Source organism: Macaca mulatta, chromosome 14 (assembly GCF_049350105.2).
Source record: "Macaca mulatta isolate MMU2019108-1 chromosome 14, T2T-MMU8v2.0, whole genome shotgun sequence".
Taxonomy (NCBI): Eukaryota; Metazoa; Chordata; class Mammalia; order Primates; family Cercopithecidae; genus Macaca; species Macaca mulatta.
The window spans coordinates 1,566,368-1,707,882 of NC_133419.1; the positions used below are offsets into that span (position 1 = coordinate 1,566,368).

General features: G+C 53.2%; 2 protein-coding genes, 4 long non-coding RNA genes and 2 pseudogenes across 13 annotated transcripts; 2 read left to right on the forward strand and 6 right to left on the reverse strand.

Annotated features, from left to right (window-relative positions):
* The first annotated feature begins 15,636 nt into the window (after positions 1-15,636).
* Positions 15,637-17,998, forward strand: LOC106993158 (uncharacterized). Its single transcript, XR_013403396.1, has 4 exons — positions 15,637-16,368; positions 16,804-16,953; positions 17,247-17,476; positions 17,864-17,998. It is a non-coding gene; the product is annotated as an uncharacterized LOC106993158 (long non-coding RNA).
* A 14,069-nt stretch (positions 17,999-32,067) lies between these two features.
* LOC144334033 (uncharacterized) lies at positions 32,068-37,002 on the forward strand. The gene is made up of 4 exons (XR_013403387.1): positions 32,068-32,362; positions 32,796-32,968; positions 35,127-35,852; positions 36,013-37,002. It is a non-coding gene; the product is annotated as an uncharacterized LOC144334033 (long non-coding RNA).
* Positions 37,003-38,243: 1,241 nt separating this feature from the next.
* On the reverse strand, positions 38,244-39,515 carry LOC114672164 (uncharacterized; annotated as a pseudogene).
* Positions 39,516-40,050: 535 nt separating this feature from the next.
* On the reverse strand, positions 40,051-41,609 carry LOC144334035 (uncharacterized). Its single transcript, XR_013403395.1, has 2 exons — positions 41,350-41,609; positions 40,051-40,965 (listed from the first exon to the last, which is right to left on the reverse strand). It is a non-coding gene; the product is annotated as an uncharacterized LOC144334035 (long non-coding RNA).
* A 6,066-nt stretch (positions 41,610-47,675) lies between these two features.
* On the reverse strand, positions 47,676-88,289 carry LOC144334546 (uncharacterized; annotated as a pseudogene). Its single transcript, XR_013404504.1, has 3 exons — positions 88,102-88,289; positions 52,799-52,892; positions 47,676-51,097 (listed from the first exon to the last, which is right to left on the reverse strand). The product of XR_013404504.1 is annotated as an uncharacterized LOC144334546 (transcript).
* Positions 86,455-105,043, reverse strand: IFITM10 (interferon induced transmembrane protein 10). Of its 6 annotated transcripts, none has more exons than XR_013403385.1 (3): positions 103,426-105,014; positions 102,081-102,533; positions 86,455-89,503 (listed from the first exon to the last, which is right to left on the reverse strand). XR_013403385.1 is itself a non-coding variant. In XM_077961663.1 (3 exons), exons 2-3 carry the CDS (start codon positions 102,321-102,323, stop codon positions 89,354-89,356), a joined length of 393 nt encoding a protein of 130 aa, XP_077817789.1. In that variant the 5' UTR covers positions 102,324-102,533; positions 103,252-103,441; the 3' UTR covers positions 86,455-89,353. The 6 variants fall into 6 exon arrangements, 2 of the variants coding, with proteins under 2 accessions (XP_077817789.1, XP_014968815.2); XR_013403383.1 differs by having other exon boundaries at positions 103,252-105,014; XM_077961663.1 differs by having other exon boundaries at positions 103,252-103,441.
* A 2,164-nt stretch (positions 105,044-107,207) lies between these two features.
* CTSD (cathepsin D) lies at positions 107,208-119,400 on the reverse strand. 2 transcript variants are annotated; one of them, NM_001438950.1, is given in 9 exon segments: positions 107,208-108,177; positions 108,364-108,462; positions 108,555-108,699; positions 110,337-110,459; positions 112,735-112,967; positions 114,388-114,506; positions 114,934-115,057; positions 116,735-116,894; positions 119,265-119,400. In NM_001438950.1, coding segments are annotated over 9 exon segments (1,239 nt in total). In that variant the 5' UTR covers positions 119,333-119,400; the 3' UTR covers positions 107,208-108,009.
* A 6,987-nt stretch (positions 119,401-126,387) lies between these two features.
* Positions 126,388-130,633, reverse strand: LOC144334036 (uncharacterized). Its single transcript, XR_013403398.1, has 3 exons — positions 128,743-130,633; positions 128,286-128,493; positions 126,388-126,995 (listed from the first exon to the last, which is right to left on the reverse strand). It is a non-coding gene; the product is annotated as an uncharacterized LOC144334036 (long non-coding RNA).
* Between the last annotated feature and the right edge of the window lie 10,882 nt (positions 130,634-141,515).

Here is a 141,515-nt window from a genome sequence, read left to right on the forward strand (position 1 = left end):
ACACTTTTCACTAAAGTGACTTTTGGAAATTTATATGACATTATATTTAAACTTTACATCTTAGAGGTATTGGGCTTAAGTAGAAATATTTACAATCTGGCTCATCCTGAGAACCAGCCTTTCCATAGCAACTCTTTTTAGATTTGACCACCTTTCCAGAGAGGGGCTCACCTGCAAGTTGTGGAAAGTTCTTTGTATTTTTTTTTTTTTTTTTTCGAGACAGTCTCGCTCTGTCACCCAGGCTGAAGTGCGGTGGTGCAATCTCAGCTCACTGCAAGCTCCGCCTCCCGGGTTCAAGCGATTCTCCTGCCTCAGCCACCCGAGTAGGTGGGACTACAGGCACCCGCCACCACGCCTGGCTAATTTTTGTATTTTCAGTAGAGACGGGGTTTCACCATGTTGGTCAGGATGGTCTCAATCTCCTGACCTCATGATCCTCCCACCTTGGCTTCCCAAAGTGCTGGGATTACAGACATGAACCACTGCACCTGGCCAGTTCTTTGCAATTTCTAAGACGCGGAGTGGACTTGTGCTGAGACCTGCCACGGATGGAAGCCCTCTTGGTGTACGAAGAAAATTGACGGCCGTGGTAGGAGGTGCTGTTTCTTGCCAGGAGGGAGTAACATGGAGTCATAGGATTATAACAGTCTTTCTGATGATCTTCTACCAAGTCTCACTCCTAGTGAGAACCATTTCTCATGCCTAAAAGCAAGTTTTACTGCTTCTATGGTGAAAATAGGCTATTTTAATAATGTTTTCTCTTGGGACAATGATGCTTTGTAAATGGAAATAACACAGATTCTGTACTTTTCCCCATCTTGTTTTTCTTTCTTTTCTTTTTCTTTTTTTGTTTTCGAGGCAGTGAGGCAGACTTTATTCATGGGAACTACAGCAGTGAGGTTTTGCAGCAGGGGAAAGAGGTTGCAGCCTCTGAGTTTGCTTCATGCCTTTGACACACAGTAACTTTGAATTCTTGCACTTATAATTTTTTGAATTATGAAACTAATACATGTTAGTAGCTAAACAAGAAAGGAAAGCACGAAGGAAAATAGCAAAGGATCCCGGTGTCGCACACACACAAAGCAGCGGCATCCGCCCAAGGTCTTCTGTGTCTCACAAAGGTGGCTACCGACCCTCGCATGGAGATGCTGCCTGGAGGGTGTCACTGACCTTGGCTGTCTGCAGGGCCTCTCCGCAGACCTGGATGGATTTCAGTGGGAGACTAGAGCATCACTTCAGATATTTGAATGTAAAAGCATCCCGAATGATTACCTTTTAGCTTGAGATTTTGGCTACCTTTCAAAAAGACATAGTTTGACCCTTCCAGTCCTAAGTAACGCAGGAATGGCAAACGCTCCTGAAGGCAGGGAGGCGGCCCGGCCCGCACTGAGCTTCTCACCCGCCAGAGGGCGCAGCCACCCGGCCTTCCTGAGGCAGGACAGTGGCCTTTCCAAGACCTGCGGAGTCCCCGTGAGGGACGGTGCCCTCGCTGGCTGGGGACTGAGCTGCTTCTGCATTTCCAACCGCCCCAGGGAGCCTCCGGAGCCTGGCATCTCGGGCGGATGAGAAGCTGAGCGTGGTCAGATGGCCTGCAGGATCCCACGGCGGGCCAAGCCCTGGCTGGGGGACAGTTTTTTGGGGGGAAGCAGCAGCTGCCTCAGTTTACCGCGGCAGCCGGAGGAGGACCTGGGCAGTGGCCAGTGTGGCTGTTTGCATGGCGGGGAGAAAGAGGTGGTCCCTCCTGCCTGCTGCTGATGCCCATGGCCTCCTGTCCCCAGGAAAGGGGTCTGCGCCCCTCTCCAGCCGGAACGGTGAAGGAAGAGGCCACCCTCTCAAAGGCCCTTCTGCTGCTCACCGCGGGGCGAGTGATGACATGGAGCAGGATCCGGGTCGGAGGACTCCTTCCACGTTCGGGGTCCCCGTGGTAACTGAAGAATTATCCATCCAGAGAGGCAGAGGAGGGCACGGGGCAGGGATGCATTTTATTATTGATAACTGCCATTTTACATGTTAAACTATCAGCAGGGCCCTAGGAGATGACATAAAGAGGAAGAATAACCCGCGTGGCGCTCTCGGCACAAAGCGCCCGGGTTCAGGGATGCATGTGCGTCCTGCTGTCTGCTCATTCGAAGAGCAAAGGAAGCAGGGATGGTTTAGGGCCTCTGAGGTGACCCGGAATCAGGAGGAACGGCGCCGCGAGAAAGACGTTTCTCATTTTGTGAGCAGGGAGCCCACTGTCCAGGAAGCGCATCTGAGCCACAAAGCTAATCACAGATCACCGAGCCAGCGCCGGCTCCCGATTTGTCTGCGTGGCTCCAGGTGGCAGGTGCTCCGCAGCACTCGTAAAGGGTGTGGATGGCAAGGCGTGCAGGCACTGGCCAAACAAGGGCTTCCCTGGATCCTGGAGTGGCTCCTTCCAGCCACGGCCAAGGCTGCTGGAGGGAAGCCCAGGCCGAGGGCACGTCTTGTGTGCTGTCACTCACAGGCACACACCTGTATTTGCCATGTTATATACACCCATATAATCATCTTTACGATCTTGTTAAAATTAATATACAAATTGAGGGTCGGGGGCAGTGGCTCATGTCTATAATCCCAGCAGTTTGGGAGGCCGAGGCTGGAGGATCACTTGAGGTCAAGAGTTCAAGACCAGCCTGGCCAACATGGTGAAACCCTGTCTCTACTAAAAACACAAAAATTAGTCAGGTGCAGTGGCACATGCCTATAATTCCAGCTTCTTGGGAGGCTGAGGCAGGAGAATCATTTGAACCCGGGAGGTGGAGGTTGCAGTGAGCCAAGAATGCACCACTGCACTCCAGCCTGGGTGACAGAGCAAGACTCCATCTCAAAAAAAATTAATATATAAATTAATATGAGTAACATATAAATATACATTAATACAAATATACAAAAGAATACATATAGTATATAATAATATATGCAAAATATAGGACATACAAATAATATAAATAAAAAGATTATGAATATGCATTAAATATTAAATAGTATTAATATAAATATACTTAATATTTATTATATATATCTGTATGTACCTATACAGATACAGATGGATATCTATCTCTATAGCTAGATATTTCTATCTCTATACACACTCATCTATATCCACATGCATGTATATGTAAAAAGAGAGAGAGAGACAGAGACAGAGAGAGGTTTATTTCAAAGGATTATCCTGTGCTATTGTAGAGGCTGGCAACTCCAAAATTCACAGGGCAGGCAGGTCATTCCCACAGGAACTGCTGTTGCAGTCTTGAGCCTGAAGGGAGAATTCCTTCCTTCTTTTGGGAACTCAGTTTTTTCTTTTAAGACCTTCACCTGATTGGATGAGGCCCACCTGCCTTCATCTGATTGGATGAGGCCCACCTGCCTTCATCTGATTAGATGAGGCCCACCTGCCTTCATCTGACTGGACGAGGCCCAGCCACATTGTCGGAGGGACATCTGTTTCACTCAAAGCCTACTGATCTAAAATGACTGATTAAATGGCATTCACAGCAACATTCAAACTGGTGTTCGCCCAAACAGCCTGGCACTGTGGCCCAACCTAGGTGACATGAAGCTAATGACCTCCGTGTGCCTGCAGGGCGCTGTTGCGCTCCATCCCACTTCTGTGTCAGAGAGCTGTCTGAACTGCTCCAGCAACTCTGACACATGGGGACGTCCTGTCCTGAAGGGGTACGGGCTTTCTAGGACTGGTTTGGCAATCTCTCCGTGAACGGTCCTGCTGTCTCGAGCGTGAGAGGTTGGAGCGTAAAGAGCAGATGTCTGCGGTGTCCCTGGTGCTTCCTGAGAGGAGCACCACACTCAAGCTCACCCCCCCACGGCGGATGTGCTGGACCGGGCTCCTGGGGTGCCCGGGGCCCTCTTCTCTCTCTTTCTTTTGCGGTTTCATCATGTTTCCCACCCTGGTCTCAAATCCTGGGCTCAAGCGATCCTCCCACCTAGGCCTCCCAGATTACAGGCGTGAGCCACCCCACCCAGCCAGAATCGAGGAATATCTTACTGGACACTAGAGAAAAGACTGACCTTGTCACTAAATGGCAAAGATCTTGGCTGAATTATGTCCATGTTCAAGCGCCCTGTGGAAGGAGTTTAGGAGCCAGAAGCTGGGACGATGCTGAATGCTGCATGGAGCCTCTTTCAGAGGGGCCTTAATCCCATTCGCGCGAGAGGAGGCCTTCCTCACCGCCTACTCCCCTCCCAAAGGCCTGGCCTGTTACATTTCATTGCATGAATTTTGGATGGGACGCATTCACACCAAAGCGTCATCCTCCTGAGTACCTCTCTGAAGCCACCTTAGGGCCTACACTCCCCCGGGCGTGGGATATCACACCGTGTTCCCTGGAGCTGACCCCGATGAATGTGGGCTCACAGGCGTTGCCACTGCCTACCCCCGGAGGCATCAGATGCTGCTTGTCTTGTCTCTGCTGTCTTTGAAAGGTGCGCGTGGAGTCGCAGGCCTGAACTGCATGAGAGCGAGACGGAAACCCAGCCAGGCACGAACTAACGGATGCCCAGGCCGGCGTGACCCTCCTCCTCCTCACCCTGGCAGCAGAGACCCATGTTGGCCATTGAGAAAGAACTGACCCCCAGCGAGAAGCAACAGGGAACATTCAGAATCTCCCGTCTGCCCCCATCTGGACCGTGAGATGAGGAATGGCTTTGTCGTTTTTGTTACTGTAACCGAACCTTGGAGAATCACCGCCCAAAGAGTGCATCTGTGAGCCGTTTAAAAAATTATATGCACACAGACTCTGAAGGAAAAACCAGGGACAAACCGCTCATATTCCATGAACCTTCCTTCCACATAAGCCGCCACGTGTCGCTCGGCAAAGCCCTGGGCCTGGCAGTGGGGTTAGCCTTTCCCACTCAGGAACCGCGCTGGCCACTTTTCTGCCAGCATCGGCGCCCCGGAGCTGCTTTCCATAGCGCGGCATCAGGAACGTCACTCTTCACTGTTGAATTCAACGTGGGCATCTTTAATGGCTCAGTGATTTCTTTTAAAAAAGTCAAAATTCCACACAGGGGCCTTGGTTCCAGAGCTCCCTTTCCAGGCTGCAGTTGTGCCGCGCCGGCCACCAGGTGACACTGTTGCATAGCGAAAGGAAAGCGGCCCCGCGCCAGAGACCCAGGCCGGGCTGCGTGGAAACCCTGGAGGGTCAGCCGGATGGAGGGAGCTGCAGGAGGGGCGCCGTGCTTTCTGGGGGTGCAACTTGGTTTTTCCTGGAGGGGTAAAGCTCTCCTTTGGCAGGTGCCTGGGGGTGCCCTTTAAAGCAGGGAGCCCGGGAAAGACCCAGCTCTCTTCCCGTGAGCTCATCCCTGGTATTCAGTGTGAAGGGCCGGCAGCCTGGTCTCTGAAATGGCCCTCCAAGGCCTCCTTGTCCCCTGAAGCACACGGGCAGACCGCGGGGGTCTGGGTACACCGTGGCTGTCCCTTCCCTCCAATGCTGGGCGACCCACGTGGGTGGCCACTGCCTGACCTGGACCCCTGGCCGCCAGCCTGCATGCCCTGGGTGCAGAGGCAGGCGAGCCTGGCCTGGTCTGAACAGTCTTAGGAGGATTCTCTGGGCCCGTGTGCTCCCACCTACCACTGAAGGGCACAGTGGAAGCATCTGGACACGCACTGGGTGCTCTCGTGGCCTGGGACAGCCTTTCCCTGCCGGGCTTCTTGCTTTGTGTTAACTCTGAAACTCGGGAGCCTGAGCCGGGGAAACGAGGGACTCCAGACAACATCCAGCTTGGATGCCGGAATCCTCTTCTGCTCAGAGAATCCAGTCAGCTCAAGGCTTTGTGCTTTCCCATGACCAAAGAAAAGAAGTCAATGAATGAAAATCAAATAAAGGAAATGATTTTTTGCCACCACCAGGGAGCAGACTTCCTGTCCATACCCCCGTCCCTGGCTGGCACCATAGGGCCCATGTGTTCCTGTGTGTCCAGAGGCCCACAGAGCCCAGATGGGCCTGGGGATGATTTTAGCCATCATGGAGGCTGCCCATCGCATCCGGAAGCCCCTGCTTCTCTCCCAGTGTGGGCCAGGCTCACCTGAATGCTGAGGGCACGGGCGAGTGGTCGTTACCTAAATGAGCCAGAGACGGCCTCTGCGCACTGGCCCCTGGGTCACTCATTTCTTCCCTGCAGGCTGAGCTCATTAGTTCAAGAACCCACTGGCACCAAACTCAGATTTTTATACATTCAATTGTTTTTAAAAATAGCCCCAAACGAGCAGACTTTCAGCCATTTAGAGTCTGTCTGCCGCACAGATTCAGCAAAACCTCGCCTGGAAGCTGTTTGCTTTTCATCATCCCCGTGGTCTGTCTGTCTGCGTCTCCATCTCTGCCTCTGTTTCTGTCTCTGTCTCCGTCTGTCTCCACTTCTCTTCCCCCTCTCTCTTGCTCTCTCTCCCTTCTTTCTCTGTCTCTTGCTCTCTCTCTCTTCCTTCGTTCCCCCTCTCTCTCCCTTTCTCTCCCCCCACCCCTACCACCCTGTCTCTCTCATCTGTATGATGGGGAATGAAGGACTCAGCCATGGCCACCCATGTGGCGGTGGGACCTCAGTTCCCCGAGCCTCTACTTGAGGGGACTCTGAAGGGTTTCATGTCGCGTCAGCTTGTGATATGCACAAGCCGACTGCAGCAGACACAGCTGGGCCCTGCGTGCACCCAGAGGTCACCTGTGCACACCAGCATGGAGTCCAGCCCACGGGGAAGGCCGGAGTCAGGGAAGGCAATCTGTACAAATGAAAGAGAAATAACTCAGACGACACCATGGTGTCCCCTGCAGTCTTGCGGAGGGTCCCCAGCAGCCGTTTCTGCACTGAGGCCTCCTTGGCCTCCTCCTCCCTCTTCCCTGCACTTCCCCGAATCGCACCCTCCCCGTGAGCTTTGCCCTCCAGACTTTGGCTCGGGATCTGTTTTTGAGGAAACACAAACTGAGATAACAGCCCCGAGATTCCAGGGCTCCCTGTGACCGCAGCAGGGCCTGGGTTATCCGGACGGGCGGACGCAGCTGTCCACAGATAGGCCTGAGGCTGGGCAGGGGGTAGGGGGATGTGGTCTGCGTGCACCTCTGTTCCCGTTCCTGTCCCCTTCTGCCTTGAGGAGCGCACGCCTGCTCCATGGTCACGTTCCTCCTGCGTCAGGAGCCCCCTGGAACCTGCGGCCCTTCGGGTCTGGTGCGCCCTGTGGGGCCGAGCCTCATGCCACTTGGTGTCACGTACTCAAGCATTTATTTTCCCACAGAAATTTAGGAGAAAGCAGAGATTGTTTCTAGTCAATGGAAGAAGCGTTCCTCGGTGGATGGAGAAGGCCTGGCTGTGCTCCAAGGCCCTGGGCCTTGCAAGCTCGTCTCCTGGGACTTCCTGAAGCTCCCTGTGGACCATGAGCCTGCTGGGCCACCTGGAGCACAGGGGGCCTCCGGGGGCAGCGCGGGCACCGCGGGCCAGGCCCACGAGAGAGCTTTCTTCACCTGGGCCTCCCCGAGGGCTGACAGCCCCTTGGGTCCCCAAGGAAATGCGTTCCAACCACAGAATGAGGTGCCGCTGGGGCACATCCTTCCTTGAGCAGGACAGCCAGTCATGGTGCCCTCTCTGAGTGGCGTGGGCATCTGGGTAGAGGAGTGCCAGGACATGCCTGGGCAGTACCCTTTGGGATGTCACCGGCTCTATTCCCAGCTGCCTGCTGTATCTCTTCCGAGGGTTGATGGGTGTGAGGGCTCCTGCGTGCTGGACCAGCAGGGCACCCTGCAAGATGGTGTAGCCTCGAGGCAGCGCCAGGAGGTGACGGCTCCCCCACGCAGGCTCCCGAACATCAGGGATGTGCAGTAAAGACAACCTCATTCTAACCTTCTGTCTGTTTGGATAGAGATGAACACGGTCCAGATCTCAGCCTCCTGGCAGATGCCAGACACCGCAGTGATTTGCTCCAATAAGCTGACTGCCCCAGAGCGGTGGCTGCTGGAGTCCCGATCCAACTACACTATTGTCATTCCTACACCCAGCCGTGGGCGATCTGTGCTGTTAGACCAGGGGGCTGCAGTGGGTGGGACAGAAGCCTCTGGACCCCCAGTCCTTGGCATCGGGTGGTTTCTGGGAGTCAGGAAGAGGTGGCACTTTTCACGTGCCTGTCAGGACAGACCCCTCGCTGCTTCTCACTGTGGGTCCATGCAGCCAACACAGAGGTTTGCGGTCACCGAGGACATTTGTGCAGACACTTTGTCCAGTGCCCGAGGGGACAGCTGCAGGCCAGCTGTAGAATCCATGCAAGGTCTGCCCTGAGCGGTTTGCGTTGAGATCCAGGCAGTCATCTGCTCTCCACACACTTCCACTCTGACTGGGAGGGGGCTGTGGTGTCCTTCCCCGCCATGGGTCAGCGTCCCCAGGCCCTGGATGATTCAGGCACAGTTATACCAGTAAAAGACCACTGCTGTCTCGGGAAGGCCAGGAGCATGCGTGACGCCCACTCAGATGCTGCCCTGGCAGCAGTCTTGTTCAGGGTCCTGGTCTCCTGCACATTCGAGACGCCGAGCAGGGCTGGCCGCCAAGTGGGGCTGGCTGCTGTGCTCACCTGCCTTCCGCTGTTGGGGGCCGGGGGCTGCTGTGCTCACCTGCCTTCCGCTGCTGAGGGCCGGGGGACCGTGCTTCTTCGCCGTTAGTGGTGGAAGGAAAGTACATATGCTACAAAAACTAAACACATGAAGTGTTTTCCCCCCAAAGAAACAAGGGTGCTAGCAGGAAAGATGATCCGCTGCCAGAAGACCAAATAAAATAGCAAACCTTCTCTACAGGTGCCCAAGATGCCCTTGATAAAACCCAAAAGCCACTCATGGCAAAACCCAAAGCCAGAGATGGGAGGAAACTGCTCAAACGTGAGGAATCGTGTTTCTCAGGAGCCAGTGGTGAACATGACGTTAACATACGAAATGCAAACCACCGTCACTCAAATGAGAACTAACAGGGTCCCCGTTACCCCCGTAAACCACCGTCACTCAAATGAGAACTAACGGGGTCCGCATCACCCCCATCATTCATTCTGGTTCTAGCCACGGCAGGAGGACCACAGAATAACACAAGCCACGTGGGGACATTGCAGCCTGGCCGGGCGTGGTGGCTCATGCCTGGAATCTCAGCACTTTGAGAGGCCGAAGTGGGTGGATCACCTGAGGTCAAGAGTTCAAGACCTGCCTGGCCAACATGGTGAAACACTATCTCTACCAAAAATAGAAAATTATCTGGCTGTGGTGGCGGGTGCCTGTAATCCCAGCTACTTGGGAGGCTGAGGCAGGAGAATCACTTGAACCTGGGAGGAGGAGGTTGCAGTGAGATGAGATAACACCACTGCGCTCCAGCCTGGGCGACAGAGTGAGACTCCAAAAAGAAAGAGAGAGAGAAAGAAAGAAAGAAAGAAAGAAAGAAAGGAAGAAAGAAAGAGAGAGAGAGAGAAAGAGAGAAAGAAAGAAAGTTAGTTGCAGCCTGCCTGAGTGGGGTGTCCTGCTGGTGAGGTGTGTGCTGCTGGGGTCTGGGCTTGCTGCTGACAAATGCCTTGAGAAGGGTTTGAATAGGGCTGGGCACAGGGGCTCACACTGTAATCCCAGCACTTTGAGAGGCTGAGGCAGGCAAATCACTGGAGGTCAGGAGTTCAAGACCAGCCTGGCCAATATAGCGAAACACCCGTTTCTACTAAAGATACAAAAAAAAAAAAAAAAAAAATTTAGCTGGGCATGGTGGCACATGCGTGTACTCCCAGCTTCTTGGGAGGCTGAGGCAGGAGAATCGCTTGAATCTGTGAGGCAGAGGTTGCAGCGAGCCGAGATTGCACCACTGCACTCCAGCCTGGGTGACAGAGAGAGGCTCTATCTTAAAACAAAACAAAACAAAACAGAAAGGTTTGAATGTTCCCCAGCCATTTGAGTGGTCTGGTCTGCCCGGGTATGAGAGATTTTCAGGGTGCAGGGCTTTCAGTGCTAAACATCATTTTAAAAAAGCAGTCTCCAGGAGTGAGTGGGTCACCCTAGCAGCTGTGACTGGTGGTGCCCTTCCCTGCCCCTCACCTTCCCTGCCCCTCACCTTCCCTGCCCCTCACCAGCCCTGAAGGAACTTCCCCTGATTTTTGTTTTTCTTTGCATTTGTATGATGGCTCCTAACTTTCTTGCATGCACGTCAGTCATCAATATTTCCTTTAAGATATAAATCTCCTGTGTGTATTATTTGCCCATATTTCTTTTCTTTTTTTGAGACGGAGTCTCACTGTGTTGCCCAGGCTAGAGTGCAGTGGTGCCATCTCGGCTCTCTGCAGCCTCCATCTCTCGGGTTCAAACAATTCTCCTGTCTCAGCCTCCAAAGTAGCTGGGATTATAGGTGCCTGCCACCACGCCTGGCTACATTTTTGTATTTTTAGTAGAGACCAGATTTCATCATGTTGGCCAGGCTGGTCTCAAACTCCTCACCTCGTGATCCACCCGCCTCGGCCTCCTGAAGTGCTGGGATTCCAGGCATGAGTCATGGCACCTAGTCCATAGTCCTACAAGGATTTTGTCTTCATCTTTTAAGTTCAGAATGTAAACACCTGTGGCTCTTCCGTCTCGTTTTGGGCCTTACTCTGAATTGTGTCCTGTCACCACAAGGTGTATGAACAAGGATGCTGGTGCTGCCTTCAGCGTCACGGAAGCAACAGAACGATGTCAAACCCAAGACGTGAAATGCTGAGATCTCCATCAACAGGTGACCACCCAGTTCATGACAATCCAACATGATGTGGAAGCTGATGGAAAAAATGAGGTACATATATATATTGATGTTACAACCGTCCCATGTTAGAAATAAGAAAGAAATTGGCCAGGCACGGTGGCTCACGCCTGTAATCCCAGCACTTTGGGAGGCCGAGGCGGGCAGATCACGGGGTCAGGAGTTCGAGACCAGCCTGGCCAACATGGTGAAATCCCATCTCTATTAAAAACACAAAAATTAGGCCGGGCGCGGTGGCTCAAGCCTGTAATCCCAGCACTTTGGGAGGCCGAGGCGGGCGGATCACGAGGTCAGGAGATCGAGACCATCCTGGCTAACCCGGTGAAACCCCGTCTCTACTAAAAATACAAAAAACTAGCCGGGCGCGGTGGCGGGCGCCTGTAGTCCCAGCTACTCGGGAGGCTGAGGCAGGAGAATGGCGTGAACCCGGGAGGCGGAGCTTGCAGTGAGCTGAGATCCGGCCACTGCACTCCAGCCTGGGTGACAGAGCAAGACTCCGTCTCAAAAAAAAAAAAAAAAAAAAAAAAAACCACAAAAATTAGCCAGGCGTTTGTGGCGGGTGCCTGTAGTCCCAGCTACTCGGGAGGCTGAGGCAGGAGAATCGCTTGAACCCGGGAGGCGGAGGTTTCACTGAGCCAAGATCGCACCACTGCACTCCAGCCTGGGTGACAGAGCGGGACTCCATTTCAAAAAAAAAAAAAAAGAAAAAGAAAAACAAATAAGAAAGAAATCTGCGTATCTATGAGCCCAAGCACAGACAGTGGGTGAAACAGACACTGAGATACGTTCACGCTGACAGCGGAAGGATCGGGACGACAAGGGGTTGGGGGAAGTTTTTCGCTTTTAATTTTTGTACCCCTCTATTGTTTACCCAGTAAGAATGGTCGGGTATCCCTTTTATAATTAAAGGAAGTAATCCATTGAAGAAGATAAAATAAAGAACATTGAAAAGGATGCGTGCCTATGGTGGGCTTTTCTTTTAGGTAAAAATGATGTCTAGAAAAATGAAAACCAAAATTTCTAACCATACATTTTTTAAAGAAAGAAGTTGGTAAAGATAAAAACATAAATTAGGCCGGGCGCGGTGGCTCACGCCTGTAATCCCAGCACTTTGGGAGGCCGAGGCAGGCGGATCACAAGGTCGGGAGATTGAGACCATCCTGGCTAACACCGTGAAACCCCGTCTCTACTAAAAATACAAAAAACTAGCCGGGCGAGGTGGCGGCGCCTATAATCCCAGCGACTCGGGAGGCTGAGGCAGGAGGATGGTGTGAACCCGGGAGGCAGAGGTTGCAGTGAGCTGAGATCGTGCCACTGCACTCCAGCCTGGGTGACAGAGGGAGACTCCGTCTCAAAACACCACCACCACCAACAACAACAACACACCAAAAACATAAGTTAAAGAAATAGAAAAGAAAGAAGAGCTGAACACTTCACAAATGGAGAGCGGGTGTCTGGTGTTTGATGCGTTCCAGGCGAGTGTAGTCAGGAAAAGGAAGCGGCGTTGTCTGTGGGGTGGGGGCCTGTGGTGTGGCTGCAGCAGCCCCTTCCCTTCAGATGAAGACATTGTTCACGGGTGGACTGGCAGCCAGGACCAAAACAACACCCACAAAACCTGGCAGTCCCACGTAACGTTCTCGTGGCACGGCGGCTGAAAGATGGAATAACCAGAAGCAATTAGACAAAGTAGGTTCAGATCCACAGGCAAGGAATTAACTAACTTTGTTTAATGATGAAATGTGGAGAGACTGGAAGGACACTTTCGCTCTATCTGGGAAGCCGTGAGGCCGAGGGGGCCGTCCCCTTCCTGGGTCCCACAGGGAACCCATCTTCTACCAACCGATCCCAGGTTCGACAGGGTCTCTGGCTTTTCTTTTTATTTTTTTATTTTTTTATTTTATTTTTTGAGACTGAGTCTCACTCTGTCGCCCAGGCTGGAGTGCAGTGGTCGGATCTCAGCTCACTGCAAGCTCCGCCTCCCGGGTTTACGTCATTCTCCTGCCTCAGCCTCCTGAGTAGCTGGGACTACAGGCGCCCGCCACCTCGCCCGGCTAGTTTTTTTTTTTTGTATTTTTTAGTAGAGATGGGGTTTCACCGTGTTAGCCAGGATGGTCTCGATCTCCTGATCTCGTGATCCACCCGTCTCGGCCTCCCGAAGTGCTGGGATTACAGGCTTGAGCCACCGCGCCCGGCCTTCTGGCTTTTGTTTGGAGCGCAGCAGGAGGCCCCTGAGGTGCCCATGACGGGGAGAGATGGGAGGCGGCCCGTGTTCTCAGTGGCCACTGTCTCTGCTCTGTGATGAGGGGTTGTCTTGGGGAGGAAAGAACACAGGCGACCGGCCAAGCTGCAGAAACACAGCTTAGAACAGGTCACAATCATGGTAGCAAACGCCGGGGTGGGGAGGTCGGCCCTGACTGAGAGGCCGGGATGGATCCGAGGCACGTCTCCGAGGGGAAAGGAACAGGGCCCGTCACGGGCAGGAGGTGCTGCTGAGGAAAAGCAAGTCTCTGATGTGACTCCTGGCTTCTCACAATGGGGCAACGATCAGAAGGGGAAAGGCGGTGGGTCGAAGCAGAAGTTGCATTAGACACGTGCCAAGATCAGACGCCCGTGACACGGCCAGGAGGTGTGCAGGACACAGCCCATGATGAGACGTGCCATTTAGGCACAGTTAGGGACTGCAGGGTCATATTTAAAATTTCTGGTACACAGATGTTGTGTAAAGAGTGGGAGAGAGGGAGATCGGGAGAGAGTGGAAGGAGAGGAGGAAAAGGGAGAGGAGGGGAGGAGGAGAGGGGAGAAAGAGGAAGAGGGGGAGAAGGAGAAGAGAGAAGGCCTCTACGAGCCTCAGAGCTGATGGATGAGGAGAAGCGTCAAAGTCTGTACAGCTGGGAGGGTAGCGGCAGCAGCTGAGAGGAGGGGGCGTTCAGATGGACGGGATGAGCGGTGCTGAGAGGAGGGGGCGTTCAGATGGACGGGATGAGCGGTGCTGAGAGGAGGGGGCGTTCAGATGGACGGGATGAGCAGTGCTGAGAGGAGAGGGCGTTCAGATGGACGGGATGAGCGGTGCTGAGAGGAGAGGGCGTTCAGATGGACGGGATGAGCAGTGCTGAGAGGAGGGGGCGTTCAGATGGACGGGATGAGCGGTGCTGAGAGGAGAGGGCGTTCAGATGGACGGGATGAGCGGTGGATGAGCGGTGCGGGTCGCCATGGGCGCAGAGGGACGATGAGGACAGAACAGTGCCTTCGGGGGCTTGGATGACACCAAGACATGTGTCAGGCAGGAGACCCTACCCGGCTTAGAAACTGAATGTCAGCCTGTGAATGTCTCATGGGTGCCGATAAACACACTCCCCACAGTCTGTCCCACTCTCCACAGCCCTGTCCCACTCCCCACAGTCCTGTCACACTCCCCATAGTCCTGTCCCACTCCCCACAGCCCTGTCCCACTCCCCACAGCCCTGTCACACTCCCCACAGTCCTGTCACACTCCCCACAGTCCTGTCCCACTCCCCACAGCCGTGTCCCACTCCCCACAGCCCTGTCCCACTCCCCACAGTCTGTCCCACTCTCCACAGTCCTGTCCCACTCCCCACAGTCCTGTCACACTCCCCACAGTCCTGTCCCACTCCCCACAGCCCTGTCCCACTCCCCACAGTCTGTCCCACTCTCCACAGTCCTGTCCCACTCCCCACAGTCCTGTCACACTCCCCACAGTCCTGTCACACTCCCCACAGCCGTGTCCCACTCCCCACAGCCCTGTCCCACTCCCCACAGCCCTGTCCCACTCCCCACAGTCTGTCCCACTCTCCACAGTCCTGTCCCACTGCCCACAGTCCTGTCACACTCCCCACAGTCCTGTCCCACTCCCCACAGCCGTGTCACACTCCCCACAGTCCTGTCACACTCCCCACAGTCCTGTCACACTCCCCACAGCCCTGTCCCACTCCCCACAGCCCTGTCCCACTCCCCACAGTCCTGTCACACTCCCCACAGTCCTGTCACACTCCCCACAGCCCTGTCCCAGTCCCCACAGCCCTGTCACACTCCCCACAGCCCTGTCACACTCCCCACAGCCCTGTCACACTCCCCACAGCCCTGACCCACTCCCCACAGCCCTGTCCCACTCCCCACAGCCCTGCCCCACTCCCCACAGCCCTGTCCCACTCCCCACAGCCCTGTCCCACTCCCCACAGCCCTGACCCACTCCCCACAGCCCTGCCCCACTCCCCACAGCCCTGTCCCACTCCCCACAGCCCTGACCCACTCCCCACAGCCCTGCCCCACTCCCCACAGCCCTGCCCCACTCCCCACAGCCCTGTCACACTCCCCACAGCCCTGTCCCAGTCCCCACAGCCCTGTCACACTCCCCACAGCCCTGTCCCACTCCCCACAGCCCTGTCCCACTCCCCACAGCCCTGTCCCACTCCCCACAGCCCTGTCCCACTCCCCACAGTCCTGTCCCACTCCCCACAGCCCATGGCATCTGGCTGTACATGGAAGTGAGGAAGCTGCTGTCTCCCCCCATAGAACGTTGCTCCCAGTCAGGGCTCACCCCCTGTGGGGCAGGGCTCAGAGGCTCCTGGTTCAGAGACCAGGGCCCTTGTCAATTGCAGCGTGAACAGCAGGGTACTTTGCCCCTGAGTCCCACAGCAGGGGTGGGGACCTTGTCATGGTGGGCCCAGGTGACAACACAGGGCCAGCGATTCTTCACCCGGCAGCCAACACGGCGGCAGATGACAAACATTGCAGCCCTCGGCAAACAAAAAGCACGCAGCAAACAGTGTGGCCAGTACAGAGACCCTCCCCTCCCCGGGGACCAGGCAGGGCAAGGTCGTCCCCCGAGATGGCCTGCACCCACCGGGCCGCCTGTGTGACCAGCCACAGAACTCACTCAGCATTGGCACCCACAGCCGGGACAGGCAGGGTGCTGGGCCCGTGGTTTCCTGCATCTGCTGATACCACCCAAGGCTGCCAGGCCATAACATGAAGTCATCTGTGCCAGGAAATCCTGAGCCTCGCCCACACCTGGCCCTGGGCCGTCCCTGCATGCCAAGGGGTTGTGGGACCTCGCAGGCCTGCAGGCAGGGGGGTGGGCGCTGGGCTGGGGTCCGAGTGTGCCCCTGCTCTAGGGCATGGCCGGCAGGTGGGGACAGGGAAAAGGAAGGAGCAGGATTCCTGCCTGGCTATGGCAGTCTTACCCCACGGAATCCAGGCTCCAACTGACCTCACCATTGTGCGGGTTAATTTTGATTCTTAAAACCTTCATCTAAAGACCTTTGCTTCCTGTAACACAGGCCTGGGTTTTCCCAAAAGTCGTGGGGACCTGGCCCGGCACGTGCTGCTCAGTGCAGGGACCTCACAGCCTGTTCTATGTGAGCCGGACAGGAAAGGCTCCACGGGCAAACTCACTCTCCGTGACAATCAGGAGGTTTCTGCTCCAGCCACAAGAAGGAGCTGGGGGAGCTCCTGAGGCCAGGAAGAGAACAGCCCTAATCCCATCCTTTCCCTCCTCAGCAGGGACCCCAGGGTCTGCTGTCCTGCCCCAACCCACACTTCAAAGAAGGAAGGACACCTGCCTGCCCCTGCTGCCTCACACCCCGAAGCATGGTGAGCCTGGGGGACCCTCAGCAGAATCCTTTTGTAATGAAGAAAAACAAACTATTGTCAAATAGCAGAAAACAAGCTAATGGCCAAACAAATCCAAGCGGGGGAAAATACCTGTGAAATACAATGACAGAATATGCTCTCCTCAAAACCCAGGAAACGTTAAAATTAAGAATACACCAAACCTCACAAAACGGGGGCAAAATACAATGATGACCGCATGTGTGAAAAACGGTCAATGGTAGAATTGAAAGAAATGCAAGGGAAACAAAAGATAAGGGGCCCTTTCCCAGCAAAGTGACAATGCCACAGCAGCCTCGCAGTCAGCCTGGCGGGACAAGAATGCTGGGCAGTGCTGGTTTGCAGGGAGGGGTCGACTTTTCTGGAAGCAGCCCAGCAAAGTGCCCCAAGAGCCGTAAATTATTCCTGTGTTTGCAGCCACAGCCCCGAATGCAGGTCTAGCCACAGAAGCGCTGGAGAGTGGAGGCTGAGAGTGGCGCTGGTTGAAGATTTCTCACAGGAAACACAAGGCACGGCCTCCACGTGGCTCGAGGCCGTGAGAACCCTCGACTCAAACCATTGCACGTGGTGAGGAGGACGCGGGTCAGCTGCCCGAGCTGCATGATGATGATGCTGTCAGGGAAAGCGTCGGTGCCTATGTGGGAAAATAGGGGAACGAGAAACAAACGCGAAGCGTGTGGCTCTCGGCTCTGCTGCCCTGGAGGCCGTGGCTCATCGTTTCACCATGAACATGGGTTATTTTCATTTTAAAAAGTCTACTAATGATTCTAAGGAGACCACACAGAACCAAAAATTCTGAATAACCCTGTCTTCCTGTCTTCCATAAGGCAGGCTTTTCATTTCTGTCACCTTTCTGGAAGGGCTGGATACAGAGTCTGCGGGCCTGCGATGGAGGCGCCACCGTCTCACCAGGAGTCCACGGCCCTCGGTCTCTGTGCTCCCTGAACCTAAGGTGAGGAACCCATGCCTTGTGGTTGACGAGGGCTGCTGGGGCACCTGCCCTCTCATCTGCATCCTGGAAGGCAGGAAGGAGCACAGAGGAAAACACAAGCCTGCTCTGGCCAGCTCAGTGTGCGCCTTCCAGAAACAGGTAAACATGAAATTACCCTGTGAAGCCGCCATTCCGTTCCTAGATCTATCCCCAAAAGAAATCCAAGCAGAGACTCAAACACTTGCACAGCCCTTGCCACGGCCCGGATGTACTTAGTGCCTCTGTTCCCAGCAAAACTCTTGTTGAAACAGGACCCCCAGTGTGGCAGCGCAGGGAGATGGGTCCTGAGGGGAGGGAGACGTGCAGGTCGTGGGAGTGACTCCCTGGGGAGTGCCTGGTGCTGGGAGTGACTCTCCTCTTGTGATACGGGGTGAGTTCCCATGGGAATGGATTTGTTCCCATGAGCGGGGCTTGTTCTGAAGCCAACACATCCCTGGGCTTTATCTCTCTTCCCATGTCTGCTTCCCCTTTGACCTCTGCCAGCAGAAGCAGAAGGGCCATGCCATTGAACTTCTCAGCTGACAGAAACGTGAGCTTTATGAATTACTCCATCTCAGAGGTTGTTTTATGGCCACACAGAATGGACTCAGACCCCCGTGCTCATAGCCGTGTAGTCACAATAGCCCAAAGGTGGAAACAGCCAGCAGGTGAGGGGATGTGGAACGGGGCAGACACACACATCGGGGTCTCACCGAGCCTGGAAAAGGAGTGTGCTCTGACACTAGCAGCAACACATCAACCTTCACAACCTCATGCCCAGTGAAGCCAGCTGGTCCCAATAGGACCAACGCGGTGACCCCACAGAGGGAAGGCCCCCAGAGGAGTCAGAGTCAAGAGAAGGACGACCGAATGGTGGTCAGCAGGGCCCGGGGCAGGGGCCGATGGGAGTGAGTGATTAGTCAGGACGGAGCTCCAGTTTCGCCCAATGAAAACGTGCTGGAGCTGCATGGTGGTGACAGCGGCATAGCCGTGGGCATGTTCTCACTGCCACGGAATGTGCACTTCCCATGGCGATGATGGGAAATCTCATGTACCCACATTTGACTACAGAGAGGAAGGAAGGAAGGGAGGGGGGAGGGAGGAGGGAGGGAAGGAAGGAGGAGGAAGGGAGAGAGGGAGCAGAGAAAGAAGGAAGGAAGGAAAGAAGGAAGGAAGGGAGGGAGGGAAGAAGGAACGAAGGGAGGGAAGAAGGAAGGAAGGACGAAATGGATGGAGGGAGGAAGGAGGGAAGGAGGGAGAGAGGGAGGGAGCAGAGAAGGAAGGGAGGGAGGGAGGGAGGGAGGGCAGAAACAAGTAAGGAAGAAATGAAGGAACGGAGGGAGGGGAGAGGGAGGGAGCGGAGAGGGAGGGAAGAAGGAAGGAAGGAAGGAAGGAAGGAAGGAAGGAAGGACGAAATGGATGGAGGGAGGAAGGAGGGAAGGAGGGAGAGAGGGAGGGAGCAGAGAAGGAAGGAAGGACGAAATGGATGGAGGGAGGAAGGAGGGAAGGAGGGAGAGAGGGAGGGAGCAGAGAAGGAAGGGAGGGAGGGAGGGAGGGAGGACAGAAACAAGTAAGGAAGAAAGGAAGGAACGGAAGGAGGGGAGAGGGAGGGAGCGGGGAGGGAGCGGGGAGGGAGGGAAGAAGGAAGGAAGGAAGGAAGGAAGGAAGGAAGGAAGGAAGGAAGCAAGTGATGGGTTCGGGAGCCATTCTGTGCCTGTCTTTGCTGCTGGCCTGAGGAGCTGGATGGCATGTTGGGAGCAGTGGGAGCTGCTGAGGAGTCTGGTCCCGGAGGGAAGAGGCTGAACGTGCATGTCTGGAGTCACCATGGAGGGCAGAGCTCGAGGGAGCAGCAGGGTGTCCCGGGGAGAAGACGCCAGGGCTGGAATTAGAGGAAAATCGAGGCTGATACTTGGAGGCGTCCGATACTCGGGGCCTGCCTGATGCGCTGCTCTCAGGCGGGATTCGGGGGTGGGAGAGGGATCAGTGCCCAAAGGACCACCGGGCCTGTGGCCTGTATGCCCAGTCAGGTGACGACGCCATTCAGAAACTAGATCTCATGGGGCTGCCCGGATGCTGAGTCTCAGGCCAGATCTGCAGTGAGTGCGGTGCCCCAGGCCTGGAACACTGGTGCCGCCATCGGGACCCAATGCTGGCGCACCCAGGGGCTCTGGGTCTGAAACAGAGGTCAGAGGTCACCGACATGTGGAGGAGGCCCCTGGAGTGTGGGAGACGGAAACTCCAGGTGTCAGGCTTGGCGGGAGGCTTTGCAGGACTGAGCAGGTGGGGAGGAAGGGCAGATCGTGGCTGCCGGAGGAGAGAGGGCACTGGGGGTGGCTCGGCCTGACGAGGCTGCTTGAAGGAGACACCCTTGGAAACTGACAGGGCTGTGGGCACTCCTGGGAGCAGGAGGAGGGTGGCCTGTCCTGGGCAGCCCAGGCTCTCCGGGCTGTGTGGCCCCAGCTCCCTGAGCCCAGAGGGGGGTGAGGGTAAGAAGGCCTGGACCAGGCAGGACGCTGCCCCCAGGGCCCCTGCTTGGAAGAGGTCAGAAGCTCCCATGGACTCAGAAGGCAACTGAGGATGGAGCTGCTCTCTGCATCTCCAGGGAGGACAAAGGAGGCCGTGGCAGCAAGGGGACAGGGCAGAGGGGAAGGCCGGCAGGTGGATGTTGGCAGCTGCAGATTCCCATCCAGTATCCTGGAGGAGGAAACCCAGGGTTGAGTCCTAGGAGACCCAGGCAGCCTGGTCAGCCTGGAGGCTGACGGTGGGCCCAGGAGATCTGGGAAGGACATCAGTGTCTCCACAAAGAACAGCAGGGTCTCAGACCCCAGCAGCCGCAGCCCCCACACCTGGGGCCGCAGCCTTGAGAGCCACCACAGCAGCCCATTGGTGTAGGGGGTCAAAGGTGGAGGCTGTCAGAGGGGCAGTGCAGGGGCTGCTGGGGTGAAGTCCCCTGTAGTGGGACCACCCATCCTGCTGTGACTCTGCCCTCCTGGACCCCCTGCCCTCCTGGACCCCCTGCCCTCCTGGACCCCTGTCTGTGGCCCCTGCTCTTCTCCTTCCCTGACACACGACTGGGTCCCCGATCTGTAGCCGGGGTCTGAGCACCTGGGGCCCTGTGGGCCTCTCGGTGTCTGGGGACAATCACAGGTTCCCGTGCCCACGCCCAGCCTCTGCTTCCAGAACACACTAGAGGGTCCCAGCATCCTGATGACTCCACTGTCCCCGCGATGGTTTTCAGGGATGGAGAAGGCTCCCTGTCCTCCACAGGAACCCTGCAGCAGGGCTGACGGCCTGTGTACCCCACCACTCGCCCAGGGGCCCCAGACCCTCCCCCATCTCCACCGCTAACCCAGGCCCAGGCTGCCCACCCGGGGCCAGGCCGTGAGCTGCCGTCCCCAGATGGGGCCGCCCTTGGCTGGCCTAGCTCACTCCGTGTCACAGATATTCCCACAGAGACCCCAGCGAGACCTGCAGAACATTACAGCAAAATGAAGGAGAGCCAGAGGAAGAGGCAGATGTGCTGGCCTGTAAACAGTCTGATTTCCAATGTAAACCAGATTCAGGCCACGACATCAGGTAAACATCTGCATCACAGCCCCGGGGCCCCACCGCCCGGGAGGCCCCGGGGTCCACACGGCCGACTCTGGGACCCGTCACGGTGACCGCTGAGACATTTCGCAATTAGGCAGAATTGATCCTTGCATTCCTTCCCTAAATCCCACATCTCTGCAATTTCACTTCTTCTCAAAAATGAAAACATTTGGCAATTAGCTGATCCAAGTGAAAAAGGTAGAGAATGTGCTCTCAACTGGAAAATGCCAATTAAGGAAGCAGCTCTGACTTCCCACCCGCCCTGGCTAAGCTGGGAGCTTATCTTCCCCGAGAGGAATCTGCTGGGATAAGGGGGCTTGGGAAACATCGAGGGCAGGGCTGCCTCCTCAGCTTCCTCTGAGAACGGATTAGCCATGGCCTTGCACCAGCGTGGCCTGGGTGCCGCACGGGGTGGCGGGGTAGCTGGGCCTGGCTCTGGCATTGGGACTTGGGGTGGTGGGACCCAGTGGGCCACCCTCTTGTGGGCAGCACTGAGGGCGGTGACATAGGCAGCGAGTGCTGGTGTCTGTCCCTCCAGCTGGCCGGGCTCCCCACTCGGCTCCTGCAGCCCTGGACCTCAGGGCCCATTTGGGGTGCAAGGGGGCTCTTGCCGGTCTCCACTCCTAAATGTTTTGCATTGAAAATGCCCCTTTGTTTGTTTTCTTGTGTTCCATTTATTTGTTCTGTATGCTTTTTTACTTAATTTAAATAATTTTAAAATGTGAAATAATTAAGTAACCCCAGAAGCTCAAACTTTCTGTTCTCCACTCACCGAGTCCGTGAATTCTGTCTCCTTCTTCCTGTGGTTTCCGTTTGCAACAATAATGGAATAGCTGCATGTCTTAATGTTTTTTATTCAAAAAGTGGCATATGATGTATGTTCTGTTTATCAAGCTCCTGATTTCTTTTAAAGATTTTATTTTGAAATCATTACAGACTTACAGGAAGTCTCAAAGCTAGTACAGAGATTCCCATACACCCTTCACCCAGTTTTCTCAATGGCTTCGTCTCCCCTAACTGGAGCGTGTGTCTAAGCCAGGAAGCTGCCCTTGCTGCCGTGTATGTGTCTGGATTTTTTATGCCATGTTGTAGGGTGTGGGAATTTGTGTCCACACCGCCAGGAACAGGACACAGAGCTGTCCCACTGCCATGGCCATCTCTGGGACTGCCCCATCCCGGAGACCCATTGCCCGCATTCCCGTTCCTTCCTCCTCACACCCTCTGGCCTGTTTCCTACGGCCATAAATCCGTCATGTTGCAAGTGCGATGTAAATGGAATGCGTGGGACCCTTTCAGATGGGCTCTTCACTCAGGAACATGCCCTTGAGACCATCCAAGCTGTTTCCTGTGTCAATAGTTTGTTCCTTTTTACTGATAAGTAGCCTCCCTTGGTCGGAAAGGACCGCTGTGTTTACCATGCACCTTCTGAAGCCTTTGACTATTACAAATAGAGCTGCCGTGAACAATCGCGTGTAGGTGTTTGTGTGGCCATAAATCTTTCTTTCTCTGTGACAAATGCCCAGGAGGGTGACTGCTGGGTCAAATGGTCAGAATCCGTTTCCATTTTTTAAGAAACTGTCAAACTCTTTTCCACGGTGGATGCACCGTGTTACATTCCACACGTAGCGAACGTGGTAAAGTTTCTCTGAATCTCTGCCAGCATTTGGTCTTGTCCTTACATTTTGCGTTAGCTGTTCTAATAGGTATGGAGGGACACTGGGCCGCAGTCCTAACGTGCGTTTCCCTGGGGCCACGCGTGTTGAAGGCCGTTTCGTGCCTTCGTCTGCCATCTCCACCTCCTCTCCGTGATCCTTCTTTCATTGGATTATTTGGCTCTGTTTTGTTGAGTTTTGAGAGTTCTTCTTATATTCCAGATACAAGTCCTTTGTCAGACATGTGTTTTGCAAATATTTTCTCCCAGCCCACAGCTTATCTTTTCATCCATCCTAACAGGACCTTTCACAGCATAAAAGATTTTAATTTCAATGAGCTCTAATTCATTGATTTTAAAAATATATGAATCATGCTTTTGATGTTATATCTAGGAAGTCCTTGCCAAGCCCCAGGCCCTGGACTCTTTCTTCTATTCTAAAAGTGTTACTGTTTTTGATCCAATTTGAGTTAATTTTCTTTTTCTTTTCTTTTTTTTTTGATACAGAGTCTTACTCTGTCTCCCAGGCTGGAGTGCAGTGGTGTGATCTTGGCTCACTGCGACCTCCAACCCTCAAGGTTAAGCAATTCTCATGTCTCAGCCTCCCAAGTAGCCTGGATTATAGGTGCCTGCCACCATGCCTGGCTAATTTTTGTTTATTTATTTATTTATGTATTTATTTATTTTGAGACAAGCCTTTCTCTGTTGCCCAGGCTGGAGTGCAGTGGCATGATCTCAGCTCACTGCAACCTCTGCCTCCTGGGTTCAAGAGATTCTTCTGCCTCAGCCTCCCAAGTAGCTGGGATTACAGGGGTCTGCCACCACGCCTGGTTAACTTTTGCATTTTTCGTAAAGACAGGGTTTCACCATGTTGGCCAGGCTGGTTTCAAACTCCTGACCTCGTGATCTGCCTGCCTCGGCCTTCCAAAGTTCTGGGATTACAGGCATGAGCCACCGCGCCTGGTCCAATTTTTGTATTTTTAGTAAAGATGGGGTTTCACTATGTCAGCCAGGCTGGTTTCAAACTCCTGACCTCAAGTGATCTGCCAGCCTCGGCCTCCCAAAGTGCAGGGTTTACAAGCGTGAGCCACTGCGCCTAGCCCCAATTTGAGTTAATTTTCATATGAACATGTAGGTCTAGGGCCGGTTTTGAACCCATGAGTCTGCTCTAGCACAGCTTGTTGGGAAAGTAGCTCTTCTGGCTCTGATGGTTCTTGGTCCCTTGTGGGAGGCCAGTGACCGTGATCCTGGGGGCCTGCACGCCCCTGTACCCACACTCTCTCTCTTCCCTGGGGTCACACTCTCTTTTTTCATTTTCTAATTTTTTAATTTTAATTAATTTTTTTTTTAAATTTTAGAAATGAGATCTCACTATGTTGCCCAGGCAGGTCTAGAACTCTAACCTCAAGAGGTCCTCCCTCCTCGGGCTCCCAAAGTACTAGGATTACACGCGTGAGCTGCTGTGTCCCCCCTCCACGGTGACACTCTGGATTACGGTAGCTTTTGAGTAACTCTTAACATTGAGTAGCTTCCTCCTTTCTTCTTCTTTTATCATTTAGCTATTCTAGTTCCTTTGCCCCTTTGTATACATTTTAGAATCAATTTATCTAATAAAAAATATTTTTGATATTTTGGTATTTTGATTAATATGTATTCCTGGTATTTTTGATAAAAAATCTATCTAGATCAATTTAGGAAAATCTAAATTAAAATATAAAAGCAATCAACGTCATTTACTACATTAGTATTTATTGAGAAAATCTATATAGATGACACCCAAAGCTATTCCCTAAAACTTAGTCCCTCTGTGAATTTTAAAGTTTTTCTTTTTCTAAACATTATTCCATAAAAAGTGCGAGAATTAATATTCATACTTTTAGCCCATTTTTCTACTGAGCTGCTATTGATTTATATAATCAATCTGGGTATTAGAGATATTAATTTTTATTGTTATATGTGTAAGAAACATTTTCTCTGAATCTGTACTGTCATTTTTACTGTGATTTTCAATAAAGAAGTGTTTCCTTTTGAAACAGTGAAATCTCCTGGACACTCCGTTAACAACGCTTGCATTTCACACCATGCTTTCGAGGCCCCCCAATATCAGGACTACATTCTCCACGTGTCCTTCCAGGAATTTTGTGCTTTTATTTTTCTGTTTGGATTTGGATTCCTCTTGGATTTGCTCTGTGTCTCAGCTGAGATGGGACTGCCTTGCTGCAGGTGCCTGATTCTGTTGTTACGTCCTCTGCAGCAGGCCCTGTCTCCTGCTGGCTCAGACACCCCGTCCACAGGGTGCCGAGTTACACTGAGAAGGCTGCCAGGGCCCGGGTCCACTTCCTCCTTCTATTTATGCAGTCCAGAAGCAAGGCAGTGCTGTTTTAATTACTGTAGCTTTATGGTCTATTCTGACAGCTGTCTGGGAAATCACCACTCATTCTTCTTCCTTTATATTTTGCTTTTAAATTTTTAATGGCTATAAAAATTTTTAAATATTGTAAAGACATCCTCCCAAAATTTAATGGCTACACTTGCCTATACATTTTTGATGAGAATTTTGAGAAAACTTGGCAAGATAAAAGTAATTATTTATTTTAATTGGAATATAATTAAATCCATAGGTTGATTTTTAGAGACCTGAAGTTATAAGTATTCTCAATCAAGAAACCTGTTATAGCTCTCCATTTGTTTACAACTTATGGGTAGGAGGATTTTTCTTTTTTGAGATAGGGTTTCGCTCTTGTTGCCCAGGCTGTAGTGCAATGGTATAATCTCAGCACATTGCAACCTCCACCTCCCAGGTTCAAGTGATTCTCCTGCCTCAGACTCCTAAGTGTTGGGATTACAGGCATGAGCCACCATGCCCAGCTAAGTTTTTGTATTTTTAGTAGAGACTGGGTTTCGCCATGTTGTCCAGGCAACTCCCGACCTCAAGTGATCCAGCCGCCTTGGCCTCCCGAAGTGCTGGGGTTATAGGCGTGAGCCACCGTGCCTGGCTGCCCATAGAATTCTATAATTTTAAAATTATAAATGGGAAATGTTGTCACGTGATATTTTCTCTACATGGTGTCCAGAAAATCCGTTGATTTATAATGTTGTATCTTTACTCAGCTTTTGTTCTAGTTGTTGCATTTCTTCCTTGTAAATATTTTGAACTGTATTTACTTTTTAGTTTGTCCCAATGTTATCATTCAAAACAATGTTTAATAAGACAGGTAGTAGCTGCTTCTCCTAATGTTTCACTTCTATGTGACATTTATTATCACTTCCCGAGGGATATTCTTCAGAAGTTAGATATTAATAGCTTTTCAAGTATTTCTTTTTTTCTAACATGCACGAATGCTGAACTGTAAGTTTTTGAACTTTGTTGAATTTTACCAGCTTTTGGAGCTAATACTTGAGTAGTCATAGGTTTCATCATTTGTGAAATTCCAGAATTACATAAATAGACTAGCTGCTATCTTCCTGCCTTGCTGGAATAAACCATACTTGAACTCAGTGCCTGGCACATAGTAGTTGCTCAATAAATATCGGTTGTGTAAAATGAATGAAGGGGCAAGAACATGGAGAAAACCACCTCTGTGGTTCAGGCATGAAGAGCCTGCTGCAACGGAGGTGTAGGGGCACTGAGAAAACCCTCCCTGGGGCCGGGCGCGGAGGCTCACAGCTGTAATCCCAGCACTTTGGGAGGCGGAGGCGGGGGGATCACGAGCTCAGGAGTTTGAGACCATCCTGGCCAACATGGTGAAACCCTGTCTCTAATAAAATACAAAAAAATTAGCCAGGCGTGGTGACGCACACCTGTAGTCCCAGCTACTTGGGAGGCTGAGGGAGGACGATGGCATGAACCTGGGAGGTGGAGCTTGCAGTGAGCTGAGATCACGCCACTGCACTCCAGCCTGGGTGACAGAGCGAGACTCTGTCTCAAAAAGGAAAGGAAAGGAGAGGAGAGGAGAGGAGAGAGAGGAGAGGAGAGGAGAGGAGAGGAGAGGAGAGGAGAGGAGAGGAGAGGAGAGGAGAGGAGAGGAGAGAAAACCCTCCCTGGTCCCCAGTCCCGGGCTGCAGCACCAGGTAAGGTGAGCTTGCCCAGGAGGCCTCACTGTCTCTGACGCCCTGAGGTAATGGCGGCCATACCTCACCCTGATCCGGCCCACCCATGGTCCAGGCTGGCACAGATCCCACACTGATACCTGGAAGAAGGTGACCCAAACCCATCTGGGGCATAAAAGCTACCTGCCTCTGTCTCTATTATTCTCTGGACACGGTATCTGAAATCCAATTAAAATTTATGAGATAGCAAGAAAGGAAGGTAAAATGAACCATGGCCATGTGATAAGACAATTAATGGAATCCAACTTAGAGATGACTCCAGTGTTGACACTGTTGTACAGGGACTTTAAAATAACTGACAGGCTGGGCATGGGGGCTCATGTCTGCAATCCCAGCACTCTGGGAGGCCGAGGTCGGCGGATCACAAGGTCAGGAGTTCGAGACCAGCCTGGCCAACATGGTGAAACCCCATCTCTACTAAAAATACAAAAATTTGCTGGGCATGGTGGCAGATGCCTGTGGTCCCAGCTACTTGGGAGGCTGAAGCAAGAGAATCACTCGAACCCAGGAAGCAGAGCTTGCAGTGAGCTGAGATTACACCACTGTACTCCAGCCTGGGTGACAGAGCTAGACTCCATCTCAAAAATAGATAAATAAATAAAAATAACTGTAATGGGTATGTTTAGGCAACATGCATTAACAGGTGAGGAATTTCAACAGATAAATGAAAACCGAAAAAAACTAGAAAACTATTTTTATTTTTTATTTTTATTTATTTATTTTTGAGATGGAATCCTGCACTGTCACCCAGGCTGGAGTGCAATGGTATGATCTTGGCTCACTGCAACCTCCGCCTCCCGTGTTCGAGTGATTCTCCTGCCTCAGCCTCCCCAGTAGCTGGGATTACAGGTGTGTGCCACCATGCCCAGCTACGTTTTGTATTTTTAATAGAGACAGGGTTTCACCATGTTGGTCAGGCTGGTCTTGAACTCCTGACCTCAGGTAATCCACTCACTTCAGCCTCCCAAAGTGCTGCAATTATAGTCCCAGCTACTTTGGAGGCTGAGGCAGGAGGATCTCTTGAGCCCAGGAGTTAGAGGCTGCAGTGAACTGTGCCACAGTTCACAGAACCACACTGCACTCCAGCCTGGGCAACAGAGCATGGTCCTGTCTCAAAAATAACAAAAGTCAAATGGAAATAGCCTCTCCACCCCCCCCCCCCACAATATCAACATTCTTGTGACAGGCTAATTAACACACTGGACAGAACTAAGGAAAGAATCCGTAAACTGGGAGACAGGTGAGTAGAAATCATCCACAACGAACACAAAGAGAAAAAAGAGAAAGAGCGAGAACTAAATCAAGCATCCAAGACCTTTAAAACACTTCAACGCACTCTTGTGAATGTCCACTTATGATCCTAAGAGAGATCGTGGAAGAAAAACTGTTTGGAGAGATGATGGCTGAGAGCCTCCCAAAGTTAGTCAAAGACAAAAAAAAAAAAAAAAATCACAGATTTGAGAATTTTGAAGAGCCGTAAGCAGAATAAACACAAACACTCCTGTTAGAACTAATAAAAAAATCCAGCAAAGGTGCAGAGTACAGTATTGACACACAAAAATCCATTGAATTTCTATACATTTGTAATAGACAATCTGAAAATGAAATTAAGAAAATTTTAATTAATAATATAATAAAATACAGAAGCATATATGTAACCAAAGAAGTAAAAGAGTTAAATGCTAAAACCCCCAAATCCTGCTGAGAGGAAGTAAAGAAAACATCAGCAACTGGGGAGAATGTCCCTGTTTGCGGGCCAGAGGTACAATCATGTTAACACAGCAATTTGTAAATCCAGTATAATCCCTGTCAAAATCCAGCAGGCATCTGTGCAAATTTTGACAAATGGATCCTAATATTTACACAGGAAAATGAAAGATAAGCCACAGATTAGGAGAAAATATTGACAAATCATATGGCTGATAAAAGATTGTATCCAGAATAGAAAAAAGAACTAAAAACTTAAGACAAAAATAACTTAAAAATCCCGGTATGGATAAAACAACTTTTTAAAAGAACAAAATTTAGTAACCAAGACCATCTCATGCTGGCTTCATTATAGACACACAGACCAATGAAACAGGATCAAAAGTCCAGGAAAAAAAAAAAAAAACCCTTTTATGTAGATTGTCAATTGATTTTTGATAAAGGCAGAAACAGAAGTCAATGGGGGGACAGATAGTCTTGCCCACAAATAGTGCTGGGAAATAGTGCTGGGACATCTGGATAGCCGCATGAGAAAGAATACGTTTGGAACCCTACCTCATATCCACCACAAGAATGAACACAAAGAGGGCTAAATGAAAACCGGAAACTAACACTTGTAGAAAGCATGGGGGAAAGTCAAGGAAACTGTGGGCCAGGTGCGATTCCTTAGCCATGAGGTCAAAAAGAAGATCATACAATAAAACATTGATAGGGTGAACTTCATCAAATTCTTTTTTCAAATGTGTGCTTTAAAAGACACTAACAAGAAATCAGAAGATAAGCTGCAGCTCAGGAGGATGCATTTGCAAATCATATCACTAATGAAAGATCGCCCCCAGAATGAAAAAGGAACTCAAGAATTAATGACAAAAACCACGCCGTTGGAAACAGGGAAAACATCTGCACAGACCTCCCATTTCATAATTTGTGAGAAACGTATTGAGTGCTATACACCTCCCAGTAACAACTGCTTTACTCTGCCCTGGTCCTTCTAATGTGCACTGTTTTTATTAACACTACTTTTTAATAATTATGGTTATGTCTGTAACCCAACATTTATGGTAATAGGCTCTTTGGTTTCCAAACACACAATATTTGCACTATCCCTTTTGTGACTTAATTTCTAATTTTTTTTTGCCCTGTGGTTGGAAGACATATTTCTGTATGGTGATCATTTGACTATCGGAAAACTGCACTGTGGCTTAATGTGTTAATCAATTTGTAGCCTTCTTTAAATCCACGTACAATTGGCTTGTGTTTTCCCTTCCTGTTATTGTCAACTATTCTGTGTCTCTCGCAGGTAACACTGTTGAATTCCATCCACACTCTTGTGTCTTTTAATTGGTAAATTTAATGTATTTGTTCTTCTGATAACCTGTTGTATCAGGATTCCAAAGCCCTGCGGTCTTAAATTAGGTTTCCTATTTTGCAGTAGTCCTTTTTCTTTCTTATTATTTTCATGTCCATGTTCCCTTCCCAGGGCTGGTCCTTTAAGGAGCTGCCAAATTAAGACCTTGTTGTCCCAGGACAAGCTCCATTGCGGAGGCCGCGGAGGCCACCAGGAAGACAGATCCGAGGGACAGTGCATCCTGCTCCCCGGGGACCAGGCCAGGTGCGAGGGCTGCCCTGGCTGAAACTCAGTGCCTTGGTGTTTTTGGAACCTACTTGGGGAAGACAAATCTGGGAACCCTGTCCTCCTAGTCCTGAGCATTTTCTGTCTCGGAAGAGGTGGTGGTTGAAGTTTACTTCGGGAGTTGTCTGTTGTTTTCACTTTGGGGGACTCTGGAGCTTTTAGTTGCACAAAGAAGTGCCTGCAAGTTTCCTGAATGCAAATGTCTCAGAAGGAGAATGTGTGCGTGTGTGTGTGTCGTGTTGTACGTGGGTGCCCCCCGCTGCCCTCCTCTCAGTCCTCATCAGTGCCTGACGAGCTCTGGACGGCACACTGAGGGATCCAGGCTGGTGCCTCGGGGCTGAGATTTAGGAAGATCATGTCTCCTCCCTCCCACTGAGGTCTTTGCCTGGGACCTCACTCCCTAGCCGAGGAGCAGCATTTTTCCAGGACAACCAAAAGTGGAAAGGCCCTCCTTGGGACAATTACTCCAGAACTCAGGCGGTGGGTTTCACCCTGTCCAGGTGGCAGCTGCCTGCCCAGCTGCTGAGTACCCCACAGCGTGCAGACGCCGTGCTGTCCCGTGGCTGCTCTGCACACATGATTTCAGAAAATCCATAAAATTGATTAATCTTTACCCCGTCTAATCACTAAAGAGAGACACGGCACAAATTAGCAAAATTAGGAATGAAAGAAATTCTATAGATATGTAAAAGGATAAAGGGGACTATTCAGAACATTCAGGTCAATAAATCTGACAACTTAGATGTGATGGATACATTTTTTGAAAGACACGAATTATTAAAGTCACTAAAAAAATAGATAAACCAAATAGCCCTGTATTTGTTAAGAAAATTAAACTTGTAGTTAAGAAACTTCCGACAAAGGAAATGACAGGTCAAATTGTTTCACTGGTAAATTTCAACCAGCAGTCAACAAATAGAGAATCCTGACTCTGTACAATCTTTTCCAGGAAACCAAAGACCACAGAACATTTCCTAACACATTCTAGGAGGCTTATCCTGATACCAAAACCAAACAAAGATACGGCAAGAGAACTACAGGCCAATACCCCCCAGGAACACAGAGGCAAACATTCAGCAAACTGGATACAGTAGTGTGTAAAATGATAATATATTATGACAACATGGAGTTTATCCCAGGAACGCAAGATCAACTGAATATTTGAAAAATCGGTGCATTTCTCCACATTCACAAGCTTAAAAAGAAAAGCCATATGATCATCTTAATAGATACAGAAAAAAATCTGATATCCATTATGCATTTATAATAAAAACTCAAGCCAAAGGAGAGCACAAGGGAACGTTCCCAATCTGATAAAGGGGCATCTCCAAAACAGATACAGCAGACATCATGCTTCCTAGCGGAAGATTGCCTGCTTTCCCCCAAGAGAAGGAACCAGCAGTAGTGCCTACTCAAAGTGTCTCTATTTGGTTGGTGCAGTGAGGCACGGAAAGGAAAAAAAAACACACACACACACATAGATTGCAGGGGAAGAAGTAACACAGGGCCATGGCCATCCCTGTAGAAAATCTAACAGAATCTTCCAGAAAGCTACTAGAACTAATAAGTGACTTAAGCAAAATGGTAGGCTGAAAGATCAGCATACAAAATCAGTAGTCAGTAATAAAGGGATAATTAACCCCGTTTTAAAAATGATAGACATGTCTCCAAAGAAGAGATACAAATGGCAAATAGCGCAGGAAAGGGTGTGGGATGTCACTACTCATCAGGGAAGCACAGAACAAACTCACAGTGAGGCATCGTTCCACACTGTCTCTGGAACAGCGTCAGTGAGGCCGATGATCCGTGTTAGTGAGGACGTGGATGAGTTCGAACACTCCTATGTTGTTGGCGGGAACACAACATGATTTAATCGCCTTGGAGAATAGTTTGGCAGTTCCTCAAAATGTTAAACATAAATTTATCCTATGATTTAGCAATTCTACTCCACCCAAGAAAAATGAAAACGTGTCCACCCAAAAACGTGTGCACAAATGTCCACAATGGTATTGTTCTAACAGCCACATGGTAGGGCAGCCCATGTGTCCCAGCACCAATAAATGGATTCACAAAATACAGACTAGCCACACAATGGGGTATTTCTCAGCTATAAAAAGAAATTAAGTTCTGGTCACCATGACATGCATGAACCTTGAAACCTTGCCCTGAGAGAAAGAGGCCAGACACAGAAGGATGAACACAGCAGAACTCGATTTGTATTCAGCAGAGGCAAAGCCGCAGAGCGAGGAGAGATCAGTGGTGACCAAGGCCGGCGGAGGAGCTCAGCGGGAGGAGTAGGGAGTGACTGCAATGGGTACGGCTTCTTTGGGGTGATAAAAATGTTCTAGAATTACATTGTGATGATGGTTAGAGCATTGGACAACTCTGTGAATATACTAAAAACCACCGAATTGCGTACTTTGAGAGGGTGAAGTGTGTGATACGTGAATTTTATCTCCATGAGGCCACTAAAAATCAATTGCATTTCTGTATTACAGCAGAAATTGAACTCAAATGTCATTTAAAATTACAGAGAAAACATGAATCCTTACGAATAAATCTCACAAAAGATGTACAAGGTATGCTAAGGGCACGGCTGGGAGAAAGTCAAGGTGAATGAAATAAATGGAGGCCACACCACATTCAAGGGCCAAACTCTTGATTGACGGGATGCCACATCTTCCCACATGGGTTGATGAATTCAGTACAATTGCAATCAGAATCTCAGTACTTTTTTCTCTTAACAGAAATTACCATGTTGCGTACAAAAAATATAAGGAAATGCAGAGGACCTAGAATAACCAAAAGAATCTTGAAAAAGAGAAAAATGTTGGAAGACTAAAGACGTGTGATTTCAAGACTCGCCGTAAAACTACAGTCATGAGGACAGAAGGGGATTGGTGTCAAGAGAGAAAAACAGGTCAGCAGAACAAAATATACAATATGAGGAGGGGATTTTAAACCATGCAACCACTTTGAAAAACAGTTTAGTGGTTTCTTAAATGACCAATTCTACACCTAGGTATTTAGCAAGAGAAATGAAACCTTTTGGCCGTACAAAAACTTGTCCATGAATGCTCACAGCAGCCATGGGTGAAGTCTCCCAGGTTTGCTTCTGGATGGGATGAAGGCACTGAGCAAGTCCTCTCTCTCTCTTTCTCTCTGTTTCTGTCTTTCTCTCTGTCTGCCTCTCTAGACAAGCCTGGCTTTCCAGCTCACTGTCTTGTTGCAAGATTCTATTTTGAATATCAAAAAATGAATGTCAGCTCTCTTGTGATGATTAATTTTATGTGTCAATTTGGAAAGTGTTTTTAGATGAGATTAACTCTTTTTTTTTTTGACATGGAGTCTGGCTGTGTTGCCCAGGCTGGAGTGCAGTGGTGTGATCTCGGCTCCCTGCAGCCTCCACCTCTACCTCCTGGGTTCAAGTGATTCTTGTGCCTCAGCCTCCCAAGTAGCTGGTGTTACAGGCATGTGCCATCGCGCCCGGCTAATTTTTTGTGTTTTTAGTAGAGACGGGGTTTCCCCATGTTGGCCAGGCTGGTCTCAAACTCCTGACCTCAGGTGACCCGCCTGCCTCGACCTCCCAAAGTGTTGGGATTATAGGCGTGAGCCACCGCGCCTGGCCCTGAGGTTAACTTTTAAATGGATGAACTTAGGGTGAAGCATGTTGCCTTCTGTAATGTGGGTGGCCTCCTCCGAGCAGTTAAAGTCTTGAATACAAGGGAAAGCCAACCTTCCCAAGCAAGAGAGACTCTCCAGCAGACGGCCTTGGGCTTCATCTGCTCCACAGGCTCCCCTGGGTCTGCAGCCGGCCAACCCACACTGCCCACACTGCCCACACTGCCCACACTGCCCACGCTACCCACACTGCCCACACTACCCACACTGCCCACACTGCCCACGCTACCCACACTGCCCACACTGCCCACGCTGCCCACACTGCCCACACTGCCCACACTGCCCACACTGCCCACGCTACCCACACTGCCCACGCTACCCACACTGCCCACACTGCCCACGCTACCCACACTGCCCACACTGCCCACACTGCCCACGCTACCCACGCTACCCACACTGCCCACGCTACCCACACTGCCCACACTGCCCACGCTACCCACACTGCCCACGCTACCCACACTGCCCACACTGCCCATGCTACCTACACTGCCCACACTGCCCACGCTAGCCACACTGCCCACGCTACCCACACTGCCCACACTGCCCACACTGCCCACGCTACCCACGCTACCCACACTGCCCACGCTACCCACACTGCCCACACTGCCCACGCTAGCCACACTGCCCACGCTACCCACACTGCCCACACTGCCCACACTGCCCACGCTACCCACACTGCCCACGCTACCCACACTGCCCACACTGCAGATGCTGGACTCACTGCCTCCATTACCCCATGAGTCCCCACCTTGTAATAAATCTCCTTTTCACTCTATGCACCTCCTGGAGACCCTGACACAGCTACTGTGATCCCAGGGAAAGGGAACCTCAGAGAAAGGAGCCCTGCGTCCACCAGACTTTCTCTCCAGGGGTTTGCTGACACCTCCACTGTGCATGGCTGGGGTTGAGAAACCAGGCAGAAAACAGCTGCTCTGAGGCCAGAATTACAGGTAGAGAGTTCAGCATCCTCCCCGTGGAGGGGAAACGTGGAACATGAGGCCTTCCAACAAGAGGCCCTGGCGTCAGCACAGACCACGAGAGGGCTGGGCTCGGGATCAGCGCAACCAAAGGCCCCTGCCTGCGTGGAGGCGCGTGATCCAATGTTCTTTCCTTGCTGGCAGCAGAAAATGTTACTGGCTCCAAAGGGAGATGACAACATCCTGCCTCTCTGCTGATGTACGTGCACAGCATCCAATGCACCCAGGACCTCTCAGGGCGCCAGACCCTGGCTCTGTGCTTCAGCCGCGTGACTTGGGCAAGCTTCTCATTTCTCGCGCCTCAGTCTCCTCTCACCTCACAGGGTTGTCATGAGGCGTGCTGGGCACACGCAGCTCATGGAGAAGGGAGCACCCTCACTTCCCTCCTTGCACCCTCACTTCCCTCCTTCCCCTCTCCAGCAGGCGGGCTGATTGTGGAGACGTCTCCTGGGCAGCATGTGTCAGCCGGGATTTCATGCCGACATTGAGAATTAGCGTCCGTTCTTGCGGGTATCAAGTCACTGCAGGACAAAGCACCGTAGGCAGAGGAGGCTGTCGCCTGTTCCCCAGGGCTCCACATCTGTGGCTGCCGGTCCCCCACAACCCTGAGAGTTAATAATCCATGCCTGACCTAGGGCAATGGAACGAGGTCTTATCAGGAAAAGCAGGCAGGTCCTCTGCCTTCCTAAAAATTACTGTTTTATCATCAAACTATGAACATGATAATTTTTAAATCTCAACGCTGGAGATCCCAGGAAAACATTCTCTCAGGGGCAACGTGGAAATGGCTGCGCTTTGCACAGGGGTGATCCACCCCACACTGTCAATCTGGTGAACTCCCTCACTCTACAAAGCCCACCTCAAATCCCCCCTGCTCTCTGCACAGAAAGCCACAAATAAATTGCTTCCTGCAATAAAGAGCCTGACTCTGTTTTTATGATGTTTGACGGCTCACTGCTTTGACGCCTCACCCATCCCTCTTCCCGTGTGCTCCACAGCAGGGCAGGTGCCTTTGGTGCCAGTGAAAGGCTCAAGCCCTGCAGCCTCCTGCCCATGTGAGGCCATCACCCCATCCCCGAGGCATAATAACAGCCCCACGCCAGCTCCCTTCCTGAAACCACCTGCACCCCGTGGATGCCGAGCTAGGTAAGCACCAGACCCTTTCATCTCTTCCTGGTGTGTGGGGCATCATCAGGGTTGATGGAGAAACCACCTTTGGGGGGGGTCCCTCCTCTTTTCCCAGAGTGACCACAGCAACTCCACTATTTCTTCTTTTCTTTCTTTTTTATTTATTTGTTTTTTTGAGATGGAGTCTCGCTCTGTTGCCCAGGCTGGAGTTCAGCGGTGCCATCTCTGCTCACTGCAGCCTCTGCCTCCTGGGCTCAAGTGATCCTCCCACGTCAGCCTCCCAAGCAGCTGGAACTACAGGCACCCACCACCACGCCCAGCTAATTTTTGTGTTTTCAGTAGAGATGGGGTTTCATCATGTTGCCCAGGCTGGTCTCGAACTCCTGACCTCAAGTGATCTGCCTGCCTCGACCACGCAAAGTGCTGGGATTACAGGCGTGAGCCGCCGCGCCCGGCCCGCACTCCCTTATTTCTGATCCAACTGCATTGTCATACAAAAATCACACCTTGATCGTGTTTACAGACTCATTTGTACGCATGGATACATGTCTCTGATTCTATGCACTGCAATAGTCATTGCATTAAAAAGAGGCAGATGCACGTCTCCCAGCTCCTTGGAAGACGCAGCCTCTGAGGGCTCCATGGTTTCCACCTGAAAGGCCCATGGCTGCTTTGCAGAGACCCAGCCCTGAGACTCATACCTTTCTATTCTGAAGAGAGAACATTTCTGCACAAGAACCTGGGTCAGGGTTCATGTGTCTGTCCCTTGCGTTCTGCAAAGGACTGGATCATAAATGCTGCAGCTCTGGGGGCCACCCAGGTCCTCTGGAAGGAACTTGTCCCTGCTGTCGTGGGGGGATGCAGCTGCATATGGCCTGTGGACGTGCTCCAGGAAGGCGCCTGCGGGGGTGGCTGTGAACTCCTGCTGTCCCCAGCACATTCCCTGTTGACACATCCTGGCTGGGAGATGTCTCCACAATCAGCCTGCATGCTCCAAAGTGAGGGGGAGAGGGGAAGGAGGGAGGTGAGGGGGCGAGGAGGAAGCCATTACTTTTCTATGAGCTGCATGTGCCCAGCAGGCCTTGTGACAGCCCTGTGAGGTCGTGCACATGAGAAGAGACTGAGGCGGAAGAAATGAGAAATAAAAACTGAACGTGAGTTCAATTCATCTGGCGTTTCCTTCAGTACAAAATGTGAATTTCATATCAGTATTTTGCGCAACCAAGTACAATTTGTCCTATGACTTTTCTTCAACCACTGAACTGTGTAAACTGATTCACAGCCTCTGGGTTGCACCACCACAGGGGCCAGCAGGTCTGGGTCCCCCGAGCCATCTGCAGAGAGGGGGTGCAGCTAGGCCGGCCCAGCATGTTCCCTGCAATCAAGTCTCTAGAGGGGGTGACAGACACGGAGCCTGAAAAGCGGTTCCATAGTGTTCTCGGCTTCTCAGCACTGAGGGATGAGCCCACACACCCATCACGAAATAGCCAGTGACCCGACCCACACTGTCCAGAGGATGGGGCCACAGAGGATTCCCACGGGGGAGACACTGACCTGGACAAGGGAGGGCAAGGGACAGAAGCTCCCAAGATCCAAGGTAGGGCCCTGCAGGCAAAATGGCCAAGAGCCCCCTTGCACCCCAAATGGGCCCTGAGGTCCAGGGCTGCAGGAGCCGAGTGGGGAGCCCGGCCAGCTGGAGGGACAGACACCAGCACTCACTGCCTATGTCACCGTCCTCAGTACTGCCCACAAGAGGGTGGCCCACTGGGTCCCACCACCCCAAATCCCAATGCCAGAGCCAGGCCCAGCTCTGCCGACCCCGCCACCCCGTGCGGCACCCAGGCCACGCTGGTGCAAGGCCATGGCTAATCCGTTCTCAGAGGAAGCTGAGGAGGCAGCCCTGCCCTCGATGTTTCCCAAGCCCCCTTATCCCAGCAGATTCCTCTCGGGGAAGATAAGCTCCCAGCTTAGCCAGGGCGGGTGGGAAGTCAGAGCTGCTTCCTTAATTGGCATTTTCCAGTTGAGAGCACATTCTCTACCTTTTTCACTTGGATCAGCTAATTGCCAAATGTTTTCATTTTTGAGAAGAAGTGAAATTGCAGAGATGTGGGATTTAGGGAAGGAATGCAAGGATCAATTCTGCCTAATTGCGAAATGTCTCAGCGGTCACCGTGACGGGTCCCAGAGTCGGCCGTGTGGACCCCGGGGCCTCCCGGGCGGTGGGGCCCCGGGGCTGTGATGCAGATGTTTACCTGATGTCGTGGCCTGAATCTGGTTTACATTGGAAATCAGACTGTTTACAGGCCAGCACATCTGCCTCTTCCTCTGGCTCTCCTTCATTTTGCTGTAATGTTCTGCAGGTCTCGCTGGGGTCTCTGTGGGAATATCTGTGACACGGAGTGAGCTAGGCCAGCCAAGGGCGGCCCCATCTGGGGACGGCAGCTCACGGCCTGGCCCCGGGTGGGCAGCCTGGGCCTGGGTTAGCGGTGGAGATGGGGGAGGGTCTGGGGCCCCTGGGCGAGTGGTGGGGTACACAGGCCGTCAGCCCTGCTGCAGGGTTCCTGTGGAGGACAGGGAGCCTTCTCCATCCCTGAAAACCATCGCGGGGACAGTGGAGTCATCAGGATGCTGGGACCCTCTAGTGTGTTCTGGAAGCAGAGGCTGGGCGTGGGCACGGGAACCTGTGATTGTCCCCAGACACCGAGAGGCCCACAGGGCCCCAGGTGCTCAGACCCCGGCTACAGATCGGGGACCCAGTCGTGTGTCAGGGAAGGAGAGGAGCAGGGGCCACAGACAGGGGTCCAGGAGGGCAGGGGGTGCAGGAAGGCAGGGGGTCCAGGAGGGCAGGGGATCCAGGAGGGCAGGGGATCCAGGAGGGCAGGGGGTCCAGGAGGGCAGAGTCACAGCAGGATGGGTGGTCCCGCTACAGGGGACTTCACCCCAACAGCCCCTGCACTGCCCCTCTGACAGCCTCCACCTTTGACCCGCCAGACCAATGGGCTGCTGTGGCGGCTCTCAAGGCTGCGGCCCCAGCTGTGGGGGCTGCGGCTGCTGGGGTCTGAGACCCTGCTGTTCTTTGTGGAGACACTGATGTCCTTCCCAGATCTCCTGGGCCCACCGTCAGCCTCCAGGCTGACCAGGCTGCCTGGGTCTCCTAGGACTCAACCCTGGGTTTCCTCCTCCAGGATACTGGATGGGAATCTGCAGCTGCCAACATCCACCTGCCGGCCTTCCCCTCTGCCCTGTCCCCTTGCTGCCACGGCCTCCTTTGTCCTCCCTGGAGATGCAGAGAGCAGCTCCGTCCTCAGTTGCTTTCTGAGTCCATGGGAGCTTCTGACCTCTTCCCAGCAGGGGCCCTGGGGGCTGCGTCCTGCCTGGTCCAGGCCTTCTTACTCTCACCTCCCTCTGGGCTCGGGGATCTGGGGCCACACAGCCCAGAGAGCCTGGGCTGCCCAGGACAGGCCACCCTCCTCCTGCTCCCAGGAGTGGCCACAGCCCTGTCAGTTTCCAAGGGTGTCTCCTTCAAGCAGCCTCGTCAGGCCGAGCCACCCCCAGTGCCCTCTCTCCTCTGGCAGCCACAATCCCTGCCCTTCCTCCCCACCTGCTCAGTCCTGCAAAGTCTCCCGCCAAGCCTGACACCTGGAGTTTCCGTCTCCCACACTCCAGGGGCCTCCTCCACATGTCGGTGACCTCTGACCTCTGTTTCAGACCCAGAGCCCCTGGGTGCGCCAGCATTGGGTCCCGATGGCGGCACCAGTGTTCCAGGCCTGGGGCACCGCACTCACTGCAGATCTGGGCTGAGACTCAGCATCCGGGCAGCCCCATGAGATCTAGTTTCTGAATGGCGTCGTCACCTGACTGGGCATACAGGCCACAGGCCCGGTGGTCCTTTGGGCACTGATCCTTCTCCCACCCCCAAATCCCGCCTGAGAGCAGCGCATCAGGCAGGCCCTGAGTATCGGACGCCTCTAAGTATCAGCCTTGATGTTCCTCTAATTCCAGCCCTGGCGTCTTCTCCCCGGGACACCCTGCTGCTCCCTCGAGCTCTGCCCTCCATGGTGACTCCAGACATGCACGTTCAGCCTCTTCCCTCCCGGACCAGACTCCTCAGCAGCTCCCACTGCTCCCAACATGCCATCCAGCTCCTCAGGCCAGCAGCAAAGACAGGCACAGAATGGCTCCCGAACCCATCACTTCCTTCCTTCCTTCCTTCCTTCCTTCCTTCCTTCCTTCCTTCCTTCCTTCCTTCCTTCCTTCCTTCTTCCCTCCCTCTCCGCTCCCTCCCTCTCCCCTCCCTCCGTTCCTTCATTTCTTCCTTACTTGTTTCTGCCCTCCCTCCCTCCCTCCCTCCCTTCCTTCTCTGCTCCCTCCCTCTCTCCCTCCTTCCCTCCTTCCTCCCTCCATCCATTTCGTCCTTCCTTCCTTCTTCCCTCCCTTCGTTCCTTCTTCCCTCCCTCCCTTCCTTCCTTCTTTTCTTCCTTCCTTCTTTCTCTGCTCCCTCTCTCCCTTCCTCCTCCTTCCTTCCCTCCCTCTTCCCTCCCCCCTCCCTTCCTTCCTTCCTCTCTGTAGTCAAATGCGGGTACATGAGATTTCCCATCATCGCCATGGGAAGTGCACAGAACCGTGGCATTGAGAACATGCCCACGGCTATGCCGCTGTCACCACCATGCAGCTCCAGCACGTTTTCATCGGGTGAAACTGGAGCTCCGTCCTGACTAATCACTCACTCCCATCGGCCCCTCCCCCGGGCACTGCTGACCACCATTCGGTCGTCCTTCTCTTGACTCTGACTCCTCTGGGGGCCTTCCCTCTGTGGGGTCACCGCGTTGGTCCTATTGGGACCGGCTGGCTTCACTGGGCATGAGGTTGTGAAGGTTGGTGTGTTGCTGCTTGCGTCAGAGCACACTCCTTTTCCAGGCTCGGTGAGACCCCGATGTGTGTGTCTGCCCCGTTCCACATCCCCTCACCTGCTGGCTGTTTCCACCTTTGGGCTATTGTGACTACACGGCTATGAGCACGGGGGTCTGAGTCCATTCTGTGTGGCCATAAAACAACCTCTGAGATGGGGTAATTCATAAAGCTCACGGTTCTGTCAGCTGAGAAGTTCAATGGCATGGCCCTTCTGCTTCTGCTGGCGGAGGTCAAAGGGGAAGCAGACATGGGAAGAGAGATAAAGCCCAGGGATGTGTTGGCTTCAGAACAAGCCCCGCTCATGGGAACAAATCCATTCCCATGGGAACTCACCCCGTATCACAAGAGGAGAGTCACTCCCAGCACCAGGCACTCCCCAGGGAGTCACTCCCACGACCTGCACGTCTCCCTCCCCTCAGGACCCATCTCCCTGCGCTGCCACACTGGGGGTCCTGTTTCAACAAGAGTTTTGCTGGGAACAGAGGCACTAAGTACATCCGGGCCGTGGCAAGGGCTGTGCAAGTGTTTGAGTCTCTGCTTGGATTTCTTTTGGGGATAGATCTAGGAACGGAATGGCGGCTTCACAGGGTAATTTCATGTTTACCTGTTTCTGGAAGGCGCACACTGAGCTGGCCAGAGCAGGCTTGTGTTTTCCTCTGTGCTCCTTCCTGCCTTCCAGGATGCAGATGAGAGGGCAGGTGCCCCAGCAGCCCTCGTCAACCACAAGGCATGGGTTCCTCACCTTAGGTTCAGGGAGCACAGAGACCGAGGGCCGTGGACTCCTGGTGAGACGGTGGCGCCTCCATCGCAGGCCCGCAGACTCTGTATCCAGCCCTTCCAGAAAGGTGACAGAAATGAAAAGCCTGCCTTATGGAAGACAGGAAGACAGGGTTATTCAGAATTTTTGGTTCTGTGTGGTCTCCTTAGAATCATTAGTAGACTTTTTAAAATGAAAATGACCCATGTTCATGGTGAAACGATGAGCCACGGCCTCCAGGGCAGCAGAGCCGAGAGCCACACGCTTCGCGTTTGTTTCTCGTTCCCCTATTTTCCCACATAGGCACCGACGCTTTCCCTGACAGCATCATCATCATGCAGCTCGGGCGGCTGACCCGCGTCCTCCTCACCACGTGCAATGGTTTGAGTCGAGGGTTCTCACGGCCTCGAGCCACGTGGAGGCCGTGCCTTGTGTTTCCTGTGAGAAATCTTCAACCAGCGCCACTCTCAGCCTCCACTCTCCAGCGCTTCTGTGGCTAGACCTGCATTCGGGGCTGTGGCTGCAAACACAGGAATAATTTACGGCTCTTGGGGCACTTTGCTGGGCTGCTTCCAGAAAAGTCGACCCCTCCCTGCAAACCAGCACTGCCCAGCATTCTTGTCCCGCCAGGCTGACTGCGAGGCTGCTGTGGCATTGTCACTTTGCTGGGAAAGGGCCCCTTATCTTTTGTTTCCCTTGCATTTCTTTCAATTCTACCATTGACCATTTTTCACACATGTGGTCATCATTGTATTTTGCCCCCGTTTTGTGAGGTTTGGTGTATTCTTAATTTTAACGTTTCCTGGGTTTTGAGGAGAGCATATTCTGTCATTGTATTTCACAGGTATTTTCCCCCGCTTGGATTTGTTTGGCCATTAGCTTGTTTTCTGCTATTTTACAATAGTTTGTTTTTCTTCCTTACAAAAGGATTCTGCTGAGGGTCCCCCAGGCTCACCATGCTTCGGGGTGTGAGGCAGCAGGGGCAGGCAGGTGTCCTTCCTTCTTTGAAGTGTGGGTTGGGGCAGGACAGCAGACCCTGGGGTCCCTGCTGAGGAGGGAAAGGATGGGATTAGGGCTGTTCTCTTCCTGGCCTCAGGAGCTCCCCCAGCTCCTTCTTGTGGCTGGAGCAGAAACCTCCTGATTGTCACGGAGAGTGAGTTTGCCCGTGGAGCCTTTCCTGTCCGGCTCACATAGAACAGGCTGTGAGGTCCCCGCACTGAGCAGCACGTGCCGGGCCAGGTCCCCACGACTTTTGGGAAAACCCAGGCCTGTGTTACAGGAAGCAAAGGTCTTTAGATGAAGGTTTTAAGAATCAAAATTAACCCGCACAATGGTGAGGTCAGTTGGAGCCTGGATTCCGTGGGGTAAGACTGCCATAGCCAGGCAGGAATCCTGCTCCTTCCTTTTCCCTGTCCCCACCTGCCGGCCATGCCCTAGAGCAGGGGCACACTCGGACCCCAGCCCAGCGCCCACCCCCCTGCCTGCAGGCCTGCGAGGTCCCACAACCCCTTGGCATGCAGGGACGGCCCAGGGCCAGGTGTGGGCGAGGCTCAGGATTTCCTGGCACAGATGACTTCATGTTATGGCCTGGCAGCCTTGGGTGGTATCAGCAGATGCAGGAAACCACGGGCCCAGCACCCTGCCTGTCCCAGCTGTGGGTGCCAATGCTGAGTGAGTTCTGTGGCTGGTCACACAGGCGGCCCGGTGGGTACAGGCCATCTCGGGGGACGACCTTGCCCTGCCTGGTCCCCGGGGAGGGGAGGGTCTCTGTACTGGCCACACTGTTTGCTGCGTACTTTTTGTTTGCCAAGGGCTGCAATGTTTGTCATCTGCCGCCGTGTTGGCTGCCGGGTGAAGAATCGCTGGCCCTGTGTTGTCACCTGGGCCCACCATGACAAGGTCCCCACCCCTGCTGTGGGACTCAGGGGCAAAGTACCCTGCTGTTCACGCTGCAATTGACAAGGGCCCTGGTCTCTGAACCAGGAGCCTCTGAGCCCTGCCCCACAGGGGGTGAGCCCTGACTGGGAGCAACGTTCTATGGGGGGAGACAGCGGCTTCCTCACTTCCATGTACAGCCAGATGCCATGGGCTGTGGGGAGTGGGACAGGGCTGTGGGGAGTGGGACAGGGCCGTGGGGAGTGGGACAGGGCCGTGGGGAGTGGGACAGGGCCGTGGGGAGTGGGACAGGGCCGTGGGGAGTGCGGCAGGGCCGTGGGGAGTGGGACAGGGCCGTGGGGAGTGGGACAGGGCCGTGGGGAGTGGGACAGGGCCGTGGGGAGTGGGTCAGGGCCGTGGGGAGTGGGACAGGGCCGTGGGGAGTGGGACAGGGCCGTGGGGAGTGGGGCAGGGCCGTGGGGAGTGGGTCAGGGCCGGGGGGAGTGGGTCAGGGCTGTGGGGAGTGGGGCAGGCTGTGGGGAGTGGGGCAGGGCTGTGGGGAGTGGGACAGGGCTGTGGGGAGTGGGACAGGGCTGTGGGGAGTGGGTCAGGGCTGTGGGGAGTGGGACAGGGCTGTGGGGAGTGTGACAGGGCTGTGGGGAGTGGGACAGGGCTGTGGGGAGTGGGACAGGGCTGTGGGGAGTGGGACAGGGCTGTAGGGAGTGGGACAGGGCTCTGAGGGAGCGGGTGGTCCTGTAGGGCATCCGGGAGTCTGTGCTCAGGCTGTGGGAGGTAGGGCTGGCAGGGGATCCTGGAGAAACACCTTTGGGGGCTCAGGTTTGGTGGAGCCCCCACTTCCACAGTGGCTCTGAGTGGGGCCTGGGCGGGTTTTCCTGGCAGCGGCTGAGGGTGGGTGGGTCTGGTGGGCTGCTCAGACGTCAGCCAGCTCCATGTTGCCCACCTCGGCCTCCCCAGCCCAACCTCCCCCGGGCTTCTCAGGGCCCAGCTGTGCCCTGTCCCTGGCGCCCTTCCCTCCCCGGACACTGCTCACCCTGGCAAGGGCTCTGCCCTGGACACTCCCTGCTAGACCCTCAGATCTGATCCCAGCCCTTCCCATGTGACTCCCTGGGTGCTCCCAGATGACTGGGATGTGGGGAAGGATCAAAGAGCACTTTGGTTGTCTCTGTAACTCTTCTAGTGATTAGATAAGGGTTGGATTTAAGGATTACTTCTGCAACGCAAATAGATGAAAGGAACAAGCTAAATAACAAACTCTTCCCATTCCCAGAAAAAAGTCAGCTCTGGCACCGTTCCACGTGCCCTGTCCAGCACATCCCCCGAGCACAGGCACAGGCCCCTGGACCAGGCGTGGACCCCTCCTCATGCTTTGCAGCCCCTCACAGACGGCTCTGCGCCCCTGGGGCAGGACCACTCCCTCTTCTTATTCTTCTCTGTGTCACCTTCCCAGACTCTGCACACAGTCGGTGCTACATAAATGGTGGCTGCAAACAGGAGACGAGCAGCAGAGCAATGCCCCAGGGAACAAGAAGGGCGCTGTTGCCAAGGCCAGGGCCAGGGTGTCTGTCCTGAGGCCTGAGCCCCACACGACCCAGGGCCCCTGAGCCCCATGGCCCATCTCACTGCTGGGGTCGAACCCCCAGAGCCCCTGCAGCCACTGCCTCAGGAGGTCAGGTTGGGGTGCGGAGTGGGAGGGATGGGCGTTTCCAGGGAACCCCTGTGTAGGTGGGATCCGGAGGGCTTGACACCCTCGAGCTACCAGCCAGCTCCATGCCTAGGGCAGGCCTTACAGAGTTCCGGATCTGCCAGCTCCCAGGGGCAGCCTCAATGTCCAGAGTGGATGGGGGTTTCTGTGGGTTCACTTCTGCTCCCTGCTGGGATGCTTAGAAGAAGAGCTCAGGGACAGTGTGGCCAGACCCCGACCCAGACAGAAGACGCTGTCTGAAAGACAGGGGGAGCAGCAGAGACCTTCACAGAGGGACAGAGGCCCAGGAAGCAGCGGCCGCAGCTGTGAGCCTACGGCGAGAGCCACGGTCACAGAAGCCCCACTTGGTGCCAGGCATTTTGCCTTCACAGTGGCAGAGCCTCCCAGTGGCCCAGGAGAAAATGAAATACTCATTCCATGCTGCCGGCAAGAAAAGAGAGGCTGAGGCCCAGAGAGCCTCAGGCCACCTCCCCAGGTTCACCTCATTTGGAACATCCCCTTCCCATCCCAGGATGCTGCCACAATCTTCTAAGGAGACTTCCTCAGAGGTCATCAAATGCATTGAAAACTGATTCTGTTCCTCGACCCTAAGCTGCTGGAGGAGGGGGCGTGGAAGCAGAGTCAGGGTGCACCTGTGTGTTCAGGTGAAGGCGTTGGTGTGTTCAGGTGAAGGCGGAGGGAAATTGCTCATGGAGCTAAGCTGAAGCACCTGCTGGGCCCCAGGCAGGCAAGGCCCTGTGGGCAGGTGGGAAGCCAAAGGCCGCCTCTCACCCTGGGGAGGGGCAGGGGCTGGAGTGACAGTGCAGGGTGAGATTTCGGCCAGGCACAACTCCATCCATCCCTGCATCCCCAGGAAGCCACAGACACCCAGGTCCTGAGAGCCTAGCTCTCAAATGTCCCTCCTCCCTTGGGTGCCCCTGGCCATGCCAGCCCTAAGCATGCAGCCTTCAACTTTCCCATGCACTCCCTTCCACTCTCCAGGGCTGAGGAGCAGGACGGAGATGGCTCAGAGGTGTGAGCCCCTGTCCTGTTCTCAGAGGGCCACAGCTACTCACTATCTGCTACCAAGAGAGGGAAGGGTGGGAGCCGTTCTAAACCAGCATCAGTGCATGCCATGAAATGGAAGCCGTGCTTTATCAACTAGAAATGAGGGCTTGGTTTCAGGCATCTTCCCTAGAGGCCCTGGCTGAGCCGAGGCTGGGGTCTGGTTGCGTTGCTCTGATGGTGTGCACGGGCGGGCTAGGCACCTGCCCAGAAAGAGAAGCCCACAGAACAAAACTTAAAGGATGTGCTGTTTAATTTTTAATTTTTAATTTAATTTTTGTTTTTTCAAAAGCATCAAAGTCATTGTGGTTGGAAAGAATGCACACGTTGAGTCTGGGGTTCTGTCCCTGGGCGCCGAACCAGCCGGGGACATGGCCCCCGGAGAGCTGCAGACCCCGGGGCTGGGGCAGTGCTCTGGGGAGGATCCTGCCACCAGGTGGCGCTTCTCGGCCAGCCCAGGCCCAGGCCGCAGGGCCTGTTACTCCCATTGCAGTTCTGCAGGTGAGAAAAGGAAGCTCTGAGTGCATATATAGTAACTTGGAGAAAGTCGCAAGGGAGGAAGGACCCTTCCCCGGACACAGGAAGCTTCTGGGGGATGGGGACAGGGACTCAGGTGCAGAGAAAACCAGAGCTGCCACCGTGGGGACAGGGAAAGGGAGTCCACCCAGAAACAGCAGAGGCAGGAGCTGCCCTCCCTTCGCTCTCCGTGGCCCTGAGCGAGGGGCTGCCACACCCAGAGCCTGGGGACCAGGGGCCAGTGCCTGGGGATGGAGGCCATGGTGGAGACAGGCCAGGGAGGATGTGGCGGAGACAGAGGGAGGCCCAGGTCAGCTGGCACAGGGCAAGCAGCAGGTGAGCCGACCCCAGGGCCTTGCCCCCTTCCCATGTTCACGCCCCCTCCCGTGTTCCTGCTGGCCCCCTTCCTGCTCTGTGAGGTCAACACGCAGGGGAACGGGGCAGAAGGGAAGGTCTCCCCACGCCCAGGGCTCTGCTCACTTGGGCCAGGGGTTGGAGGGTGGTCATGGCACCAGGGCTGCTCTGAGCTACAGCCCCGAGGGGGGCCGGGCGATGCCTCCTCCGTGCCAGGCTGTGTCAGGGCCCCCGGCAACCCCCAAGTCCCTGCCTCTGACCTCTGCAGAGCCCAGCAGGCGCCTCCCCGCCCTCGGCCACAGGCTCGGAGCTCGCGGCCCCCAGGGGGCGCTCAAGGACTGCTCATCTGCGCGGCTCGGTCCGCCCGCTGCGCTCCTGCAGCCGCTGCTCCCCGCAGCCGTGGGCCGCACTGGCCCGGAGGACGAGGCGCTGCGCTGCGGGGAGGAAGAGAGACTAAAGGCGGAGACCGAGAACCCAGGGTCAGGAAGCCGAGAGCTAAAATGACAACCGTGGGTCAGCGGCCCGCAACTTCATTTCATGACCTCTGGCCTCCAAAGCCGCTCTGCAAAGTGGTCAGTGCTCCTCATTTTATAGATGAAGATACTGAGGACCAGGGAGGCTGTGCACTGCCTGAGGTCACACGACTGCTGGGGCGGCGGGCGGGTCTGTCCGCAGGCGATTGTCCTCCAGGCACACGGCGGGGTAGAGCTTGGAAGTGGCCCGGGTGGGTGTCCCTGGGTGTGGATGGAGTGACCCTGGAGCCACGTGGAGCCACGTTCAGACCCAGAGCTGAAGCAGGACAGTGACCAGTAGAGCAAGGCCGTGCACACCCCTATTGCAGAATTGGAAACGCTCCTCAAAATAAAACCACGTGTTTCACAAGAATGCACTGATTCCTGAGAACCTCCGGGCTCACGGGATGGCAATGGGGGTTGTAGATGCAGCAACCACACAAGTGAGAAGTAACCTGCTCAGTGTGAGTTTCCAATGGTCTTGAATTCCTTTGCCACGCTTGGACAAGGAGCCTGCGTTGTGACATTGCTTTGGGCCCTGAAAATTCGGGAGCCGGTCCTAAGCCCACGCCGCCATGGCTGCCAGGTATCCAGCATGTGCACAAAACACCTCCAGGCTGGTGCTCTGCCCTGCCCTGCCCTGGAGACCCACCTCCAAGGACACGTCTCTCCTCCGGCAGCCGTGCTCACTGCCTTCCCTCCCCACCTGCTCAGTCCTGCAAAGCTTCCTGCCAAGCCTGGTACCTGGGGATTCTGTCTTCCACACTCCAGGTGCCTCCTCCACATGTCGGTGACCTCTGACCGCTGTTTCAGACCCACAGCTCCTGAGTGCACCCAGCATTGGGTCCTGATGGCACCAGAGTGTTCCAGGCCTGGGGCACCACACTCACGGCAGACCTGGCCTGAGACTCAGCAGCCGGGCACCTCGTGAGATCTAGTTTCTGAATGGCATTGTCACCTGACTGGGCATACAAGCAACAGGCCCTGTGGTCTGTGGGTGGCCATCATCCTGTGTGTGGAGTGGGGCACTGGGACCCTCCCACAGCTGTGACTTTCTCAGAGTTTCCATCCCTGTGTCCTCCTCTGTCAGTGAAGCCCAAAGGTGAGGGGCTCCCGAGCTGCCACACGGCGTTTCCTTTGTTTCTCTAACTCTGCTGGTCCATTGGAGTATGCCCTCGGTGCCTCACAGGCTGCTGACCGACAGCATCTCTAAGCCCCAAACTACTGAGCCTGGAGTCATCCAGTCCCAGAGAAATGACTCTGCAGGGTCATGATTCCTGGGTATGCACTCAGGCCCCCACTTTCCAACCAAGACAGCAGGAACCCAGGTATCCTGAGATCTGTCCTGATCCTGAGTCCTGTCCTGATCCTGAGATGTGCCCTGATCCTGGGTCCTGCCTGATCCTGGGTCCTGCCTGATCCTGGGTCCTGCCCTGATCCTGAGTCCTGTCCTGATCCTGAGACCTGCCCTGATCCTGAGATGTGCCCTGATCCTGGGTCCTGCCTGATCCTGGGTCCTGCCTGATCCTGGGTCCTGCCCTGATCCTGAGTCCTGTCCTGATCCTGAGTCCTGTACTGATCCTGAGACCTGCCCTGATCCTGAGTCCTGTCCTGATCCTGAGACCTGCCCTGATCCTGAGTCCTGTCCTGATCCTGGGTCCTACCCTGATCTGATCCTGAGACCTGCCCTGATGCTGAGTCCTGTTCTGATCCTGAGTCCTGTTCTGATCCTGAGTTCTATTTTGATCTTGGGTCCTGTCTTGATCCTGTGTCCTGCCCTGATCCTGAGTCCTGCCCTGATCCTGAGTCCTGTCCTGATCCTGGGTCCTGTCTTGATCCTGGGTCCTACCCTGATCTGATCCTGAGACCTGCCCTGATGCTGAGTCCTGTTCTGATCCTGAGTCCTGTTCTGATCCTGAGTCCTATTCTGATCCTGAGTCCTGTTTTGATCCTGGGTCCTGTCTTGATCCTGTGTCCTGCCCTGATCCTGAGTCCTGTTCTGATCCTGAGTCCTGTTCTGTTCCTGAGTCCTGTTTTGATCCCAGGTCCTGTCTTGATCCTGGGTCCTGCCCTGTTTCTGAGTCCTGTCCCGAAACTGCCCTGATCCTGAGTCCTATTCTGATCCTGAATCCTTTCCTCATCCTGGATCTTATGAGATCCTGGGTTTCATCTTGTTCTGCCCATGGGTGATGGCCCAGGATGGGATCACCTGCTCTACGGTGACTCCATGCATGGTCTCCCTGTGCCTTCCGTAAACTTTCCCTGGGACTTTTGGAGTCAAGGCAGCATCAGTCAGCATTAGCATCAGCATCAGCACAGGCATGGGTTGAATAGGATCCCCTCATTCCTGTCCACCTGGAAACTCTGAATGTGACCTTATTTGGACACTGGGTCTTTGCAGATGTAATCAAGTTAAGATGAGGTTATACTGGAGTAGGGTGGGCCCTGATCCAATGTCTGGTGTCCCCGTAAGAGAAAGGAGGGGAGGAGGTGAGACACAGACACTCAGTGGAGAAGACCACTTGAGGATAGAGGCAGAGACGAAGGATGCAGCCACAAGCGAAGAATGTCTGGCCACCATCAGAAGCTGGAAGATGCAGAAAGAATCCTCCCCTGGAGCCTTCAGAGAGTGCGTGTCCCACGGAGAACTTGATCTTGAACTTCCGTCTGCCTGAACTGCGAGGCATCAATGTCCATGTTAAGGCTCCAGTTGGGGGCCATTTGTTATGGCAGCCCCAGGAAATGAACACTGGTAGCAAGGATGAGCACAGAATCAAAGCCAAGTCCCCGTTCCCGTTGCCCTCACTGGCACAGAAGGACAGGGGTCTTGTCATTTTTCAGAGGACATGTGAGGAAAATCATGAACTAAAGAAAAAGTGCAAAACTATATACACCTGAGTTTGTTTTAAGGTATTTTAAGATAAAGCAAACAAACAGTTTCCCTATGGAAATGGCATAAACAGGAACCAGGAAATGACTGTGTGTCCAGCATCACTCCTGACCCTGGGCAGGCATATAAAGGGCCCAGGCTCAGGAAGCTCCACACCTGCACACCTCCCTCTCACCTGCTCCTCTACCTGCTCCACCCTCAACCCACCAGAACCATGGGCTGCTGTGGCTGCTCTGGAGGCTGTGGCTCCGGCTGTGGGGGCTGTGGCTCCGGCTGTGGGGGCTGTGGCTCCGGCTGTGGAGGCTGTGGCTCCGGCTGTGGGGGCTGTGGCTCCGGCTGCGGGGGCTGTGGGGGCTGTGGCTCCAGCTGCTGTGTGCCTGTCTGCTGCTGCAAGCCTGTGTGCTGCTGTGTGCCAGCCTGTTCCTGCTCCAGCTGTGGCTCTTGTGGGGGTTCCAAGGGGGGCTGTGGCTCCTGTGGGAGCAGCAAGGGGGGTTGTAGTTCTTGTGGGGGCTCCAAAGGGGGCTGTGGATCTTGTGGCTGCTGCCAGTCCAGCTGCTGCAAGCCCTGCTCCTCCTCAGGCTGTGGGTCATCCTGCTGCCAGTCCAGCTGCTGCAAACCCTGCTGTTCCCAGTCTAGCTGCTGTGTCCCCGTGTGCTGCCAGTGCAAGATCTGAGGGTGTGACTTTGGATCTCAGGTGAGTCCAGCATGTCCACACTACCCAAGAAGTGACCAGCACTGCATTTCAGTCCTGTCTGTCCCACAGCTCTAGAAGTTGTGTCCCCTGAATTTTGTGGAAGGTGATGACTCCAGGTTCTTGGCCTGTGCTGACCCTTTCCAGTCATTCTTCATGAGAACTCTCTTCCTCTCTCCGGATGCCCAGCACCCTCCCAGTTCCCAGAGCCCTGCAATCTCCTCTGACAAGCCCCTTGCCAGGTCCTGCTGGGACAGGGCCCTCCCTGTCCATGACTCCTCCTGTCCTCCTTCTCCAGAGCAGCGGCAGGTCGGGGAGGCGGTGGAGATCTGCCCCCAACCCCAAAAGGCTCCAAACCTTCCTCCCCAGGAGGTGGCCACTCTTGTGGCTTCTCTCTCAGTTAAGGGTCACCAGGATCTAAGACACTTTAAATAAACACATTTCCCACCCGCAAGACTTGCTCTCACTGCAGCTTTCAAAAAAAAAAAAAAAACTTTTATTTTAGGTTCAGAGGAGCATGTGCAGGTCTGTTACGTAGGTAAACTCATGTCCTGGGGATGTGTCGTACAGATTATTTCATCACCCAGGCACTAAACCAAGTACCCATTAGTTATTTTTCCTGTTCCTCTCCCTCCTCCCACCATCCACCCTCTGATAGGCCCCTGTGTGTTGCTCCCCTCTGTGTGTCCATGTGTTGTCATCATTTTGCTCCCACTTGTAAGTATGTCCAGTATTTGGTTTTCTGTTCCTGAGTTAGTTTGCTAAGGATAATAGCCTCCAGTTCCATCCATGTTCCTGCCAATGACATGATCTCATTCTTTGTTATGGCTGCCTAGTATTCCATGGTGTATATGTACCACATTTTCTTTATCCAGTCTACAGTTGATGGGCATTTTGGTTGATTCCTTGTTTTTGCTACTGTGAATTGGGCTGTAATAAACATATGTGTGCATGTGTCTTTATGATAGAATGATTTATGAATCCAGCAACACATCAAAAAGCTTATCCACCACAGTCAAGTAGGCCTTACCCCTAGGATGCAAGGTTGGTTCAACCTACACAAATCAATAAATGTGATTCATTACATAAACAGAACTAAAGACAAAAGCCACATGATCATCTCAATAGATGCAGAAAAGGCTTTTGATAAAATTCAACATCACTTCATTTTATATTTTATTTTTTTGAGGTGGAGTCTCACTCTGTTGCCCAGGCTGGAGTGCAGTGGTGTGATCTCAGCTCACTGCAAAGTCCGTCTCCCAGGTTCGAGTGATTCTCCTGCCTCAGCTTCCCGAGTAGCTGGGATTACAGGTTTCCACCACCATGCCCAGCTAATTTTTTGTATTTTTAGTAGAGACAGGGCTTCACCACGTTGGCCAGGCTGGTCTCGAACTCCTGACCTCAAGTGATCTGCCTGCCTTGCTCTCCCAAAGTGCTGGGATTATAGGCGTGAGCCACCACACCCGGCCGACATCCCTTCATGCCAAAAACTCTGAATAAACTAGGTCCTGAAGGAACACACCTCAAAGTAACAAGCACCGCCTACCACTGTGTCTCTTTCCCTGCAGCTCTTGTCTGAGGGAAATCTGCCTGTAGAGTCGGCCCGTTCACTGCCCGTCACTGAATGTGTGTTTACTGAGCTCCTCCTGCATCCCAGGTGCTCGCAGCTGACAGGGACTCAGAACCCTCACCTGCAGCTCAGGTCCTGGGTGGAGCCAGTCTATCCAGTCCTCCAGGGACCCACAAGGTGTGTGTCCTTTTTCTTGCCTCCCATAGCAGCCGTGACTGAGGTGCAGAGTCAGCATACGCCTGGGCGTGGCCCCAGACACAGGTGGCACAGGTGCGATTCTAACCTCCCTGTCTGACTGCAAATGCTGCTCATAACCACAATGGAACATTTGGCCAGAGACCGCTCTCCTCTCAGGAGCCACACTCAGGACATCACCAGGAAGATACCTCCTATCTCAGGCCCCGTCTCACCACGGCTCTGACAGCAAATGTGGGGGCGGAGGCAGTGCAGGGCAGGCCCCAGGGAGGACCTTGGCCAGTCAGTAGTGCCTTTTCCTGAGGCCCCAGCATGGCTGCTTTGCCAGTCCTTCCTGACGGTCTCTCCCCTCAGCCCCTGAGCCCCAGGCTGTCGGTGACTCAGTGGCCCTGGGGACCCGCCTCTCATCTTTCTGCCTGGCCATCCTTGGCCAGGAGCTCTCCCTGCTGACCACTCCATTCAGGTCTAATCCAGAGCTTCCAGTGTGTCCATGGATGCATTATGATTCAAAAATAATCATCGCACTTTTTTTTTTTTTTTTTTTTTTTGAGACGGAGTCTCGCGCTGTCACCCAGGCTGGAGTGCAGTGGCCGGATCTCAGCTCACTGCAAGCTCCGCCTCCCGGGTTTACACCATTCTCCTGCCTCCGCCTCCCGAGTAGCTGGGACTACAGGCGTCCACCACCTCGGCCGGCTAGTTTTTTTTTTTTTTGTATTTTTTAGTGGAGACGGGGTTTCACCGGATTAGCCAGGATGGTCTCGATCTCCTGACCTCGTGATCCGCCCGTCTCGGCCTCCCAAAGTGCTGGGATTACAGGTTTGAGCCACCGCGCCCGGCCTATCATCGCACTTTTAAGAGCTACGTGGGAGGGCGCAACGCAGAAGACAAGTCTTTGTTCTGCACAGTGGATGGTTGGAGCTCAGAGCTGCTACCCAAAGGAGAGGCCCTGGAAGGGACTGTGCCCTCTGACGGGGGGACTAGAAGGCGACCCAGCCACTGCCAGAAGGAGAGAGAAGGACTCACGGAGTCCATGTCATGTTGCCAGCTCTGAGTTTGATGCTTTGCATCCTCAATCCCAGTTACAGAAGTGAAAGCCACAGAGCCAGAATCTCAACCAATGTCACTTTGTCCCCAAGGCCTGATGCCAGCTGGCTCATCCAAAAAGTGTGGACTATGTTAGAGTGAAAGTTCTCCAGGAGCGAAACCACCCAAAAAAGGACAGAAAGGGTAGAAGAGGCATCAATATCATGGCATCCAGATCCAGGAAAAGGACAACCAGAGAGCCCAGCCTTTAATATGAGCTCCCTAGCAGTCAGAGCAAAAAGGGAAAGAGGGGACACATAGGCTTCATCGCCTGGAGGAGGGAGCAGCGCAGTGTACAGCAGAAATATGCTCTGTCACGTTTCAGAGTGAAGGGTCAGGTGGGGTGACGGCTGCGGAATAGAGGTGCCCCCAGGAAAGAGGGTCCCTTGCTGCTGTTGCCACATTGTATTAAAATAAAACTATAGAAAAGTGGACAAGGTATCCATGTAGAACTCAATATATTTCCACGAAAGCTGAGCACCCTCCTAGAACTGGCCCTCAGAGCAAGAAATAGAACATTCCAGCACCCCAGAGGCACCCATTTCGAATTGTCACCCACTCTCCACCAAGAGTAACCACAAGCTTGAATTTTCCCATCAGACACCAGTTTTGCCTGTTACTGGACTTCATAAAATGCTCTCGTAGGCCATGTCCTCTCGTGGCCAGCTCCTTTGGCCCCGGACTGTGTTGGCGAGATTCGTCCACCGTGTTGCATGGAATGTCACCCGTTCACTGCTTTTGCTGAGTCCTACCTGTGAGGGTACAGCACAGCGTGCACACACACCCAGACGCCTTGGTTTTAAGAGCTACATGGGAGCGTGCAATGCAGAAGAGACAAGTCTTTGTTCTGCGCAGTGGGTGGCTGGAGCTCAGAGCTGCTACCCAAAGCAGAGACCCCAGAAGGGACTGTGCCCTCTGACGGTGGGGCTAGAAGGCGACCCAGCCACTGCCAGAAGGAGACAGCAGAGAAATATGTTCTGCTGAGTCTGAGATGGGTGAAAAAACATTTCCCTTGAGAAGTGACAACTTCAGGCCCACCCTTACCCAGGTGGGAGGCACACATTTGCATCAGTTTTGTGGCCCAGAAAACCACAAGCTGAGCAAGTCACTTAAAGTGGGTCCTGAATTGATAGGACCCAGAGCAACCTGGTTTGAAGGAAGTGCAGCAAAACTTCAGACAAAGTCTGTGTCCTCAACCAAGGCCCTGAGCTCCCCACCTACAGCCGAGGCAAACATGAGCTCACAGCAGAAAACCACAAGCACACAAGGAAAGCAGCCACCATAGGCGATAGCCAGTACCCGCAGTCAGAGACACATGGAGACACCAAGGGCCATGAATGAGGACATGAAGAGATAAAATACCAGCTGACAATTTTAAACAATGGGCTCACCAACTGTCTTGGGACCACAGAGCCTCTTCTAAGAGAGAAAGTTTCCTATCCTCAGAGTTTTAGGTAAACATATGGGTAAATCTAATGGGTTAGTCTCTTCAAAATGTGTTTGATGTTGTAAACAAAAATCACACCATTCTCTGATGGGGTTTTCAATAGGAGTATTTGTCATTTATGAGACAAGTGGCCTATCTTGTGGGAAGATTCCTGGATTCCACCTAAATTAGTGAAATATTGATTCTAAGTACACAGTGCAAGAGTAAGCAATATACTTGCACTCTAGAGCAACCACTAAAAAGATATAAACAAAGAATATAGTCAAGCTGGTTCTTTGAAAAGATCAGCATATTTTTTAAATTTTAGCAAGACTGGCAAGATGAAAAAGAGAGAAGATGCAAATTACCAATATCAGGAATGATAAAAGGAATATCACTTCAGATCCCACGGACGTTAAAAGGATAATACAGGAATACTGCACACCACATACATTTGGAAACTAAGAGGAAAGGGACCAATTGCTTGAAAGACCTGAACCACCAAACTCAAGAAGGAAGGAGCCTGAATATCTCTATCAGGAAACAGAATTTGTAGTTAAAAGCCTTCCCACACAAAAAACCCTTTCAAGTCCAGAGGGTTTCATTGGTGAATTCTACATAACCTTCAAGGAACAAATAATCTGAAAGCAAGCAGGAAAAAATATACAAATTTATGGATACTTGTGTATGTATGCATATAAAATTAGAAATCAATGCAATAGAAAATAGCAAAACAATGGAGAAAATTAATTCAACCAGTTAGGCATGGTGACTCACACCTATAATCCCAGCACTTTGGGAGGCCGAGGTGGGTGGATCACTTGAGGTCAGGATTTTGAGACAAGCCTGGCCAACATGGCAAAACCCCATCTCTACTAAAAATACAAAAATTAGCTGAATGTGGTGGCCCATGATTGTAATCTAAGCTACTTGGGAGGCTGAGGCAGAATAGCTTGAACCTGGGAGGTAGAGGTTGCAGGGAACTGAGATTGTGCCACCACACTCCAACCTGGGTGACAGAGTGAAATTCCATCTCAAAAAAAAAAAAAAAAAAAAAAAAGAAAAAGAAAAAAATAGAAAGAAAGAAAATTAATTAAACCAAAATCTGGTTCCTTGAGAAGATCAATAAAGGAGATAAGCCTCTAGCAGAACCGACAAGAGAAAAGAGCAGACACACATGACTGAGGTTAGGGTTGGAAGAGGGGTATCACTTCAGACCCCACAGACATTAGAATAGCAAGGGAACTCCACAAACATCTCTGCTCACACGTAAATCTGACAACTAGGATGAAATGGGTCAATTCCTCAAAAGACATGAACCACCAAACTCTCTCAAGAATAAATAGATAATCTGAGTAGTCTTATATCTATTTTAAAATATGGAAATCATGGTTTTAAAAAAGTACTTAAAAAACATAGAAAACAAAAAATCCCCAGGTCTGGATGGCTTCTCTGGTGAATTATACAAAACCCTTAAGGAAGAAATAGTACACATTTTGCACACTTTTTTTCTCAAAAATGGAAGAGGAAGGGACATTCTCTGATACCAAAACAGACAAAAACATTCCAAGAAGAAAACTACAGGTCAATGTTCATTACAAGCATAGATACAAACACCCTCAGCCAAGCATCAGGACACGTAACGGAGCCGCTACATTGAGGGGAATACGGTGCAGCCAAGTGAGGCTTCTCTCAGGAATGCAAGGTCGGTTAAGCATTTGAAAAGTTAGACAAGCCACCACATGAATAAGTTACCAGAAAGAGCTCCCAATCCAGACCTCGAAAGAGAGTTCTTAGATCTCGCACAAGAAAGAATTTGAGGTGAGTCCATAGAGTAAAGTGAAAGCAAGTTTGTTAATAAAGTAAAGGGATGGCCTCAGGCCCATGGATCTCATCGAAGATGGAGGGTGCAATCTGTGCCATTACCAGAAGAGTCTTCATGTGGACAGTCTTAGGGGCACCACAGAGATAATTTTGGTCTCAACTCAGAAAACAGAAAGAGCCTGTGGTTGCTGAGACAGTAGAAAAGGTGCAAAAAGAACCTATTCCAGTGTGTCCACCCTTACAAAGCTGAACATACACGCTGCCTGGAGATCCCCATAGTCATTTGGAACCTTATGTTGAAGAAGTTTTTGGCCCATCTCTTCCTACTAATTGGCAAGACATCTGCCTGGAAGATGGTCATCCAAAGTTCAACCTCGTGGCACATTTAGCTGATGATTTGGGTCTTGTAGTCCCTAATCAAGGAGAAGGAGAAGGAGAAGCGGAGGGGCAGGGGGAGAGGGAGGGAGAGGAAGAGGGAGAAGGAGAGGGAGAGGGAGAATTTTCTCCATAGGCAGAAAAGCCCAGAGGGCTGCTGGTTGCCCATTTTTATGATTATTTCTTGATGATATGCTAAACGAAGGGTGGATTTTTTCATGCTTCCCCTTTTTAGGCCATATAGGGTAACTTCCTGACGTTGCCATGGCGTTGGTAAACTGTCATGGCACTGGTGGGAGTGTAGCAGTGGGGACGACCAGACGTCACTCTCGTCACCATCTTGGTTTTGGTAGATTTTAACCGGCTTCTTTACTGCAACCTGTTTTATCAGCAAGGTTTTTATGACCTGTATCTTGTGCCGACCTCCTGTCTCATCCAGTGACTTAGAATGCCTGACCATCTGGGAATGCAGCCCAGTAGGTCTCAGCCTCATTTTACCCAGCTCTTATTCAACATGGAGTCACTCTCGTTCACATGCCTCTGACAAAGAGACTAAGGATGAAAAACTATATGATGATATCAATAGATGCAGAAGAATAAAAAGTATTTAACAAAACCCAGCACTCATTCACAAGTTTAAAATAGAAATAAACTTCTTTTACCTGATTAAAGGCATCCACAAAAACCCTATGGTAACATCATATTTAGTGATGAAATAATGAATGCCTTCCCCTGAGAATCAGGAAGAGGATAGGAATGTCCACTCTCACCACCATTAACATGGTACTGGAAGTCAGTTTGATAAGGTGGGGGCTGGTGTTAAGCATATAGATTGAAAAGAAAGAATAAAACTATTCTGATTCATAGCTAATATGATTATCTACATAGAAAATTCAAAGCATCTAACAAAATCTCCTAAAACTAATAAGTGAAATTATCAAGGTCGCAGGATACAAAGTAACTTTACGAAAATCAATCCTACTGTCAAAGGCATTTAAACCACAGCAATTCCATCTTAAGTAGGAGCTAGGTAAGATGAGGCTGCAAGCTACTGGGCTGCATTCCGAGACAGTTACGGCATTCTAAGTCACAGGATGAGACAGGAGGTCAGCACAAGATATGGGCCATAAAGACCTTGCTGATAAAACAGGTTGCAGTAAAGAAGCCGGTTAAAACCCACCAAAACCAAGATGGTGACCAGAGTGACCTCTGGTCGTCCTCACTGCTGCACCCCTAGCAGTGCCATGACAGTCTACAAATGCCATGGCAACGTCAGGAAGTTCCCCTACATGGTCTAGAAAGGGGAGGCATGAATAATCCACCCCTTGTTTAGCATATAATTAAAAAAACAACATTAAAATGGGGAACCAGCTGCCCTCGGGGCTGCCCATTCTATGGAGTACCATTCTTTCATTCCTCCACTTTTCTGATAATCTTGCTTTCACTTCACTCTGTGGACTTGCCCTGAATTCTTTCTTGCCCAAGATCCAAGAGCAAACTCTTGGGGTCTGGATTGGGACCCCTTTCCTGTAACACTGATTTTATAAGATTCAGTATAGTAGCAGTGAATGAATGGAAACCAAACTTTTAAAAAATACTATTTGAGGCCGGGCGCGGCGGCTCACGCCTGTCATCCCAGCACTTTGGGAGGCCGAGGCGGGCGGATCACGAGGTCAGGAGATTGAGACCATCCTGGCGAACACGGTGAAACCCCGTCTCTATAAAAATACAAAAAATTTGCCGGACGTTGTAGCGGGTGTCTGTAGTCCCAGCTACTCGGGAGGCTGAGGCAGGAGAATTGCTCAAACCTGGGAGGTGGAGGTTGCGGTGAGCTGAGATTGCGCCACTGCACTGCAGTCCAGCCTGGGTGACAGAGTGAGAGTCCATCTCAAAAAAAAAATTAAAACAAGCATATTAAAAAATGCTCAACACCATATGTCATTAGGGCATTGCGATTTAAACAACAGTGAGATTCTGCCACACGGCTATTAAATGTCCAAAACACAAAACCCTGACAACCAAGTACTGGAGAGGATGTGGAGTGACAGGAACGCTCATTATTGCTGGTGGGAGTGCAAAAGGGTATGGCCGCTTTGGAAGACAGTTTGGTGGTTTCTTACAAAACCAAACATGGTCTTACCATATGATCTCCCAATATAATACTCTTTGGCATTTGCCCAAATGACTGGAAAACTTACATACACACGTAGACCGACACACGGACACGGGGAGCAGTTGTATTCGTAACTGCCAAACTTGAAAGCAGCCAGATGCCCTTCAGCAGGTGAATGGATAAAGAAAGTGTGGTACATCCATATGATGGAATAGAATTCATCACTGAAAAGGAACGAGGGATAGTTACACATAGAACTTCCATGGGCTTGAGTCATTTTATTTCTAGGTATACACCCAAAATAATTAAAAACAAGGTCTTGAGGAGATACATTTACGCCCATATTATTTCCAACATTATTCACAATAGCCAAAGTGTGGAAGAAACCTGAGTGTCCATTGAAGGATGAATGGATGAGCTAAATGTCATCCATCTGTAGAACAGAATATGATGCAGCCTTCAAAAGGAAGGAAATCCTGCTACAAGCCACCACATGGATAACCCTTGAGGACATGATGCTCGTCAAATAAGCCAGACCCAAAAGGACAGATCCTGTGTGATTCCACTCGTATCGTAGTAAGGGTTAAAAAGAAAAAGAAACAAATGTTCCTCTGCTTAGCAGCTCACTTCAAGGACAGTTATAAGATAACACTGTCCAAAAACCCAAGACCAAAGGAATGGGCTCCAGACACACCCTCCACCCCTCCAGAGCAAGGTTGAGGGGAAAAAAAAAGAAAGACAAATTCCTTTATTGTTACTCCTTTCCCCGGCCCCTTAAGCATGACTGTGTTTTACAAATGTCTGTATTTAGCCAGTTCTTTTTTTTTGTCTTTTGACATGGCTGCAAGGCCACCAGCTATGTAAGGCCACAAGTTATACACTATGTGATGAGCTTCCTTTGTGTTGCTTTTGTAAGCCCGCTTATAAAAATCCCGCTCTGTCTTTGTTCAAGGCTCAGCTTTTTAGATGTGAATCCACTGAGCTGGTACATACCTTAAAATAAATATCCTCCTGTATTCACCTGTACTAGTCTCTCTAGTCCTGTGCATCCTATAACAATATGAGGTTCCCAGAGCAGTCAAATTCATCAGGATTGAATGTAGAATGGTGTGGGGAGGGGGGCAGGGGGGTGCCAGGGTCTGGGGGAGGGGAATGGGGAGTTGGCTTTTAATGGGGACAGGGCCTCAGTTTGGGAAGACGATAAAAGTTCTAGAGGTGAATGGTGATGATGGTCACACAGCAACGTGAATGGACTTAATTCCACTGAGAGTTATACTTGAAAAGGGTTAAGATAGTAAATTTTATGTATATTTTACCACAGTAAAAATAAATAGGAGGAGCCTGGGTGTGGTGGCTCACACCTGTAACCCCAGCACTTTGGGAGGCCGAAGCGAGTGGATCACTCGAGGTCGGGAGTTCGAGACCAGCCTGGCCAACATGGTGAAAACCCATCTCTACTAAAATTACAAAAATTAGCTGGGTGTGGTGTCGGGCACCTGTAATCCCAGCTACTCAGGAGGCTGAGGCAGAAGAAATGATTGAACCTGAGAGGCGGAGGTTGCAGTGAGCCGAGATTACACCACTGCACTCCAGCCTGGGCGACAGAGTGAGACTCTGTCTCAAAAAAACAAAAACAAAAACAAAACAAACAAAAAACAGGAAACGAAGAGTTATTAAGCCTTGAAAGAAGGCCATCTGAGAAACTTCTCACGGTGTGACTGCAGCCTCAGCAGTCCCCCTTATCCACAGATTAACTTTCTGCACTTTCAGTGACCGCGGTCAACTGCAGTCTGAAAATATGTGAGTGCAGAGGAGCCAGGTACGAGAGAGAGGGAGACAGAGAGAGAGAGAGAGAGAGAGGAAGAGAGAGAGAGACCACATCCTCATCAATTCCGTTACCGTATAGTGTTACACTCTTCTATTTTATTATTGGATATTGTTGTTAATCTCTCACTGTGCCTCATCTGTAAATTAGGCTTTATCATAGGTAGGTGTATATAGGAGAAAACAGTACATCCCGGGTTTGGTACTATCTGTGGCTTCAGGTATCCACTGGGGGCCTTGGGCCGTATCCCTGTGGATAGGGGAGGACCCGTGTATATGGCATTCTGGAAAAGGCAAATCTATGGAGACAGTAAGAAGATCAGAGGCTGTCAGGGATTGAGTGGGAAAGGAGGGATGAATAAGCAGAGCACAGAGGTTTTTAGGGCAGCAAAATTGTTCTTTTGTTTGTTTGTTTAGATGGAGTTTTGCTCTTGTCGTCAAGGCTGGAGTCCAGTGGCAAGATCTCGGCTCACTGCAACCTCTGCCTCCTGGCTTCAAGTGGTTCTCCTGCCTCAGCCTCCTGAGTAGCTGAAATTACAGGCGCCTGCCACCACACCCAGCTAATTTTTAGTGGAGACGGGGTTTCACCATGTTGGCCAGACTGGTCTTGAACTCCAGACCTCAGGTGATCTGCCCGCCTTGGCCTCCCAAAGTGCTGGGATTATAGGAGTGAGCGTGCCCGGCCCAAAACTGTTCTCTATGATACTATGATGGTGAATAAATGACGTTCCACATTTGTCATTTGTGTTGTAGAACGTACAACATGAAGAGTGGAGGTGAAGGTTAGCTCTGGACTTTGGGTGTTCGCCACGTGTCAATGTTGGCTCCTTGATGATGACAAATGGACCGCCCTGGTGTAGGATGCTAACAGCAGGGGACATTGTGTAGGTGTGGCAGCAGGTGAAATATGGTAATTTTCTATACGTTCAACTCAATTTTGCTGTGAACGTAAAACTGCCCTAAAACATAGTCTGTTTTCTAAAATAGGTCCAAAAAAATGAAAGTTATAAATCTAACAAAATATGTACAGCATTTGTATGTTACAAAGACAAAACACTGATTAAAGGAATCAAAAAATGCTACGTAAGTGGAGAGAGATAGTGCATGCATGGATTCAAAGACACAGAATAATACAGATGTCAACTTCCCCAAAACGGATGTGCAGATTTAATGGGATTTCAAACACAATCTTAGCAGGATTTTTTGGTAGCTATTCACAAGCTGTTTATGAAATGTATGAGGAAAGGCAAAAGAAAATAGAATAGCCAAAACAATTTTGAAAAAATAAATACGGTTGGAAGAATGACGTTAGCTGACTTTGAGACGTTTTATAAAGCGGCAGCAACGTAGACAGTGTGGTATGGGCAGAGGGGGAGACACACAGATCAAGGGAAAAGCACTGAGCTGAGATATCACTTGCACAAATAAGACCACGCTAATGTATGACAAAGGGGCAAAGACAACCAAATGCAGAAGTGTCTGCTGTGATCACAGAATACCTGTGACTGGGTCTTTTGCAAACAACAGAAGTTTATTTCTCACAGTTTTGGAGGCTGGGCATCCCCAGCTCAAGGTGCCGGTATTCTGCATCTGGTGGGGGCTCTTTGTTGTGTCTTTCTGGTGCAAAAGTGAAAGGGCAAAAAGGGGCCACGCTCATCCCCTCCAGCCCGTTAATGATCAAGTGAGAGCAGAGCCCTGACTTGATCACTTCCCAAGAGATCCCACCTCTTAGTAACACCGTAATGGGGGTTAAGTTACAACGCACGAATTTTGGGGAACACACTCATACCAGCGTGTGAAAGGAGAGCCATTGGCTGGGCGCGGTGGCTCACACCTGTAATCCCAGCACTTTGGGAGGCTGAGACGGGCGGATCACGAGGTCAGGAGATCGAGACCATCCTGGCTAAAACGGTGAAACCCCGTCTCTACTAAAAATACAAAAATTAGCCGGGTGAGGTGGCGGCGCCTGTAGCCCCAGCTACTCGGGAGGCTGAGGCAGGAGAATGGTGGGAACCCAGGAGGCGGAGCTTGCAGTGAGCTGAGATCCGGCCACTGCACTCCAGCCTGGGTGACAGAGCGAGACTCCGTCTCAAAAAAAAAAAAAAAAAAAAAAAAAAGAAAGGAGAGCCGTTTCCAAAACATGGCACTGGAACGATTGAACCGCCGTAGACAAAACCAAAATGAAACCTCAACCTCAACCTCATACTGTATATAAAATTAACTCTAGGCCCATCACAGACCTAAATGTTGAATACAAGACAATAAACCATTTGGAATAAAACAGGAGAAACTCTTAGTGACCTTGAGTAATAAAAACACACGTGTGTAAGAAATAAACAATAATGGGAGTGAAATTTAGTGTCGTTTAAAGATAAAAGGTCATGTCATCAGGAGAGAGACACACTTGGCATGGTAGTGGTTGCTGGTGGGGGACCAAGTGGGTGCTTATTTGGAAGGGACATTTTTTTTTTTTTCTGTACCATTTTCTTCATCGAACATTTAGTCCTTTGAAAGCTTGTGATTATCTTATGTTCAAATGTTTATGAAATAATAGAGTCACAGGGCAGTCCCATTGCAGCATGACAACGAGGGGAACTCCAGAGATCCACTTCCATGTGAAACTGGTGAAGATTTTAAAAACAAAAACAAATGACTCCCACCCCCAAACAACCATTTAAAGCGTCTGCAAATGGCCCTGTAGCCATTTCAAATACAGAAACATTTATTCAAGAAAATCGACTAAAGCTTAGTGAGAACTGTGTGAGTCTGTGGTATCTGAGCCCATGCATGTGCCCTCTCCCAGCCCAGTGCGACAGAAGCTCCACTCCAGGCTGTACAGCCAGGAATGCAAGACTCTCTCTCCTCCAGCTTCTGTAATTGCCTGACAGGTTCTTCCTGCCTGCTGCACAGACAAAACCAGTTCACTGAGAACATGGTATTGCAGTAAATGAAAGGTTTAATTAAGGCAAGGTCTGCCAGGTGGAAGAACTGGAATTATCATTCAAACCAGTCTCTCTGAAGGCTTGAAGGTTAGGGTTTTTCGAGGACAGTTTGGTGGGTGGTGGGCTGGGGAATAGGTGCTGCTCATTAGTTGGGGAGGTAATCACAGGGGTGTGGAAAATGGTCCTTACGCACTGAATCTGCCTCTGGGTGGATAACAACCCCAAACTGAAAGCAACCCACACATCCTTCAATGGGTGAATGGTTAAACAAGTCATGAGTCACGAGTCTGAGTGGGGTCTGTTGGAAAACCATCTCAAAAGACCAATCTTACATTCTACCACACTGATATTATCTATAGGAGCAACTGGCAAAGCCACAGATCTTGTGATCTCTGGACAAATGACTCCTGAGCAGACGGGGATTATAGAAACTATGCCTACGTTTTAGCAGAACTCAGGCCCTCCCGTAATTCTAATCTTGTGGTCTTTCATTAGTCTTATAAAGGCAGTTTCAGCTCCCAGAAAAGGAGGGGATTCGTTTTAGGGAGGGACTGTTATTATCCTTGCTTCCAAGTTAAACTACAAACTAAATTCCTCCCATGGATGTAATAGAGGCAGGAGGCAGACAAATCCTAGGCAGATGGGAGTGGGTCCCCAGCGAAACCTCACCTTCAAGCCAGAACATCCTGAAACCTGCAGCCCAGAGTGAAAACTTCTATTCATGTTTGCCTGCTCTCTCCAGATTGGTTCATTTTGAATAATGCCTTTTAACCAATCAAATGTTGCCTTTATCCAATACTACCTATGGCCTGACCCGCCCCCATCCTGGGCCTATAAAGACTCCAGACTCAGTTGGTAGAGAGAGAGAGACAAGGCCTGACTTCAAGGAAAAGACCTCCTGACTTTGGGGAAGGCGATCCGCCCTTCCTGTCCCCTTTCCTCTTCCCCTGTCTGCTGAGAGCTGTTTTCATTGCTCAGTAAAATTCTCCACTTTCACCACCCTTCAGTCATCAGCATGACCTCATTCTTCTTGGACGCTGGACAACAGCTCAGGCCCCACTGAGTGCAGGTACCTAGAGAGGCTGTCACACTGGCCCTCACCAGCAGAGGGCAGCTGCCCCATGAGATGGGGCCAGGGGCCGACTGAGCTGCTAACACATTGCCATCCATTGGGATGTGGATGGCGGAACTAAAAGAGCTGATTAGAGCACTAACACCCCTTCTGGGGCTTCGGGATTTCGGGCACCGTTGTCTGGGCACTGCCATGCTCTCCTCGAGGTGACACACCTGGTCTGGCTGTGGGCCCCACATGGAGCTTGCTCCTGTGTCAGCACTCAGAGTGGCTGGCTGGATCCCACACTTGCTCGCTCAGGCACTCCTTCCCGTAAGGGGCTGAGCATGCCAGGCCAAGTAGACAAGGAGCCTATGCTGTAAGTCCAGCAAAGAGGCTGAGAAAAAAATCCTGCATCAGTTAGCTTGGCCTGTGCCCAGGAATCAGCAAGGGCAACCAGCCTGTGAAGCTAGACGCAAGATGGAGTCAGCCACACTAGACCTCTCTTGCTGTCAAAAGGTAGTTTCACTTCCAGTTGGTGGGGCTGTCTTCCTGTGAGGGTCAGTGTGCTAGCATCCTGCCCCCAGCTACCTGTGTCTCAGGCTGAATTCTGAGTGAGTGTGTCTGAGAGGTGAGGGTCCCTGCCTCTACTCAGCCTCAGGTCTCATTCATGCAGCAAATGCTGCCCTGGGTTCATCATGCTGAGAATCCTGGGTCTCTGGTCACCTTTGCTCCAGCTTATGGGAGAGGGTCATCCTGAGAGAGGCAAGCTGAGGATACCTGGAGCTGCTGCCCATCACTCAAGGGTCAGCTGAGGACACCTGGAGCTGCTGCCCATCACTCAAGGGTCAGCTGAGGACACCTGGAGCTGCTGCCCATCACTCAAGGGTCCAGCTTCTAAAGTAGGCATGACACCAGTGAGACAAGGTCGCTGCCGTCAGTTCCAGAGCTGTGGCTGAGAGATTTTGTCCAGGGAGAGTGGCAGGATGTAGAACAGAGGTTCTCCTAGTCTCTCCCAAAAGGAACTGACTTCATTTGCAACAGAGTATGAAGTTCAAACCCAAGGGTGCTCTCAGAGTCAGTGGAGGTTGCGGTGAAGGGCAACTGGGAGAAGACTGATAGATTCATGAGAGACAGAGCATAACTCTAAGATGGCTAGTTTTCTGGAGAGAAATGGAGAAAGAGAGAGCTGGGAAGAGACTTTCTGGGTTAGTAAGAAATCTTGAGCACTGGCCTTTCCTTTCAAAGGAGTCAGAATTTGATTGGATTAGTCTGTGAAGCAATTTATTCCCTAGGGTGATGTCAAAAACAATCGAGCAACAACTTGCGATGACGAGTTTAGCATCTGGGTTTGGTCAGGGGAAGAGACGAAGACAGCCTTCCCACACCTCCATCATATCAACGTGGACCTGCCCACTACTTCTCAGAGGAAACAGACTTTACTGTCGTATTCCAGTCAATCACTAAACAAGCAAACACACAGATAATAATAAGAAGCTTGGCAGGGGGGTGGGCCTGGCATCTGCAGTTGCTGCACTCTAATGTCTAAAATGTCCAGTTTTCAACAAAAATTACAAGACATGCAAGTAAACAGGAAAGTGCAACTTGTACACCCCAGAAAAAACAGCAGGCAACAGAAACTGCCTGTGAGAGTGACCAGATGTTAGATTTAACACAGAATAGAAAGTAGCCAAAGTCTCTTCATATTTTTCATAGAGGCGGAGTTTCACCATGTTGTCCGGGCTGGTGTTGAACTCTCGGACTCAAGCGATCGCCTGCCTCGGCCTTCCAAAGTGCTGAGAATACAGGTACAAGCCATTGGCTCCAGTCAGAAGGTAGCCATTATATATATGTTTAAAGAACTAAAGGAAACTGTAATTAAAGAAGTAATGGAAGATAGGATGACAAATGACACATCAGTAGAGATCACCAGTAGATAAATAAAGATTGTGAAAAGGAACCAAATGGAAATTCTGGAGTTGAAAAGTCCAATAACTGAAATGAAAAATTCACCAGAGAAATGAAGATTTGTTTTCACACAAAAACCTGTGCACGAATATTCATTGCAGCTTTCATCTAACAGCTTTCACACAATTGCTTTGGGCTATTCATGATAGCCCAACACTGAAAATCCAGGCGTCCTTCAATGGGCGAACAGTTAAATAAATTGGGACTCATTCACCCTATGGAATACGTTTAGCAACAAAAAGGAATGAACTATTGATACAGACAACAATCTGATAATCTCCAGAGAATCATGCTGAATGAAAAACAAAAAACCAATTCAAAAGGTTACATGCTGTTTTATTTCAGTTATATAACATCCTTGAAATGAAAACTTTATAGAAATAGATAACCAATTAGTATCTCCTAGGGTTTATCCCCCAGGGTTCCTATAGTGATTAATGTGTTTGTTCTGTGTTTTGAAAATATCAATGCCAATATTCTGATTGTGATATTGTACTATAGTTTTGCGAGGTGTTACCATTGAGGGAACTGGATAAAGGGTTCATGATATTCTATTGCTTCTTACAACAGCATGCAAACCTACGATAATCTCAAAATAAAAAGATTAATATATAGAAAAAGAATTAGGATACTTCTGCTTTGGGTCAAGATAGAGCCACAGAGAATAAATAGACACTTGTAAATGTAAAACAACAACAACAAAACCAAGACAAAAACATTATTCTCAAGAGGTAGACAAGAAAGGACTGGGAGGTGAGCCCTGGGACGTGAGCCCTTCAGTGGCCCCAGGTTTCAGCCCTGAGAGTGTTTCCAGGTCATGGTGCAGGGAGGATACCCTGGCAAAGCTCAGTGTATTCCTTGAGTTGAGCATTTGTGAAGTGTGTATATATGTGTGTGCATATGTGTGCATATATGTGTGTGTTATACATGTGTGTATATATGTGTATGTGTGTGTACATATATGTGTGTACATATGTGTGTATATATGTGTATATATAGTGTGTATATATGTGCATGTGTACATATATGTGTGTATGTGTGTGTATGTGTGTATATCTGTGTGTATGTGTGTATGCGTGTGTGTATGTGTGTGTACATATGTGTCTGTATATGTGTATATATGTGTGTATATATGTGTGTGTATATGTGTGCGTGTATATATGTGTGTATGTGTGTATATGTGTGTATATATGTGTGTACATATGTGTGTGTACATATATGTGTATATGTACATATACATATGTGTATATGTGTGTATATATAGTGTGTGTGTATATACGTGTGTATATGTGTGTGTATATATGTGTGTATATATGTGTGTGTATATATGTGTATGTATATATGTGTGTGTATATATGTGTGTATATGTGTGTGTATATGTGTGTGTATGTATGTGTGTGTGTATATATATGTGTGTGTGTATATATATATGACAAATAAGTGCATGAAAATATGCTCTCCATAATTAGTAATTAGGAAAATGTAAGTTAAAACTGCCATGAAATAATACTATATACTCCTTAGAACGGCAACAGGTTTAAAAAACGGGCTACGTCCAGTGCTGGCAGAGGTGGCAGTAAATGGAACTGTGTACACCACTGTGGGAGTGACAATGGTATGGCCCCTGGGGAAATCGGCATGGCAGTTTCTTATAAAATTAAACATGTGACTCAGCAATCCTACTCAAAGACATTTATCCAAATGAAATTAAAATCTATGTTCACACAAAAACCTGCATAGGAATGTTTGTTTGTAATTGCCGAAAGCCAGAGAAAGCCCAAACTGCCCCTCGAAAGTGGATAAACTGTGGTACATCGGTAATCTGGAGTCCTACCTGGCAAACCAAGGGGCAAACCATAGAGGCACAACACGAACGAATCTCAGGGCATCAGCCTACGTGAAATAAGTCAGGCTTGGAAGGTTCCGTGTTGTATGATCCCAGAACGTTTGGCATTCTGGAAAAAGCTATATTACAGAATATTACAGAAACAAGAAAAAGATCACTGGTTGCCAGGGCCTGGGAGTGGGGAAAGAACGTCTGACCACAAAATGGCACCGGGGATTTGAGTGGAGGTGACACGACTATATGGGTGTTAAAAACCCAGAGCTGTGAATGTTACCTTATCATCATTTTGAGATGGAGTCTCACTCTGTTGCCCAGGCTGGAGTGCAGTGGCGCCATCTCGGCTCACTCCAACCTCCACCTTGCTTGGGTTCAAGCAGTTCTCCTCCCTCAGTCTCCCTAGTAGCCGGGATTACAGGTGCCTGCCACCATGCCCAGGTAATTTATTTATTTTTTTGTATTTTTAGTAGAGATGGGGTTTCACCATCTTGGGCCAGGTTGGTCTCAAACTCCTGACCTCAAATGATCAGCCCGCCTTGGCCTCCCAAAGTGCTGTGATTACAGACTTGAGCCATCGTGCCTAGACTATTGTTTAATAGGGGAAATAAGTCCCATCCCAAATGTGTCCCCAGTCCCTCCTGGTGTCCCTGCCAGCTGGCTCTTGGGATCCCAAACGTGTCCCCGGTCCCTCCTGGTCCCTGCCAGCTGGCTCTTGGGAGTCTTACTGTGTCATGTCTCACATCTCACCAGGTCCCATCTGTTGCTGACCAGGTTAGGCTGGTATTTAACCTCAGTCACTTGGAAGTCAGGTGAAAAGACAAAGGGCAGCTTTCAAGAGGCACCTGTTGCCTGTGTGAGAACGATTTCAGCAGCTTGCTCAAACGTGACAGTAGTGTTAGCTCTGCCTGGGCGGGGGTCGACCACCTGTTGAGTTCTGAGAGTCCAGGCGGGCTGCAGAGTCAACATCTTTGGGGACACATCCGCATGTTTCTGTCTCTGTTTCGAGGGCTCTGACTTCATGCCCCAGGCCTTCCTTGGCTGAGCAGTCCAACCTCTCGGTGACTCTGGGACCATCACAATCAGGTCCTGAGTCTGCCACTCAGCTGGGTCTGCCTTCCACGGAGAAAGCAGGGGCTTCTTCGTGAGCTAGCGCCAAGCCCCCAGCTCCATGCTTATCCCTGGACTCTTCACTGGCAGCCGCCATGTTTCATTATCCTTGGACTGGGCCTCCGTGCCACTCGGCGGTGCCACCCAACCCTGCGGATCTTCTTGGCACTGTCCCCTTGTGTTTTCCAAATGCCTACGTCATCGTACTGCCACAGGGCTCTCCTCCACCTAGATCTTTCCTGCAAATCATCACCAGCAAGATTTTAACAAGGGAGTCTCCACCTCGTGTCAAGGGCCGTCCATGCCCCACCCAACAACCAGAGGGGTGGCTCCTGTGCCTCTGAGCAGTAGGTGGGCCCATCCCAAGTGCTCATCCCAGCACCCGCCTTCTCAGGCCACTCTCAGCACTACTTGCATTCATCAAGGGCCTTCTAAAGAGCAGGCCCAAGGACGGGACTGAATGCAGGGGATTTCAGCAGGGAAATGTCTACGTGGAGGAAATGGGGAGCAGCCCTAAGGGCTTGGGGAGCCATGACCCTGCTGCAAGCGTGACCGTGAATGAAGGGCGAGGAGAAGCAGCGTGGGAGACCACCATGCTATCAGAAAAACACTGGACGAGGCCTCCAGGGATCCCTGCACCAACATCTTTCATCAGAGGAGTGTCAGGTCTCCCAGGAGCATTTTGTATAGCACCCCAGACTCTGGAAGCAGCCCATGACTTTGGGGTAAATACGGTTCTGGATTGCAGACTGCGACTGCTGGGGCCTGGGACAGCCACTCTCCCCCACGGCAAACTCGATTTGTATGCAGAAGAGCGGAACGTCACCATGAATACACGGCCTACAAGTCCTCTAAGGAACCCAGCACCAACACAGAAAAGTACATATATTTTCTCAAGGACATGTGACACATTCACAAAAGATTGACCATAAAGTAAGTATTGAAACATTTTAAAAGATTGAAATCATATGGTGAGTATTCTCTGCATTTATGCTACAACTCCATGAATACAATTTAAATAGAACATTCTGGGCCGGGCACTATGGCTCACGCCTGTAATCCCAGCACTTTGGTTGGCCAAGGCGGGCAGATCACCTCAGGTCAGGAGTTCGAGACCAGCCTGGCCAACATGGTGAAACCCCGTCTCTACTAAAAATACAAAAATTAGCCAGACACGGTGGCGGGAGCCTGTAGTACCAGCTGCTCGGGAGGCTGAGGGAGGAGAATCGCTTGAACTCAGGAGGCAGAGGTTGCAGTGAGCGGAGATCACGTTCACGCCACTTGAGACCAGGAGACCACCCTGGGCACAATAGAAAGATTCCATCTCTACAAATACACACACACACATATATATACATATATAAAAATTGACCTGGTGTAGTGGTGTACACCTATAGTCCCAGCTACTCCAGAGGCTGAGGTGGGAGGATGGCTTCTGCCCAGGAAGTCAAGGCTTCAGTGAGTCAGGATCACACCTCTGAACTCCAGCCTGGATGACAGAGTGAGACTCTGCCTCTAAAAAAATTAAAATTGGCGGGGCGCAGTGGCTCAAGCCTGTAATCCCAGCACTCTGGGAGGCCGAGATGGGCGGATCACGAAGTCAGGAGATCAAGACCATCCTGGCTAACACGGTGAAACCCTGTCTCTACTAAAAAATACAAAAAACTAGCCGGGCGAGGTGACGGGCGCCTGTAGTCCCAGCTACTCGGGAGGCTGAGGCAGGAGAATGGCGTGAACCCGGGAGGCAGAGCTTGCAGTGAGCTGAGATCCGGCCACTGCACTCCAACCCGGGCGACAGAGCGAGACTCCGTCTCAAAAAAAAAAAAAAAAAATTAAAATTAAAAAATAGATTAATTAAAATGTTTTAACAAAGGTTCATCTTACCCCTTCTTGTTATTTTTGTTTTTTGGGGTTCTTTTTTGAGATGGAGTTTCACTCTTGTCGCCCAGGCTAGAGTGCAATGGCGCCATCTTGGCTCACTGCAACCTCCGCCTCCAGGATTCAAGCGATTCTCCTGCCTCAGTCTCCTGAGTAGCTGGGATTATAGGCGCCCGCCACCACTCCTGGCTGATTTTGTATTTTTAATAGAGATAGGGTTTCACTTTGTTGATGAGGCTGGTCTTGAACTCCTGATATCAGGTGATCCACCCACCTTTGCCTCCCAAAGTGTTGAGATTACAGGCGTGAGCCACTGAACCCGGCCTACCCCTTCTTTTATTCAGCATTTTCTTTACCAGTTTGTCAACCAACCAATTTGTCACCAACTTGCCACAGTTATCTTGCACTCAAATTGCACTTAAAAATAAAATTAGAAAACATAAAAACATCTGAAGGGAAAAATGGAAGCTCATTGTCATAGCATTTTTACACAGATACATACTAGATAAAAGAGCTGTAGAAAGTGCTGCCTCTTTGGCCCTCTTGTTTGCTGTTTGTGCACCAATCAAAACAACTGACGGTCGTCGGAATATGGTGCATAATTCAGACGGTGGAACATAATATTCTCTGACTAAAAACTGCTGCATTGAGTAAAACAACAGAAAAAGTATTTTTTCCCCAGGTACTCAGGAGGTTGAGGCACAAGAATCCCTTGAGCTCGGGAGGTGGAGGTTACAGTGAGCTGAGATTGTGGCCACTGCACTCCAGCCTGGACAACAGAGTAATTAAAAATAAAAATGAATGCATTAAGCATTCAGTGCAAGATATTGGAGAGAGAAGGACATAAATAGGATAGCAAATAAAGCAATAACTATTAAAGGAATTCAAACTAAATGAAAACCTTCCTACAAAGAAAGCTCCAGGGTCACGTGCCCTCACCAGCTGCTGCACCAAATATAAAATGCAGAGGCAAAAACCCCGTCAAGCAACTCGAGGCCAAGCAGCCAAATATTGGCTCCCAAGCCCCAGGGGGGCAGGGTGCACAAGGAAGCCGGCGAGTCCGGCACACACTTGCTTCTGGAACAAAAAGGCACGACAGAAATAGCAGCGTTTCAAAGCACAAATACACAATGAACGTTTTAGGCCCAGTCCAGGCACACAGCCTGTTTTAACATTAGACAAAATGTCCAAGAATGTCATTTGCTGCATTAACTTCCTGAATACAAGGAAGAAAATAGCATAAATGATGTAGAAACCTTGTTCCATAACATTTCATAGGAATTTAATAAAATGGGGCCATTTCTGCCAGAATGCATTGCGTAAGATGCAAATTAGCTCAAAAGCATTTGGCAAATAAAGCAATATCAGTATGACACTAGAATTATTCTCTTTTAGACACCTTTTCCCCCAGCATATTAATGATGTAAAAGGACTGAGGTAAGCATTTTCACAGTTAAGACAGGCTCTTCTTTCAACGCGGGCCATGGCTGGCTTGGTGTCGGCAGGGACTGCTGCGGCACCTGCCCTGATGAGCTATCTGAAAAAGCTGGAGGCACACTTGAAAAAGCTGAGAAGTGCCAGGCACAGTGGCTCACACCTGTAGTCCCAGCACTTTGGGAGACTGAGGTGGGCGGATCACCTGAAGTCAGGAGTTCAAGACCAGCCTGGCCAACATGGCGAAACCCCGTCTCTACTAAAAATACGAAAATTAACCGGGCGTGGTGGGGGGCACTTGTAATCCCAGCTATGCAGGAGGTTGAGGCAGGAGAATTGCTTGAACCTGGGAGGTGGAGGTTGCATAGATCATGCCATTGACTCCAGCCTGGGTGATAGAGCGAGACTCTGTCTCCAAAAAAAAAAAAAAAAAAAAAAAAAAAAAAATACGTTTCACCCATGGTGAAAAAAAAATCATGACAATGCCTGCAATCTGAAGCACACGTTTAAATTTGGCAAAATCTGAAGCGAGTGCCTCTCAGGGCCTCTTTGTTGGAATGAGAATCCTGAGCCAGGATTGAAGGCTGAGAGGGGGCAGTTGACAGGTGCCGGGGCGACATGATGATGGGGACTGAACTTTGCTAATGCTTGTCATTTACTCCAGTCCCAAAATTACACAGTTTTGGAATAAAACTGCTGCCCAAATCTATTTTTCCATCAGCTTTGTTAGTTTTTAGTCCATGCTTTCTTTTGCAGAATAAAAAGTCTTTCCTATTTATGGCATTATAGCAAAAATGTCAATATTAGCATATTATAAATGATAGGGAAATTCCTTAAGTTAATAGAGGATGTCTGCAAATACCCAGAACAAATATCACACAAGTCCTACAACCTTCAAAGATTTATCTTTGAGATAAGGATGATAAAATAAAAGCCCACTATCACCACCTGTTTTACATTGAAATTGAGGTCCTAGAAAATGCAGTCAAGAGAAACACATAAAATGCATGTGACTTAGGAAGAAATAAAACTCTAATCATTTATATGATAAGGTGCTATGATTGTATATATATAAAAAAATCTAGATAAAGCCAGAAAACATTATTAAAATAAAAACTACATTTAGTAAGAATCCTGGCTGTATGATTACTCTTTAATTGTCAATTGTATTTATTCACATCAGTAATAAAAACTTAGAAAAGAAAATGTTTCAAATGGTGTGACATTTACAATAGCATAAAAATCAAATATCTAGAAATAAATTCAACAAGCTCTGTGTAAGACTCTACACAGAGAACTATAAAGCAGTTTTTTTTGGGAGAAATTAAAGAAGGCTTACATAAATGGGAGGTTATAGCATGCTTGGAGATTTGGAAAACCCTTGCCTATCGTAAAAATATGTAAAGAAAAACTTACATATTATAAAAATGTAAATTCATTAATGGCAAAAATCACAGTTACTTTTGCACCAGCCTAATATTTGGGGAGAATTTGCATTTTTATAATGTGTGAGAGTTTTTGTTTACATATGTTTATAATATGTAAAGATTTTCCAAATCTCCAAGCATGCTATATGGCATACTCTTAATGGCAAAAACCACAATTACTTTTGACCCAACCAAAATGTATCTATAGATTTAATCAAAATTCTGATAGGCTTAAAAAATTTGGATAAACAGGCTCTAAAATTAAGTGAAAATCTAAAGTAAAATAATCGAGAAATTCTTGGAGAGTGACAATATGAGGGGTGGAAAGGACATGTGTGCTTATTCTAAAGCTACAGTAGGTGAGATGATCTGGCCTTGGTGCAACAACAGACAGAAGAGCGAAGAGAGAGCCGAGAACTAGACCCCTGCATCCAGGAACTCCTGATGTCTAGCTAAGGTGGTGTGGCAGGGCAATGAAGACAGGACAGGTTTTCAAAACGCCAGAGAGGTGGAACTTACCTCTACCTCTCTCCGTGCGCGGGTAGATTATCCATCTAAATGTGAAAAACAACATAATAAAGACCTAGAAGGTCATCAAGGGTGATATCTTTTATTTTATTATTATTATTATTATTTTTGAGATGGAGTCTCACTCTTGTCACCCAGGCTAGAGTACAGTGGTGCCATCTCAGCTCACTGCAACCTCCACCTCTGGGTTCAAGTGATTCTTGTGCCTCAGCCTCCCTAGTAGCTGGGATAACAGGTGTGCACCACCACCCCTAGCTAAGTTTTTTATCTTTCGTTTCATCATGTTGGCCAGGCTGGTCTCGAACTCCTGACCTCAGGTGATCTGCCCACCTTGGCCTACAGAAGTGCTGGGATTACAGGCGTGAGCCAGCGCACCTGGCCAGTGATATCTTTTAAATCTGGTTAAATCAAGAACTGGTAATAAAGAAAAGGACAACCACCGAAGACCCCTGCTTCCTTGAGATGTATCACACTAGGAAACAACGCTACGACCACTAGAAAAAATGCAGGTGACAAATACACATAGGACATTCAGGAGCCATAAAAGCGAAGAAGACTGAAGCAACTCAAATTCCAAAGAATCACCTTTCTAGATAGTTGCTCTAAACGGCCGATTTTCTCTTGGGGGCCCATCTTGGGAGAGGACGGAGGATTGGGCTTGGCCTGGGTGTTGGGATTCTGCTAGGGAAAGAGAAGCCAGTGGAGACGTTGCTGAGTCTCGTGGGGCTGGAGGGGAGTGGACGGGAGGTGCAGGGCAGAGCCGGTTGTGGCCGCTGGACACTTGTCCAGGTCTAGGGTGGCCCGTGGGGTGGGGATGTTGGGTTGGGAACTGTTAAGAGGCTGAGTGGGCCGGGTGCGGTGACTCACGCCTGTAATCCCAGCACTTTGGGAGGACAAGGCAGGCAGATCACGAGGTCAAGAGATCGAGACCATCCTGGTTAACATGGTGAAACCCCATCTCTACTAAAAATACAAAAAATTAGCCAGGCATGGTGGCAGACGCCTTTAGTCCCAGCTACTCAGGAGGCTGAGGCAGGAGAATCGCTTGAACCTGGGAGGTGGAGGTTGCAGTGAGCTGAGATCGCGCCACTGCACTCCAGCCTGGGCGATAGAGCGAGACTCCATCTCAGGAAAAAAAAAAAAAGAGCTGAGTGAACTCCTCCCTTGCAGCCCCATGGTTCGTGATTCCCTCTGGAGACAGTGGCCTGCTCCCAGGGTACGGGGCCCCCGGGATTCCCACCCAGCTCTCCAGCCAGAGCGAAGAGCAAAACCTCTGCCGGGAGGACGGAATGTGCGTCCTCTTTCACGGCTTAGGAGAAACACTGAAGGGCTCAGGAGGGTTCTGCCCCAAATCGGTAACAAACTGAAAGTGACTGACTCAGAAAATCTCAAACCCAATCCTGAACAAACGCAGTCAGACGAATTCCTCAGACAAACTGGGTTGAAACCGTCAACCCCTCCCACACGATCCACCTAACCGAAGGAGAAAATCCTCTCCACGAGAAAACAACAGTTTGTCTTTAATAAGTTTATACATAATGTTTAGCCTCTGAAGTTCTTTTACGCATGATGTATGAAATGCAAAAATAAATAAATGGAGACATGAAAAGAAGATCAATGCATCTAATATCAAGAAAATAAATGTAGCAGGATGGTTACCTGTTGTAAAAAAGGAAAAAAAGAAAAGAAAGCCAGACAGTAAAAGGCCACCACTTATAATCTGTATGTTGGAGTGAGCAGACATGCATTAAAAGAACTATTATAAATATGTCTTTAATATAGAGGAAAAGATGAACAAAATAGATGAGAAGATGAAGAATCTCATCAGAATATTGGAACCTAAAAAACAATGGTATAAGCATTGTTAAACTAAACATCATATCTAAAATTTGAAAATACATTGGATGAAAAGACAGAATATAGCTGTGCTATGCCCACATATCCTTTCTGAGAGTAGGTCCTGAGATACTTTCACAAATTATGTTCTAAGTTAGCATCTCCTAAAGTGTTTGGCAATAATCAAGGTATAATTAAATTTTGCTTAAAATATACAATGTATAGAAAATGTTGGATTAAGCAACACTCAACAGGCTAAGCAACATGTGTTTTGTGAGTTTTATTTTACCTAGCTAATACGCATCATGAATCTTCAGAGAAGGGTTCTTAACATATTCTTTTGTTTTCCTTCACACAGGCCAAGAGTCCTAATCAAGATTTTCTGCAATCAACTATGATTCTTCTAAAAACGTGTTGGGTACATTCAATAATACACTGAACATAGCAGAAGAATGAATCAGTAAATTCAAAGAAAGATGAATAGAAAATATACACATTAAAGACATTCTTTTATGGGACTGTCAATATAACTGACTGGTTTTATAAGTTAATTGATTTCTCATCAGAAACAATGGGAACCATAAGAGAATGGGATGACAGCGTGTTGTTGGATTTTTAAAAGAAAAAGATGGCCAACCTAGAATTCTATAGTCAACAAAAATATCCTTCAAAAATAAAAGCAAAGACCATTTCAGACCAGCCAGGCTGCTGCAGGAAACACGTAAGGGAGATTTTTGTGCTGAAAAAAAAATTGTCCCAGATAGAATGCAGAACTTCAAAACAGAAGACAGTGTCCTGGAAAGGCTGAGTAAGTATGCAAGTCAATGCATGGAAAAACAGAGAGAGAAAGAGAGAGAGAGAGAGAGAGAGAGAGAGAGAGACTGGGTATTTAAAACAATGAGATTACAGATGTTTAGAACATATATAGAAGTAAAATATAAAATGACAATGGCACAAAGGGCAGGAGGAGGTAGACGTGGTTAAATTTCTGTAAAATGCCTGTACTGTTTTTGGGAAGTGGTAAAAGTACAACTTTCTTTAGACTGTAACAAGCCAGTAACTCCCGTTGTCATATTATAACTCCTAAGAGATCATTACAAAAGTGTATAGCTAAAAATCTAATGGAGATAAAATGAAATAAAAACATTCGATTTGGCCAGGCGTGGTGGCTCATACCTGTAATCCCAGCACTTTGGGAGGCTGAGGTGGATGGATCACAAGGTCAGGAGTTGAGAACAGCCTGGCTAGCATGGTGAAACCCCGTCTCTACTAAAAGTACAAAAAATTAGCCAGGTGTGGTGGCGCTCGCCTGTGATCCCAGCTACTCGGGAGGCTGAGGCAGGAGAATTGCTTGAACCTGAGAGGCAGAGGCTGCAGTGAAACAAGATCGTGCCACTACAATCCAGCCTGGGCAACAAAGCATGACTCCGTCTCAATAAATAAATAAATAGTTGTTCATAAAAGATATAATTAAAGGATATGGACAGATTGGGATGGAAATATGATATAGTTTATAAACATTACCCAAAAAAAGCAGCAGTAGCTAAATAAACTTCAGAAAAGAAGTAGACTTAATAAAAGAAATATTGCTCCCAATAAAATGAATCATTTGATCATTTTAAAAAGATCAATCAAGAAGACACGACAATTCTAGACTTCCATTCATCTGATAACATTGCTTTAAAATACGCAAAAGCACAGCTTGGCAATGGCAAACCTACAATCAGAGTTGGCAGCTTCAATCCACCTCAGCAACTGATAGGACAATTAGACCGAAACCAAAATCAGTAAGGTGGGAGAAGATTTCAACAACACAATTAACCACTGGAAATAGTTAAAATGTATAGTCAATAACTGGAAAATAAACATATTTTCAAGTTCACGTAGACACAGTTACAGGAACAGACCGACTTCTGCTTCATAAAGAAGCCTCCTGCATTGTTAAAGGATTGAAACGATCTACGTATGTTCCCTGACAACAGGAAAAATAAAGCCAGATACTGCGAACAGAAAGATAACTACAGGCCGGGGGCCGTGGCTCACGCCGTTAATCCCAGCACTTTGGGAGGCCGAGGAGGGCAGACGACCTGACGCCAGGAGTTTCAGACCAGCCTGGCCAACATGGTCTCTACTAAAAATGCAAAAAATTAGCTGGGCATAGTGGTGGGCACCTGTAGTCCTACCTACTTGGGAGACTGAGGCAGGAGAATCCCTTGAACCTGGAAGGCGGAAGTTGCAGTGAGCTGATGTTGCACCATTGCACTCCAGCCTGGGTGAGTGAAGAGTGAAACTCCGTCTCAAAGAAAAAAAAGTAATGATAACTATAAAAATCTGAATGTCTGCCAGGTGCGGTGGCTCACGCCTGTAATCCCAGCACTTTGGGAGACCGAGGCAGGCAGATCACGAGGTCAAGAGATCAAGACCATCCTGGCTAACATGGTGAAACCCCCTCTCTACCAAAAATACAAAAAGATTAGCCGGGCGTGGTGGCAGGCGCCTGTAGTCCCAGCTACTCGGGAGGCTGAGGCAGGAGAATGGCACGAAACCAAGAGGCGGAGCTTGCAGCCAGCCTGGGCGACAGGGTGAGGCTCCGCCTTAAAAAAAAAAAAAAAAAAAATCTGAATGTCTGCAAATTAACCAACAAGTGTCTATGTAATCAAGGATTCAAAAAAGAAATCAGGATAGAACTCAGAAACTATATTAAAACAAATGATAATAAAACATATATAATAATCAACACTTGTAGGATATTTATGGGTTTAAATTAATTCATTATATTATGAAAGAAGAAAAGTTAAAAAAAATTATTGACCAAAGAGGCTGGAGGGAAAAAGAGCAATTTAAACCCAAAGAAATTACAAGAAAGGGAATAATAAAGTTAGGAACAAAAACTAATGAAATGAAAAGCAGACACACAATAGAAAGATCCATAGGCAAACTTTTTTTTTTGAAAAAAAGTAACTATATTGATAATTATCTACAAGACTGACCAAGAGCAAAGAGAATCAAAAGTTGTCAAGAGTATGAATTATCATGATCAGAAATGAAAATGCGGGCATCACTTCAGATCCTACGGACATCCAAAATGTAATAAAAATATTCTATGAACAACTTTATGTCAATACGTTTGGCAGCTTCGATGAAGTGGAAAAATTCCTTGCAAACATTACCAGTTATGAAGACTTAACACAGATAGTATTCCCACAGTAATGAAGACAGTCCGATGTTGCTGTAAAGTTAGATAAACAGACCAGTGGGATAGATAGAAGTCCAGAAACATATGTACCACATCTCTACAGTCACCCAACCAACCACTGAGAGCCCCTGCAACTTAGTAGGGGAAAGATGGTCTTCTCCATGAGTGACATGGCAGCGTGGGGACGTCTGTATGGGAAGAATAAAAATACTAACATTGCCCCTGAGTTGGTTCAGGTTCTCCTGCAGCAGAACCTGAAGTGAGAAGATCCACGTGTCTGTAATTTACTGGGGACATGCTCCTAGGAAAATGTGGGAAGGAAAGTAAGATTTCAGGAGAGTGAGGGTTTCTGTGCAGGCCCAGCTTCTGCCTAATCAATGGCAACTCTTCATCATAGACCGTAAGTTTATCTTGATGCAGACAGGGGAGCTTGGCTTTGGAACTCCAGCCAGAAACAGCAGTGACTAACGGCTGTGAAAGGGATATAAAGTCCAGATACAGGGTCTTCCCAAGTACTGTCTCAGCCGTGGACTCTTGGAGACAGATGCACACTGAAGCTGGGGTGGGGCAGAGAGAAACAGTGGTATGACCCAAATGGACCTGGTGGAGGACCTACAGGGTCCTTGGCTCCCCCCACCTCCCACCTCACGTCATACACAAAAATTCATCCAAGGCGGAGCCCAGACCTAGATCCGAAAGGTAGAACAATAAAGCTATTAGGAGAAAACCTTCATGACGCTGAAGTGAGTAAAAAAAAAAAAGACTTTAAAAATTAACAGGACGTGAAAAACATCAGTCATACAAGATAAAAATTATAAATGGAATGTAATTAAAATAACTTAGTTATCAGAATATGACATTAAGAGAGTGAAAAGGCAAATCACAGAGTGAGAGTGTGCCTAATTTCATTTGTCTGGAACAGTTCGTCCATCTTTCCTTGACATTCGTGACCTCGACTCTTCCGATTACAGGCCAGATCTGTTCTCATGATCCCTCAGTTTGGGTCTGTCTGGTGATTGGCTGTGCATTTTTGGCAGGATATTAGTCAGCTCAGGCTGCCACACCTAATATGACATGGTGTCTGAAACAAAAAAAATTATTCTGTCGCAGTTCTGGAGGCTGGAAGTACAAGATCAAGGTGCTGGCAGATTTGGGTCCTAGTGAGGGCTCTCTTCCTGGCTTGCAAACGGCCGCCTTCTCACTGTGTCTTCACAGGCTGGGGGAGAGAGAGAACAAGCCCTCTGGTGTCTCTTCTCGTAAGGATACTAACCCCATCATGGGAGTCCCATCCTCCCGACCTCATATAACCCTGATCAGCTCCCAAAGGCCCTGCCATCAATACTGTCACAGTGGAGATGACACAAACATTCAGTCCTTAACCGGCAGAAATATCACAGAAACGACTCTCTTCTTCTCAGTGCATCCCATCAGGTGGTGAATAGTTTCGATTTATCTGGTTATTGATGACGTTCACTTTGATCATTTGATCAAGGTGATGCTTGCTGGGCTTCCCCGCCTGTAAAGTTACCTCTGACGGCATAAAGTCATAAAGTTTCTTTGTGATTGCGATGACTCTTCAGGAAGTTTCTTTGGGACTAAAGATCCCTGCGGTTGTTCAACTTCCAGTTTATTGATTTATTAACATCAGTATATTAAACTCAGATTCCTATTTTATTTAATGAACTGGAATCTTGACTAACATTATTGGTTTTGATGCTCAAGTTGTCTCTGGCGTGGCCAGTAGGAAGCGACTCCTGTGTATTTTCTGCAAGTTGTCGCCCTGGCTCATCCTGCCCCTGACCTGTCTCAGTCTGGAAACAGCTGCTTCCCCAGGGAGCCCCGGGTCCTGTCGTGGTGAGTGGTATTTAGGGCCCAGGGTCTGCCACTGGAGGAGGGGGTGGGGTTACTGCTTGCAGAGTCTCTTAGAGGAAGGAGCTGGAGAATAAATGGATTCCTCCAACTCCAATCCAACACCGCAGGCTGCATTCTAGTTTCATACCTTTCAATATTTGTCACTCTCTGCCCACAGTGAGAAAGAGGACTCTCATTAGCTTTAATATCTTTACTTCTTTTACCGACTCCCTGGGTGTAACCACTTCCCTCCCATTGCCACTGCCCATCTCCCTGCAGATGCCCTTCTCATCATGCTTGGCTCTGGCCCCCTCCTTGCAGCCCCTCCTCTCCATGCCCAGCCTCCTGCCCTCCTCCTCAAGTACCTTCTCCACAGGGATGCCCTCACATTCTCCTCTCTGTGCAGCTTCGTTCACAATAAAAATTACTAATCACCACTGCTCACTTCCCTTCACAGAGCCGGTTTTCTTCCAGAGATATTCTATTCTATGCATTGGAATTATTTATGAATAAATATAAGGATAGTTTCTCTCACAGATATTACTTGAACCCAAAGATGTGCATATTTATTTATTTTATTTTCATATGCATATGAAAATATGTCAGTAGACATTTGAGTTATTTCCCATTGGTGGCATTTATGCATAATACTGCAATATATAAAGGACATAAATATTATACAGAAAACTACATCAAGCATAAATGTACAACTTAGTGACTTTTATAAAGCAAATACTCACGCAACCACCACCAGCATCAGCAAACGGAACCTTCCCAGCAACCCAGAAGTTGCCCCACCTGTGCCCAGATTTGTCAAATGCATCGTTTTTCATGATGATCACTCTATTTGTGTCTTGCAGAGAAAATCAGTAACCAAATGGAAGATGTTGGTAATTGTGACTATATTAAAATTGGAAACTTCTGTTTATAAAAAGATGTCATCAAGAGAGTTAGGAGGAAAGCCTCCAAGCGGAAGAAATTATCTGTACTGCGTAGAACCATCAGAGGACGTGGACACGCTGTCCTGAGAGAACCCCTAGAATCACGGAGAAACTGACAGCCTGGTAGGAAAGAAATGGTCAAGACACTGAAACAGGCATTTCACAAAGAGGAAAACCAAATGGCCAGTCAGTGCACAGAAAAGACGTTCGACTTCCTCACTCCTCTGGGAAGCACAAACCAAAACCACCGCGAGATACTACCACGTGTTCCCTTGAGTGGATAAAATTAAAAAAAAAAAAAAAAAAAAAAAAGACTGACAGCAGGTGCACTGGGGAGGAAATGAAACGGTGGGAACACACACTGCTGGGGGAGGCGCAGCCACCTTGGAGGGCGGGCGTTGCCTGCTGAGGTGCAGGATCGGCAAACCTCATAATTCGGCCATCCCACCACGAAGGATCTGCCCAAGAGACACGGGGGCCGGGGGCCCCAGGCAGCGTGCACAGGGATGCTGGTAGCAGTGTTGTCCCTAAATGCCAAGATGGAAACTGCCCAAGCGTTTGTCGGTAGTAAAATGGATATGTACGCTGTGGTACATGATGCAGTGGATGTCAGGCTGCAACGAAAATTCATAAGCACCCCAGTGAATCCCAGGGGCGTGACACCGTGCAAAACAACAAGCACAAAACAGTGCATGGCCTGGTTCCATTCATAAAAAGCTCCAAAATTCGGGAGCCTGTTTAACAGGTGACGGCGCTGAGGGATGCACTCGTAGGTCGTCAAAATGTACACAGGAACTTGGGATTGATTGCTGGGTGTGGATCAGTCAGGGTGGGGGTCCCAGCTGGGAAAGAAGGGGGGCGGGTCAGAAGGAGCCCCTGGGGGCTTCTAGGGGTCTGGACAAAGTGCTCCTTCTTGATATTTTATGGCTAAATTGATGGGTGATTGTTTTGTGAAGATTCATCAAGCTGTACATTTTTAAAAAATGTTACTTTTAATTGACTTTGGGCACTATTCTGTGCATTATATTTCACATTTAAGAAGTTTTTGTTTAAAGAAATCCTTTCTTTCCTATAGGTTATGGACAGCTCACTATTTTTGGCTAAAAGTCATCGTTACTACTTTGAAAATATTCGATTTTCTCTGGCTGCTTCGAAGGCATTTTCCTCTGTGTCTCTGGTGCTGCACAGTTTGGTTGTGATGTCCTCAGTCAGGGATTTAGTGTTCTATTGTGTGGGCTTCCCTGATCTCGAACTAGGGGGTTGATGGAGCTTATCAACTGTGGGCCATTTTCAGATGCTGTTTCCAGTGACTACGTCTGCCTCTCCCACCATCACAGCCTCTCTGGCCAGTCTCCCAGGAGCACATCTCCCGTCCTGGCTGCCAGCCGCCCCTGACCACCCCTGCAAAGCCTCCAGCTCAGCAGGTGGATGTGAAGGGGGGATGGGGAGGAGATTCCTGTCCCTTTTCTGTCTCAGAACAGTTCCCCTCTCCGCCCAGTCCCTGTCAAGGGCAGTTCCTCTCATTCTGAGGTCCAGTGCAATGGAGCTCGCCTCAGTGGGCCCTGTGGTTTGGTGGAGTCAGAGACTTCCCCAGCCCCTTGTGCCCCTATCCATCTGAGCTGTCAGCTGCACGCTATGGGAGCAGGAGGACCCCAGGGAGCATATATTCCTGGTCTCTAAAGCCCCCGTGGGACTGCTGAGCACATGCAATTAGGAAAGAATGTTATGCAGATCTCCCATGTCTGGAGAACAGGCATCAAGCTCTGCCGCCTGCTGGAGTGGGCAGTGGCTTGGCAAGGGCAGGGGAGCCTAGAGAGCTCTGGGCCACTGTGGTCACAGGAAGGGAGGCTTGGGGATGACCCTATAGCACATCCTCCCCAATGCACACACATTCTACACATGCACACAGCCACACACAGCACACATACACAATACACACATGCACACATACATGCACACATGTACACACAACACACACAGGCACATAGTCACGCATGCACATATTCACAATCCACACATGCACACAGTCACACACACATGCACAGTCACACACAGCACATATACACACATACACAGCCACACACATGTGTACACAACACACACACATACATAGTCACACACATGCACACAGTCACAAACATGCACACACAATACATCCACACACATGCATACACATGTACACACAACACATACACATGCATGCACAGTCACACACAATCACACAAAGCACATTTACACACAGGCACATATGCACATACTTGTACACACAACACACACATGCACACAGTCACACACACATGCACACATAGCATGTACATCACATGCAGTCACACACATGCAAACACATGTATAATCACATACATGCAAACACATATACACATAATATATGCATGCAATTAGTCACACACACATGCAGTCACACACAGCACATGCACACACACTACACACACACGAACACATGTGCACACAGTCTCACATAAGCACAGTCACACGGACATGCAACACACATGCACAGTCACACACACACACACACACACACACACAGATGCACAGTGAGGCTCAGCCTTTACACTCCCCTCAGTCCTGATCCTTTATTTATTCATTTATTTATTTATTTATTTATTGAGACGGGGTCTCGCTCTGTCACCCAGGCTGGAGTGCAGTGGTGCAATCATGGCTCACTGCAGCCTTGAGTTCCTGGGCACAAGCGATCCTCCTGCATCAGCCTCCCAAAGCACTGGGAATATAAGCATGAGTCACTGCGCCCAGCCCCAATCCTTTTAAACTGGGTTGTTGGGCTGGGGTCCCAAGGGCAGTGACCAGGGCAGCATGGGGAGAGGGGAGGGCAGGGAAAGTCACCTGACTCCCAAAAGATACAGAAATATATGGAGGCACATAGGGAGAAGGACAGAGAGAGAGAGCGAGAGGGGGATTCTTTCTTTCATTCATACAATGTTTATTGAACGTCCAATGTTTGCCAGGCACTGTGCAAAATCACATAAAAATGAGGCGGGAGGAGTGCAGTGGACAGGGAGTGCCAGCAGGTCAGGCATGAGTACAGACAGGCAGAGACACAGACTTCGAAGCCGGACCCCAGTGCTGGAGCTGACGCCTGCTTGCTTGCCTGCTGAGAGCGAGAATGCACCTGCTATGGGGGCCTGACCTCACTGTGGACACCCACCGTGGGAGCACCAGTCTTCCCCCGGTCCCCAGGGTGTGGAAGCCAGGGGCCTTTGTAGCCCCACATTGCCTGGAGTTGGATACAAACATCCCAAGAGCTAGGGGTGCCTCTACTGGCTGGAAGGTAACTGTTCCATTTCCCCAGCATGAACTCAGAAAGCTTCAGCCAGGCACAGGCACGTCCCAGGGAAAAGCTGGCTGAGGGCTTCCCTAATGCAGGTGTGTTTCCTCCTGGCCCCTGTCCCAGGCAGCCACCAGCACTGGCATCGAAGGCTTAAGGAAAATAGGGAAAGAAAGCATTTGCCCCTCTACTTTCTTCCCTCCCAGGCATAACTTGGACGACACCTGGACACTGGGGTTGGCCTTAGCTGACCTCATGACCCAGGACCCAGGTCTCCCCCAGGTGCCCCAGGAATTAGAAGCTAGGACCCTCTCTCTTCCAAGGCCCAGCAGCCTCTGCCATCATTTTCCAGCCCAGGCTCATTCAGGAAAGCCTCTGGGTCTAATGGTGAAAGCATCCAAAGTGCCCACAACCGGGTTGCCCACATGCTCGGTGAGGCGTTCAGCCGCCCCTGGCACCTCTCCCACCATCCTCCAAGAGGCACGATGACAGCTCCATGCAGCCCTGTATCAGCCTCGCAGCCGCCGCCTCCTGCCCGCCCATCCCACCACTGCCTAGGGTGAAGGGTCAGTGCTCAAGAGTCCCACATGGTCCCCACCCTGTCCCCTCTCTCGACTCGGACCCCCAAGCCCTCCCGTTTTGAGGTCACACACTCCCCTCCCCTCCCCTCTTCCCTGAGCAACCCCTCCACCTCCGCCTGGGCTGCAACCCAGGCCCATGGGCAGGTGTTAGCCATCCTGCCTTCCTTTGCAGGTTTCTGGGTCAAGACTGTGACCTGCCTCTTGCTCACTGCACTCCTGCCATGGTATGCCCTGTCTCCTGCGTCTGTCCCATCTGCTGCTAACTCAAGGTCCTCCCTTCCGAGGCATCCCACGTCTCCAGCCCAGAAGGCTCTTCCCTTCTCTGCTTGGTGTCTCAAAGTCAACATCTTCTTCTCCCTGGTTTCCTGCTGTTGGTACACAGCCCTCTCTACCCACTGGGCTGTCCAAGTCAAGGGGCAGGAATCCTCCAGGCTTCTCCCCCAGCTTACCTCCCAAACCAGTCAACTCCACCACCTGCACAGCTGCCAGGCGCCCTGCTGTCCAACCCTCTGCTGCTGGCCCCAGCCCAGGCTCAGCTCCTCCACTTGCATCCACCTCTGTCCATTGGGATCCCCTCCAAGCTGGCCTCGCTACCCCGGAGAGCATGATCTTCCCAAAACACGAAGCGCACGGCCATGCCCCTTCCCTGGGAAAGTTTGCCTGCCTTCCCATGGGATGATAAGTCCTTCCCACTGCACACCTGAGCTGTGGGATTTCCTGCAGTTTCCCAGACCAGCGGGGCCCCCACAGCGTGAGGCTCTGCACCCATGGCCAGTGCCTCATCTTCTTCATCTTCACCTCCCCGCCTCCTTCGTGTGCCTTGACACCCTTCACTTTTCCTAGTGCACCCTCATCAGACTTGTCTTCAGGGCTGACCGGCACCCCCATGACTCTGCCTGAGTTCCAAGGGGACAGAGCCCATCCCTGCATCCTGCCTTCCACATTGCAGATTGCACGTGCCATGGACCGGGATGGCACGGGTCTCGGCCTTTGAACAGCATCTTCAGTTGATTTTCACAGTGATTGTAGAAGTGAAAGGTCATTTTCCTATGTTACAGTTAAGGAGATGGGCACGAGAGAGGTAAAGGGGCCTGCCCGGGTCCCAGAGCCCTCCAGGAGGGACAGGGGTTAGCCAGGGGTCTATCGTCTCTGCCTGCTGCTTCCTTCTGAGTGAATGTGTGGTTTCCTTTGCTCTGATTTGGCCAACGCAGGCAGCTGAGGCTGTGCTCTACCCACTTCCTTCCCCCCAGGAGGCTGCCTGACCCTCTAAGCGACTCGAGTTTGGGGTACCTCCACCAAATGCCCACCCCCCCATTCACCATCTGGCACAGCTGTAATGGAGCAGACTGTCTCCTGCAGTCCGCTGTGACACAGTGCCAGGGGCCCTGACCTCCAGGCAGTTCCTGAAGGAGGCTTGCAAAGCTTCCAGACTTTTCCAGGCCCTGCCAGGGACACAAAGTAGAAGGCTGGGCTGGAGCTGCATGGGTATTTCATTGAAAGTTCACAGACACGAGGGCTCTGAGCAGGATCACAGCGTGGAGGAGGCAGGGACAGGGAGCATAGAGTGAGTCGTCCCATCCTGGGACACTTTTGCCTAAGCCCTTCCTGCTAGGTGTCAGGTCCAAGGAGCCCCAGGAGCCTGGGAAGGGGCACGTGAGGGCAGGGACACAGACACTGGAAGCCAGGGTGCAGCAGCGAGGGGAGAAGCCCCCAGGCCCCAGACACAGGCAGGGCGGAGGCCAGGAGGCGGAGGGGGTGGGCTGAGGGCCAAGCTCACTGCCCCCTTGCTGTACTCAGCTTCTGATGGCCTTGCTGCCCGGTTCACAGCTCAAGGGAGCCCCAGGACAAGAAGCTCTGCCCTGCCCCAACCTCATGGGATCCTGCGTTTCAGGGACCATGAGAATAAACATGTCTCAGTGCTTGTCTCCGCCAGCGGACGTGCCTGGCAGGCCTTAGTAGTCGGTGAGGGGGTACCGCAGGAAGATGAAGACGAGGATGATGCAGGAGGCTGCCAGGGCAGAGCTGGTGATGTTGAACAGCCGGGCCGTCTTTGCATCCTCCACGGCTCCATTCAGGTCATTGAGAAGCTTCTTGTCTCGCACCTGAAGCCGGGAGGAGGAGAGGAAACAGGCAGTCAGCCAGGGAGCAGGGCCCCGGAGCAGCCAGGAGCCCAGCAGGGCCAGTGCCACAGCACTCAGCACAGTATCAGTGTCTTGTTTCCGAGAGCTGACAAATGAACTATGGTTCTGGAGGAGGCTGTCTCTGCCCTGGGGTACCAGACACTGATGAACTTAGGGGCACACGGGCATCATGTCTGAAACCTCTCAACCCTCTACTGGTTTATAAAGTAGGTAAGATGTATTTATATATATAGAGAAAAGCAAATATGGTAAAATGTTAACATTTTGGACATCTGGGTGAAGGACGTAAAGAAATTCTTTTCCCTTTTTGCAAGTTTTAAATTATCAAAATAAAAGAAGTTGGCCTCAGAGAGAATATGATTGGAGGATGGGGTGACACAACTCTCTCCTAATTTGATTGGTTCTGCTTAGTTTAAAATTAACTGGGATGCCCTGAGGACGAGCCTTGTGCATTGACAGGAGAGACAGCAATCTCCAGGGCCCTTGGGGAGGGATATTAAGGTGAAGGAAGTGGGCTGGCACTCAGGAAGTCCTGGGGAGGCAGTGGACTGAGCTGGACTCATTTCCAAGAAGCGACCTTCATTCAGAATGAGTTATAGGGCCCTCCGTCCTCAGCACTCTTTCTTTCTATCACATCCACAGACATGTGCGTGAGTTTGCTGTAAGAAGAAACCAGGATGAGGAAGAGAAAGAGAATGGAAAGAGGAAGAGAGGAAAAGGCAAAAAGTCTTTGCCTTAGTAGATTGGGGCTGGGCTGAAAGAAGGAAGGTGGGTAGATAGATACTGGGACTGACTAATGCCTGGATCCCTCAGTGCACAGATTAGGCAGATGAACAGGAGACCCAGGTCAGAAGAGTGGACGGACAGAGGACAGATGGGCGGTCAGGGCAATGGGTGCGTAACTGAGTGGAAGAATGGAAGCATGAATGGTTTGGCCTGTGGGTGGATGGATGGAAGAGGCAGAATAGTGGAAGGAACAAAGGGAGAGGAGAGAAAAAAGAGGATAGAGGGAGTGGGGAAGGGAAAGAGAGAACGCAATTCAGTGGAGTGGAATGGAGTGAAGTGGAGTAAATGCAGTGAAGTGCAATAGAGTGGAGTGGATGGAGTGGAGTGATGGAGTGAATGCAGTGAAGTGGATGGAGTGGATGGATAGAGTGGAGTGAGGTGGAGTGAAGTGGAGTGGATGGATGGAGTGGATGGAGTGGAGAAGATGAAGTGGAGTGGATGGAGTGAATGGAGTGGAGTGGATGGAGTGAATGGAGTGGAGTGGATGGAGTGAATAGAGTGGAGTGGATGGAGTGAATGGAGTGGAGTGGATGGAGTGAATGGAGTGGAGTGGATGAAATGGATGGAGTGGAGAGGATGGAATGGATGGAGTGGAGAGGATGGAGTGGAATGCATGGAATGGATGGAGTGGATGGAGTGGAGTGAATGGAATGGATGGACTGGAGTTAATGGAATGGATGGAGTGGATGGAGAGGAGTGGGTTGAAAGATGGAGTGGAGTCAATGGAGTGGAGCTGGAATAAAAGTTGGAGAGAGAAGGGAAGGGAGGGAACAAGGTCAAATGAGCAAGTAGATGACTTGGAAGATAAATTGTACAGAACGTGCTATCAAAATGGAGAGATCAACGATGTGAAGAAGCAGGTATTGAGGAATCAGGGTAGGGAAGGAGGCAGGAAGAAAGTCTATGCTCTCATCGGGTTCTCATGCTAGTGGTTTTGGAGGAAACTGACATCTGATTGAAATTTGTATTCCTTTCTAAGGACTGAATGTGTCACCCACTTATTGAGGTCTTATTTGATGCCTTTGTTAAAATAAAGTTGCATAACTTTCTCCAGAAAGAGCTATTACATCTTTTGTTAGACTTAGTCTATTTGTTTTGGTTTTTATTATCATGTAAAAGTATATTTTAAAATTGTATGTCTAATTGATTTTGTATCCAGCTAAACTATCATATTGTACTAATTGACCACGTGTTCTTAATAATAAATCATATCAACAGCAAATACTAATAGTTCTATTTCCTCCTTGCAGTCTATTCCTAGACAGCACAGCATAGAGGTTAAAGCACAGACGCAGAAACACTGACTGGATTTCAATCCTGATTCTGTGGGTCACAGAGTGTGCAGCCTTAGGCAAGCTAACAACTCACTCTTCTGCTCCTCATTTCCTCATCTGAGACATGAAGATGACAACAGCGCTGCCTCCCAAGGTTGTGGGAAAGCCTTAATGAATTGATGGATGTGAAACTCCACCACAGAGCCTGGCCAAAGTAAGCTCCTCTCATGGAGGCAAAGAAGATCCCAGAGTGATCCCAGTGGGCAGCAATGAGGACAAGCAGCTGAGCCTCATTCTTGACCTCAATGTACCAGGAAGGATAATGCTCATCTTATCATTAGAGGTCTATGATTGCATTAGAATTTCCACAAGATAAACATATTTTTTCTTTCTCTAATTCATTAACAAGGTAGATTATAATTCATTGATTTTCATATACCAAGACAACTCTGAATTCCTAAAACAAACTTTTGGTCATGATTTCTTTGTTGGATACTTGGAGTGAGGAAGAACGTGGCAGAGGGAGGGTGAAACACTGGGTGTCAAAAGTGGATGGAGTGGGGGGCAGGAGGCTGAGGCAGCTGGGGTATTGGGTGCATGGAAAATGGTGGCCACAGCTAAAGAAGATAGGGAAGAGGAGGGCGGGGGAGTGATCCCGGAAAGGTGGGTGGATGGAGCTGAGGGGTTATATAGATGGAGACTGGGTGTATGGGACAGAGAAATGGATGTAGAAACTTGTGCTGGGTAGGGAGGAGGGCTGGATGGATATAAGAATGTACGCTGGATGAGTGGGACAGGCAGATAGCTGAATTTATGAATACGATGCTTCTTGATGTACAATGGGGCTACAGTCCAATAAATCCATCATAAGTTTAAAGTGTCGTAATTGAACGTTTCATACGCATTTTCGTATGATGCGTTTTTCACAAGCCCGGTAAACTGAGGAGCGTACTGAGTGCCTATGGGTTTCCTGCCATTGTGAAGTTGAAAAATCATATGTCAAACCATCATAAGGTGGGGACCGTCTGCACATGCTGGATGGGGGAACAGGACTATAGACGAACATATGAATGTATGTCCAAATGGACAGATGGATACGCAAATGTATGCCACGTGGGTGGGGCAGCTGGGTAAGTGGGTAAGTGAATGGCTGCTGGATGGGAGGTGATGTGTGGATATGTGAGAGCATGTTCAGTGGGCAGGATGGGCAAATAGATGAATACACGAGAATGTGTGCTCATGTGTTCATGGTGGCTTGGACCAGGGCAGTGGCAGTGAAGGTGGAGAGACCCGGCCAACTTCTGGACATGTGTTGAAGGTGGAGCTGACAGCGTTTGCTGGGATCAGGTTTGCAGTGTGATAAAAAGAATGGAGGCCGGGCTCGGTGGCTCACGCCTGTAATCCCAGCACTTTGGGAGGCCGAGGCGGGTGGATCATGAGGTCAGGCGTTCAAGACCAGCCTGGCCAAGATGGTGAAACCTGTCTCTACTAAAAATACAAAAAAAATTTGCCGGACACGGTGGCAGGCGCCTGTAATCCCAGCTGCTCAGGAGGCTGAGGCAGGAAAATTGCTTGAACTTGGAGGGCGGAGGTTGCAGTGAGCTGAGATCATGTCACTGCACTCCAGCCTGGGTGACAGAGTGAGACTCCATCTCAAAAAAAAAAAAAAAAAAAAGACTGGAACTTCAAGTGATTTCAATGAATGGACAGGTGGTTACAGGAATACAGGAACAGATGCCAGACTGGAGGGGCAGGTGCACAGATGGGTTTCTGAATGCCCGCTGGATGGCTGGAGCAGGTCCATGGCTGGATATAGTAATGGACACTGGATGGCTGGGATGGATCCATGAGCTGAATGGGTGGAACAGGTAGATAAATGAATTTATGATATGTTTTGAATGGGTAAGACTGGTGGATAATAGGAAGGAGGGTTGTTGATAAATATAGCATAGACCACTGGATGGTAGATGGGTACACAGATTCATTAATCAATCAATCAATCAATCATCAATCAATATTTACTTAGTGCTTGCTCTGAGTAGTTGCTATTCTAGGTCCTGCTTATATTACAAGGAATAAAACAGAGTCTCTGTCCTCATGTAGCTTACATTGTAGGGAGAAGATACAGAAAATAAACACAATAAATAAGTAAAACATGTAATGTGCTCAGTGTGCTAAAAAGAAACCCAAAGAGGCTCAAGGGAACAGAGAGTGCTGTAGGAGGTGCGAGTCTAGCTCGGTGGCCAGAAAAGACCTTGTGGGAGATATTTGAGGAAAGACCAGAATAATGTGACAGACTCGGCCATGTGTTCATCCACAGGGAGGCACGTCCTGGGCACATAGAGCTCTATGTGCAGGGCCCGGTGCCTCTGAGGACTAGGTGCAAAGTAGGGGCAGCAGATCACAGAGAGAAGGGGAGGACATACGGTCAGAGGAGATCATCCAGGAGCACGGTGCAGGCTCTGAGGGTGCTTTTTAGTCATTTAGAGCCAGAAAGATGAACGTGATATGACATATGTGAACCAGGCAGTGCTGGCCGCTGTGCTAAGAACAGACGGTGGGGGCCGGGTGCAATGGTTCACGCCTGTAATTCCAGCACTTTAGGAGGCCAAGACAGGCGGATCACGAAGTCAGGAGTTCGAGACCAGCCTGACCAACATGATGAAACCCCGTCTCTACTAAAAATACAAACATTAGCCTGGTGTGGTAGGGTGTACCTGTAATCCCAGCTACTCGGGAGGCTGAGGCAGGAGAATCGCTTGAACACAGGAGGTGGAGGTTGCAGTGAGCCGATGTCACGCCATTGCACTCCAGCCTGGGCAACAGAGCAAGACTCCATTTCGAAAAAAAAAAAGAAGGGATAGCTGAACAGGCAGAGAGAGGTGGATTGAATGGTCCAGGGAAGTGTGAGGGTGGCTTGGACAGGGCAACAGTGGTGAAGGTAGTGAGACTTGGCCAGCTCCTGGACATGCATAGTATGTGGAGCTGATGGTGGTTGCTGGGATCAGGTATAGAGTGTGATAAAAAGCATGGAATCTGACATGATCTCAAGGTTTTTGGGGTTTGATCAACTGAACAGGGAGCTGTAGAACGCTGCAAAAGGAAGACTCATTTAGCAGTTCAATTTCTGACATGTCAAGTTAGGAATGCCCTTTACACATACAGTAGACATTTGGCGTAGCACTTTGTGTGAGTCTGGAGTTCAGAGATGAGGTCTAGGGCAGAGATATAAATTTGAGAGGCATCAGCAGAAAGATGGTATTTAAAACTGATATAGTTTGAACATCTGTCCCCGCCGAATCTATGTTGCAGCGATCCCCAGTGGTGGAGAGGGCCTGGCGGGAGGTGTTTGGGATATGCGTGTAGGTCTCATGGCTTGATGCTGTCCTCACCATAGTGAGTGAATTCCTGAGAGCTGGTTGCTTAAAAGTGTGAGGCGCCTCCCCGTTATCTCTCCCTTGCTCCCAGTCTCGCCATGTGAGATGCCTGCTCCCACTCTGCCCTCCACCATGACTGGAAGCCTCCTGAGGCTTCCCCAGAGGCAGATACCAGCACCATGCTGCCTGTACAGCCTGCCAAATTAAACCTCTTTTCTTATAAATTACTCACTCTCAGGTGTTTCTTTACAGCTGTGTAAGAATGGCCTAATACTAAAGCCATGGTACTGGATGGGGCGCCAAGGGAGTGAACGTGAAGGAAGGAGAGGACAGAGGGCTGAGCCCTGGAGACCCGCAGTGACAGAAGGTTAGGGAGCCAAAAGCAATTAGGAAAGGGGCTCGAGAAGAGTGGGCCAAGAAGCAGGGAAAGCAAAGGGGGCGCAAGGGTGCTAGATGGCGGAATGGGCTGAGAAGCATAAGCAGAGGTGGGACATAGAGGATGGGGCAGCTATGTGGGTGCAGGGGCAATGGATGGTGCTGGGTGGGTAGAGGAGAGGGAGGAGGAGAGCGGGAGAGAGAACAGGCTGATGGCTGGGAGTTGAGTGAGTCCATCAAAGCAAGGAAGGAAGGAAAATGGAAGGACATTCTGATGATGAATTGAGGGCTAGGTGGCCAGGCAGTTCTTCTATGACTGTGAATATTGACGGATGACAGATGGGTGAATGTGTGAAGGAAAAAGAGTAGGGATGGGCAGATGGGTACAGAGAGGAACTGGCTCTGGCTATAGAGATGGACGGGACAGGTCACTGGAGGAACAGGGGAGAGGAAACACAAGGAAGGGATGACATGAAAGTGGATGAAAGGGCAATGTTATGGTCTAATGTTCATGTCCTCCAAATTCCTGTGTGAAATCCTAACCCCTAAAGTGATGGTAGCAGTTGGGGCTCTTGAGAGGATTAGGTCATGCATGGGATTGGCACCCTTATAAAAGGGGCCCCAGAGAAGCCCTAGGATTTACTGGCAAATAAGGACACAGAAGTTGACAGCCTGCAACCCAGAAGAGGGTCCTGATCAGAACCTGACCATGCTGGCACCCTGGTCTCAGACTTCCAGCCTCCAGAACAGTGAGAAGTTAATACCCAGAGTTTATAAACCACCTAACCTATGATAATTCGTTACAGCAGTCTGGACAGGCTCATGCCACTCAACTTGGAGGCACATGAATAAAGCAAAGGAAGGAAAGGCGAGATAGATGTGGCTGGAAGGTCAGATGGGCAATGGACGAGAGGAAACAAAGAATGGAAATTTTACGGCTGAATGATTAGCTATATTGGTAAAGCAGGTAGGCGGATGGTAGAAAGAATGAAGGGGGTAGAAGGGGAGAATGCGTGGCTGAAAAGTGGGGCAAAAGGAAGGAAAAGAAAAAAAATGAGAGGGAAAAGAAGAACGTGAGAAATTGATGCATGAACAGTGAGAGACAGGGTGGATGAGGAGGGAGGGAATAGAGAAAGTGACAATGGCTGGATTGTGCTGACAGATGGGGTGAGCTGAGGCACGCTGAGTATGAAGAAGGCAGTGAATGGGTGAGTGTGACTCAGTTTGGGGAGCAGCAGGAGGAAGGGTGGGTGGATGGCTTGAAGGGTGAATAAATGTGTTGCCTTGTGAGGTCACAGCCATATGAGGTCACAGGATGGAGGGATGATTGGGTCTATTGACAGGTAGGGCTGGGAAGAAAAGTGGGCAATTACTAAGAAAGTGAGGCTAGATGAATAGTTTAGTGGGTTGATGCAGAAGGTTGGTGGGGACAGGATGGGACAGCAGGGCAGGGAGGGGAGCCTGAATGATCATGTGTGAACACAGGTAGATGGAAGCTTGGGTGGCTCTTTGGAGGAGTTGAAAGGAATGTGGGAGGATGGATTGAATATAAGTTTGGATGAATGGACAGAGGGAGGATGGACAGATGGATGGACAGATGATGGATGGATGGGCAGATGGAGGATAGATGGATGGGCAGATGGAGGATAGATGGATGGACAGATGGAGGATGGATGGGTGGATGGATAGATGGATGGATGGTGGATGGATAGATGAATGGAGGATGGATGGAGGATGGATGGAGGATGGATGGATGAACAGATGGAGGATGGATGGACAAATGGATGGATGGATGAAAGATAAATGGATGAATGGATGGAGGGTGGATGGATGGGTGGATAGAAGATGGACAGATGGAGGATGGATGGACAAATGGATGGATGGATGAATGATAGATGGATGGATGGATGGAGGGTGGATGGATGGGTGGATGGAGGATGGACAGATGGAGGATGGATGGATGGAAGATGGATGAATGATAGATGGATGGATGGATGGAGGGTGGATGGATGGGTGGATGGAGGATGGACAGATGGAGGATGGATGGATGGAAGATGGATGAACGATTGATAGATGGAGGATGGGAAAGATCAATGTGTGATGCTGATATTCAGAAAGGAGTGAGTGGGCGAGTGTGTACATCGAAAACCCAAGGCAGAACCCACCCACCTAACCTGTTCTTTCTGATCGCCCTGTCACTGGAAGGTCTCACAGCCTCCTGGGCTCACATCTAGCAGCTGCTGTGTCCTGGCCACACCTGTTCCTCCTCTCCCACCCCCATCCCCAGCTCACAAGTTCTTCCACCTGGACCACCACACTGGGACTTGAACCCTCTGCCTCGAGGCTTGACTTGTCCCCTTCCCCTACACTAGTTGCAGATTTCATGGCACTGATCATATCCTTCTCTTCCATGTCTCCTACAGATGAGAGCCCAGCCCCTCACGAGGTTTTCAAACCCCTCACTGCACTGCCTCAGGCACTCTTCTAGGACTGTCTTCTATTTCCCACCAAGGACAGGGGCCTTGCCAACCCCCTCGACTGCCCCACCTATGTGTCTTAGTTTATGCTCTTTCCCCCGCCTGAAACACATTTCCCCTCACCAAGCTTCAAGGCCTGGTGAAATTGCTGCCTCCTCTTAGAAGTCTTCCAGCCTCACCCCAAACTGGGAATGAAATATTCCTTTTCTGAAACACTGTGGTGCTTCTTCCGTCTCATGTGTCCTCTGTCCACAAACATGCACACTCAGGCACATACACAAAGCACATATGCACACACCCTCACACACTTGTGTACACACATTTACACGTGCCATGCACACTCGTGCGATTACACACACATGCACACACACTCAGGTACATACAGCACACATGCACACACCCTCACACACTTGTGTACACACATTTACACGTGCCATGCACACTCGTGCGATTACACACACATGCACACACACTCAGGTACATACACAAAGCACATATGCACACACCCTCACACACTTGTGTACACACATTTACACGTGCCATGCACACTCGTGCGATTACACACACATGCACACACACTCAGGTACATACACACAGCACACATGCACACACCCTCACACACTTGTGCACACACATTTACACGTGCCATGCACACTCATGTGTGATCACACACACATGCACACTCGGGTACATACATCACGCATGCATGCACACCCTCACCATTAGGTCAACATGTCTTGATCCATTGTTGGCCAGCTCTGCCTTGAGCACAGGTTGGCTGGGGTGAACAGATGTGGCTGGGGCAGGACTGTCTCTGGAGGCTTTGCAGAAGAGAGACCCAGATCTCACAAAAGCTCTCCAGGCTGAGGATGTGCATATGCAGACCGGGCTGTGCACCTCGCTCACGTCACACTTGCCGAGTGACCGGGGCAGGGAACTGCTGAGGCCAGAAGGGTTAAAAACGCAGTTTGGATGCTGAGATGAGACGTTTGACCATCATCCAGCTGACCGCGGGAGCCAGTAGTCATCAGGAGGCAGCGTGTGGAGGCGGCATGAATGGAGAATTGACTTTCTATATCTCTGCCTTCCCCGGACACCAGGCTGTGCAAAATAAGGCTCCAATCTCAGTGCTGCAGATCCAGCCTGCGTTGAGCTGAATTGGCCCATGTGGGTGGGGGGTGGATGGATGGCTGGATGGGTGGATGGACACGTGGGGGCAGGCAAGGACACGCTGTCTATTTCGTACCACTGCATGCGGGCCTCCGCCCTGCTCACGTGTGCTGGCTTGAATGTTGTTTTGTTTCTATTTGTTTTGGGAACAGATGAGCGAACAGGGGCTCAGTGAGGCAAGATGGCTTGTCTGTCCCAAGAGCTCGGATTTTAGCCAAGACCTTCTGACCCCAAGTCCGCCCTGTGCCCTTGGTGTAGGGTACAGATCAGGAGACCTGCAGCTGCGTGGCCAGATGGATGCATTCCCAGGAGTGGGGTCCACAGCCAGCCACTTCCGTCCTCCCTCCTGCCCAGGATAGAGGCAACTCACCTCCCACCCACTCCCAAGTATGCCCCAAAGCCTCTCTGCCCTGGCTGCTCCCAACCCCCGCAGGAAGGACACAGGAGGAGCAGGCCTGGGAGGAGGTGTAATGAGCAGTCCCTGCCCCTCAGAAGGGCCAAGCTCACACCACCCCCAACCCCTGCAGACACCCAGCACCACCCAGAAGTCTCTGACCTACCTACACCCGAGCCAGATGGGCCTGCCCCATGCCAGCCGGCCAGCCACAGCCTGGGCCAAGCGGGAGGAGGGACGGCTTCCGGACAGGAGCCCAGGCAGCCAGACCCATGTCCGCAGGCTGTTGGCAGGGCACAGAGAGGGGAGGCAGAGCTCCACCAGCTGCAGCGTCAGCCCCGCAACACCGGAGCTCTCTGCTCAGGATGGGTCTGGGGAGCCACAGCTGGAGCTGGTGGGAGGCATGACCCTCAGTTCCAGGGGTCCCTTTCCTTTGTTGCTTCTACACACACACACACACGCACACGCATGTGTGCATGCAGGAATAGACACTCACCACACACGCACACATGATCTCACACACTTGTACACACATTTATATGTGCCACGCACACTCACGTGTGATTACACACACATGCACACTCAGGTGCATACACACATCACACATGCACACACACTCTCACACACTTGTACACACACATTTACATGCACCACACACGTGTGATTACAAACATGCACACTGAGGTACATACACAAAGCACATATGCACACATCCTCATGCACGTGTGTATACACATTTACACGTGCCATGCACACTCGTGTGATTACACACACATGCACACACAGGTACATACACACAGCACACATGCACACACCCTCACATACTTGTGCACACACATTTACACGTGCCATGCACACTCACGTGTGATTACACACACATGCACACTCAGGTACACATAAAATGCATGCACGCACACCCTCACACACTTGTGCACACACATTTACACGTGCCATGCACACACACGTGTGATTACACACACATGGACACACAGGTACATACAGCACACATGCACACATCCTCACACACTTGTGCACACACATTTACACATGCCATGCACACTCACGTGTGATTACACACACATGCACACACTCAGGAACACACATTACACATGAACATACCCTTGCACATTGTGCACACACATTTACACACACCATGCACACACATGCGATTACACACACAGGTACATACACACACACCACATATGCACACACGCCCTCACACACTTGGGCACACACATTTACACACACCATGTGCACCCACATGATTACACACACATGCACACATATGCATGCACGTGTGCACACACACAAATACACTCATGCCTACACACATACACATGCACACACACAAAATATATGTACACATTCATGCACACAATGCATCCACATGCACACATACAGTTACACTCACAGTACACGCCCATTTATGCAATTACACTTGAGTACATGCATACACTGGCACGTGCTGGCTCACACACAGGCCCCTGTGTCAGAGCCCAGGGACGGGTCGGCACGCCCGAGGTTGAAGGTGCCCGTGCCAGTGGGCAATGCCGGGGGTTGGCAATGATGATGAGTCAGGAGCAGGACGGGAAAGCCGACGGCAGTTGCGATGCGGGGCGGGGTGGGGCTCGAGCTCAAGGATGGAGCAGAGGCGAAGCTGGCCAGGCGTCCTTCCTCCCAGCCAGCCTCTGCCCAGCCTCTCCCCTCCCCGCATCCCCCGTCTTCTCCCCCACCCGGCAGGGCAGCTGCACTGGTAGAGTACATCTGGCCTTGGCCACTCAAGTCTGGGCTGGGGAAATGTGATGATTAGGCTAAACGTGAGCCAAGCCCTTCCTTCCGGTGCCTCGGGGTGGGGAGGAGGGCACCGGGGCCTGCCCTCGCCCTCACGCTCCTTTCCCCAGGAAGGGCTCCAGCACCAGACACATTTACATAGGGCTGCCCCCCTCACTGTGAGCCCATCACAGCCTCCCTCCCACCATCTCCATCCCTGTCGCTCCACCTTGACCTCAGGGGGACTGGGTCATGTCTGCCCAGCACCTGCTCTGCTACCAGTCAGCTCTTCTCACAGCACTGAGGTGATTCTGGAAGTCATGCCCTCTCAGGGTGGAGGCTGGGGAGGTGTAGAACCTGTTTACATCCCTCTTCCCTGAGCTGTCCTGGCCACCCAGGACTGGTCTCCACGCATGGCCTGGCAGAGCTGTGTAAGCACCTGCCCTTGGGCTCCGGGTGAGGAGCTGGATAAGAAGGTGGCCCCTCTTCCTTTCCACAGGGGTAGGATTCCAAGCCCTCTTCAGCCCCATGCTGGCCCCATCCCTGTACACGGAGGAGTGGCTGTTGCCCAGGTCTACGTCCCATGTCCCCTGAGCCCGAGCACGGACCCTCTCGGCCCGCCCCCAGCCCCTCCTGCGGGTTCCGCTGTGCTGGCTGAGCAGAAAGCCAGGCTCTGATGGCTCAGGAGAGGGAAGGGCAGACCCCTGCCCGCCCAGACCTAGCCAGTACCCCGACCTCTCTGGGACCCGCGATCAGGACCCCTCGCTGTCCTTTGAACCCTTGGCCCCTCAACTGCACCTGCTCTACCCGTGTGCTCCCCTGAGAGGGAGAGGGGCCGGGCTTGCCAGCCAGGGACCGTCCTGCCGGCACCACCTTTCCAGCCCACCCTTGCCCCCTGCCGCCGCCCGGGCTCACTTTGAGGGAGTAGGCCAAGGCGATGAAGCCCAGGCAGCAGAAGTTGAGGTAGACGAAGTTGAAGATGGACCATAGGTAATAGTCGTTCACCTCGGTGGTGTCCGGGTAGACCTCGATGACGGTCGTGGGGTTGGTCATCGTCTTCTTCTCGGCTAGGTGCTTGCAGGCCGGGGGCGCGCCGGTGGCCCGCACGCTGTCGGTCTTGCTGCTCTTGGACTCCATGGGGAACAGTGTGGGCGCCATCGGGGGAGAGGCCGAGGGCTCAGGGGCAGGGGCCGCTGGAGCCTGCAGGGCGGGGGGCTTGGACACGCAAGCGAAGCAGCCCTTGGGCGAACCTGCCGGGGGCCTCGGGATCCAGAAGGCCCCGTCCAGGGGGACTCGGGCTTCCTGGGCGCCGTCCGTGGTGCTGGCCGGGGCTCCCAGCGGGGCTGGGCACTGGTCGGGGCCCTGGGCCTGGAGAGGAGACAGTGAGAGCGAGCTGGGCCCGGCCCACCGGCCAGCACCCACCCTCACGCCCGGCGGCCCCGAGAACAGCCCCAGTGGAGACGGAAATCCCTGCGGGGGCCGCCAGCTGCCAGCCTGCCACCTGCCTCCCCCACCCGCCCCGGGGCCTCGGCGGCCACAGACGATGCCAAAGCCCTTCGCAGCAGCCTTGGCAGGGACCTGGGGCTTTCATCACTTTGCCATCTGCGCACAAACACTCACCCACTGACACACACAACAGCACCCCCCCAGAAGCACACCGACGCTGAGACTGACACTGTTGCAAAACACAGAGTGCCCCAGCACCCCAAACAACCCCGCACACATGGGGCGCGGGACCCACAGCCACGCTGCCTCAGCCGCCAACCGGCAGAGCGAGCAGAGCGGCCAAAGCACCTGTCCACGGCGCCCGCGGACACCCGATACCGCCACAGGCACCGCCACGGGCACCGCCACGGGCTCCACCGCGGGCTCTCCAGACCCCGGGCGCACCCGCGGGCGCGCTCAAAGCCACTGAGGAGTAAACAACTCCCCACACAAGGCGACGCAGGCTCAGCCACGAGCGCTGAGAACCGGCACAGGTGCGGGGTCTCCAACTCGTGCGCACCGCCCCCCACCTCCAACCTGGGGACCCCAAGCGCGCACACTTGCCCGGAGCCACGCACCCCCGGGCCATACACAGACGCACAATGACAGGCTGCGAAACGAACACTTCTCCAACGCGGCACCAAGTCGCTCGCGCCCTGCGCCACCCCGCGTGCCCAGCGCCCGTGCAGCGCGCGCCGGGGGGTCTGCGGCCGAGGCTCTGCGGCCCCCAGCCCGACCCGGGTCTGCCGCAACCGCTCGGACGGCGCCTCCTCACCTACAAACGACTCCTCCTCCGCGCGCGGCCGGACCCCCTGCGCCTCGGTGCGCGCGTCCTTCCGCCGTCCCGCGGGCCGCTGTCTGTCCACTGATCCGCGTCCCAGCGGCCCAACCTTGAGGGGGTGGGGAGCGTGCGGGGCTCGGCGGCGGCGCCGCTGCCTCCCCAGCCGCCTGTGCTCCCTCCGCAGCGCCAGACCGGCCGCGCGGCTGCAGCCCAGAACCTGACTCACGGCGGCGGCGGCGGGCGCAGCCACCTCCCCGCCTCCCGCCTCCTCCTGCCGGGAGGGTGGGGGCTGCGGGCCCGGCCGGAAGCCGCGACCCCGGGGAGTTGCAAGGTCCTGCAGGGATGGGACCCCTACAGCGCCCGACCAGGGTGCCGGCGCCACCTCCATCTCCCCGGACCCGCTGTGTCTTCCTTCCCACCCCACCCGGCCCCATCCCTCTCGCGGAGCCCCCCGCCCCGTGAAAGACTAGCGGCTCCCGGAACCCTCTCTATCTGCCTCCCCAAGAGAGACCCCCTTCCTATTAACGCTCTCCCCATCGCGCTCTACCCCAGCGCCTGGGCCCTGCTGCCTCAAGGGACCCCCGCCCCTGGGTCCTGCCCTTCTGGCCTGTTGACTCTCAGTTCCAGCAGCTCAGTTCCCTCCTAAGGAAGCTCCAGTCCCCTGAGCCCCAGCAGGCCTTCTACCTGAGTGCCCATCTCTGCCTGTCCTATCTCTAACCAAGTCACCAAGGCCCCCAAGGCCACCCTCCAGTCCCTTCCCTCCTTAGCCCAAGTCCAGGCCCTCCGACAAGTTTCAGAGACCCCTACTCTGTTCCTTCCTGGCTGAACCCACTTCTCCCATCGGAGCTCCTGCCCCCTTTCCTGGAGTCTGACTTCACCCAGCCAGGGCCCCACTCCAGTTCACTCCCAGAGTCTGGGAGCATGCGGCCTCTCCTGCACAGACCCCAGGTCACACTCCCTCTGCCCGCAGGGCAAAGTGTCCCATTCCGAGCTCTGGTCCCATGCTGAGGTCCTGGCTGCTAAGGACACTTGTCTCCCTGAAGGCTGGTCCACTCACCTGCCCACAGCCTCTCTGCGATCCCTACCAGCCCTTCTGGGCCCGGTCCCCTGAGGCTTCTTTGTTCCCTGTGAATCACTTTTCCTAACCAATGCTGGTCCTCCCAGCCTCAGCCGCCTCCGCTGCCCCACCACATCCTCACTCTCACCGTACGCTTGACCCCAACTGATCTTCCATCCCCATAACAGTCCCCATGAGTCCCTCCCCAAAGAGAAAACTCTGGCCTTGCCTCCCTGCCTCCCTCCGAGTCCCCCACTTCACCACACAGGTGCCCTAAACTGGGTCCTCTTCACCAACCTCCGGCTCCCACTGAGCCCCAACCCCCTCCAAAGTCCCCCGGAAGCTGAGGGTGCATGGCGGCCCCCGTTTCCCTCCCTCATCTCTCTCCAAGCCCTGTCTTCCCATGAAACTCCTTTCTCCTCTGCCTCTCTAAATTGGCCTCCTGTGTCTCCGCAACCCTCTTTCCTGTCTGGAAGGCCAGTCCTGCTTGGGGTCCTTCTGTCTGCCTGTGCCTGAACCCCAGGTCATCTCTGAACCCTTTCTCTCCCCAAACCTCTGTTCTGAACCCTGATCCCCTGGAAAAGCCCAGCCCTCTGCAAGCCCCTCCCCTTTCCAGCCTAGTCTCCACCCCTCATGCCTGGGCTGACCCCTGGCAGAGCGTTATCCACAGCACGCCAGGAACCCACAGCACAAGGCTGATCTTAAATGATGCTGATAAACCCTAGTGAGCAGGAGAGGTCATCAAGCATGAGGGGCCTCCTCCTCATCTCCTTGGGCACCCTGGCCATGCTCTCCCTGGAGCCCACAGGCCATGGGTGGATGGGGCCTGCCAGAGAACCAGGGTTCCGTTCTCCCTCCCCAACTCCCTCCTCCTTTCCAAGGGCCTGGCCCAGGGAAAACGACCTGGTGTCTTCAGGTGGGGCCTGATCTTGGGGGCCTCCCAGGCTGCGTGTGGCCTGTGTGCCATGCCCCCATGTCTCCCCAGCATCTGAACTGGGCCTACCTGACCAGCCACCACCTTCTGGGAGACACTGGCCTACCACACAGCCTCTCCCCAGTGCTGCCCCAGTCTGCCCTGAAGGCTTCAAGCAGTGAGGAGGCCTCCATAGAAGGAGGAGAGGGTTGCCTGGGCCCGAGGGGCCAGGGCCTGCCCAGGGTCACTGGGTAGGTGACAGGGGAGCCAGGGCCTGCTCCCGGCCTCAGGCCACCTTGGGGCTGCCTCTCTCTGAGGCCAAGAAACACCACTGAGAGGGAGCCAAGGGTCACAGAGGTCACAGGGCAGAGCCAGGGCCCAGCCAAACTCAGCACAGCCAGCATTCATGTGACTGTACTGGGCTCTCCAAGGGCCTGGGCTCCAGCATACTCTCTGCTAGGGGTTTCTGGTTACAACCGTGTCTAGACAGGAGGGACTCCAGGGTCCAATCACCAGCTAGAAAACCAGAGGAGCCTGGGGTCAGACTCCAGGGCCCCGAGAATCCTGCCGGGCGGGAGGGAGCCCTCAGAGCAACCCCAGGGCAGCAGCCGTGAAGATGGGAGCTGGACGGAGCTGACAGGCTGCAGAGGGAGGGAGAAGGGGAGAGTGGGACAGGGCGGGGACAACAGGGCATGGCTGCCTCCTTGCACCTCTCTGCCCCCTCTGGGCCTCAGTGCACAAAGCATCTGACGTCGGGACATTTGTCTCCCCAGAAGCTCTGCCGGGCTCTGCTCAGATTCCAGGAATGCCAAACGTTAGGCATGTTTCCAAGCCTCCATGCCACCCCGGGTAAATGTTCTTGCTCCAGGTGTCTGCCGTGGTGTGACTCTGGGGTGCAAGCCCTGGAACCCCCTTGGGAGGAAGGCCAAGGCAGCCACCACCCTCAGGCGGAGGCATCAGGATAATGGCAAATGTCACATTCGCCTCATCTTCTAACCTGTTGGGGTGGGGCTCCAAGTGACTCCAGAGCTACTGATCCCAAAAGGAACTCTGAGCTCACCACCACATGCCCACAAACTCCTACTTAGCCCTTAAAACCCCATGGGCTGCTACCACTGCATCCAGGCAATGCTCCCAATCCCTCACCTCCCAGCGGAACAAGCACACTGCCTTAATCAGCCTGGGCATCCGTGACTGTGGCAACTGTGGCTGGAGGGGACTTCTGAGTCCAATCCCTGCAACCAGCGACCCTGGGCAGGCTTGACTGGCGCCAGCTCGGCTCACTGCGCACAAAGCTGCTTCTAGGGCCTGGGAAGCAAGAAGGCCCAGATAGGCCAGCCACCCATGCCACCTGGGGCCATTTCTTTCCCAGGATGAGAGGGCTACGGAGGGTGACTGGGAGGCCTGCTCTGATGGTCCCTGAGAGCGGAAACATCCTCTGTTCAAGTGCCATGGCTGCCTGGCTGGGCCACTTCCCTGAAATCACTCCTCAAGGCTGGCACTCATACTGGACACCCTGTCGGCCCCACCCTGCAGCCCCAGCCAAGGCCACATCCTGCCGGCCACTGCTCCAGACCTGGGAACAAGTCGGTCCCCGCTGGCCAACCAGGCTGGACAGCTGGCCACGGCCCTGGAGCCCATGGGCTGGGAGGGGAAGGGGGCCATAGGCCCAGAGCACCCCAAATGCTTGTCCTGGTGCTGCCCTGATTCAGCTGCCGTGCTGGCTTCGCACTACCCACCCCCCTCCCCATCCCAAATTGGAGCCACCCGCCCCCCACCCCCTGCCAAGCAGAGCACACCAGCACAGAGGGGAGGCCAACAACTGTATTTCCACATCAGCTGGGGCTCTCGGTCGCCCAAGGGGAGGACAGGAGTCAGCTGCAGAGGAAGGCTGACGCCAGCCCCCGGTCCCAGCCCCACCTCCAGGCCAATGCATGCCCCAGGGATGGGCTCAGTCCCAGGACCACCGTGCAGGCTCCAGAAGGTGAGTTTTATCCCCTCACTCCTTCCAGCTCATCCTCAGGCCTCCACTGGCCTCATCCACAATGGGCCCAGGACACTGGACAGGTAGGGGTGGCAGAGCCCAGCTGGGCCCAAGCTGGGCAGAGGGGCCCAAGCTCGGCATAGGGGCCCTCGGGTAGGGCAGGTTTCCAAGGGAGGGTCCGGGAGGACGGCCTGGTGTGGGGTGGCGGCTTAGCCCAGCGGGCGCTGGTAGGGCTGGGGAGGGGACTCCCTGGAGATGAAGGGAGCCCCAGGATACACAAGCTCGGCTGCCAAGCTGGGGCGGGGTCTTCCAAGTGTATGGAACAGATCTGTGCTCCAGATCAGCTCTACCCCCACCAGACAGACAGACGGACGGACAGGCGGACAGATGGACAGGTGGAGAGACAGGCGGACAGGTAGGTGGCGTTTCTGAATCCAGGGAGGGGAAAACCACAGAACAAAACAGCAGGTCTGGCTTGGGCCGCCGGCTTCCAGGGCGCCCAGGGCAGTGGGCAGGCAAGTGTGTGAGTGTGTGTGACTACGTGTGGGAGGCGCCGGGGGGCCGGGGGCCTCCTCCTCCGGGACTGTCCTCTGTTTCTGTGCTGGCACGCCGACGGCTTGGGAACTAGAGGCGGGCAGCCTCGGCGAAGCCCACCCGGTTGTTGTCGCGGTCAAACACAGTGTAGTAGCGGCCGATGAAGACGTCGCCCAGGATCCAGAGTGGCCCGCTGGGTGGCGGGATGTCCATGCCCATGAAGCCGCTCAGGCAGAGGGTCTTCCCGGCCTGCGACACCTGGGATGGCCCTGGTGGTCAGCACCCAGGCCTGGCACCAGCCGCCCCCCAACCTGTTGCCGGCTCACCTGGGGCATGCGCCCCACCCCCGTTCACCTGGGCCGTGTGCGCCCCCCGCCCGCTCACCTTGAGCGTGTGCACCCACCGCCCACTCCCCTGGGGCGTATGCCCCCTCCGCCTGCTCACCTTGAGCGTGTAGTCCTCTGGGGACAGCTTGTAGCCTTTGCCTCCCAGCTTCAGTGTGATCGTGGGCAGGGTGGACACCTTCTCACAGGGTATCATGTACTAAGAGGGGTCACAGCGGTGTCAGGGTGGTAGTGGTGGTCTTGGGGCTCCCCCTACCAGCCCCAGCCCCAGCCCCAGTCCCCGGCGCTCACCTCGCCCTGAATCAGCGGCACGGCCCCAATAGCTTTCTGCAGCTCACGCACCTCATCCACAGGGCCCACCATGAGGGAGGTGCCTGTGTCCACAATGGCCTCACAGCCCTCCTTGCACAGGGTCAGCCCGCTGGCCACCTCCACCCTGCAGGGAGTCAGGGCGTGAGGCCCCTGCCTGGACTGGAGTGTGCTCTGGAGGCCCAGTGCCCCCCCGGGAGCCCCTCTCCCATACCCCTCCCCTGGCTGGGTTGCACTCTCCTCCTCTCAGCGCTCCTGGATGCACAGGGGACCGTGAGTCCTCCAGGGCGAAGGGTGGGAGAGGAGACCCAGAGTGGCAGAGGGGATGATGGTGATGGGCATGGAGGGGATGGATGGAGGGGATGGAGGGGCATGGAGGGGCATGGAGGGATGGAGGGATGGACAGATGGAGGGGATGGAGGGTCATGAAGAGTCACAGAGGAATGAGGGGATGAAGGGCATAGAGGGATGGACAGATAGACGGATGGAGGGGATGGTGGGTCATGGAGAGTCACAGAGGCATGGAGGGGATGGAGGGATGGGGGGGATGGGGGGATGGAGGGATAGAGGGGATAGAGGGGATGGAGGGGATGGAGGGGATGGAGGGGATGGAGGGGATGGAGGGGATAGAGGGGATGGAGGGGATGGAGGGGATGGAGGGATGGGGGGGATGGAGGGATAGAGGGGATAGAGGGGATGGAGGGGATGGAGGGATGGGGGGGATGGGGGGATGGAGGGATAGAGGGGATGGAGGGGATGGAGGGGATGGAGGGGATGGAGGGATAGAGGGGATGGAGGGGATGGGGGGCATGGAGGGGATGGAGGGGATGGAGGGATGGAGGGATGGGGGGATGGAGGGATAGAGGGGATAGAGGGGATGGAGGGGATGGAGGGGATGGAGGGATAGAGGGGATAGAGGGGATAGAGGGGATGGAGGGATAGAGGGGATAGAGGGGATGGAGGGATAGAGGGGATGGAGGGGATGGAGGGGATGGAGGGGATGGAGGGGATGGAGGGGATGGAGGGGATGGAGGGATGGGGGGGATGGAGGGATAGAGGGGATAGAGGGGATGGAGGGATAGAGGGGATGGAGGGGATGGAGGGGATGGAGGGGATAGAGGGGATAGAGGGGATGGAGGGATGGGGGGGATGGAGGGATGGAGGGATAGAGGGGATGGAGGGGATGGAGGGGATGGAGGGGATAGAGGGGATAGAGGGGATGGAGGGATGGGGGGGATGGAGGGATAGAGGGGATGGAGGGGATGGAGGGGATGGAGGGGATGGAGGGATGGAGGGGATAGAGGGGATGGAGGGGATGGAGGGATAGAGGGGATGGAGGGGATGGAGGGGATGGAGGGGATAGAGGGGATAGAGGGGATGGAGGGATGGGGGGGATGGAGGGATAGAGGGGATAGAGGGGATAGAGGGGATGGAGGGGATGGAGGGGATAGAGGGGATGGAGGGGATGGAGGGGATGGAGGGATAGAGGGGATGGAGGGATAGAGGGGATGGAGGGATGGGGGGGATGGAGGGATAGAGGGGATAGAGGGGATGGAGGGGATGGAAGGGATGGAGGGGATGGAGGGGATGGAGGGGATGGGGGGCATGGAGGGGCATGAAGGGCTGGTCCGACCCCATCTCTTTCTTGCCCAGCTCCACCACTCCCCACAGGCAGCCCCACCTGCAGAACCCGGTTCCTCCAGGGTCCCTGCATGCCGCTCCCACCCACAGAACCCAGGGGAGCGGACTGCAGCCACTACTCACTGGTCCAGGCGGACCTGCCAGTAGGCCTTGCGGGTGACGTTCAGGTAGGACAGAGAACCCCTGTAATACTTGGAGTCCGTGCCGCCCAGCATCAGCTCACCCCCGGGCTGCGCAGTTGGGTCCCTAGGAGGAAAGGAAGGGAGGAGTCAGCTGCCACTCCACCCCCCAAGCACAGGAGGGCCAGGTCAGGAGTAAGGGGGTGAATGTGGCAATCGGGGAGAGCTTCCTGAAGGAGGGGCTTTCTGGGCCTGCAGGGATGGAAAGGCCCAGAAGGCAGGAGGAGGGACGGACTCCCTTCTTCCTGGGGTGGGGCTGCTCTGCGTGGGCCCAGCCTGCCCCGGAAGAGGTTTTCCTCAACCCTCAGGTTCTCCTGGTCTGCTCAAGAGCCAAGGTTCAGCCAGACATCAGGGTCAAGGCTGGGGGCAGACAAGGAAGTGAATGCCAGGAGCCCAATGGGGAGGACCCTGTCTGTCTGTCTAGAAGAGAAACCAAGGAAGGCTTCTAGGAGGGGGTGATGGCACAATCTGGGAAGTTGGGATGGCTGGGTCCGGCCTCAGGGCCTCTGCACTGGCTGCTCCTGGGAACAGCCTCCAGCTGCATTCCCGAACCACGCCCACTCATCTCCCCTCATCCAGACCAGCGATGGCCAAGGTGCTTCTGGGCAGCAGCACACTGCACTTCCCAGGACCTGCAGCCCGCGTCGCCTGGGTTCGTTTCCAAACATGACTCAAGTACAAGATTTCAACGCAGCAAATCCTGCCAGTCCCGTTAGAGAAGCTCTCTGTGTCGGGTGGTCCTGCCATCCCGCCAGGGCATCTGCAGCTAAGCTGGCCACCATCCCGCTGCCCGTCACTCGAGGCAGCACCAGGCCTGACCCAGTCCTCCCAGCACTGCTCAGGGCCTCCGCCCTCCTCCAGCCTCCTCCGCCTTTGCTTCCTGTCAACACCTCTGCAATCCCAAGTGTAGAAACCCGATCAGTGCCTTCCACCCCTCCTCTCCTCACCAAACATGCTTTCAGAAGCCCTCAGACCCTCCCTCCTGCCTGGCTTCACTTCCTGCCCAAGCCGCTGCCTTGAGACTACAGCTGGGCACTCACAACTGCGTGCCCCTCCCCCCACCTGGCACTCAGTCTGTGTGCCCCTCCCCTCACCTGGGCACTCACCCTGTGTGCCCCTCCCCCACATGGACATTCAGGCCTGTGTGCCCCTCCCCGCACCTGGATACTCATACCTGTGTCCGCCTCCCCGACCTGGGCACTCAGGCTGTGTGCCCTCCTCCCCTATGTGGGCACTCATGCCTGTGTGCCCTCTTGCCCTCAGGGGACCCCTCTTCACCTCGCTGCCTCGCCTGTGCCCCAAGGCTCCTGGGGAAATGGCCCAGCTGGTTCACCTGTGTCCTGGCCTCCAGTGAGCAGCTCAGCCCAGGGTGTTGCTAAGGAGTATTCACTGCCCAGGCAATGGACAGAGTAAAGAGGCCAGGCCAGCCCCACGGCCGGAATTCTGCCAGCAGTGCCCCAAGGTCAGGCGTCAGGCCCAGAGACTCCAAGTGCCAAGTGAGCCACATGAGGTGAACCTGCCCCTGTCAGCCCTGGAGAGTATGGGGCAGTGACCAGGCACAGCTCAGGGCAGGAGGCCGCCGGCTGACACGCTGCCTACCCCCAGGGCAAAAGCCCCCAACCCCCAGTCACCCCTCTTATATGGAACCCTCCACTCAGGTCTGCCCGAGAAGAGGAAACTAACTAAGGCCGAGGCCCCCTTCCAAAGGTGGCCTGACCATGGCTCACCCATGCTGAAGCAGTGGCAGCAGGTGGGGACCCTGGGGGAGAACCTTTTTCCCAGAAGGAAGGGCCCCCCTATGCTCCTCCTAGAGGGCAGCCAGCACCTGCTGGGGACACCCACAGAGCTGCTCGCTGCGTGGTGCCGGGGACCCACACCCACCCAAGTCACCTCCCCAGGGACTCCCAGGCCCCTGGGCACCATGCCCCCTCTCCACCATCAGCAACCCGGGACCAGGACCACACATGCCCATCACCAGGTCCAGGGACCAACGGGCCAACTGAACCAAGAGGAACTGCCATGACCCCCGAACTGGGTCTGTTCCCATAGGAAGGAGGCCCAGCTGCCAAGGTCCCAGGACCCACAGCCTGGCCTGAGCTCCTCCCACTGGGAGACCCCGGCCAAACAGCTTTCTCTGCGATCTGCTTACTCCTCTGCAGAAGGGCGGCCAACCCCTGCCTCCCGGACACCCTGAGGTCAGAGGTCAGGAGCTCTGGCCACAGCAGCAGGGAGGGGGCGGCACTGAGTGGGGGTGCCCGGGAGGCTCCCAGCCCAGCCCCGCCCTGCCTCCCAACAACGCTGAGCGAGGAGAGCAGGAGGGGAGAGGGAACCCACGCGCCCACCTGTTCAGGTAGAAGGAGAAGATGTTCTGGTCCACCAGCTTCTGCTGCATCAGGTTGTCGAAGACAGGCAGCACGTTGTTGACGGAGATGCGGGGATAGGCCATGCCCAGGATGCCGTCGAACTTGGCTGCGATGAAGGTGATGCCTGGCTGCTTGATGGCCTCCCCGAAGACCTGCCTCTCCACTTTGACACCGCCCAGGGCAGCGGTTGATGACGCTGACTTGCAGGGCACCTGCAGGCCAGGGCAGCGTCAGTGGGTCGCAGACAGGCTGAGCCCTACACCCCTCTCTGAGCATGAGGCTGCGCTACAAAACCCAGCTCAATAGATACCCCTCATCTCACACACGATGGGGCCCAGAAGGCCCAGCAGAAAGGGCTGGAAACGGTGAGCTGAACACAGCGGGGCATGGGGACGCGGGGTGAGGTGGAGCCCTCTTCGTGGGAGACTTTGGGGCTTGGTTTTAAGGAGATGGGAACCAGGCAGGAGCACAGACGGGGAGACCCCTTGCCCCACTCCCTGCTCTGACCTCTTGTTCCCACCACCACCAACAAGCAGGTCCTGCTCCTGCTCCTGCTCCTGCCCTCAGCCTTGGGAACAAGAGACAACCCGGGCCAGGAGCCCGAGAGACGGGGAAGCCGCCGACCCCAACCCAGACTCACAGCCGTGCTGCCCCCGTCCCCCTCTCTGACTGTCCCCTCCCCCAGCCCTGGATGAGGCTGCAGAAAGAGAACAGGCCAGAGCAGGATGTGGGAAGGGAACGACAGCTTGAGGCTGACACGGGGCGGAGGAGGCGGAAGAGGACAGACGGGGCAATTTCCCGTTCAGGCTGAGCGGGGCCCAGAGGAGAGGGCTCTGAGGAGCCCCTGTACAGACCTGGACTCCAGCCCAGCACGGACTGTTAGGAGCAGGTCCAGCTGGAGGAAGGGGCCCTCTTCCCAGGTCCCTTGGCCTGCAGGGGGGCTCTGCTGCCCTCCTGGCCTGCTCCGGAGCTGGGGGCTGTGTCACCGTCCCACTACTCCTGAACCCCTTGCGGCCTGGCCCACCCCCAGCAGACAGCTCCGAGGTGAGAATTCACTGAGGCCCAGGCAGGGTGACAAGGGCCAGCTCGCCCTCTCCTTGGGCAGGGAGCAGCTCTGCACAGGGCCCTGAGGATGGTGGAGCGCAGGCAGGGCCCCCAACAGCCACTGCTGCTCCCCCTCCCTTACCCTCCCAGGCTCCTGCAGGTGACTCTCTGCCAGCAGCCCCCACAGCGGGTTCCTGGCAATCCTCCCAACCCCAAGCCTCCCCAACCCCTTGGCCTGCTGCAAGGATCCTGTGCAGCCCCAGGCCCAGCCCTCAACACCTGCTGGCACCTCAAACCCAATGTGCCAAAAAAAGCCCAATCAATCTGCCCTGTCCTCCCTCCCACTCACTGTGGCCTGACTCCGGGGACCCCTGCCCCTGCAGCCCCCAGGTTCGAGGCTCTCTCTCCAGCCTGCACATGACCAGGCCCATTCCCAGGCCCCTCCTCATCCTGCTGACCGCCCCGGCCACCTGAGGGCTGGGGTCGGCCTGGGATCACCGCGCCCTCCCTTTCAACCACATACCCATGGTGGGTGAACCGCACACCCTGGCACCCTCGAGTCCCGGGAAAGGCCCCAGAGGGACTCACCGACACAGTGTCCTGGCTCAGGTATCCGGAGAGGCTGCCCGAGCCGTAGTGGATGGCAAATGAGGTGCCATTCTTCACGTAGGTGCTGGACTTGTCGCTGTTGTATTTGTGGTGGAGCCCTGCCCCGGGCGAGAAGAGGGCCCGCCGGTCATCCCGCAGCCCACGCCACGGCCACGGCCCTCCCATCCCCCTGCAGTCTACCATGGAGCCCGCTCCCCCCAAGCTGCCTCCCCAGGGTAGGATTTGGAGGGGATCCGAGGCCCACCATCATGCCAGAGCCCCAGGACTGTGGGCTGTGACCCCGGGCCTCCCTCCCAGCCACAGCTGGCTCCCTCCGCGGCCACCCCAGCCCCAGCGCTGCTGAGAGCAAGACCACAGCTGGTGGTTCACCCAGAAAGCCAGTGCCTGGAGCAGGGTGGAGGGCCGGCCTGGCTCATGGGGCCAAGAGGTGGGAGAAGTGCATTGCCCAAGGATTCCTGAGGCAGCCCTGTGGCGACATCCCAAAAGGGCAGGACCTGGGAGACCGGGCCGGGGTACGTGACTCACAGCAAGCGATGTCCAGCAGTTTGCAGTGGATGGAGGGGACCCACAGGTTGGAGGAGCCAGTGTCGAAGACGACCGTGAAGCACTGGGGAGGCGTCCCGATGCCGATCTCCCCGTAGTACTGGGCCTGGCAGGGGACAGGGTCCGTCAGGGATGGGGAGGGGGCCCTCTCTCCCCACCGGGCCTCAGAAGGCCCGGCTGTCCCCAGAGCCAAACCCTGAAGCCTGAAGGCCCATGCTGGAGGGACGAGCATCATGGGGCCCACAGCTGCCAACAGCCACCTACTCCAACCGGCTCAGCCTGCAGGGAAGATGGGCCAGGTCCCCAGCCCTCAGTCCTAATGCCCACAGGTGCTTGGGGTCTCCACACCTCTGGGTTCTGCCACCTACCCCTGCTCGACACATGGTGAGGCTGAGGACTTCCCCACGGAAAAGACAAGTCCGGAGGTCAATCCAGGGTGGGGACAGATGTGGCCCTCGGCCTGAGCCCCAGGTACAGGAAGGGCCTGCCTGGAAGACTCCCCTGGTGGCCTGGGGTCCAGGGCCTGAGAAGGGAAGTGACTTCCTCCCCAGGTTGGGACCGTATCAGGGTCTGATTCTGGGTGTCTCAGTGCCTGCCCTGCCCTCCAGGGTGAACCCCAAGCCTGGAGGGCTTCCAGGCAGAGGGGTTCAGCTGGTCAAGGGGAGAAGGTAAGCCTTAGTCACTGCCTGCCCAGCAACCCTTCCTTAATGGCCCAGGGCCTCAGTTCTCCCATGTGTACACAAGGATAGCAGGGACAGGTGGGGGTGCTGACTCAGGGATCAGGCAAGTACAAGGGGTCCCACGCCCACTGAGCATCTCAGGAGGCAGAGAGTAAGAGGGTCCTGGAGTTTGGGGTCGCCTGGGCGCCCGCTTCCCCCAGGAATAGAGCCTGGGCCACTGTCAGCCACCAGATTCCTGGCACCAGCCCAGCCCGATGTTTCTCCGACCGCCTGGCTTCACAGAGCAGCAGCAGCTGCTGACTCATGGCCCCACAGAAGTGACCACTGGCGGGGGGACACTCAGCAAATCTCCATGTGCGCGTGTGCATGTGTGTGCCTCGGCGTGCTCTCGCGCTAGGGCGATCAGGAACTGGCTGGTCGGGACCAGGCACACGGCACCCGGTTCCCCCCAGGCCCCCTCCCCACAACCCGCCCAGTCACATGCCTATGAGTCTTGGGCTTCCTGTCACAGCCAGGACTCGGGCCAAGCAGGACAGAGGGCAAGGCCCCCCCGCCACAGTGGGCCAGAGCCCCGAGGCTGGACAGCAGGCCCTGGCCTCGAACTGACCCCATAGAGCTGGGACAAGGCTGACCAAGCCCCAGCTTGCTAGGTGGCTTCCAGAGTGCTCCCCTTTGGATCCTGCTTCCCCCTGAAGGAGTCGTGGGCACAGGAGGGGCTGCTGCCAGAGGAAGAAGATGGGGAGGGGCTGGAGAGGGGCCACGAGTCACCATAGGCCTCCTGGCAGGACAGCAATAAAGACAGGCTCCAGGGCAGCCGGCCACACCCAGGCAGACCCAATGACTGCCCCCCGGGCGAGCTGGCACTGAGGCCCAAGGCCACCCTCAATCACCCTCCCAGGCCCGAGATCCTGCAACCACAGGGGCCAGTGGCAGGAGGTCCAGGATGGGGAAGACAGGAGTGTGGCTGAGCCTGGACGTCACCCTGGCCAAGTGAGTCACTCAAACTGTGCCCCTGAGAACAGGAGGCGGGAGTGTCCCCACAGTCCCAGGGAGCTCTCTGGAGAGCAGCTCCGCTCCCAGCAGGGCTAAGACCCCATACTCACGTCCATGTAGTTCTTCAGCACCTCGGGAATGGGCCCCTCGGTCACGGCCGGCATCACCTGGGAGTACTTCGAGATGGGGCCTTTGGCAATCAGGTCCTCCACAGGGCCCCCCATCTCCGACATGGTCCGGCGGATGGACGTGAACTTGTGCAGCGGGATCCTGTCAACCAGGGGTTGGGGCATATCAGGGAGGTCCTCCCGCCTGCCGGACGAGGCCGCTAACATTGCACATCCATCTGGAGGCCCCTGGGGAATCTCGAAGTCACCATAGCCAAAACCAAACTCCTGCCTGTCACCTGGAAACTGCTGGCCCACCTCCTCCGTCAGTGAATGGCAACCCATCGCCCCCCCCCGAGGTTGCACAGGCCACAGTCCTAGGAAGTGGCCACCCACCACCCACCTTGGCCCCACACACCCAACCTGGGGGCCAGTGTGCCCACCCCTCCTCTCCTCAGCCATTCTAGAGGCTCCAAAGCCCCCATGGGCCTCCAGTCCTCCCTCTGCACCTGCTCTGGTCTCCTCCAGGATGGTGGCCAGCATGGCTGCTCAGGGTGCTGGCGGGCACCTGTCACTCCTGCCCAAAGTGCTCTGAGGTAGCCCACTGTACCCAGCCCCATCACACCTGCTCTCCACCCAGAGACCAGCACGAAGGTGGCCCCACCTCCAGGCTGGCACTGGCAGCTCTGCCTGACCTCCTAGGTGGCCTCCTCTGGCCATGAGATGGGCCCTCCACGCCACCTCCGGAAGCCCTCCTTGACTACCCATCCTCCTCCACATGGACCCTATGGCTGTCCAGTGCCCTCATCCCACACCCGTTCCTGTGCATTGGCCCTTCTCCTCTCTCCATGCGGCTCCACGAGGTCCAGGACTGCACCCGGGGCCTTAGAGGCTTCTGTGCTCCCCCACCCACCACCCTGCCTCCTCCGACAGCTGCACTCAGGGCACCCCTCCAGAGCCCTGTCACCCAGCACACCGCCCGCCAGGGTGCAGGAGGGAGCTCCAGATTGAGGTCAGGGGTCCTGAGTTCCATACACAGGAAGTAAATAACAGAGAGGGGGTCCCTGCCCCTTCCCCAGGGCCACTGGCCTTCCCCTTGGTGTGAACCAACTCCTTGTTCCAAAGAAGCTCCCCTGGGCTTTTCATCACCTGCAGAAAACCTATCCCCTGCCCCAGGGACTTGAGAGTCCAAGGTCATAGCCCGCTTTTCCTGGCACATCACGGGCGTGGTCCAGGAAGATGAGATTATTGCCTAAAAGCTGATGGGCTGGAAGAGCCCCAGGTTCTGTCCTGGGGGAGGGACATGCCCTCCAGGGACCCAGGAAGCAGGTGTAATAGTATCAGTTGCACAAGAGCTGGAATCAGGTGAGGGCTTGCATTCAGCTACCCTGCCCTCCAAGAAGCCCCAGGATCCTTTCCCCACTGCCTTGTCTGTCCTCCTTGGAGAGGGGAGGCCTGTGGATAGGCTGGCAAGGTCAAGGCAGGCTCAGGCTTGTGGCTGCTCCCCCACAACGACTTTAATTGGGGTTACCCGCCCCCGGGCCGTTCCCCACAGCCTTTGGTGAGGCTCAGTCCTACCCAGCCCACTGCTCCTGCTGGCCCAGCCAGCTCCAGCCTCTGCAGCCTTCTGACCTCACCCACCTGCCCAGGGGCAGTGGACCCATCTCAGGTCCCAGGTCTCCCACAAAGGCAGAGCAAGGGTGGGGCAGGTGCCCAATGGGATGGGTCAGCATACCCCTCCTGGGAATGCAGGCTGCCTTGCAAGGGCTGGGGAGGGGAGTCAAGGAAGCCGACTGCAGCAGCGGCCCTCCTCTGCCCAGCTGGTCAGGTATGTCGGTGGCCCAGTCAGGTATATCCAAGCCCAGTCGGTGGCCTCACCTGGCGCAGCGGCTCGGCCTGAGGAGCCTGTGGGCCTCACTGCAGCACTGCCCCAGGCCCGGGGTGGGTGAGCCGGCCCACTCCCTATGCCTCCTCCTCTCCCAGGGACATGGGAACTCCTAGGGTCTGGAGGGGCCTTCCAGCCCAGGGCCTGTGATAAGAGCCGCAGGAGCAAACTTTTAAAGCCCCCAGTTCACAGGTGGTAAAGGGGTCCCTAAGGAAATGGACTCGCCCAGACTCGGGGGCTCTGGGGACTGCACCTAGGTCTCCAGCAAAAAGGGCGCTCAACGCAGACCCCCAATTCCAGCTGCCCCGGATGAGCACTACCTCCCCCAGCCCCGCCCCATCTCCAGGGAGGCTGCGGTCAGTCTGCAGTCCTCACGCCTCCCCCTGGCCCCTCAAGGTACACCTCAGGGTGGCATGGGGAGAGGCGTCCGGCACCTCTGCCCCAGGTCCCCTGCACCTCCGGAGCCCGGCGCCCGGTAGGCGGGTGGGCCGTGCAGGAGACCGCGCAGGGCGGCACAGGTGCATTCCAGCGCGGGGGGCGCAAGGGGCTCGTGGGGTCCCCAGGGGAGCGCGGAAGTCACCATAGGCCCCGGGACCTCGGGGCCGCGACCCCTGACCGTCCCCTGAGCCCCGGACCCTTAGGCTTCACCTGACGAGCGCGGCGGCAGGCGCAGCCAGGATGCAGAGGGCGAGCAGCAGAAGGCTGGGGGGATGCATGGCGGCGGCCACCGGGTCGGAGCGGGGCGCCGAGGCCGCGCGCTTATAGCCGGGATGACGGCGCAGTTGGGCCGGATCAGCTGACCCGCGTGTTTGCACCCGGGCTGGTCACGTGGGCGAGGCTGGCGTGCGCCGGGCGGGGCCTGGGCGGGGCGACCTCGGCGCACGCGCACAGCGCCGAGGAGTGCGCCCGCCACGCCCACCGCCCGCGGGGTCAGCCCGGCTCCGCTTCTGGGGTCTGGGGGATTCCCGTTTCGGCCTGGCAGGGGTCGTGGGGCGGCCCAGCCTGGAGGGCCCCGCGGGGTGACCCCTGTCCCGGCCGCCGCGGCCGTCCCCGCGTCTAGGCCTACGCGGGGCGGTGCGCCCTGGGCTCCTGCACCTGCTCCTCCCGGCGCCGCCTCGCCCCCTCCGAGACGCTCCCAGACCTCCTGCGTGGAAGCCTCTTGCAAACCAAGGTTAAATTCAAAGTCCCCAGCCCACCGAATGGACCCTCCGCTCCTCCTCAGGGCTTCCAGAGAAACCTGGAAAACCAGCTCAGGCCCTGCGGCAAAGGGGGTCGGACCTGCTCCGCCCTCTCCCTCTGGGCGCTGTGCTTAGACTCAGGCCTCACCGATGGCTCTGTAGCCTCCAGATCCCTAATTCCAACCTCACCCTGGCACAGCCTCACGTGGCAGACATCTGGCCCGAAGGCAGGCAAAGTATTCCATCCCAAAATATATTCCTTTCACAGGTTTTGATATGGCCCTGTACAGCTGTCTCTTGAGGGCGAAATTCACATTTTCTAGAGAAGCTCCTTCCCTAGGAGGTCGGGCACTTTTTAGCCACTCACGTCAGCTCTTTGTTTTGTTTTGTTTTGTTTTTTTTTTGAGACACAGTCTGGCTCTGTGGCCCAGGCTGGAGTGCAGTGGCGCGATCTCGGCTCACTGCAACCTGTGTCTCCTGGGTTCAAGCGATTCTCCTGCCTCAGCCTCCCGAGTAACTGGGATTACAGGCGTATGCTACCACGCCTGGCTAACATACTATATATATATAGTATGTTATATATATTATATATATATAATATAATTATTATATATATTATATAATATATATATTATTATATATATTATAATTATTATATATATATTATATAATAACATATACATATATAGTATTTTTAGTAGAGATGGCGTTTCACTATGTTGGCCAGGCTGGTTTCAAGCTCTTGACCTCGGGTGATCTGCCTGCCTCAGCCTCCAAAGTGCTGGGAGTACAGGCGTGAGTAATCCCACTTCAACTCTTTAGGCAAAACTTAACCACTTGCCAATCAGGAAATCTTTGAACCCCTATGACCTGGAAGCCACCCCTGCCAACCCTGTTTCCAGGCTGATCCAGTGTATACCTCACATGTGTCGATTTATGGTTTTGGACTGTAACATCTGTCTCTGTAAAATCTGTAAAACCAGGCCGGGCGTGGTGACTGTTGCTTATAATCCCAGCACATTCGGGGGCCAAGGTGGGAGCATCGCTTGGGCCGAAGAGCTTGAGATCAGCCTGGGCAACATGACGAGACCCTGCCTCTACAGAAAAAATTGCAAATTTAAAAAAAAAAAAAGTATAAAACCAAGTTGTTACCCACCCACCTTGCTCACATATTCTCAGGACCTGCTGAGGCGGTTTCGCAGGTCATAGTCCTCACATTTGCTCGGAATAAATCTCTTCAAATATTCTACAGTGTTGGGCTTTTTTTCGTCAACACTCCCTATACACAGGTGCCCAGATGGGCCTCATCCTTACTCTCCAAGTGTCCCCTGCCCAAGTGGCCACTCTCCACCTCCTTAGAGCAGCACCTCACTGGGCCCTGCCCTGGCCACCCTGGGCCCTCCTCCTTTGGCCCAGACTTGCCTGTCTCTTAACGTGGCACCATCCCTGGAACCCTGTCTCCAACTTGGCACCGTCCCTGGCGGCCCATCTCCAACGTGGCACCGTCCCTCTAGGCCCTGACCTCAAAGCTGAGCAGTGGAACCAGGTCAGAAACTGGGTCTCCTGACACTGAACCTGCGGAGGCCACGGTGACAGCTGCCCCAGGACTTCACCATTCTTGTGTACCCTGGTCCTGCATGGCATGGGGGACTGAATTAGGCCTGTTGGAGGGGAGGGCCCAGTCATTCCCCAGATACTCTGGAGCACGCAGCCAGGCGGGAGATGGAGCCGCTGTAAGTAGGAAAGGGATACTGGGACAAATAATTTTAGATAGGTCCAAGTCACACAGGAAACGGAGCCAGGGGATGTGCTAAACAGCAACCTCCGCAGCAAGGCCCCTCCAAGAAGGTGGCATCTGAGCCTGGACCCAAATGAAGGATGCTTCCCCGGGCTCTCACCCAGGGTGCATTTTCTCCTCCCAGCTCCCTGCGAGGTCGGCGGGCCCCACCCCCCCTTTACAGAGGCAGCAGGGTGTGGTTCTCGGTGGGCGGGATTGGAATTCCCACCTTTTCTGTAACCAAATATATCAGGACCCTGGCCCTTGCAGAACCTCCCCCAGCAGGGTCTGCCTGATGGCCACAAATGAGTGGCCGCCCCCTCAGCCCCGCCTTCCCACCCATTTAGAGCCCTTCATCTGAGGGGTTTTTAAGCCCAAACACAGAAGCCCAAGCAGGCAGACACCCTTGCCCTCAGAAGCCGCCCAGCTGGTGGGGGGCCACGGTCAACCTGGACCTGGCACCTGGGGTTATCACCTGCTTCCCAGCGGACTGGCATCTCGGAGATGTCAGCCGACCCCAGGTGGACTGGACTCCAGCAAGGGGTGAAAAATGGTCGCAGCTAGTGTCCCCTGAGCTGCCCTGCTCGGTCCCTGGGCCCAGCGGTGGATGAAGCGTTTGGTGTTCAGGATACTGAGATGTGCACCTGTGAGGACGCATGCTAACAGCGCGTGGCCGACGCTCCGCCCAGAGGCCCCGGTGAGCCGGCGAGGCTGCAAGCCAGTGGGCAGTGCGGATGGCCAGTGGGGCCAGAGGCACGACATGGTGGCGAGCTGTGGGGTGTATGGGCCGGTGCTAGTCAGGCTAAGAGCCTTGGACCAACCCCTGGACAATGGGGCACTGCTGAGCAAGGACCCTCTGGGGGCCCCAAGGGTGGAGAGGCCCCATCCCACTGCAGAGACCATCTGTTAATTATTACAGAGGGGGCATTCTGCCTGGGCCCCCTCGGCTTCCCAGCTCCTGGAGCAGAGTCTGGCACGTGGTAGGTGCCCAGTAATTATGTGTGGGATGAATGCCTGGGTGTTCAGGGTCCCTGAAGGACTGACCCACCAGGCAGGGTGGGACCCTGCAGGCATACTGGGTGAAGGTCAAGGGAGTGACTTCTAATCCTCTTGCCTCTGGCTCACCCAGGCAGACCCTCACAATCTGGGCCTCACCTCTGTCCCTGGAGAGTCAAGGTTGGGCTAATGGTCTCTGGAGCCCTTGCCTGCCCCTGCTAGGAGCTGAGGGTGCAGAAGTGACCCCTGACCTCCTTGTCTGGCTCAATTCCCCAGACTTCTGCACCTGCCAGGCCAATTCAGGAGACCCTCTTCCCACCAGGCCTGCCTTCGGGGCTCCTGGGCCAGTGGGCGCCTGAGTGTGTCCAGGCCCTGCCTCTGGCAGAGTGCAGGGGACAAGTCACTTTTTCATCTTTCACACCCTCATGCTGACCACATGCAGGGACACGGGCTCCATCTGTGGGGTGCTCCGCCCACCTGGAGAGAGGAGGCAGGAGGTGGGGGCTGGGTCCAGGCTCCATCTTGGCCTCTGCCATCGCAGCCCATTGAGCTTCCCACCACGGAGGGGCCCCAAGCTTCTCTCTGGGAAGCCAACCACAGGACGGGGGTCATGGCTTCTCCAGCTGCCTCCTGGCTGTTTGGAGAGTCAGGGAATCACAGGATGGCAAAGTGCCTGAGAGGGAAGGGGCAGAGAAGGGAGTCAGACCTGCTGGGTGCCCACTGCGTGCTGACACTTCCTAACAGGGGCAGGCAAGGGTTGGAGGCTATCAGCCCAACACTGCCTCTCCACGGGGAGTGCTGAGTCCCAGACTGGAAAGGGTCTGCCTGGGTGGGTCAGTCCCTTGGGGGCCCTGAGCACCTGCTCATTCATTCAACATGTGAGTCTCGGGCATCTACCAAGAGCAGGCGCTGCTCTAGGAAATCGAGAAAACAACAGAGAAATTCCCGCTCTCGCGCCGTTCATATCTAGACGGGGTGGGGGTGGGGAGGTGTGTGGAGGGGCAGACATTAAAATGAAGTGGGGGGGCCCACACAGGGCTTGGAGAGTGGAACATGCCAAAGAGGAGTCTGCTGCAGGGCACAGGGAGGGGCAGATGAGGGCCCTGAAGGAAGAGAAGCCTCTTCTAATCAGACCTTTTTTGAGACGGAATTTCATTCTGTTGCCCAGGCTGGAGTGCAGTGGCGTGATCTCCACTTACTGCAACCTCCACCTCCCAGATTCAAGCAATTTTCCAGCCTCAGCATCCAGAGTAGCTGGGATTACAGGCACATACCACCATGCCTGGCTAATTTTTGTATTTTTAGTAGAGATGGGGTTTTGCCATGTTGGCCAGGCTGATCTTGAACTCCTGACCTCAGGTGATCTGCCCACCTTGGGCTCCCAAAGTGCTGGGATTACAGGCATGAGCCACCCTGCCAGGCCCTCTAATCAGACTTGAAGGAGGTGATGAACCAAAGGCCTGGTCAGGAGGCACTGACAGGAGAACAGGAGAGCAGAGGCCGTGAGGCAAAGGGAGCCAGACTGGAGGCGGGGAGGAGAGGAAGCCGTCTGAGGTCAGAGAGAGGCAGTAAGAAGGGGTGAGACTCTGGATACACTTTTAAGGTAGGGCCTTTTGAAAGAATTTCCAGGTGGATTATTCGAAACCACCTTTGCAAAATTATGGCTGAGACAGTGAAAGAGCTCTAACTTAATCAACTCCTTCTTGCTTCTAATTTCAAGCTGTCCTTGTTCATTCCTGGGCATAGGCTGAACTATCTTTGAGAGGAATTTAGTTTATAGTTTAAACAAAGACGTTAACAGCCCTTTCCCAAAGCAGACCTCCTTCTTGCCTGGGAACTAGATTGCCTTTGTAGGACTCACGTTAGCCACACGATTAGAAATTATGGTTTAGGAGTCATGCAGCCGGAGGCTACAAGATTCTCATCCTCCCTAAACTGCTCCTAAGATCAGTGCTCAAGATACTTCGCAGACCCTGCACTTGATGGATCAGCTGGCACCACCCGGATCAATAAACTGGCTCATCTGATCTTGTGGCCCCCACCCAGGAGCTGACTCAGCGCAAGAAGGCAGCTTCAACTCTGTGATTTCATCCCTGACCGATCAGCACTCCTGCCTCACTGGCTTCCCCGTACCCGCCAAGTTGTCCTTAGAAACTCTGCTTCCTGAATGCTTGAGGAGACTGATTTGAGTAATAATAAAACTCTGGTCTCCGCACAGCTGACTCTGCGTGAATTACTCTATTGCAATTCCCCTCTGTTGATGAATGGGCTCTGTCTAGGCAGCAGGCAAGGTGAACCCCTTGGGCGGTTACGGATTGGACCGATAGTGTGTGATGGAGGGGCCAATACTGACATTCCACGGCCTACCCAAAACCTGGAAGGATGGCCTTTTATTGGCTGAGATGGGAACAGATGCAGGAGGAAGAGGCTTGGGGAGGAAGGCCGGGAGCTCAGTTTTGGATGCTTCAGGTTGAGACAAAGCATGTGGGGCGAGCAGGTGATTCTGCTGCATGGCAGCAGTGATTTGAGTTGTAAGTCCGGGGAGAGGTCCGGGCTGAGATGGACATGAGATAGTCATCAGCTCCATGGGTTGTGATGATAAGATTGGATGGCACCAGGCTGAGTGTAGCTAGAGAATAGAAGAGGTCTAGGGACTGAGCCCAGGGGCCTCCCAACTTTAAGAGGTTAGAGGATTGAAGCTGGGTGCAGCGGCTCACGCCTGTAATCCCAGCATTTTTGGAGGCCAAAGCGGGTAGATCACTTGAGGTCAGAAGTTTGTGCCCAGCCTGGCCAACATGGTGAAACCCTGTCTCTACTAAAAATACAAAAATTAGCTGGGTGTGGTGGCAGGTGCCTGTAATCCCACCTACTCGGGATGCTGAGGCAGGAGAATCGCTTGAGCCTAGGAGATGGAGGTTGCAGTGAGTTGAGATCATCTGCACATCAGGCAACAGAGCAAGACTCCGTCTCAAAAAAAAAAAAAAAAAAAAAGAAGAAGAAGAGGTTAGAGGATTGAGCAGGCACCAGCAAAGGAGATAAGGAACCATATGGAGGCAGGAGAGGCCAAGAGGGTGGGGCCAGTAGAGCTGGCTGAAGAAAGTGGTAAGTGGCTCTGCTGATGGGCCTGTGGAAGATGAGCATTCGCCACTACATTTCACAATTTAACCTTGACAAGACCTGTTTTAGTGATGTGGTGGTGGTGAAGTTTAAGAGAGAATGACTATCATATTCAGTCATCAGGACAGTGTGGTATTGACACAAAGATAGATGGGTGGACAGGAAGGAAGAGTCTCAGGCACACAGCATCAAGGCGACATGGAAATGCAGTGGGGGAAAGGGTGATCTTTTCAGGCAATGGAATGGAAAGGTCTCGATCCCTCCCTCACATCATACACAACACTCAATTTTAGATCCGTTAGGGATGTGATGCAAATGGTAAATCCTTTAGGGAGGAAAAAGGCAAAGAAGGCCATCTTCGTGATTTTGAAATCAGCAAAGGTTTGTCATTTAAATAGAACACACACAGAAAAACACCAAAGAGAATGGAAAGAAAAGTCACACATTGGGAGAAAAGATTTGCAAAACATATTTGATAAAGGACTTGTATCCAAAATAGTCAAAGAACTCTCAAAGCTTAACAAAAGAAAATAAACAACGCAATTTAAAAAATGAGCAAATCGTCTGCTCAGACACCTCACCAAAGAAAAAATGCAGCTGGCAAATAAGCACACAAAAAGATGCTCAACATCATACGTCATTAGGGAACTGCAGGTTAAAACAACAGTGAGACACCTCCACATACCTATGAGAATGGCCCAAATCCAAAACACTGACAACGCCAAATGCTGGGGTGGATGTGCAGCAACAGGAAGTCCCATGCGTTGCTGGCGGAACTGCAAAATGGTGCAGCCACTTCGGGAGACAGTTTGGCAGTTTGTTACAAGGCTTAATGTACTTTCGCCATACCATCCAGCAACTGTCCGCCTCGAGATTTACCTAAATGAGTTGAAAACTTATGTTCGCACCAAAACCTGCACAGGAATGTTTACAGCAGTTTTATTCACTGTCACTAAAAACTGGAAGCAACAAAGATGTCCTTCTGGAGATGAGTGGACAGACAAACTGTGGTCTATCCAGACATCGGAATATTATTCAGCACTAGAAGGAAACGAGCAGGCCAGGGATTGAACTCAAGCAGGCAATCCCAGCACTTTGGGAGGTTGAGGTGGGTGGATAGCTTGAGCCCAGGGATTTGACACCAGCCTGGGCAACATGGTGAAACCCCATTTCCATAAAAAATACAAAAATCAGCCCGGCTGGTGGAGGGAGCTTGTAGTCTCAGCTACTGGAGAGGCCGAGGTGGGAGGATTGCTTCATCCTGGGAGGTGGAAGTTGCAATGAGCTGAGATTGCACCACTGCACTGCAACCTGGGCAACAGAGAGAGACCCAGTGTTAAAAAAAAAAAAAAAAAAGCTACAAGCCAGGAAAATCATAGAGGAACCTAAGTGCATATTGCTAAGTGAAAGAAGCCAATCCGTAAAGGCTACGCACGGTCTGATTCCAACTCTATGACATTTCAGAAGAGGAAAAACTATGGAGACAGTGAAAGGATCAGTGGTTGCCAGGGGCTGGGGAGGACAGATGAATAGGTGAAGCATAGAACATTTTTAGGGCAGCGAAACTGCCGTGTATGATACTGTAATGGTAGAACAGGACATTATGCATTTGTCAAAACCCATAGGATGTACCACTCGAAGAGCAAATCCTGCTGTAAACGATGAACGTTTGTTAACAGTAATGCATCCTTGCATCATTGATCATCATTTATAACAAATGTGCTGCACAAATGCAAGATGTTGATCATGGTGGCAGTGTGTGTTTGTGTGTGTGCGCGCGTGCGCGTGTGTGTATGTGTATAACTTCTCTTCCTCGGTGGGGAAGGAAGGGGACCAGGGATCCTTCTGCAGCCCTACGGCTTAAGGGACGGCCTGAAGGTCAGACTCCTTGGATGGGGTCAGGCGCTGGGTGTGGAGCAGGGAAGTGGTTTCTTCCCCAAGTCTCCTGCCAACCCCAAGAGGTAGGAGGGGGAGCAGCTGAGATGCTGAGTCATCCCTGCTCCAGCCCTGCCCCTCCCTCCTCTTAGGACTGAGTCACCCCACCCTCAGAGCTGGGGCCACCATGACCCTCAAGAGAAAGGGGGGCTGTGGCACCCTGGGGCTCCAGCCACAGGCAGCTTTAGTTCTGCAAGAGCAGTTGAGGAGGCCAGGGAGGGAATTAGCTTTCTGTCAGCTGACTTTGGACAGGACTGGGGCTGGTGGGGGAAGGGTGGAGGCGGTGAATGACTGGCACAGTTAAAGCAGGGGGAGGGGCTGCCCAGGCACAGGTGGGGGACAGGGGGAGGGGGTGACCAGGCACAGGTGGGGGACAGGTGGAGGGGGTGCCCAGGCACAGGTGGGGGACAGGGGGAGGGGGTGCCCAGGCACAGGTGGGGGATGGGGGAGGGGGTGCCCAGGTACAGGTGGGGGATGGGGGAGGGGGTGCCCAGGCACAGCTGTCTGGATTCCCTCCAGGTCCAGGACATGGCATCTTTGGGTGTCTTGCTGGGAAGGGACCCAGCTTGGCTGAAGGTGCACTGTGCCTTTAGGATCCCCCCAGTCCCCCACCCCGACCACAGGATGGGGTTATCCACCTCACCCACCCTGGACGCTGCCCCTGACCTTCAGTCTGGCTCTCTGCCCAAGCAGGAGGAGTGGCATGCAGTGCTCACAGTCGCTGGAGGCCTCTGCTGTGTCCTCTTCCAGGAGCCTCAGTCTGGCTCCAGAAATGAGCACCCCTAAGTCCTGAGCTTACTGCGGGGCCCAGTTCTGCACTGGCTGCCTGGGTGTGCGTTTCTGGGCATCCCCTGGGGCTGGACAGGCCTGGGTGCTGTGGAGGAGAGTCAGATGCCAGTTATCAGTTGGGGGGTGAACTGGATGACCTTTTTTTTTGTTTTTGTTTTTGTTTTTGTTTTTTTGAGACGGAGTCTTGCTCTGTCGCCCAGGCTGGAGTGCACAAGCTCTGCCTCCCGGGTTCCCGCCATTCTCCTGCCTCAGCCTCCCGAGTAGCTGGGACTACAGGCACCCGCCACCACGCCTGGCTAATTGTTTTGTATTTTTAGTAGAGATGGGGTTTTACCGTGTTAGCCAGGATGGTCTCGATCTCCTGAGCTCATGATCCACTGGCCTCAGCCTCCGAAAGTGCTGGGATGACAGGTGTGGATGACCTTCGAAGCTGCCTCCTGCTCCCCACCTGTGCACATACACTGCTCGGGCACCTGACCTTCCAGGATCACAAATGTGTAACAAGAAAAAACCCAAAAGCTTTAGGGTTCAGCAGTCTCTGAGGGATGCAGTCTCAGGGCACTGATGAAAAGGAGACCAGGGTCCCAGTGGCCCACAACCCCTCTGGATTAGGGGCTCCAGCTCCAAGGATTGAGCCTTGAGCCATGACCTTCCTCCATCACGGCTGCCCTGGGAGAGCCTAGTAGGCACATGGGGGCCTCGGAAGACCCCAGGATCCCACAGGTATGGGTACACCATGGTAGGTGGGAGACCCCAGGAGCCCACAGCTATGGGTGAACCGTGGCAAGCGGAAGACCCCAGGAGCCCACAGGTATGGGCGCACCATGGCAGGAGGCCGCAGAACCCACTGGGCTCTGCACCTGGAATAACTGAATACGTGGCTCACTGTCCCCCAAGCTTGGCTGGGGACTCCTCCTTCATGTTTTAACAAAATCCACTGCACCCCTGGGATGCCGGTGGCTGCCGCACGCTGGGGACAAACAAGACAGATGCAGACCTGCCTTCACGGGGCACAAGGAGCCAAAGCAAGTGCTCAGCCAATAAGAGACGTAGTTCCAGACTGTGGCGTGTGCTGAGGGGAACGCTGGGGCTGGGCTGCCTCAGAGACAGGGAGGAGGTTGGGGTAGCTACAGCAATGACTGAAGGCCTTCCTCAATGACGGACAGGAGCCAGCCTGAGAAGGGAATAAGCTGGAGGGACTGAGAGGCCCCCATGGCTAGGAAGGTGGGAAAGGAGGTGATGCGGTGGGGTCAAAGGGGTGATGGGGGCCCACCAGCCAGGGGGTGCATCTGGCACAGGTGTGGCTCAGCCAGGCTGCAGGGAGGCCCAGGGAGGGAGCTTCCCTGCCCTGGCTCACTGGGGAGACAGGCCTGGCACCCAGGAAGGGACAGGAATGTACATGGACTCCTGTGCAAATTCCTGTGATGAAATTTTCTGTGTCAACTTGGCTGGGCCACAGTATCCAGATATTCGCAAACACTCGTCTAGATGTTTCTGTGAAGGTGTTTTTCAGAGGTGATTCCCGTTCCCATTTAAATGTGTCGACTTTGAGTAGAGCCGATGATGCACCAGGGTATGGTGGGCCTCAGCCAGTCGGTTGAAGGCCCTAAGAGAAAAAAGACTGAGATCCCTGAGGAGGAAGGAATTCTGCCAGCAACACACTGGGGACTCGTGCTGCAGCATCAGCTCTTCCCTGGGTCTCCAGCCTGCCCTGAGATTTCAGACTTGCAGCCTCCATAATTACACAGACTAACTTTAGAAAATAAATCCCTCTCTCTCCGCCTGTATACATATCACACCCCATTGGTTCTGTCTCTTTGGAGGGCCCCAGCCAGTACAGATGAGCTCGGGGAAGGCATCCCCAAGGGAAGGGTCCCGCCCTGCAGGGGTCTGAAAACCAGGCAGCCATGCTGGACAGGCCCATGGTGCTGGCCTAGCCAGGTGTGTGAAGGGGTGGGCCTCCGGCAGGGAGGCAGCTGAAATGTCTGGTCTGCAGGCTTTGGAGGGAGGGCAGGTGAAGGTTGAGCCCAAGCAATGGTCAAGTAGGAAAGGACAGAGAAATGATTGGCCTGAGCGTAGGATGGTGATTCACCTGCAGTGTGGCCAGGGGCTCCAGGGTCCTCTGGGCTCGAGAAGGTGAGCTAAGATTGCAGCATTAAGGATGGGACAAAGAGCAGACAACATATACTAAGGAGAGGAGGATGGAGAGGGGGATGGAGAGGGGGATGCAGAGGTGGATGGAGAGGGTATGGAGAGGGGGATGGAGAGGGGATGGAGAGGGGGATGGAGAGGGGGATGGAGAGGGGATGAAGAGGTGGATGGAGAGGGGATGGAGAGGTGGATGGAGAGGAGATGGAGAGGGAATGGAGAGGGGTTGGAGAGGGGATGGAGAGGTGGATGGAGAGGAGATGGAGAGGAGATGGAGAGGGAATGGAGAGGGGTTGGAGAGGGGGAAGGAGAGGGGGATGGAGAGAGGGGGAAGGCAGCATTTACTTCTTCCCCTCTGCTTCTCCTAGAAATAAGGATGGCAGCCAGGTTCCAGCACAAGTCCCACAGGAGCAGAGCTGCCCACATACTGGGTGGCTAAAACAACACATAGTCATTCTCTCATAATTCTGGAGGCAGACTCAGTGTCACTGGGCTGAAGTCGAGGTGTCAGCAGGGCTGGTTCCTTCTGGAGGCTCCAAGGGCAAACCTGTTCCTTGGCTTTGCCCATTTCTAGAGGCTGCCTTGGCTGGGCCTTGGCTGGGCCCTACCTACGTCTTCAAAGCCAGCACCCTAATCTGCTTCCATCTTCTCATCACCTTCTCTGCCTCCTCTCCTGCCTTTCCCTCCAAAGGACCCCTGTGATGACCGGGGGCCCACCCTGATAATCTAGGATAATCTCCCGTCTCGAGACCTGTTGAGTCACATCCTCAAAGTCCCCTTGTCCTGGTAAGGCCACATCTTACCGATGTCAGGGATGAGGATGTCAACGTCTCTGCAGGAGGTGTTATTTTACCCAAAACGCTGCCATTTGTTGAAATGGAGAATGTTGGGTGAGGAAGAGGGATTCAGTTTGGGGCCGAGAGAGTGTGCAGTGCCCATGGACTGAACTCACAAGTGGAGGTGTCCCCTGGACCTGCAGGGTGAGGCCAGAAGCAAGGCTGGTGGAGTTCAGACGGAGCTCTGGAAGGGACCAGCTGGTGGTGGCATCTGTGTGAAAACAAGGGCAAGCCAGAGGAGTAAGGGCAGGGGGAGGGGCCTGAATCCTGAAGCCCCCTACTCCAGAACTGGAGTGTCTGGCGCTGAAGCTTGGGGCAGAGAGGGATACACTGAGAGAGGCTGAGTTGAGGAGCTGGGGTGGGCTGGGTGGGAGGAGTCATTAGGGACTGAGCTGGTGGGAGGGGACCATCAGGGCTGAGTTAGGTAGGATTGGGACCACAGGGGGCTGAGCTGGTGGGATGGGACCATGGAAGGCTGAGCTGGTGGGTGGGGCCTTTGGGGGCTGAGCTGAGTGGGACTGGATCATGGGGGCTGAGTTGGTGGGATGGGACCACGGGGGGCTGAGCTGGTGAGATGGGGCCACTGGGGACTGAGCTGAGTGGAATTGGATCATGGGGGCTGAGCTGGTGGGATGGGACCACGGGGGGCTGAGCTGGTGAGATGGGGCCATTGGGGGCTGAGTTGGGTGAGATGGGACCACAGGGGACTGAGCTGGTGGGATGGGACCACAGGGGGCTGAGCTGGTGGGATGGGGCCATCGGGGACTGAGCTGAGTGAGACTGGATCATGGGGGCTGAGCTGGTGGGATGGAGCCATCAGGGTGATTTGGGGCCGATGGGGCCTCTGGTGTTGGGTTGGGTGGGATGGGCTGCTCGGTTTAGCTAGGGCGGTCCTGGTGGTTGATGGTTCTGCCCCAGTTCACACAGACTGGGTTGGCCGGAGATGCTTGTTTCTGGTGTTGGGCTTGTGAGTGTCAGGAAGAGTTGGGCAATGCCTGTGGCTTTCCCCTAGGGGCTCTTAGGACATCTGAATGTCCCACAGAACAGAGGCATGACTTGTGCCTCAGTAGCTGGAGGGTGTTGGAGCAAGGTGCCCTCTCCTGGCCCCAGGGGCCTCAGGCACTGTCCAAACATCTTCTCTCACCTCCACCCCCAGATGTGGCCAGTGACCACCCTCTAGCCTCACACTGGGCCAGCCATTCTAAAGGGGCCCTGACTTCCCCACCCAGAAGGGGCCCAGGCCATCCTGCCTCCAAGCCTCTTCAGTCCACCCCGAGAAGTCCTTGCAGCAGAGCCACAGGGAGTGGGAAGGGCCACCACATCCCTGCCCCGCGTCTCGGTGCAGCCCCCAGGGTAGGGCCACCCTGACCCCGTCGTGAACTCATTGTCGGGGTGCGAAGGGAGGGGAGAGCCAGAGCTCCATGGAGCCTGGGCATGGGCTCTTCCTCTCTCCTGGGAGAACCTGTTCTGCTGTGGGCTGATCTGGTCCCAGTCGAGGAAAAGGCCTTATCACCCTCCTGCAGCCCTCGCCTGCCTCCCACCCACAGCCAAAAGGCCTGTTCCCCAGGGTGGGACGGTGGTGGCGGTCAACACTCACCCACTCTCGGGATGCCAGCTCCTCTGTGGTACCCTGCCCCTCCCAGGCAGCTGGACAAACGGGTCTGGGGCTGTGACACCCCCTCTCTTTGGAGCAGTGACTCACATGGGCAGGGAGTGGTGGGCGGGGACAGGTGGCCCCTCTGCTCTGTGAACAATGCCCTGATTCTTCCAGCCTGCATGGGGGTCCTGAGCTGGGGGCAGGGCCCTGCCCAGAGGCAGATGCTGAGGCCTCCCCTTCCAGTCCTGGAGGGACCCCAAGCCTCACAGTGGGTGCTGTGGATACAGAGCCCTCGTCCCTTGAGTCACCCGGCATGATACCCCGCATCTCCCTGCATCATGCTAGCAGGAAGCACGGCTCTGTGACACACAGAAGACCCCAGGTGTGTGACTTCACGTGGGTTACTCACCTGTCTGAGCCTTAGTCTCCAATCTGTAAAATGGGATGGTGACGTCCGTCCTCAACCTGCCCCTCTGTTGGCTCTGGACCACTTGGCAGCCACACACGGAAGCCCAGGGCTCTTTGCCCCTCGGGCCATGGAGGACACACAGGTCCTGGGAGAAGCCTGGGAACCAGGCCAGGGAGCTCCTGCAAGGCAGGGAGGACGACTTCCAAGGGGAGGCCAGCCAGAGGGTGGGGAGCCTACTGGGGGAGGCAGGGCCTCGGGGGAAGGGCACCCAGGCAGGGGCCCCCAACACAAGCAGGGGCAGGGAGGCCAGCACGCCGTCCTGCTGGCTTGGTCAGACCGAGGGTGCACAGGTGGAGGTGAACTGCAGCCCTGGAGGCTGAACAGGGAGGTCAAGGGAGGCTGGAAGAGCCTTGAATGCCAAGGTAAGTGCATCTGAGTCTGTTCACAGGCGATCAGGTGGGTGCTGCTGGGAGTGTTGGCAAGGAGGCTCCTCTCTCTGGGTCCCACAGGGGACACGCTATAGCCCCTCACTCGCTCACCCCACTGAGTCTGCAGGGACTGCGCCCCTGTCTGGGCAACAGTTAACACAGGAGAGTGCAAGCTGGGCAGAGGGAAAGGGGGTTCTCGGGGTCCATGGCTCCCCCTGCTCCTTGTGCGCATAGGCTGAGTCCTCTTGGGAGGACCAGGGCCGGGCAGGAGGCAGCCCTCCCCGTGGCTCTGCACCGTGCTCCCAAAGTCTCCACAGAGACCTCCCAGCAGGGTCCTGTCTGCAGAGTGCAGGCCCTTGCCTGCCCCGGGGACGGAGCTGCCACAGCAGGGAGATGAGGCCCCCCCTTTCTTGGTCCATTTGCTGCTCCATTTGCCAAGGGTTTGTGTCGCACGTTCTGTGGCCAGACGTGATGTGGATGCTGTGACGAGCAGAACAGACAGAAATCCCTGCCCTCCAGGAGCGAATAGTAGGGGATGGGGGACATGGGGGACATAGTAACAAACACAGGGGTGGTGACTGGAAGAGCAGTAAAGGGGAAGGGTGGGGCCACTGCTGGGGATGCCTGGGGTCCGGGTAAGGACGCAGAGGCAGGGAGGAAGCCAGCCTCCTGCCCAGCGGGCACAAATGCCCCAGGCCAGGGGTGCAGGTGGGCAGGCACTGGAGTGCACAGAGGAGGGAACTGGACCCTGCGGGCTGCACCCTGAGTGTCCTGTGGGGCACCTGCAGGGCTGAGAACAGGAGGGTGAGGACCACCTCAGCAGGCTCTCAGGGCCACTGGTGCTCGTTGAGAGAGGAGTGTGATGGGGCGCGGGAGAAGCAGAGGAGGAAGATGCGGTGGCTGTGTGGGGTGTGGTGGCCAACAAGGCAGGGTGAGGTGGCAGATTTTGCTGGTGGGCTGGATGGGCGGACGGTGGTGATCGGGGGACGTCTCCTAGAAGGGGAGGCTGAGAAAGAGACTGTCTGAAGGGGGCGGTCAGAACTGCCAGGGGTGACTTGCTGCTAGGCCTCAAGTGTGTGGCTGACGGGCAGCGGGATGCAGGTCTGAGGGTGTGAGGAGTGCCCTGGCCGAGATGCACATGGAATCCCTTGGCCCAAGAGGATTTCCAGCCTGGAGGTGGCAGGAAATCGTAAGGGGTCAGGGTGGACACAGGGCAGCAAGGAAAAGCTGGGGAGGGGACAAAGCCGGAGATGGAGCAGCCAGCGGGGAAAGGGGGATTCCTGTGGAGGTCCCGGGGCCAAGCATGGGAAGGGCTCCCAGAAGCGACCGGGAGACTCGTCCGTGCTCTGATGCCCCAGATACGGCCATGTGCAGCCCTCAGGACCTTGCTGGGGCAGCTCTGAGTGGCTCAGGTTTGAAGGAGGTGGAGAGGAGGTGCCGGGAGCTGGTGTCTGAGGCTGACTCTCTCGGCGGGGCAGGCAAGCGACGGGGTGGCCAGGATGCGCTAGGATGCGCTCGAAGCTGCTGGAAGGATCTGGCAGTGGGAGGCGTAATCCCTGCAGGTGAGAGGGTGGCAGCTGTGATGCTGGGAAAGGTGTTCCCTAATCCAGTGGGGTGCAACAGAGTCAGCACCGGGAGGCAGAGGCGAGGCTGTGGAGGCCACTGAGGGCGTCTGCAGCATCCCTGGACCCTGACCCCAGACCCCTGGCCTGCAAGAGAAACCCCCGGGAAAGTTCACTCCCTCCCCAAGTGTCATGCACCAGCGACCGCTGAGGCCCAAGTCCAGGTGACCTCCGAGCACATGGTGTGAGGCCCTTCCTGTGGTCTGCAGCCCAGCCAGTGACTTCCTTCCCCTTCTGAATGTGGCTCCCACGGCCCTGTGCTGGGGTTGTCATGTGAGGCTGGCCTGAAGTCACAGCACCATGCCGCTTCCCCAGCTCTGCAGCCTCTCACCGTGGTCCAGGCAGCCCCTCTTCTCTGCCACAGCCGTCCATCCTGCACACACAGCCTGTGCCTCTCAGCTGGACGGCGGCTCTTCCACGCCCTTTGGCAGAGGCCCCACCCATCGGTGCACCTGCCTGGCCTCTGTTGTAGGTTCTGCCCACACAGGCAGTGCCCTCCTGCCTCCTGGGCCTGGCTGAGCCTGTCCTTCCACTGCTGAGATCATGACAAGGGGCGTCCACCCTCAGCCAGGACGGACCTCTCATCCTAGGGTGCAGACAACACATGGGAGCCCCGTCACAGCTGTTTCACCGCTGGGAGCTGTTACCTCCCAGGGGGCTGTGAGCTGCCCAGGTCCTGAGGGGGTGAGACTGTAGCTGAGGACTCAGGAGGCCAGGGCACCGGAGCTGGGAGGGTGACATTACAGAGCCCAGAGTGTCCATGTGGAGACCGAGGTGAGGTTCCAATGCGGTCCCAGCAGCAAGGAGGGAGAAGATGCCGGGAAGGCAGTGGCCCCGAAGGGTCACCTGCAGATGGCAGCCACCAGCCCCTCACCAGTGCAGTTGGCTCCATGCCCCCAAGCCCTTTCTTACTCGCTGCCTTGTCTCATCCCCCCAGGCTCCGGGGAGCAGGCAGGGCCTTGATCCCTTGCCCCAGATGATAAAACCCTGACGCTGACAGAGGAGGTTGCACAAGGGACAGTGCAGCACCTCCTGATCTTGCTTTTTTGCTGCCTTTGCAGTTTGGCAAAAGTCACATCCCTGTTGGGGTGATGGGCAGTGTCCCCGCTGTTCTCCCACAGTCGTGTGTCCTCCTCCCCTGTGCCCCAGACATAGCCCCAGTGAACACAGCGCTCGGGTCCCCACCCCACACTCCCCCATGGGCAGGATGCCCTTCTAGCCAGCAGGCCCCTCGCCACAGCGGCTCACACTCCGGACAGGGATGCCCCTCCTGAGCTGCTGTGTCCTCATCTGGGGAAACCCCAGCACCCCAGGGGTGCCAGCCACACACCACTGCCTACCCTGAAAGAGAAGGTGCTTACCGCAACACCCAGCAAAGCAGGATTGTCTCTGGACCTCTGTGGGTCTGGCCTGCGGCGAGTGGAGCCAGGCCCCTCACCTCACCAGGGAGCAGGGCAGGAGCCCCCCTTCACCCCATCCTCCTGTCTCTGGACCCCTCAATAGTACCCAGCCTCTGCCCACGGCCCCTCCACGTCTTTCCCTGCCCCTTCCTGCTACCCAATCCTGTGTTCTTTTGCTGGGCTGAAAAGGGTCCCTGAAGATGTCTGCGTTCTAATCACCAGGACCTACATGACAAAGGGGCCTCCAGATGTGGTTAAGTCAAGGCACATGGGATGGGAGATTGTTCTGGAATGTCTGGACAGGCTCAGGGCAATCACAAGCATCAGGATAGGAGCGGGGTAGGGTCAGAGCCACAGGACACCAGAAGATGCCACTGCTGGACTTGAAGGCAGAGGAGGGGACGGTGAGCCAGAGAATGCTGGCAGCCTCCAGGAATGAGAGGTACAGGGAGAGACAGATTTGCTCTTAGGGGCTCCAGAAGGGAGACGCCCTGCAGGCATCTTGATATTAGCTCCGTGAAAACCGCGTGGGACTTGCGACCTCCCAAACTGCAAGATGATAGATTTGCGTTGTTTTAAGCCACTGTGTTTGTGGTAATCTGCCACAGCAGTTAATCAGTCAGAGACTAATACAGGCCTTGTGCCGGGTGACCAGCTGACCTTTGTAAAACCGAAAGTCCTGCAGTCTGGGCACCTCTCAAGCCCAGGAACCGCAGTCAGTCCACGCGTGCAACTCCAGGTGGGCCAGGGCCGCAGTCACTCCACCTGTTCCACTCTTTGTTCCTCTCCTGCCTTAAGCCCCGACTCACGGTCCTCCCCGAGTATCCACCCCATCGCCTGGCAGAACGTTGCGCGGAGAGTGCTGAAGATGGAGCATCCGCTCCACCTTTGACAGAGACAGAAACTGGATCCCACTTCACAGGCAAGAAGACAGAGGCAGGGCAGGTCCAGCAGCCATGAAGTCACAGAGTCAGGATTTTCATCCTGGAGCCTGGTGCTCAAGCCAGAGCTCCCACCCATCCCAAGTGACATGGTGGGCAGGTGTCTCCCCTCCCAGCCCAGGGCCCCCAGCCTGCTCTGGCCCTTGGCCCCCACAGCCCCCATCCCTGGCTGGGCCCTGGTGGTCGCTCAGCTCGCCCAGGCCCCTCTGGCTCCTGTTCTTATCCTCCTTAACTTGGTCACTAAGCAGAGCCCCCAGGTCGAGACGTAGGAGTCCTTGGCCCAGGGCCCAGCCCCACCCGCCCTCCACTGCGGAGGAGGGAACCAAGGTGCCCAGCAGGCATCTCCACAGAGGTTCCACCACCACCCCGCTGTCTGGGGGAGGAGATGAGAGTGACCCGTCTCTCCCTTCCCAGCCGCTGGTGAGAGCAGAACTGGGGCTGGTGGCTCTGGTGGCTCCCCCACAGCACCCCACACTCAGGCTGCCTGGCACATCCCTGTCTGAGGCAGGCAACGCAGCCAGAAGCAGCCTCAGCGGTTTCATCCCTGGGCCCAGAGACACAAGCAGCGTCCACCAGGGCCTGAGGGTGGCCCCGCGTCCTGTGCTGCAGGCTCTTGCTGGCCCCACCCATGCTCCACCCCAAATGAACCCCAATTCTCCCAGCTGACCCTTGCTGCCTACCCTGCTCAGGACCTGTCCCCTCGAACGCTGTCCCTCCTCCCCACCCACATCCGCTCCTGCCACCTTCTGTGCATCACAGTCGGCCGCCCAGGGTCAGCAGGGTCCTCCTGGTCCCCAACTCCGATGGGTCCACGGCAAAGTCATACCCGGACTTAGTGACGGACTCAGCTAGCTCTCGGAGGTTCGTTCAGAAAAGCAGTGGGTGGATTTGCTTAGAGCTGCCTGAACAGAGACCACAGACTGTGCAGGTTAAACAACAGACAACGATATTTTTTCGTATTCTGGAGGCTGGAGTCTGAGATCAAGGTGTGGGCAGGGCTGGCTCCTCCTGGGGCCTCCTTCTCGCTGTGTCCCCACAGGGCCACCCCTCTGTGTGTGTCTCTGTCCTAATTTCCACTTTTTACAAGGACACCAGGCCTATAGGATTAGGGCCCATCCTGAAGACCTCATTTTAACTTACTCATCTCTGTAAAGACCCATCTCCAAATAAAGCCACGTTCTGAGGTCCTGGGGATCGGGGCTTCAACACATGAATTTTAGGGGACACGACTGAACCCCTAACAGGACCTCAGCACCCTCTGCCCGGCTTCCATGCCCACCTCCCGAGGTGCCCGGGCCTTGCAGCAGATTCTCCCTGCACTCACCTGCACCCGGCAGGAGGACCGGCACCTGCACCCCGGCAGGAGGACTGGCACCTGCTCTGTGTTGTTTCCATTGCAGACAGTGATTCAATTCCCTTCTCACCCCAAACACCACACCTTCCCAGCCCCTATTCTCCCAGACCCCTTCTCCTGGCAGGTGCCCACCTGGGCCCGCCTTTCCTCTCTCCTCTGCAGGGCTGGGGCCCTTACAGTTTGCTCACCATGGTGCAGGCAGCGGAGGCTCTTGTTTAAAGGCTCATCTGACCCCGTTCCTCTACCCCAGGACTCTGTGATTTCCAGAGCACTTGGCTATAGGAACAGAGTTCTGGAGCCCAAGGTCCCCTGTGGTCTTGGTCCCCTGCTGACCTTGGTGGCCCCCGCTCACCCCAGGAACTCTTCCCCATGTGGCCTCTGCCCAGCTCGCTGTCTACGGACACCTCCTCCCAGCGCACTGACCGGTACTGTCCCGCAGATCCGGCCCCAGATGCTGCTCCCAGAGAAGCCTCCCAGCCCCTCAATGAGGCTGGGTCTCCCCGTAGCCCAAATCAACATCTGACACCTTTCTTTTGAACCATCTGACCCCATTTTTACTGTTGCTAGCTTATGAACATTCACATGGTTAAAACTGTTTTTTTACCTTTTTTTGTTTTTTGGAGACAGGGTCTCACTGTATCGCCCAGGGTGGAGTGCAGTGGTGCGATCACAGTTCATGGCAGCCTTAACCTCCTGGGCTCAAGTGATCCTCCCATCTCAGCCTCCCGAGCAGCTGGGATCACAGACATGCACCACCACACTCGGCTAATTTTTAAATGTTTTGTACGGACGGGGTCTCACCGTGTTGTCTAGGTTGGTCTCAAGCAATTCTCCTGCCTCGGCCTCCCGAAGTGCTAAGATTATAGGTGTAAAAGCCACAGCACTGAGCCTTTTTATCATTTTATTTGAAGTATAACGGAACGCTTAGACCCCGGGGGTTCCATCTGATTATAATGGAGTTGAAAAGTTTCTATCGCCTAGTGATGTCGTAGGCCTCATAAGGCTGTAGCACAACGAGCTACCTTCTCTGTGTTGAGATACGCAAATGCTTACCATTGTGTTCCAGATGCCTGCCGTATGCAGCTCAGCACCCAGTTGTGCAGGCCTGCCACCTAGGAGCAGTAGGCTCAACCGTGCAGCCTGGGTGTGTGACAGGCCACAGCATCTGGGTTTGTGTAAGTGCACTCTGCAGTGTTCACACAACCATGAAATTGCCTCAGGACTCATTTTCCCGTGGTTTCCCGGCGAATGACTGGATAACGGATGGACAGCCAACTGCATGTACCTGAAGCGTGCGACTCGGCCGGTTTCGAGACCTGTGAGCGCTGACGGAGGCGTCTCCGTGGTCGAGATCACGAACTTCCCTCCACAGCCTCCGCTGTGACCCGTTGACCACCCCTCCCTGTTCCCCCCTCCTCCCCATCCCCATCCCTGTTCCTAGACAGCCACTGTTCTGCTTTTTGTAGACGAGTTTCCATTTCTAGAACGTTGTATAGATGAGGTCAGCCAGCACGTGCTTATTTTTTCCTGGTTTCTTTCACTCGGCATAATTATTTTGAGAGGTAATCGTGTCACCGCATGTATCAATGTGTTTGGCATAATTATTTTGAGATGTATTCGTGTCATGCACGTGTCAATGCGTTCACTTTCTCCCGGCTACTGTCACAAATTGCCACACACTGAGTGGCTTAAAACAACACAAATCTATTAACCTTACAATTCTGGAGGCCAGAATTCTGAAATGGGTCCCACTAGGCCAAAATGAAGGTGTCAACAGGAATGACTGTGCTTTCTCTGGAGGCTCACATGGAAAATCCACGTCCCCGCCCCTCCGGCTCCCAAAGCTGCCTTCGTTCCTTGGCTGGCGGCCCTCCTCCATCTTCAAAGCCAGCGTTGACCAGGCTAGCCCTTCCCACATCCCGGCACTCTGACCTCCTCTTCCGCCTCCTTCTTCCGTTTTTAAGCATCTTGTGATCTCATTGCTGACTCAGATAATCCAGGATAATCTCCCTATTTAAGGCCAGCTGCTAAGCAACCTTAATTCCATCTGCAACCTCAATTCCCCTTCAGCATAAACCTAATGTATTCCCAACTTCCCGGGATTAGGGCATGAACATCTTTTGGGAGACCATTGTTCTGCCTATCACAGTCAATAGCCCCTCAATCATTATTGCAGAATAGTTTTCCATCATGGGCACAATCTGTTTCTCTATCTAACTGTTCACGGCATTTTGGGAGGATTCCAGTTTTTGGCAATTACAAGTGAAGCTGCTGGGAACATGCCCATACAAGTCTGTGTTGACACCTGCTCTTGCTTCTTCTGTGTAAATATCTAGGAGGGGGATTGTTGGGTTGCATGGAAGACATGTGGA

Coding starts and splice junctions, on each gene's coding strand:
- CTSD (XM_077960545.1), bottom strand. CDS start 116,857: ATGTCGGAGATGGGGGGCCCTGTGGAGGACCTGATTGCCAAAGGCCCC. Junction 115,058..116,734: donor TGCTGAAGAACTACATGGAC/GTGAGTATGGGG, acceptor GTCCCCTGCCAG/GCCCAGTACTACGGGGAGAT. Junction 108,463..108,554: donor TGCCGCTGATTCAGGGCGAG/GTGAGCGCCGGG, acceptor GACCCCTCTTAG/TACATGATACCCTGTGAGAA.
- IFITM10 (XM_015113329.3), bottom strand. CDS start 104,893: ATGGGAAGACAGGGCTTGGAGAGAGATGAGGGAGGGAAACGGGGGCCG. Junction 102,534..104,785: donor GGGCTCAGTGGGAGCCGGAG/GTTGGTGAAGAG, acceptor TCTCCTCTCCAG/GCCCAGGGCCCCGACCAGTG. Junction 89,504..102,080: donor CCTTGGCCTACTCCCTCAAA/GTGAGCCCGGGC, acceptor TCCCGGCTTCAG/GTGCGAGACAAGAAGCTTCT.